The following is a 124,232-nucleotide window of genomic DNA, read 5'->3' as shown; positions in this document are numbered from 1 at the left end:
TGACAAACCATTGCCACTATTTTATTTACATTTGTCACCTCAAAAAAGATATGACTTCTTTTATAGCAACAGAATTAAAAATGAAATAATCATATCTTTTGTTGGTTTCTTTTAAATTATTAATTAATTTAAGGGATTTGACATGTGTGCAATCACATATGTACATTGACATAGCTATATCTATAAATTCCACATACATTCCAGATACATACATACATACATACATACATACATACATACATACATACATACATACATACATACATACATACATACATACATGAATATATTATATAAAGATATATTCAGTCAAAATAGATAGTATATTTGAAATTACACACACATACTTATAAACATTCATACATCCATACTAAACATACATTCATTCATCCTATATCTAGTTAAATGCCTGAAAATGGGTAGGAAGGAGTAATACTCCTCTAATCCTCTAACGTTTAGTTACATATAATGTAGTAAAAGATACAGAAAGCTGCTATAGAGAGCAGACCTCTGATCATGTTTACTTGGGGTGAAAAAAAGGAAAAGACCGACAGAGCGCGGGGCGGCGCGCACAGTGCCATGCGCGCTCCTGAATTGTGCTGCGCACAGACAACCGGTGCGGAGTGTCAGAGACAGAGAGGGAGGAGAGGGCTGCTGCTGCTGCTGCTTTTACTAGTGACAGAAAACGGCAGCGAGCACATACAGTCTGGAGAGCAGCTGATGCGATAAGGTAGGGGGGTGAAAGCCGTCCGTGGCATTGGAATGCGTGTTGACGCTGATAGGATGCAGATTGAAGCGCTCCCTGTTTTCAGCGCGGCTGCGGTGTCCTACAGCCCGATCCAATGTCCTCTCCCCGCGCTGTTGTTGTGTGTCCGCAGATGCTGAGCGTCGCCTTGCTGTGTGTGTGCGCCGTCGCCTTCGGACGCGTCTCCGCTCGCTCCGACAGCGGCAATTTTTTGGATGATAAGTGGCTCACTGAGAGATGGGATAAATTCAGAGATGTGAGTAACAATCCGAGCTGGTATTATTATTTTCCCCCCCCTTATCCCCCCCTTATCCCCCCTCCACATTAACTCGCTTACACCCCTCTTCTCCCACCCCCCTCCTCATTGGTTTGTGATCATGCGCTCCTCGTTTTGTCGTGTCCGAGCGGCGCGTCACGCGGCCCGTTGTGGTGTTTATCACACGTTCATCACTCGCTCCACTGAGACTGTAAATACACCAATAACGACAGGGGACAATCCTTGCCTGTTAGTGTGTTGTTGTTGTTTTTTTGCGATAGCAGTGTCTGCTCCACGGAGATAGCCGAGGCCTCTTCGGTGCACAATGGCACTGTGCCGAGGCTGAGAGACCGCCGAGTCCCCGAAAGGGGCCTAATTACTGGCAGGTATATGCAGCTATAGGCCTACAAGTCCTGAGTGGTGAGAATAAACGCCTGCCATGAGACAGAGGCAAAGGCCGGACATATTTAAGCCAGGGTATTCTTTTATTACGTTGTATTTGTGTCTCTCTGGCTCTATAATATCATGTTAAATTAGTCCCAAATGATACTGTGAAGTACAACAAGCCCGTTTAACCCACAGACACCCCGTGGGCCCCTATGGGATTATTAAAAGACTATTACAAGAGGTTTCACTACATAAATGTCCCACATTTGTGTCTCCCAGTGGTCCCTTCTTTCGTCAGTTTAATGTGGATTTAGTTTGAACTGATCAGTCTTTTGCTGGAGCAGACTTCTGCAAGATGCTGTCTGTCACTATTACCATGACATGTTTATATTTCTATAGAGGCCACTTAATGCACATTGTCATGGCACATGTGCAGCCTCGGATCATGTGGCCCTACTGCCAAGTTGCTGCAAATGATTATGGCTTCCATGCTTTTGCAGTGAGACATTGGATCTTTATGTAAATCAGACAATTATATTTAACTGGTAAAGTGCTTGTGTTCATGGTGGTGTCAGCAACCTTAAGGCACATATTTTGGGCTTTAATCAGTGCGTTAAGATGCTTTAGCGAGTCCTAACTTTATGTATCAGCTATATTTAACAGATAAAAGTCTGCGGAAATTATCTTCTAATGCAATGCCGTCTTCGAGTGGTGTGTATTTGCTAAAAAGATATCTTGCCTCGAGCTACAGATTAAATGGCTCCACACAACCAGAACTGAATTGTGCATGCTTGAACTTGTACACACACACACACACACACACACACACACACACACACACACACACACACACACACACACACACACACGCTTAAAAGATTAGAAATTGGATTTTTGTAAAGGATCTGTACTTTGATGATGCTGAAAGAAACAACAGGGTTCATGCACCATGTGAAAAATATTCTCCTACTTTGATGAGTAGTTGTACCTTCAAACTGAACAGTAGAAATTGTTTTCTGACTCCGAGTCCTTGATATATTTGCTATCAGAGAATAAGAGAGCTACAGAGGGAGAAGTGACACTTGTTTGAGTTTTTAAAATCAGATCAAGTTCTGTCTTATTTATTGTTTTCATAGGCAACTGAATTTTTCCTCTCACTTTCTTTGTGACTCACATGTGAGTGTGTGAACCCATCGGCTCAGGTGGACCCATGTGACACTCCTGAAGTCCAACTATTGAACAGGATTTGGATTATGCAAATGGAGTGTTAGGACCAAGCGTAAAAGAGGAACTGTGATTAGCCAGTTGGCAATATGCTGTGTTACTTAGGACTTTACCTGGCCGCTATTTATGCTGCGCAGAGCCAAAGGTGGCGTGTATGTGTGTGTGTGGGTGTGTGTGTGGAGACATATGTCTGTTTTTAATGGAGACGTGTTATTTTAATGTGAACAAAAGTCATTCAAGGTTTGTAAATAGCATTTGATGGGAGAGACATTTTTTTTGATGTAAAATTAGATTTTGGTTATGATACAATTTAATGTTGAATGTTAGGAGAAATGAACGTATCATCTCGTAAATACCCAGCGACGGAGACTAAGATGGGTAGATAGGTTGACGGTGTATTGAAGTGACACAGAAAGATGAAAGAATGTGAAAGGATTGGCTGAGAGCTAAAGACAGTGTGTATTCAGGCCTGCTTTAACCTTGAAGCTCAGGCATTAGCAACGGAGGGGGAGTGAAAAAGGCATTATCTGCTCTGTATGTACATGCATGGCGTTCACTTCCTGTTTTCCAAGCTATGTCCGAGATTGTGTGTGTTTGCATGTGTGTGTTTACTGAGGTATTCTTCTCGATAACAATTGATCGAGTACACGTATTCATCTTTTATTTGTAAGTTGTTTTTCACGGTACAAACCTATTAACTCCCTCCACAATTAAAGGCTGAAAAAGGAATCCTTCACATTGTCTCTTACAGATTTGTTCCTTCTGTTCCTCTTTGTGATCGTAGCTCACATTTATTTAGGTTTTACATTATGATACTTGACTTTGTGGAGCAGTTCTCTAAAATATGAATTAAACAGACTGGACTGTGGTACAGTCAACTCTATTTCTGGATTATTCGAGAGACATTGTAGTTAGAGATAATGCCAATGTGATTGATGCAGGCATGACAATTCAAAACACATGCAACTCAGTGCTGGCACAATACTGTGTACATTTTATGGAGGTTACAGCTCGAGGGGCCAGTTAGCATGGGAGAGCTACGACTGATTGTCATGACACACGGCACACAGCGTGTGAACTGTCATGATGACAGGTGTGCTTCGGAGATACATGGCCTACATACTGGCTCTTTTCAGGAAGAGAAAGGATCAAGCTGCTTTATTCGGAAACAAATTTTGAATGTGATATCATGAATCATTAGCGACTCATTCCAAAAAAAAAATAGCGAAAGAAGCACAAAGTCTTTGGCTTCTGTGTGTTACTTATCATTTGACTATTTTTCGAAATACTTACTGACTTACTGTTGCATGTGCGCATTAGTGACGAGGGTGTAACGGTCACATTTGCTTCTTTAAATAAAACTTTGATTGATAGTAACTTGACAACAAAACGTGAACACGTCGGTGGCGACACCTTAAAGTTTTTTTTAAATACTATTGTGAATGTAGTTTTCAGGATGAATTTAAGAAAAATAATGCAATGTACCCTAAATTACAACATATTATTACAACAGCCTGAATTATATTAATTTAAAGATTTGGCTTGTTGTGTGATTTTTGTGTGATTTCTACTAAACCAGACATGTAGAGTAAAAATGAGTGCATGACAGTAAAACATTAAAATGCTTGATTTTTTTGAGGTATTTTTTTAAGTTGGGAAGGACTTTACAGCCACATTTAACACTTGATTTACAATTCAGCAGACACCACTGATTTCAAACATCTGGAACAACCCAGGTCTCTTGCTTAACATGACTCCTGTCCTGAAATGTAACTTGCTAATCCCACATCCAATAAGCACAGCATTCATTATTATATCTGTACTCTGCAGCAACGCATCCAAGAATCTACTGCCATTTTGGGCCAAATGTTGCTACACTATGACTTAAATATTATATGTTCAGCATGTACTTTTGCTTTCATCTTTCAGCAAGAGCCATAAGTGGGTCTCCTGCTATGTGCACTAGATAGGATCTTGGCCACTGATGTACTGTAAGTCTTGTTAGGATAGCTAAAAAAGCCCAGGGCGCTTTTATCTGTGTCGGTGCCATCTCTGTTTTTTGACGTTCTGCCCCTCTTGCTGGACCTTGGCGAGCTTACAGCACTGGCACAGAGGCAGGAGATAAACTGAGAGAGAAGTCTGACAATGAGAGGAGAAACATAATAGATAGACAAAACACCTAATGTTATGACACAGCGTTGGAGGTAAAATAGCAGCTTTTGCAGACCACACTTATTAAAGCAGATTATACCGTTTCATCACTCCCGCTCTCCTTTCCTCTCCTCTCGCTTTGTGTGTTTTTATCGTGCGCGTCTGTCCTGTGTTGTTTGTGTTGTGGAGTGTGAATGATGTAGGGAAGGTACAGAGCTTGAGGCCTTTTCCACTTCAAAGCACCTTCGTGTGGATTTTTGTGTGTTTGTGCGTGCATGCATGCGACAAGCTTCAGCAAGACAAGCACAGGGAAACATGTACATATTTCTCCTGTTGGACGTTCCGCGAGAAGGCAGCGTTGGATCGCACTGAAATACAGAAAGGAAGGAAAGCGATTAAGAAGCAATTAGGGCAGCCCGAATGAGATCTGTGAAAATCCAACGTGAGAAAAGTGGTTGTCAAAAACAACATATTAAAAAAAGACATTTTGTTTCCTTGGGCATGTTGGATAAACCCACATAAAATCAATGTGCACAGCAGCAAATTAGGCTAACAAGCCAAGAGTGGTCAATTCACTGTGTTTATTTGTGCAAAAGAAAAGGCTGCGACGACTGTGTGTGTGTGTGTGTGTGTGGGGGGGGGGGGGGGGGTAAATTGAAAAGTTGCTATTTTAGAATGCACTCAGGAGACCATTAGACCGACTGTCGAATTTTAGGTTTTCTGTGTTTTTTAGAGAAGTGGCTGGTTGCATGTGCAGTGAAGTGCATTCATCCGGTTATTTGATGTTTTGTAGTGCTGACAGATTCTGGCACTAAAGTCAGTGCCATGATGGTAAGTTTGTTTGTTTACAGAAGCTGTGTGTGTGTGTGTGTGTGTGTGTGTGTGTGTGTGTGTGTGTGTGTGTGTGTGTGTGTGTGTGTGTGTGTGTGTGTGTGTGTGTGTGTGTGTGTGTGTGTGTGTGTTTTGATTCCATTAAGGAATCAGACCGCAAGCACTTTTGTTGTCTTGACTGGTCCAGAGGGCCTGGGCCCCCATAATGCAATGTTCTCATTATTCAGTCTCTACCGGCTGCAGAGCGAGAAGGGACCTATCCTGAACAGAGACAAATACCTCACTTTACCTTTATCTTTGCTTAAGCTTTCTCTATGCGTTTTATTTTTTATTTTTTATTCATATATATTTGATTCAAAGAAACACAAAAAGGCAAATTTTATCCCCGCTTTTAAAAAGTGAAATGTAGAGAGAGGTGTGCGATGAGTATTGAGAAATCTGTACTGCAGATGCAGAGAGTCACAGGTATCCGGGTCAATGGACAAGAAGGAGGAAACCCTGACAGTTGAAATAATAAGGATGTGGAGAGATCAGAAATATTACTCTGGTTGCAATACAACATTTAAATGGAACTATTTGAATCAAAGCACATGTCAGTGTCATAAATGTGGACGACTGAATATGAAACACACGATTGAAACTCCACCTTCCACATCAGCATAGCATCTAGTTCAACTCTCTAAAGGTGGGTTAGCTTGAATAGACAAAGCCCATACTTTATCAAAAATAGAATTTATAATATATCAGATGTTGAAAGTAAGTAATTGTACCATCTCAGAAAAGAAATACTTTTGTAAATGTAATTATGGTGAGACATCTCAATAAAGCGTAGACATTGGCATCAAAAGTCTGAAAAAGTTGGGGCTGTTAAAAGACAATTGAGAGACCATTTGACTATGAATGAGGTGAATTAACAGCAAGTCAGTAACATGACTGGGTAAGGAAGAGCTATCAGTGGGAGGGTGAGTCTCTTTGAAGTAAAGAAAGAAGAAAGGTCGCCAATCTGTTATTAACAGTGAAAGAAATTCATAAAAATGTTCCTCAATGTATAATGAATAAAGGTTATTAAGATCCTACTTCTAGATGAGGTCGAAAAATCTCTCTATGGACTGTACAAAGCTGAAGGTCAGCCTCAGTGGCTCGTGATCTTTGGGTTTCTGTACGTCAAACCACAGCGCGAGCTGAGAAACACTTCCACAAATCACGTCTGAGACCAGGTTCCCCATCAAACCACAAGTCCAAGCTAAAGCTGTGTCATGCAAAATAAAAAAAACCTCTTTGCATAGCACAGCAAGAATATCCCCAGTTTGAGTTTGGACTTGGGTTTTTCTTTTTGTTTTTTTTATGAAGCGTTTGCATGTTGTGTCCTCTGGTTAATTTAACTCGTGACTCTCAATTGTCTGTCGACGTGAACGTGAGTGTGTGTGCGACTGTTTTAGCCCTGTGATGGAGTGGCAGCCGGTCCAGCGTGTCCCCTGCTTCAAACACTGTCAGCTTGGTTTGACTCGAGTTTGACCTGAGTTTTTGTCTGAGGAAGCGGCATTGAAGGTGGACGGGTGGACGACGCGATTTGAAAAAAAAACCTCTGTGATGAAACACAATTTAAAACAAACCAAACCCGCAGACGAAAGAGAAAAATAGTACCTGTACCTTCTGCGCAAACATATGATATGACCAACATATTCTGAAATACAGTACTCTGTAATACAACATCTGTACACAGATGCTGCTACTGCAGCTGCCAGTTACAACTTTTTATAGGTTAGACTATACAATACTTTCTTGTTCTCCCCAGCAAAAAGTTTGGGGGGATTTTTTTTTTTAAGAACATTTGGCCTTGTGATTCTTTGGTTTTGCTGTTGCAACACAAACAAATAACTTCTGTATATTGAGTTTCACTCTGGTTTTCCCCTCTTATATATGCAGATACGTAAACCCACACAAACGCACACCCAACAAAGAGATATCTGTTCCTCTTTCAACTTTGTCATTTTCAGATGTCAAATATGTACATTTTCCAGATTCTTCAATACGTCTCATTATAGTATGATACATGCCATGCCACCGCTGTCCGTTTTGACGCAAAGCCAGTTCTAAGCTCTCCCAGCCAGAGTGACATTAACCAAATCCAAGTCAGCACAGTTGTCTCTGATCACAGTCACATGCCCGCAGTCGCTGCACTGTGATCGTCGTTCAAAGCGACAGAATATCAATGAAAGGACGTCTCCAGCTCGTTTTCTTGAGTTTCTCAGCAAACTAAAAGCTCTTTGAACACCCGGCAATTTTGGGGGGGAGGGGATTGTGACGCTTCTCTTTCTTTCATTTCTCCCGCTGTTCCCGGGAGGACCAGCACTTTTCCAGGAACAGCTTCTGACCCCTGAAGTTGGAAATCTTCCTGGGAAAACCATTTTGTTCTTCTACTATTTTTAGACGTGGCATCGGGGAATTTGACCTACCATATGAGATTTCCTCATTGGTGTGCTTTGAATGATCTACTTTTTAACTCCACGCGTGTGACCCGACTTAATTCACAAATGATATACGCAATTGTACTTTATTAGCCTAAACTATGTATATATGTTTATTCCAGCCGGACTAAAGGCATAGTCCGTCATGTTCTTGTTGCATTTATGTTTCAGTACTTCAGACTAGAAATGAGCATTTGAACATGTTATGAAAGGCTGGCGGTTAACAGATACAACAGATTGAAAAACAAGTAAGACTCAGTGGAAGTATGAAGTAGATTGGATCTCTGATGTCGGGACAGTGTAAACATAACTCACGATATGGTTCTTTGTCTTAGCTCCAGTTACCCTTTTATCATTGCATCCTAAGCCCGCACCTGCCGGGTGTGTCTCCTTCTCTGTCCTTCGACTAAAACGCTCGCAATCGCTCACCTTTGTTCTCTGTGCAGGGCTTATTTAGCCCAAAGGGAACACATTCACAGGCAATGGACTGAGTCTCTTGGAGACGTGCAGGACAGCTTTCTGGCAAGATTATTGTCATGGCACATTAGATTAAATAAAAGAAACACAATACATTGAACTAATTATATTTTATTTTAACCTGGATTCACACTGTGTGGGTTTAAAGTGTTTTCTGCAGCCAACACATTTGAATGAAATTACATTATTATACATACATTTGTGTCAAAGGCTTTTTTTTTCAGTTTGGTCCACTTTTCTTCAAAAACACGCCAAAAAAACCCGAAGATTACTATGTACAAAAGCCATACGCATGAATGAATGCACTTACATGCACAAACAATCCCCTTGTGTTCAGAATATTTCAGGAAGCTGCTGTCATAACATTAATATTATCTTTACATGATAAATGCATGTTCCCTGAGTTTATACCTCATGGCGTGGCTGTGTTTGTTTTCTCCAGATTCCCATGTGCACACTTTATTATGCAAAGTTTCCAGTCAAACAGAAAAACCTAATCTAAATTAATTCTCTGTCTCTGTAATGCTTTCTCCCGAAGGAAGTCGAGGTTTGTATGACTCATTAATAGTGCTCTCTGCATGAGAGTCAGTACTCTTGAATCTGTCATGTATATTTTATTCAAGATGTCTTTTGAACAATATTTATTATTTTTTTTTTTTTTACGATTTTGTTGTATTGATTATCCATCTTTCAGGAGCCTGGAACGTGGACTCCATCCAAGCCCTTCGATCAAGGTGGGTGTGAAGGAGAAAGTCAAACCTGAAGTGGCTTTTGCTGTGGGCTGTGTGTGAAAACAAGCTAAAAAAAAACAAAACAACAACAACAACAAAAAGAAACAGAACGTGCCCAAAGTGCCGCCGGCTGTTCCTGTACAAATTGTTACATTTGTTATTTTAGAAAAAGAGAACATTAGAAAGCTTTGAAATAGATTCCGGGGGGTAGGCGAGAGTACATAGAGGACGAGAGTATAGAAAAGAGCTGATGAGACACAATTTCTTGTTTCAATACAGAATCACCGAGAGGTGAAACGTCACTGGAATTTAAAAGAAAAGTCAAAATGTGGATTAAAACAATGTGTTGATTCTAACTCTGCTTCATGTTTGAGAGCTATGGAAGTTTATGTTCAGTAGTTCATTGTTTGTTTTTTTCAACAATTTCCACAAAGTATTTCATATTAAGACACGACCAATATATATATATATATATAAAAAAAAAAAAAGAAGCATGTGTTTGTGTTTCAAAGAATTTCTTAAAATTAGAAGCGGTATCAAAGGTAAAAAAAATTTCATTGAGTGTGAAAAAAGTGTTGAAGATAGGTTTGGTAGCGTATGACGCTCAGTCAAAATTTCCAGTAAGATGAGATCATTTGTTTTTTTTATTTTATTTCCTGAAATGTCCCACCTGTTACTGACAAACAGTAATGAGCTCTTTCCTGTAAGTCATCTTTCCTTCTGTGGACAGTGTGTGACCAGCACAGTAACAGTAAAAAGAAGCTGATTTCATCATCAGATTATGATCTAATAAGAGCTTTACGTTGGTACTGACATTAGCAATAGTCAGTACCAGTCTTTATATAACACGAAGTGGAAGCATTTCTTTTCTTTTTTGGTGGAAACACATTTTTATATAAAATTCGAAAGTTAATCAGTTGTCACTTTCAAGGTCTTACAAATTCTACTAACCACACCAATCAGGAGAAAGAAAAAAGAAAACAAAGAAGAAATACATCTGATTAAAGTGCATACCACACAACTTTCTATTTTTAGATGATCTCATATGTCATTGTATCCTGACAGTGATAAAGTCTTACGCACATCGAGATCCGCCAGGACACAACATATCCCGTCTAACTTATCACTATCCCAAAACACACACACACACACACACACACACACACACACACACACACACACACACACACACACACACACACACACACACACACACACACACACACACACACACACACACACACACACACACACACACACACACACACACACACACACACACACACACACACGAGTGAAACAATAGCATTAGATAGTGCGTTGGAGGATGGAGGCAGGATAATCTGCCAAAGCTGCTCAGGGATTACAGTAAGGTTCTTTGGAGCAGAGGTCATTCACAAACTGTTCTGAGAACAGCTAGAGGCCTTGGATCCTGCTCACAGGTGGCTTGCTGACGGCTGACACAGGATCAGATGCCGCTACTTTGTCGTCGCTGCCAGCGATCACGCCCCCTGCCTGAGTTTCAGATCTAAAATCAGCGCTTACCTTCAGCGCCGTGCGTGGCTCCTCGCGGTGGGTTCTGACGTGTGGTCAGTTTGAGGATTTCTGCAGGAGCATGCACGAGAACGACACTCGGTGCAGCCTGATCTAAGATCAGAAGTAGCCTCTAAAACCGGTTCCATCTGTTTTTAGCTGTGAGGACGCTTAACAGTATTAAGGCTTCGAGTTAGGTGTCAGAGTGTCAATGCCAGTAAACTGTGAGTGAAGAAAATGCCATGAGACCACTTTTACACACACACACACACACACACACACACACACACACACACACACACACACACACACACACACACACACACACACACACACACACACACACACACACACACACACACACACACACACACACACTCACACACACACACACTCACACACACACACACACACACTGACAACAACAAAGCTAGATCTCTAGAATCTACCCACTGGTCACCTAACTGTGAAATCAGAGTTTGAACAAAAGAAACTTTGCTTTTCTCTGTGTTTACACATTCTGCCTCATTTTTTCGAGGAAACTTTGTGGTTCTGTTTTATTTGCACACACACAAACACACACACACACACGCACACACAAACACACACACAGCAGATAGACGCACATTATAGCCATTCCTGATATATCTCTGTTCTGTGCTTGTAGGCCTTGATCCAGCCAAAGATCCCTGCCTGAAGATCAAATGCAGTCGCCACAAGGTGTGTGTGGCTGAGGATTACAAGACTGCCTCGTGTGTCAGCCAGAGGAGAGTTAGGTGAGGACACACGGTTGCTTTTTAAAGCGGGACAGGAGCTCTTCATAGCCATCTCGCTGCACTCATATGTTTTTTTGTGTCAAAGCAAATTTATCAAAAAATGGAGAATTAGAACTTAATGAAATCTCGATATAATATAACATCCAATCCTGCTCCTCCCTTCTTTTTCTTTCTGCTCACTTGGTCATTTATTCAGCATGATAGAGCAGCAACATCAGAAGGGGCGGCGGTTTTTCTTTCTTCTATTTTCCAGCTGCTTTACTGGTTGCCCGGCTCTCTTGTGACTGTTGTGCGACATGACTGTTTCGTCCAATTACCAGGGCACTGGCACTGCCTTACAACGGACGCAAAGTCCTGCCAAGTGATATGAATGGGCTTTGTATGTGTGTGCTTATGTGCGGCGGTTCTGTCTGGGACACTGCAGACTGGGCAGAGGACAGTAACACCACACTGACCTCATTTCTCATTCTTTGCACCAACACAATTCCCACTACACAGTCAAAGCAAATCAGAAAATAATCATACACAAATCCTAAATCCTTGTCTCATTTCTGAAATTGATGTAAGAACAAGACAATCCACCACAGATGCAAAAGGCCTCGAAAACATTCGTTTTCGGCGAAGCTGGGGTTATGCATTGTGTGTGCGACAGCGCTTTTGTGGACCGATACATTACCTGAAATCTGCTCATGTGCGTGGAAGCCAACGTGGAGAGTGTGTGTGCATGTGTTAAAAGATACCTGTTGTCTTTTTTATTTGGTGTTTAATTTCAATTTCTCTTGCAGTTTTAAGGATGCTAATCTGTACCAGAGTCCAGGGTCTAAGTGCACACCCTGCCCTGTGGTTCACCCCTCACCTGTTTGTGGCTCTGATGGCCACACCTACTCCACCAAGGTAAAAAAATAAAATAAAAATAACGGTCCCATTTTTACTCACCGACGACTTTTCAATTCCTCCAAAAGAAACCCACATCCTAATTTTGCTTCCCCTTCTGTCTCTGCTGCTCGTGATCAGTGTAAGTTAGACTACCAGGCGTGCATCACGGGAAAGAAGATCACTGTGAAGTGCTCTGGCATGTGTCCTTGTCCCTCTCAGCCTGAACACAGTTCTGCAGAGAAGAAAGGTACACAGCGCCGCACCAATTATTGCACACGGGAAGTGGGGGAATATTGCGCAAGATACAATAAATTGTCCATAATTAAACACTTTCTCACTGTGCTCAAGTCAATAATTCAATGAGGTTTCTGCCCTGCATAAGTGTCTGTGACACCATAATTCTGAAGAGTTTCCAGGCCCCGGTGCCGTCGCTCATTCTGACTCTCATCTCCATAAGGAGGCAGGGGTGGTACTGAAGCATCACTTTTCTGTCATTAATCATCAGTAATATTCCTTCAGTTTGCAGTGAGTCGGATCTGAAGGAGGTGGTAAGTCGTCTGAGGGACTGGTTCAGAGTGCTGCATGAGAACAGCAACCACAAGAGAGTCAAGATCCAGAAGCCCGAAAAGAACAGTGAGTCCCATGGCAATCAGCAAAGTGGAGAAAGGATGAAATACGCATTTCATTCCCACATTCATTCTTAACACAGATATAACTTACTGCATCTGCCATTTCTGCTCAACAGAGTTCGAGGTTGGGGCATCCCCCATTTGTAAGGACCCTCTGGGCTGGATGTTCTCTCGCCTGGACACAAATTTCGACATGCAGCTGGATCAGTCGGAGATCAGGAGCCTCTACCTGGACAGGAATGAGCCGTGCTCTGACGCTTTCTTCAAATCCTGCGACACACATTCCGACAAAGTCATAACCAGCTCCGAGTGGTGCACAGGCTTTCAGAGATACACAGGTATGATGCCTGTCAAAATAAACACCTTTAAACGCACAACAGTGACAACTCAACACGTGCAACAGACTCAAGGAAAAATAAAACTTTCATTTAAACTGTCCTTTGTAAACATGCATTATTATTAACACATTGCATTTGTAAATACTGGCTTGCAGTTTGTTGGGATTTTTATATGCATGCTTTTCTCACGCAGTTCGATCTTGGATGCACTTTTTTTTGCAACATTTACAATTTTGATTTGAACTTCAAATACTGTGTATATCACTAATTCTCTGCCATCGTTCAGACATTTATCCCGGCTTTACCTTCGCAAGAAGCAGCTACTTTCTATCTGCGTTTTGCAACTGCGGTCCTGGGAGTCGGTGCTCTGCATGTTTTCATAGATCTCCTGCTCCACTGCACCTAATTTACATGAATGAGTTGTTATTAAATTCTGTAGAGGCCTGATAATGACACATTCATTTGAATCAGCGGTGAAGGAGCTGGGAGACGTCTGATGCATGCTGTGCAGAAGCGCCTCAAGAGTACGATAAGGAAACAGTGATTTAACTTTCTGTTATTTGCCGCAGTTGATTTGTCTGACTGACTGAGTGCTAATGTCTGTTTCCTCCTTCTACATTTTGCTCTTGGGCTTTTTGTAGTTTGATGAACACAATGCAATGGCCCGCCGAGTAACATGATAGCCAAAGCGCTGCAAAAAAACAAATTGTACTGAGCCAGAACCTTTCCCCGACAAACTTCTACTTCTTCTGCTCAGTCAGAATAGCGTATTATTTTTTGGGATATGTGCACAGTGTTACTGTAAGCTTTAAAACACAATGTAACACAATGCAGCGCAACAAATAGCCTAAAGTACCATTGTATGAAACTCTGGTATGAAAAATTGTTTTCTGGGTATGAAAGGACAGCATTTTCTGATGAATCACTGGAGCTGCACTTGGAAAAGCAAAGGCAGCAAGAAGGCAAACATCATGACAAAAGCAAAAAGTGTCGAGAGAGAGAGAGAGAGATAGAGAGAATGCAGGACTCATACAAACAGATGCCTTGCACCCCCCCCCCCCCCCCCCCCAAAAAAAGCCGACTTCTGCAGTTTGTTGCCAAAATCCCTTGTCTCTCCCTTTCAGATTCTCCGTGTAAAGCAGAGCTGTCCAGTATCAACAAAAAGCAAGCGGGGAAAAAGCTCCTTGGTGAGACGCACGTAGAGAATAACAAATAAGCACTCTCGAACATTGTGCCGCCCTCCCTCATTGTCTGACATCTGCGTCTTTCCGCTTGAATTTGCAGGTCAGTATCTGCCGTCCTGCGACGAGGATGGTTACTACAGGTCCCACCAGTGCCACAGCAGCAGCGGGCAGTGCTGGTGTGTGGATCGCTATGGCAACGAGGTGGCCAGCTCCCGTACCCATGGTCCTGCAGACTGTGGTAGGCAACAGCGCCGAGCGAACCAAAGAGATGCCACAGTGTTTATGGATTCAGTGGTACCAGCAAAGCTTTTGTCTTTCCTTTACGTGTTAACTGAGCCACCTGCTTCCATCTGATGTTAACAGTTAATAATCTAATGTATTCTGGAGGAGGAGCACCTCATTGATTGTGATCTACTGTATCTCAGACCTTCTGACAGCAACATATCCACAGCACCTATTTGGCATTAACATAAGCGTCAGCTTGCCTTTGTAAAGTCTGTTTGGTGCGGTCTGGGTGTTGGCAATTTATCTCAGTTGTTTTTTTGTTGCAATTACTTCATGAATATAAATTCTATTCTGTAAATTTGCATATTTGATAAAAACACCAAAATCCAGATTAAACAGCATCTGACTGATGTAGCTTCACCTGAATTGGGGTCGGTCATCAGAGAGTTCAGCGAACTGGTCACACCGACTCTGTAACGACACAACCATGTGCTCCTCATTATCTCCACTACGATGAAGTATTATTTAAAAGCCCCATCTGAGCCAGTGCATCGACATCATGACACGAGTTGCTACTTTGTCAATCAGACTGAATTCTGTCCATTTGAATGGTCGGGTTGTCAAGGTCGCAACCACAGACTAAAGTTTCATTCCCTGGATCAATCCCATACTGCTTTCACTGTGCCTATGATACCTTGTCCAGCTTCAACTGGGAGCCTGCTCGTATTAACATTGGATTTGTTTTCTTGACAAGCACAGCACGTTGTGGCAGCATTTTTTTTTTTCTCCTGCATCAACCAGCCACGGTTTTTGCGACTGCTGTGTGTAGAGCGTCATGTGGCGAAGTGCCGACAAGTGGAAGCAATCCGCTGTGAAGTTTACAATGATTCTGTTAGAATCATAAACAGTGACACCACTTAAGGCCACAAGGGCAATCTAATCAGATAGAAGTGTTTACGTGATGCTGTTTTGATTAAATCATTGTTTAATCAGATTACTTATGATAACGTGAATGGAAAATGAGTATTTACTATATTGCTGATACTTAAATGAGAAGAGCAGCACCTGTTCTTTGTAGATATGGGTGTATTTATCATTTCATCTAAATCTTGATCAGAAAACTGAACAGGGATACTACTCAAAATGTTAAAATACTCTTTGGGTTTGTTGTCTATTTCAGGAGTGATTCTGGAGTCCTCCGGGGACCTCGGCAGTGGAGACTCTCTGTTCACAGACGATGATGAAGATTCATTCGACCTCAATGACCAGGCTGGAATGGACGATGAGGACGATGAAGACGAGGATGACGACGACGACAATGATGAATATCTGTCATAATTTTGGAAGAAAAAAACCAACAAAAAAAAGAGAGAAAACTGTTTGTTTGGTCAAACTGCACGTTTCTAGGTGATTCCCCAAGCAGATACTTAATCATACTAACAGCCTATGGACTACTCTCTGTGTATTGTTTGTTCATAAGTCTAAAAAAAAAAAAAAAAAAAGATTCCTGGCAAACATTTTTGATTTCTCTTCCTGTTTAAATATAAAATATGGGTGATTAATGGCACTTGTTCACTTGTGTGTCAGCCAACCAGATAATATGACAAGGAATCATAGACGACCCGCCCATGGTTTGGATTTGGTCACATGGGCAAAGACCTTTCCCCTCATTGGACCAGTCCATGTCCTCCAGTGTGTCCTGTCTTTGTGCAGCACTCTGATGCCTGAGTGTGTTGATGCCTGAGGCGCAATGTTTTAAAGAGATTTCCCCTCTTTCTTCTTTCCTTTATCTTCCTACTCTCCTCTCTCCCCACCACTGTACTCCTTATCAAATCTTCCTGTGTATAGGTGGGATGTTGATGATGTAGTTAAGAAAATATTGCACTCTTGAGGTTTTCTTTTGATCTTAATTTGTAACTGTGACTGTAACTGTGTGGGAAAAAAAAAAAAAACAAGATAAGAGTTAGACATGCTTCATTAGAAGAATTAAGGCGAAAAATAACAAAAAAAAAAAAGGAGAAAAAAAACCATGTGAGTCAGATAACAATCAGAACCGGCATGCTCGCTGTTTTCACTGAGAAACAAATCAAGCTGAATCAATTCAAAGGCTCAGCAACAAACAAGGAAAAACAAATTACTGTTTGGCCGGTGGTGTTGGGGAGGGTGGGGGATATTGTTATCTATTTTTCTAATCCATTGTAGGATGAATACAGAAGATGAAACAGATTTGTCTTAGCATGTCAAATACTGTGTGATGTTGTTTCGGCCTGTAGAACCAGAGGCTAAACCTTCCGTGGTGTGGCAGAATATAATGGAGCTTGAGGTGAAGAATTTCCTTCAGGCCTGAGCGGATGAAACTACACTCGCATAGCTATCAAGTGCTTGAGCCACAAATCTGTAAAAAAAATAAAAATAAAAAATAAACGTTTGCTGACCTTTAATGGGTCACCGAGCTTCAAGAAAAAGAGTTTAGAATATAATATGGTGTCGATGTTTTTAAATTTTCCAGATATGATTCTCAGACACGCAGTCTAACAGGACAGATCTCTTGCACAGTAACAAAGCCACAGAGCCATGCAGACCTGTTGAAAAATGTTGGGCAGGGGCCAGAGGGAGAGGTGTGCCTTTTACCGGTGAGGACAGACAGGGGCGATTGGGGGTGGGGCGGGGGGCATGCTTTCTGGACCGACTTAAACTTGTCATTACTCTGCATAAGAGTGGCTTCACTGTTAAGCCTGCTTACTACTTGGATTTCGGTATGGCATGTGTTTTGGGTCTCTCTTATGGTGGTGTTACCTTAGGCCATACTTCAGATCTCTTCATTTGTTACATAGGATAGGTAGAATGTAGAAAAGCACAGAGATGCTTAGCAGTTAAGGAGTACAAACACATAGATCCTTCTGGGTTTGAACCTGTTTTATATGTTACACACTGGCTATAGAGGAGGCTTTGGTTTAGACGGCTTTATATGAAAAGAAAAAGATCATCTTGAAATGTTTGCTTTTACTTTGTTTCAGAAGCTTGATTTGTACCCGATCTGTTCGAACTACTTGTAGTGTTATTGTCAGGATTTATAGTTGAACTTGGTCCCGGCTGTGTGTATAGCTGTTAAGTCAGGTGGCTGTTTACACAAACTTGGGATCAGCTGAGCTCCTGTGTTAATTCACAGTAATTAATCTGCCACTGGGCTTCATTTTGAATCGAATATCTGTTGATATTTCATGTTAAGACCTTAAAAGTGCCATCGAAATGTCCAATAGATATATTTTTGTTTCTTTCTTTTTCTTTCTCCGCTTTATTTTTCGCTCCCCTCATTCTTTGTAACTTCAATTCACTTTACGAACTGAAAATCGTTTCAGTCTCAAGGTGTGCTGTTTCATGAGTGTGACGACATGCAAATCATTTTGATGACCTCAGACACTGTAGCCACTCTCAACCAATCACACACTGTCATCACAGCTCTGATAGTGTAAAGGTTATGATACAGATGCATTTTTTACAGTGTATGTATGATTTGCTGAAATAAAAGCTATATTGACCAACATGGGACTCGCCACAGGGTTGTTGTTTTTTTTCTTACTTTGAGGACAGACGCAAAAACAAGCGGTGTACTCTCATTTCCTCACGGTGGCGTTTTCAGTTCTTTATTTACGTGTATTTATTTGGAAAGTGACACAAATAACAATGACATGTCCATGTTATAAAAGTTGGGGATTTTCAATTTTGAGAACTGATAACTTTCCCCGCCAGCCTTTTATTTTCAGAGTCCAGCTGTTGGAAGTTTTTTTTTCTTTCCAAATGACATGACATTTGCCATAGGTGAAAGTGTTTATGCGTGGCATAAATTAAGCAGGAGAAAAAAGCTGACAGTGCTCAGGTGTGACAAACTTGGCCAGTTCGTAAGCAGTGGTGAGTTCTGTGTGCAGGCACATTACTGCATTATGGAGGAGAAAAACAGGTGAATGTTTTATGAGTCACATCACACCCACAAGATGCATGTATGCATACTTGGAGCACATGCTAGTAAGTGTAATGACAGGTAGAGCAAAATAAGACCATTAAATGACAAAAAAAAGGGCAGGAAAAAGGCTCGTTCACTGACCTGGAACGGCTTGTTTCCCCTGGTTTTAGCGTGTGTGTGTGTGTGTGTGTGTGTGTGTGTGTGTGTGTGTGTGTGCCCCAGCAGACTGCAGGAACTCACACAATGGGTTGATGTTGGCAGCAGGCTCTGTCAGTAGCTCCAGATAGGGGAAGTCACTGGGTAAATATCTAATGTTCATTTTCACACACTCTCCTTCTGTCTGCATGTGCAGACCGTAGAAATGTGCAGAGATACCATCTCTGTGGCTCATTTCCTCACATTGGAGCCTCCTGTTGGAGACGGTTCAACAATAAAAAGCGAGCTGCCTGTGTACGGAGGAGACAGAATGACTGCGGCTGATGGGAAATGCCTCAAATTGCAGGAAGCACTTTTGATGTCCGGAAATCAGGTTTCTTGGATAAGCCACATTATGTGATGCAAGTTCTTTTCTTTTTTTTCTTTTTTTTTATATCACTTCCACACTCCGGCCCATGATAAGATGAAGTTTTGTGTTATTCGGGTATTATTGATTCATTCAGGTATTATAATACTCTCAGCTGGTGTGCAAGCGGTTCTGTTTCAGCTGAATAAACGGCATGAAAATCATACCACCAAATATGTGTTAGTGCAGGTTTTAAAGACAAAAGTGGTGTGTGTGTGTGTGTGTGTGTGTGTGTGTGTGTGTGTGTGTGTGTGTGTGTGTGTGTGTGTGTGTGTGTGTGTGTGTGTGTGTGTGTGTGTCAGCCATGGAAGCTCCACCCCTGAAAATACTGATCATTTGCAGGCCTTCTTACTTCAAAGATTTTAGCTTCATAGTCGGCAGTAATCTGAGGAAGATAGATCATTATCATGAAATAGTTTTTAATGTTTAGATATCATATGTGCAGGAATATCTCCTTTGCGACAGCACCTCCAGCTGACATACACATAATCCTGCATCTTTTCTATCACAGTGGAGAAAACAATATTATATAATTGTATAATATATTAGTTTGCATGTTTTGGAGGTTCATATTTCACAATTAATGATTCACTTTTCTAAATGAAGAACTGCTTGGTAATTCTTTTTTTGGAACACCACTGTGGCCAGATTTCTCATGTTTGAATAATCCCATTTTTTTTGCATTATACCTTTACATAAACAATGAAATATTACAGTGGCTACATGTCACATGTTCTGATTCACGTGTATGGGCGTTCTCCTTTCCCGCGCCTTGACCTTTCTTCATTAGATCCTGGTCTTGTTTCATTGTTCAAGTCTCGTTTATGTTGCTGAATGTAGGTTCATTGTAAAGCAACATCCTGAGCTGAGCTCTCAGCGCAGGCTGCTGAGGAGGCAGTATGGCTCACTGGAATGGTGAAGTCACTGCTGGTCAATACAAATGTGTGTACACACACACACACACACACGGCTCATGTTACTGAGCCTGAGTCAGCGCAAACAATACCCCTCTGTGTAGGCAGGAGGGACCGTGTGTTTACTCATTAAAAGAAATCATTAGATTTTTCTGTAATGAAGAAAATAGTATTAACAAAAGGATATCAATTGCAATGATGAATCAAACGGAAAACATCATGTTCACTACATTTATTCTTAGAAGCCACCGTAAAATATTGAACATCCCTGACTGATTTTATGTGTTGCACACAAAAATGTTCATTTGGAAAAATAGAATTTTGACGAATCACTGTATTTTAAAGAAACGTACTCCTGCTGAAATACTTTGATTTCAAGGATGAAAATTGGTCTTTAAGAGGTCTGTCTTTGTCTTGAAAAAATTCAAAGGTGGCTACAGTGGATCACCTTCCCCCACCTTTCACTAACCCCCGTCTTCCTCTTGCCTCATAGCTCCAACTGAAAACGGCCATAATAATGATAATAGTAGTAGTAGTAGTAGTAGTAGTAACGGCATGTCAGATCTTTAAACATTGCTGTATCTGGTGAGAGAGAGCTTCCGGGAATGGTTACTGGGGCTGCGAGTAGCACAGAAATCACTTGAGTGTGACTCACCACCGTCCATCGAGCTGTTTTGCTCTGGATTCATGTGTTTTATGGAGGTGGACAGAAAGCTTTCCCATCAATAACTTTTAACTGCTTAGTGGTTTCATTCTTGGCTGTTCAACACCAGATTGGAGCGGATGAGCCAGAAATCTATACGTCAATTCACAGGGGACACACTCATGGAAAACACATTTAAGGCAGGGTGGTTTACTTTCACTGGGAACGAAAACAATTCTTATCTGAAAAGTGTCTCTGATAAATGGTTTATGAATCATTTAAATTCACTGTAGAAGAAATTAATCATATAGATGCATTTATTATGGGAAATATATTTGAAATATCTACTTTAATGTCTATACTGATAGAACAACTAGTATGTAGACATGTTTTGTCAATTAGTAGCAAATTGAATAGATTTTGATGAAACTCCTATAATGTAGTTTTAAAATGTGTTATATAGTCATGAAATATGTTTGAAAATAAATCGGGTCTCTCAATGAGCGAGGTTTTGCCCAAACTCTTACTACAGGGTAGTTTTGTTGAAGATTTGCAATTGAAATGTTATCCATTTGACAGGAATTGCTGCACCCTGGTGGTTAAAGCTAAAAACAATCACTAGGTGTTAAGGAATGTGAATAGATGAAGCAACAATTATGTTTTGTCTTGAAACTCAACAAAAACAGGCCGGGTACCAGCTTGGGGGTTCCAACCCACCAGAGTACACACTGGACAGGTCGACAGTCCATCATGGGACACACAACACAGGGAGACTGTGGGTGATTTGGAGACAATGAACCTGAAATGCATGGTTTTGGACTGTGGGTGGAAATGCAGCATACCCAGAAACAAACAGTCACCAATCCCAGACTGGAACCAGGAGTGTATACTTCTACTGAGCTGCCCTATATTTCAATATCAACCAGTATTTTATGATCACATTTCAGTGATTTGTGGGCTGTGAAACATCTGAAATGACAGTGCAGAAGACAATTCATGTGACAAATGTTTCAAATTGACAAAATAATCAAACAATAACCTTAATTTTGATAAAAAAATTTAATAAGTCACAAACCGTTTTTCACAGAACATATTGAGGCACCTGTTTCAAAGTACACTTAACAATTCAAACTACAGGTAACCCCATTGACTGTTTGTAAAAACTAAAATCAAACATGTTAAATCCCCACTAACTAGGAAGACTATCTTATTAGTAACCAAATACAACCCTAAATAGGCTTTTCTTTAGATTACATCTGTCAGTGTCAAACTTTAAAATTGCCAACTATCTTTCTGAGAAATAAACAGGAAGAACCAGTGTGTATTTAGCTGAAACCATTTCAGGCTTCTGTACAAAAGTGCACTGTTATCAAGCTGCTGGAGTGTTATGCTGGCACATCTGAATGAGGATTTTTAGTGGTTTTGGCAGTCCATCTGAAACTTGGTTCAAGCTAAAGTCCCTCGTGCCTGCGAGAAAGAAAGAGTCTACTCATCATTCACCCTCAGAAACTCAAAGCAATGTGTTTGAGTCATGCAGAAAAGCAAGATACATACAGCAGTAACTAGTTGATATTTGTCACTTACATGGTGAAAATGTATTTAACTCACTATGGGTTTCATCTCACGTCCAGCTCCACCATCTGGCTTGTACCGACCTTTCTTACTGTTTTCAACAAATTCCTGAGAGAGAGAGCAAGAGAGAGAGAGAGAGAGAGAGAGAGAGAGTATTTGAAAAACGTAGCTTTTTTGTTAAGACGTTGGTATGATGTCTGTGGGCAAATGTTAAAATGTTTATTAATTGACTTAAATTGCCATCCAGGGTCATATTATTGTCATGATCCATTGGGAACCATTCAACAGATATAAGCCAAGAAATCAAAATAAATAAATGCCTTGAATGGTCTCGAAAAAAAAACCCTCTGAATAAAGACGGTCAAAATAAAATGCAATAAGAATAATCCCTATAGGTAGAGCCGTCTCACCATCAATGACTTGTCCATGTAGTACTCTCGGCCGGGACTGCCATCGTTGTACTTTGTGTCCACGGCGAAACAGAGGAAGAGGACGTCCACAACATTCTCGAACACCGAGAGAAAGCAATGTGCCACCAGGAAGGCAAACATACAAACGATGAGAAGAGGGAGCACCCACACAGTGTATTCCCTCTGGTAGTTCAGAGCCAGGATGCCAGCAAAGGCTGTGCAGGACACCACAAGAATCTGTGAAAAAAACATAAACACAAAATAGGTTGTCAGAAAAACCACCATTGACCTGGTGAGATGAAATGTGGCAGTTGGACCACTAGGGGGCAGTGCATATAGATTAGAAACAGAATAAAGACACAAAGACACTTTATATATTTTCATAAAAATAATAAACAGCTTCACACAAAGGCACAGCGAGATGTTTATTTGCTGTACCTTCCCCAAGAAGAGGACAAAGTCGCCCACGGTGTTAATGGCAGCCACTCGGAGCGCATTCTCCACCAGGATGATGAAAGCGTCGCGGGCAGAGGTGCAGAAACTGGTGCTGTTGATGGCTGTCGCAGCGTAAGCATTCTGAAATGATTCAAGGGTGGTTCAAATTGTTAATGTTTGGGATCCTGTGCTTAATGTATTTGTTTCACTCAACATGACACTACTCACCTGATTCAAGTACGCCAAACACTTCTCAAGACACCACAAACAGCAAACGCAGGCTTTCAACATACATCGCGCACATGCGTTCTCCTATGCAAAAGAAAAATCAAGAAATTTAACAGAGTGAACAATATTATGTCTATAAATGTACTAAAAATGGACATATTATGAGACTGTCATGGAGGTGTGGGAGAAATGTCCTGACTCACCTTTCCTTTGAGCTGGCTGTGGATGTATGTCAGGATGAGACGAGGAATCTTCACAAGTGTGATGATGAAGGATCCTTTGGCCAGAGTACCCAGGTGGTAGCGGATGGTGCGTGCCATTGAAGAAAGGAGGGGTGTTGCAGGCATCTGGGACTTATTCCTGGAGTTACATCACAAAACCATAGAGAAGAAAACCTTAGAAAGCATATACAGTACATTACCGCAGATATTCTATGTAAAACTGACATGTCTTCCTATGTTGTTTTTTTTACTGGGTTCTCAAGTTTTCTTCAAACTAATATGTAACTCCAAAATAAAGGTGTCAAAAGTGTGTGTCGACTTTCCCTTTGTGAGTTAGCGTTAATTCCGTCGCGACTTTGGTACCTCGTGAAGTAGTAGGTGACCACAGCTCCAGCGATGGTCATCTGCTGGAAGGCCAGAATGAACTCGCTGATCCAGATGAGACCCACCGCGTGATACCACACCATGTACTGAAGAGGCCCTTGCATGTGATATTCAACCACGCCGGTAGAATTGTTTTTTACTGCCGTTCCTGTCAGGAAATAAAGCACAAATGAGGATTTCCAATTCAACATTTTAAAGAAAAAAAAACAAAAAACATAATCCGGTAATATATATATATATATATATATATATATATATATATATATTTATTTGTCTTTGCTGCTCATCCAAATCACAAACATATACAAAAAGGGTACCTGGTTGACATGGTTAAAACGTTCCTTCTTATTACCTTGTTGCTGCCAATTCAATTCTTCAGCTTTAAAAATAACTCATTCATCTGCACTGTGATCTTTGTTTTGCCTTTTAGGAGGGCAAAACAATCCCTTAACAGCTCATAAATTCCTAAATAGAATTAAACTTAATCAAATGAAACCAGTAAATGTAATGGATCCAACCAACACAAACCAATATGCAAAGCTTCACGGTACATTGTTTCTTCACACAAACACGTTATGATCAGACAAATTTTCATATTAAATCCATTACAACTAACGGAACACGATGCCAGATACTTTTACATCATTGGCAGGTTTTTTTTTTGATGGTGGTGGTGGTGGGGGATGGGGGGGGGGGGGGGGGGGGGGGGGGGGATTTGTAAATACTATTTAAAAAACAGCTGCAAAAAAAACAAAAGGGAAATGATGAAAGAAGTTGTTGTGCTTTCCCCACATCACGAGGCTGGCCCAAGATGCTGAACGTGGGAGTTCAGTCACGCCACCAAAACAAGACTAAATGTCACAATCTTGATCCTACACTTTGTTTGGGAACGAGAACACAAGAGATGTTTGATGCTGAACACTAGATTGATACAGTTTTAAAGAGAACGCGGCGATAAAACACATTCTTAACCAGTCTAACCTGAAGTCCCGAGGAAGAGGAGCACAGCGATCCAGTAGACCCAGAACAGCATGAGGCAGAGAAAGGTCCAGAACGGCTGCAGGGCCAGCAGGGGAAGATGGATAAACACTTTCCCCGCAACGTGAAAGAGGGAGATGGTGAGAGCAACTCGCTTCCTCATGAAGAACATCACCAGCAGGAGAATCACCTGAGAGGTCAAACAACAAATGCACCCGGACCTTTATTCAATCATTCAATGCAGCTGCTCAGTTTGAGGTTTTGATGGAAGAATTTGGACAGAAAGAGACTTTCTAACCTCCCACCCCTCCCCCCCCCCAAAAAAAAAGAAAAAAAAAAAAGACTCTTTCTGTACTTTTGAACTACTTAATTTTCTTCAAAACTCCTTTAGAATGTAATTAAATACTCCGTCTAAGACTTTGCAGATGTTCGAGTGCAGTCGTGCAGACATACCGTGAAAACTGTAGCGACGATTGAATAAATAAGCAAAGCCTTCACATTGTCCGAAGCCACTTCTCTTCCAAATACTGTTGTGGTGTTCGTGTTCAGGGCTTTCCTGTGGTCTGCATACAGCCACCAAAGGACGCCCGTACCACCTGTGGGAGAGCACATCAATATTCCCCCATCAGAATAAAATAGACGCACTGTACTGCCGCCTGGTTTCCGTGTAGTAAACACAGCGATTATCAGAACAGTTACCTATCGAGCCGATGATTACCAGAATTGTTAGAATCCACACCAAAACTCTGGAGATGTAACGAATTACAACCATCATGATCAAGGAGAGAACTGGAATAGAGGAAAAACATGGAGTTAAGGGTGAAAGACAAAAAGAAGAAAAAGAAAATATATAGGAAAAAATAAACACAACAGGTAGATTGATAGTTTCATCGACATACAACAAGTCTCTAAAAGTAAGGATACATATATATTAAAAAAAAAAAAAAAGTTGTTCTTTCAGGCGTGTAGCACATAGAGAACATAACTGATGTTGAAGGGAGACTTTTGAATCAGTGAGACAAATGAGCTCATTTTGAATTTGATAACAGCAACACGTCTTTTAAAAGTAAAGACAGGAGAAACGGAAGGCTGGAAAAAAAAAAAGTGGTTAAAATAATCAGCTTAAATAGGATTTTGGCTGTGACTTATTAACATGACCGACCATAAAAACAGCCCTTCCTGCAAATAAAGTGTCTTAACAGTTGAGTGAAAAAGTTCAAGAGATTGTTCTCAATGTAAAGTTACAATATCAAGCGTCTCTGATATTCTCGAGGAATTTGCTGCACATTTCATGAAGGCCAATTAAAGCTGCATCAGGCAAAGAAGAAGCCAATCTGAAACACTGTAAAAGCTTTTTATAAAGTGACTGAAGCTCAAAGAAAAACAATTCGGCAGAAGAAAAATAATAATTACATTCTTTTTGGATGTGTTGTCGGAGAACATCCAAAGACTTAAAGCAAGACCTACTCTCATCCAGATAATGCCTCGTTCAAGAAAGTCTTTGCATTTTTCAGCAAGACAACGTTAAACAACATAATCGGCATAACGTTCCAGCAGAAAAGTTTGGGTGCGAAGCTGCAGTCCAGACCTTTGACCAATAGTAAAGATTTCATCCATTATACAGTGAAAACTCAAGCAAAGAAGACTCTGGTCTGTTGAGCCACAACATGCAGGTCTAAGACTGCATCCTTTTGCATCCTCACAGATGTTTACAAGAAGAGACGACGCTACACAAGGGTAAAAGTGGCTCCGTCAAAAGATTTTTGATAAATGTGGCAGGAAACAAATAGACTAATTTCATTCATTAAGTAACGAAATGCCTTATCTTTACTGCCTGATACAGTCCTGTAAATAAAACATAGAGTGAGAAGAATCTCAAACCACTATCTTGTTATCATTGACAACTACATTTGAGCTTGTAAATGAAACTGTGGGTTAAGTTTGAAAACAACAATAGCAAAGGGTAACACATGAATCGTGCCCCCTGGCGATCCCAACATCTAAAACCCGACAGATCAAAAAACCCTGAGATGAAAGATGTCTAAAACGGACATGGGAGCACTCTGGTCTCTTTGCAGCACCACTGGGAGGAGTCAGAGCAGACCTAAATGGATGCCTGTGGGCGATACGACGACTGTAAGCGCTCAGACATTTCCTGTTTTTTTTTTGTTTTTTTTCCCAAAGCAAAAATAGCTTCCCTCTTCGACGGGTCTCTTCCGACTGAATCCTCAGGAGCAATTAGAGCTGTGCAGTGAGGCGGTACCACAAATAAAGACATACCAGTGGGCCTCGAGCCAATCAAAAACCACCTATTAGTCAGTGAAAATGTCCTTATAAGTTCAGCTATTCCGTGTTAATACTGGCGACCTCTCCACATAACAAAGCACACACACACACATCATGGATATTTCAATAGATGGATGGACAATGCGAGAGAGATGTAAATATGTGTTCTACCCAAGGCCAGCACACAAAGGCCCATGATAATCTCCTTGCTAGCCATCACTCCAGCCATGACCCGCCGCAGCGCGGTGTTGTCGCTGACGAATGTGAGGAACGCCTGCGCAAACTCAGCGTAGCAGCCGATGTCCACGGGAATACAGCGGCGGAGAAGTGGAACAGCCTTACTGAAAACATTCAAGAGAAAAACAAGCATGGAAACGCCTCTCACAGTTGGATATTTTGTCCTTGAAGCAGAAATGTTGATAGTGCCACAGCCTCTCTCTGTAATCCATCTAATCTATTTTTTTTTTTTTTTTAAATCCTCCAATAGTTTTAAACATGTGAACATCAAAACTTCTGTTTTGAATTAACCTAAAAAACTAACAGAAGTAAAAAGCTGAATGCGAAGAAAACCCCAATCTCATGGAAAATTTTTAATGTAAAGTGAATTCAATAATGTCAAAAAAAGACTTTTCACCTCATACACCACTAACACACACACACACACACACACACACACACACACACACACACACACACACACACACACACACACACACACACACACACACACACACACACACACACACACACACACACACACACACACACACACACACACACACACACACACACACACACACACACCTGAACTTTTTGAATAAGCTTAGTTTCTGTGCATCGTAATATACTGTCACCACTAACAATAATGACATCAGAATACTAAAGGAAAAAAAAAAAACCTGGTGAAATAACTTTCTTTAGACAAACTGATTTCTTTATATGAATGAAGCTGAACATATGAATGAGTTACCTTGGTGGAACGGGGAGTTTTGGACATTTAGTAAATCTGTCCGAATGGCTTGTGTATCTTGTGGCAGAAATATCATAGGAGCAGAGGTGAGAACCTGAACACAACATCAACAAAAAGCTCAATGTAATGGTACATCTTCACTGACACGGAAATAAAACAAACATGTATGGTATTCACGCAACTAAAATATAGAAATTGCAATTATACTGTATGCAAATAGCAGGTAAAATACTCATTTCATGCACATTTCTTCCCAAACTACCTTACGTTGTACATTTTCTCACCATTGTTCAAAGCAAACTGCTTGACGTCGCTGTACGTCTGCAGTTCAGTAGCTGGACATCTTGAAACACATAGGGCGATGGATTTGATCTGCCTGTTGATGAGGTCAAGGTTGCAAGGATCTAGAAAGAAAACATACCTAACAAAAAGAAATTTTTTTTGTTGTTGTTGTTTTTTTAATCTGTTCAGTATTCTGCCATCCCCCTAATTCAAACTAAGAAACTACTTTCCCCTATAAATGTATAAACATGTTTGCTTGTTATTATGCCAGTTGGGAATGCTGCGTCTGGGCAAAGGAATAAAAGACAGCGACATTTGCTACCCTGTCAGACAGATCCTTCTTTGTAGCCCAAACGCCTTTTATTCAAAGCCTCCACGGGCAATCAGCCCATCAATAAAGCATGACCCATTGTTTCAGTAAAACTCAGCCTGCAGGCTGCATGCTGATGGAAAGCAACCCTTCTACAACCCAGAAGGAGGAATATCATCACAGACTTCAAAGACAAATGATAAAAATACCCCATTAATTTTAGACTTTTTCTGGTGGCCAATAAGCCACCAGATTCCTCCGGGACAATTCACAGATTTAACTGCAGATCAGCGTGTGAATAGAAGAGATTAATGCAATCCAAATAAAAACTTTTATGTCAATGATTAAATCATTTTGTAACGCACGAAACTCACTTGTTTTCCGTCATGTCCTGGCCACTGAGGGGGACGCCTTCGATCTTGGCGTTGTCCCCGCCACAAGTGTTGCCATAACTGTCATACCCCTGGACAATCCTGGCGGCACCTCCTGTGGCGATGGCGAAGCCACAAATACAAGCCTGCAAACAACATCGAATTTAAAACCAAGATCAACTACTGACAGAACATGTAAATAAAAACTTTAGGCAGATCAGTAAACCATGTATGACATGTAAGGCATTCACATAGCACAGCAACTAAGAAAAATAAACGACAATACTACAACCTGCAAGACTCAATGATCCCGATAAATCTTCATACCAACTGTAGTGTTCTTTTCTATTTTGCAGCACCTACAAGTGAACTACGAGTCCAAGCTATTAATGTCAACAACAGATGAATAAATGTTCCATAATACTAAGATGACAAGCCATAGCATTGTGTTTGGAAAACTCTTCTTTTGCAAGACTACTTTGCACACTCGCTTATAATAGAGAACCACTTAAGTTGTCATTTATCTGATGGCCAGAACAGTTCCCGAGCACATTACAGTCAGAACTTAACGTAGCAAGCAGTTAATAAAATGGAGAGTTCAACAGCAGCCCCTCGGGGAAGTTTTCCCAAACTCACTTCTAGCGTGTGTTTATGCTGTTGCAGACAACTACCGTGTACTCAGCCGCAAGAAAAGCAAATGCAGAGGACATCTTTAAACACCTCTACAGGTTCCAAACATGACCACAACTCAAGCATCTTCAGCCAAACGACGCAATAAAACTTTGATGAAGACTTGTTTGGTGCAAGTATCCGGGGACTCACCATCCCGACACAGAACAGGGTGTATATGATGAGCCATGGGATGTCCGTGCAGCTGCGCTCCTCCAGCGGTTTCCAGTCACGTTTGCTCTGCCAAGGCATAAATGATGAAGGATCAGCGTATCTCCAAAACTCATGCGTTGGATAAATGCTCTCTCTGCTCTCTCTCTCTCTCTTTGTTACTCAGCCAGCGCGCAATAAACTATCTGCTGTGCGTAAAACAACAACAGGAGCTGCTCCTCCAGAGGAGGCGACCTAAACACTGCTCACTGTCTGCACAAGTCTGACTAATATCCGCAGCTAATCGGTGTTCCTTCAAACTTTAAATCAGCTTTTATTTCGAGTTCCAGTTGAGTAAACGTACCTCCGAGCTGCTACAACATCCCATCGTGGACCACGAGACACCGCTTCAACTAAAACTAAACTTTAAAATGCCTTAAACTTTCTTAAACGTCTTTAGTTACTTTTTTTCATTTCACTTTCCCTACTTTTTCTCTCTCCGGGAGCGATCAAACACAAACATATGCTTGTAAACCGCTTCGGCACTGTTAGTTTTAGGCGCAAACGCCCATTTACTAAAAAGTCCTTGACAACAGGTAAAGGCGGAAGAAGAAAACATTGTGTGCTGCCTTCAAGGACCGTCAGATTTATGTATACTATTTAATAGAATAGAATTGAATAGAATTGAATAGAATAGAATAGAATACATTCAGCAGTAGGTTGTTTTGAAACTCGCTAATTGAAACAAATTACGAAGAAACCATAGCTCTTTATCCAGTTTTATGTTGAGGTAGTAGTAAGTTTCAGTCCTAAGTGTGAAACTTTTTAAGACTTATATTCTGCAACACGACAAATAAATACGTTAAAACTTATCATTCAAAGGTTATTATGCCCCTATTTTACGACAGACTCAAGATGATATTAAACTGTATGTGTTCCCTGAACTGAAATGAGGATGCTGCAGTTTGCGCTGTAGTCTCAAACTGATAATTTTCCCAGGATGGGCTGTGCAGAGTTTGCATGTTCATGCATGGTTTTGAGAGATACGATGGTACTTGAATGCAGCACGGCAGCCGCTGCACTGAAGGCCCGAGGTGGGACGCAAGTGTGAGAAATGGCGCCGTTTGCTGGACTAATGGAGTAATGAAGTAACTGAGTACTGTGAGTAATTGGGGGAGAGATATAATTATTAAACTTGGCAACTAGTTGTTCGACATTGAATCTTTTAATTTTAACTCGACGTGATTTGGTTGACTGTACAGTATATGCTCGTTTGAACGCAGCGCAAGTAAGAATTAATCACCACGTTTGTTGATTGTCTGGCTTTTTTTTTTTTTTTTTTTATAAATTGGTTGCAAGAACAAGGTGAACATTTCGAGGAGCGTGTGGTGTAAAAACCTCAGATGCTGCATATCATACCTTTGACAACCATAACTTATCTAATTTATTCAGTCATTCCTCACGGCATGCTTACTGATAAGAAGAGTAAGTGTGAAATCTACAAAAATAAAAATAGCTGATGAAATGTCTGTCTGTGTGTTGCCTCTTTCTTCAGAAATATTAAGCTTGTGCTGCCTCCAGCTCGCCACAAGTCAGCAGTTCCTTCCATCAAATGCTAATTTGCTGACTAATTACAGGCAAACACAGGAAGCCCTGCTGCAAAGGCACCGCAGTGCTTTATCCTGTGTCATTGATCCTGAGTGCGCAATACTGGCTGACTGCTGGAGTTCCTCCAGCTGAGGGCCCCATTCCACACGCTCAACTGTGCAACTCTGACTAAGGTGAGAGCACTCACGTTTACTGTTTAGTCTCTGTCTTGAACTAATCTCTTGGTGCGTCACTATTTTAGCAGCTTTTGCACCTTACTGTTTGGAACGTGACTGCCAGTGAGGACTGCTAACAAGATTAGTGGGTATAAGATGCATCACACCCTTCCTGCAGTTTGCTGAAGAGGGTTTTTTTTTTTCCTTCTCTGACCCGCATGCCTCCCGAGTGGGCTGGAATGTCAAACAGTTTCCTGATGAAGAGGTGTCTTGCATCTTATTGCACTATAAATGCGTAGGAGACTGCGAGGGAAGATAAATATTTAACCGTGGTAATCTTATCCAGTTTGCGCTCCATAAAGCGGTCATGCTTCTCAAATTAGAGCAGAAGTCTGCAACTGGCGATTTCTGGAGCTGCGCCCATCTTTTTAGGCATCAGTGGAGCTGCTCCATGTGGCCTTCATGAAATGACTTGAAGATGACGTGTTATTTTCATGTTAGTTTTGTCATTCTGCTCAGTGTCTTTGAGACAGACGCAATTCTTGCAGTTTGAAATGACAATGTTGAAACTTAAATTACACAATATATATCGTTATTTTGTGAATTAATAGAAAACATTTTGCCCCACTACAGATTTCAATCCACTGACCTCTGTGAATTTGGTACAATCCCAAGGAGACTTGTAGAAAAAACCCCCATATATATATATATATATATATATATATATATATATATATTTTAAATTTATCCTTTATTTTATTGTTTAATGGTGATACTGGTTTACCTTTAAAATATTCTATTTTTATATCTCCTGTCACATCCTTGCAAAACAGATATGAGATGGAAAAAAAAAATATGGGGAGGACCTCACCATGAGGAGAGAGTCCAAACCTATAGGAATAACAGGAATATAGGAATTAACAACCAAAGTAGGTTGATGAAGCTATAAGAGCTTAAAACAGTAATAAATCTTATTGTTTGTATTTAACAGGTTCAGTAATTATAGCATAGCAAAGCGATGTAGACAAACGTGTAAAATGTGTTCCATTTATTTTGAAGGTTAAAACTATGTTTTGCAGGTCCAAACTGTTTCATTTTAAAAAATGTTGCCGAATGAGGCACTTTTTGCCACCAGATGAGCACATTTTCCACATATTTGATCGGAGCTCCGATTGTGTCGGAGTGGATTACAGGAGTAACGAGTGAGGAAAAGCAGATGTTCAGTGTGACGAGTATCTGCGGATGCATGTCATGAGCACCGAGGTAGATGTTAAGAGGTAAGGCTTGGAAACAAAATGCACACAAACACAAAGCAGAAACATCAGTACTCTGAAGTCTCTCCCATCATCTGATGAAACGGCTCCTGGCCCCTCATCTCCTGACTCCTCGACTCAAGCATTTCCTGCTGATGCTGCTGTGGCAACGGTGTCCAAGGACAACACTTTTTTCTTTTTTTTTTCTTCTGGATCTCTCCTGGAGGAATCAATGCCAGTGCAGCATATGTTAAGCAGAATTCAGGGTGGGTGGGTGAAATACGTCACTTATCTTGGCCCTCGCACGGTCTGGTCCAAGATCATTCCTTATAAAAGGCAAGACAAGCGGATAAATATTATGTTTCTCCATCCTCCTCATACGTCCAAGATTCAAGATCTCGGTGAATGTCAGGCATCACAGATTGTGATGAATTCGAAAAGGCAAACATTTCAGAGCCTCTTCATTGTCCCAAATTCTTGTTTTTGTAGAAACGGTGCGGAGCGATGGTAAAATACTTAACTTTTCAGTGTGAGAACCCTTTGACCTCAGTTCACAGGAACCGTGCATCCTCAAAAGCCAGGCGAGTGAAATCGAACCGCTGCAGTTGCTTTTTCATTCATGTGGAAAAGAAAAAGTCTTAGTTATATGATTTGGAAATAAGCAGTGAATAGAGCCGTGATACAGAAACAAACAAAAAGTAAAAATTTGTGCAGCCGAAATCTTCTACATGGTTGTTAAGAGTCTGGGGGTCATCTGTGTCTGTGGGCATTCCTGTACACAGCTCAAGACTGCAGAAGTGTGAGAATATGCTCAGGTGCAGGTGGTTGTAGGTTTATGGGACTTGTGTTTGGGCCAAAGTATACAAATTGATTCCAGCTGATGTTGCCACCTTTCCAGGTCTATGCTCATAGTGTCTGCCATTTGAGGCATCGGGAAATAGACTGGATTTAGTTGCTTGATTCGACCCACACTTAAAGACCTTTTATAAGAAATGGCATTGCTTTTCTTCTAATTTTATGACATTACGGCTTCAGCAGGATGTTGGGATGTCATATTGTACACTGGTAAGACATGTCTTAGGAGACAAGTCTTCTGAAATGAAAGTCATTGCATTGCAGATAAGGAATTTGCCTCAAAAGTTGCACAATATATAGAAGTCATTCTGTTAAATCCTGAATCTGGACAAGGACCGCACCCCGTGGAGTTAACAAACTGCCATGGCTCTCTTGTTGGAGCTTTTTGTTTATGCGTTCTTATCCAGAATGAGGTCATCATGAGAGACTTGTTCCTTCTCAGGAGAGGATTTGCTGGAAAAAGTGATCTCTGTTTAGTGGTGTTGTCCTGGTCTTGTTTACAATTGCCTGTTGTTTTTCTTTTCATCTGCAGACTGCATATAAGAGGGCACCTACTCTGACTCAGATTCCATAAAATGCAGGACGGTTTATGCTCGCGGATGCAAAGTGCACACAGTAATCTTTAACGAGTTGCTATTCCAGATAAACAGAGCGTCTCTACATAAGAGCAGTGACTTTGAAATAGTCAATTCCACCATGCTGCTTACTCAAACCATGCAAACAGTGCCAAAACAACAAGGGAGAGACCCTGCACAATAATCACTGCTGTCAGTTTGAGAGAAAGCTTTTTCCACTGCCATCATGAAGACAGATCACACAAGTCTGAATAAATTATTATAACAAACCAGTGTTTTACATTATTCACAATCGTTCTCATGGGACATAATCTCTGTGTTTCCATACACATGTTTTCCTGCCTTTCAGGGACATTGACTTGCATTCATTTTATGTAGACTCGATACCCAGCTGGAACTACTACTTCCCTAATATTATTCCTGACCCTAACCCTTAATCTCACCTTAAAACATGCCTTCACAAAAAACTAATGATTTTCAAAATGAAGAACAGTTTTTTTCCCCCTTCTACTGCAGGTCAGTTTGTGTGTATTCAAGCTGACATCCCCAGCAGTATAGAACAAGGCCTCACACGTACAAACACACACACACACACACACACACACACACACACACACACACACACACACACACACACACACACACACACACACACACACACACACACACACACACACACACACACACACACAACCCCCCCCCCCCCTTTCTAAATAAGATTACATTATTTTAGCCTCTTATGGACTGTATCCTTAATAACTTGTACTTCCTGTTCCCACGGTAACAGTCACACTATTATGACCCATGATCAGTAGCCAAGGCCCCCTCGGTTTCTCCCACGATGATGGCTTCTTGCGGTCGGACCCACACAAACAAAGTGACTCAAAAATCAACAGATGATTAAACAAAGAAAGTTTTATTTTTTTCTAATGTAGGACAGCAGTGCGGCCCTCATCGGTTCTGCTCATGAGTGTTGTGATCTCAAAATGTTTCGAGTTGCTTTGTTCAAGAATATCGCCTCAGTTCCCACCCAAGCCTCAAATACAGTTATTCAAACCAACATGACTCCAGGCTGTGGAAGAGGAGTCGTTAACCATAGGGCAAAGTCAGTAATATGGAAGAATTGCAAGGATCTTGGTGTGGTTTGTTGATGTTATTTTTAGATGTGCAGAGGAAAATCTGGCATTTTGTTTATAGTGTTCATACTAGTGTAAATGAACCTGCAATCCATTTTTACAACTTCTCATAACTACCGGGAAACGACAGTTTAAAAAAAAAAAAAAGAGGAAATCTTAAAATAGGTGCAACACAATCTACTCAAAGCAGTCTTTGTATATGCAGCGACTCAAAATTACTCAGTTATGGGAGGGACATTATTTATTCTCTTTGCAAGCATCATCTACATTTTCCTGCATGGGCACACACTGTGTTCTTCAATGCCCTTGATTTAGACTGGCTTATTTTTCCAATAATAAACTATATCAGCTAGGAATGTGAGGTTGTTTCCTTTGGGCCCTCGCTGCTCCACTTAAGGATCCGAGGGGTTGAACAGTGGGGGATTATAGGGTAAATCATGAATGGTTCTTTCTTAACCGTGTATGTGACTGCTGGAGACATGTGACTTACAAGGTTGCATGCCTATGTGTATGGTCATGCTCATCTTCTCTGATGTGAGCCTCAGACAGAGATTGGTTTGTAACAATGACTCCTAAGGCAAACGCAATGCTCCCAAGCATATTGTGATTTGGGGAATGCAATTGTCAGTCTTTGTTTGTGTGTGACCAGACTGAAGAATTTCAGTTGCCTGCAGCCAAATCAGCTCAATATTGCACTCATTCTGTTGCAGATTCCAACCTGTACTGGAGGAATAGAAACACAATTTTGTATAGATTTTCTTATACATTCTGATAACTACGTTTCCTCCTTTGGCATCACGTGGGTTCTGACTTTGAGTACAATATCTGGATGCAGTTTGCATGTTTTATCGCCAGACTCCACTCCAAGCTGGATAAAGTGGGTCGATTGATGAATAGATTTCAGATATGGCCTGATCATAATCGTGACGCCTTTTGACCTGCCGCTATTATTATTTTATTGAAAAGGTCTGTCCTGAATTATGATTTATTACTATCGACTGTATACTAATACATACAATTATATGAAGAAAACAAAGAATAAATTAAAACAACAGTAAATAAAAACAAATTTAATTAAAAAAAACAACACTTAATACATAGAAAAAATACCTGTAGGGCAGACATTAAGACTATAATATTTGGTCATTTAAGAATTCAGATTAAAAAAAGACTGGGTGGAGACACAAAATTAAGAAGCAGAACATTGTTCGAGGGCATTTTGAAACATTTGTTTATTTAATATCCCATATGTGCCATGCCAGGAAGCATATCTCTCACTACTGAAGCCTCTGGTTTTGTGAAGGCTGTATTTTGTACCAATTTTGATGCTTCAGTTCTCCTGCAGCTCACACACACAACCGCACGCTCAGTTACATTGCTGACAGGCATCGAGTCTCACACATGTTGCCGAACATGTGTTTTCATGGTGTCACTGTGATGTAGCCCAGTGACCCTGTGGTCTGACTAGCAGGGGGGGGGGGGGGGGGGGGGCGAGGCCAGGTCTGTTAAATTACAGGCCTGTGCTGGATATCCACAGAAAGATAATGAGTGGATAGCCTGAGTCATGCTCTCTGTTGGCCACTTCAATCACCACCAATATCCACATGGAGGCTACTGTGACTAGGGGAAGAAAAAAAAATGTCTGCATTTCATTACACTGCACAGGGCAGAACAGCAGAGAACATCATGTGACACGCTGCAGAGGAGTTTTGTTGAACTTGGATGCTTTCCCTTGAGTATGATGACCATCTGTGTCCCTGGAGAGCTAACCTCAATAGCAGAGCAAAGTTTCCCAGTGCAGCCCCTAAGAAAAGACTCATCCAGAGAGTCACCTCACATCTGGACGACCTCAAGGTTAAAGGTCGGGGTTGAAGGGATCACTGGAAGGGGCTTCATTCCAGTTTTCACTCATGCTCGGATTGTCTATTTTGGTTTATTACCCCCTGATGCAGCTGAGGAAAGATATCCTTCATAGAACCATAGGTAACATCACTACATAGAAAACAGTATAAAGAGAAGAAGTTTTATATTTCAAATGTAGTAAAACCCCTACAATGCATTTATATTGTAATTTTGAGAAAGTTTCTTTATTTTTATGGTTTTTGAATGGATTTAGACTGTAGATAGATCGAACTTATTTCAAAGCATCACTATAGACACTATATTGTGTGATACAATAGTTGTATCTAATTACTCTAATTTTGCTGTCCAATTTTTTCTACAAAATTCCTGAAGAACTTAATATATTAGGAAATGAATCACTGGTATTTGCGTCCTAATGATTTTATTTTCCTTTTTTGTCTCATATCAACCAAAGAAAAGTTAACAGAGCTTTTGAAAGTGTCCCCATCATCACTCTCCATTTTGTTCATGTCATCAGTACTTTAAGGATTATTTCTAATTGTGTAATTAATGCTTGCCACATGTATTTTTCATTTTCCATTAGTGCCAGTGAGTTTGGTTAGGCACAGTTATGAGGTTACAAGTTGACAAATTTAAAAAAGAACGCATTCCTGAGACATAACTGCCAAAACATAAGACTGATCTCTCTTGGCTCACAGCCAGAGGTCTTACAAGGCAGCCTGTCTGTTACTAATCAAAACCAATCGGTGGGAGCATTGCCCGGCTGCATGAAATCGCTATAGCTGAACTAGAGAAATGAAGGAAATGTCCACTGAGGAGCGAGAGCAGGGGAAGATGAAAAGAAGTTTCTGAAATAGTGACGAGAGCACGTATGTTAGAGGAGGGTGGAGTGAATAAATGTGTGCGGAGTGCCTGGCGAGTTGTGAGACGGGGGATGGGGCTCCGAGGATGTGAGTCAGACTCCCTGTCAAAACCAGCGGGGAGGGGACCTGATGAGAGAAGGATAGAAGGAACGGAGGAGAACAGGGGTGGAGTGGGGGAAAGAAAACCCGGCCCCCTCTTGCACCACCCCGACTGCTCGGCATTCGGCGTCAGCAAAAACCCTAATGTGATCAAGATGGAAGTTGTCTATGGACTTTTCTCTGCTTTCCGGCTCTCCGCCTGCCTTTGGAGGCTTCACCGCCGGGCCAGAAGCTTTGGAGCGAGGATACTGACTGTCTAGAAAATGGCTCGCAACATCATGGACTGAAAACTGCTCACAAAATATCCATCAAGGCACTTGGACATAAAGTGGATTCATATTTGCCCAAATGTGGACGTATTGTTTCGGTGGATGAAATTTAAAAAAAAAAAAAAAAAAAAAGAAGCCAACTTGTGATATGGATACATGCATTTGAAGCAAATCCTGGATCTGATTGTTGGATTACAACTGGATTGTCCTCTAAAGCACTGTGTCATCTGTGGAGAATGAGTAAACGTTATTACTCCTCCGTGCCTGAAATGTACAGAGGTGTCAGTTCTGTTGTCAGCTGTTGGTTGGACTGCAAGTTAAAGGAGCAACTATTTTAAAACATTTTAATGGTAACTTCCCTGATATTTTATTGATACATGATACAAGTTCATGTCACAGATAGCTGGAGGCTATTTAAAGTTGGGAAGGCATATCCAAGATTATTTCTGAAGTAAACTTTGTTTCTGAAGGATAAAGGAGAACAAAAGTGCAGCTTTAAAAGATTAAGATTAGTTACTATGTTGTTTGACTTCTGTACATCCAGACCCACATCAACATGGGAGAAAGCACGGCACAGTGTAATGATATAATGTACTACTTCTTAACATTGATAAGACCTGCAGCCTGAACTATGGGAGCACTCCATTGCAGACAACCAGCTGTTGACTGTCATTTGATGTCAGTGCTGCCTTTAGTCATTTAGTCATAAGTCATAAGTCATTTGTGTGTGTGTGTGTGTGTGTGTGTGTGTGTGTGTGTGTGTGTGTGTGTGTGTGTGTGTGTGTGTGTGTGTGTGTGTGTGTGTGTGTGTGTGTGTGTGTGTGTGTGTGTGTGTGTGTGTGTTTGGGGGTGTGTGGACGCAAAGTCAAAGTTACCCAACTCCCAGAATTGTTTTTTTATCATACAAATGGTGTAATGCTAAAATGTGAACAAGGGAATTGATATTTTCATGTATTCAGATTATAATTCCTGGATTTTTGTAGCTGAGAGAGAAAAGGCTAATATTTTAGATCGAGGTAATTTAGTCTAGTTGGCAAGCGAGTCATGTGAAATCCGGAACAAGTGCTTAAAAAGATGTCAGTTTCTCACGGTAGATTAACATAACGGGTTCCTGACATCTTATACTCACCCAGCTGAGTTTACACTTGAAGGAATAGTGAAAGCTGAGAAGTTTTGCCCCTCTTGAACTTTCAATCACTAGTTTTTTTTGCTGTTTACTTTGAAAGTGAAACACTATTTACCATATTGTCATCCGCACATTCAGTTACTGTAAACGCAGAACGTTGGGAGCAGCAGCTGTCGCTTATCCCCCCATCTCTCTTCTCTGTTACAGCAAATCTGGTTCTCCAATTTGAACAGGTCTCAAAAGCAGCTGTATGGGATAGCGCCGGCTGTCCACTATGCCGGTAGCCATACGGAAAAGAAGTTGGGAGGAGCATGTGACTCACCCCTCCGGGTTACAGTACAGCTATGATGACTTGGATCTGGTCTGCTGTCATGGAGTTGACAGCGAGGGGCTCTGGATGGGCTCGGGGGAGTCTCAACAAGGGCGGCGACGGACAAGGTGCGCGTCCATGCCAGAGGGCTGCCACCAGTTACCGACAGAGGACCGAGCAAGGACGCTTGAGGAGACAGCTTCAATTGGGAATTCTCATACTGAATCAGAACATTTAAAGTTAATGGAAAACAATGGAATAGTTCCTCAGTGTTTGCAAGAGTCAGTTTCTGGCTTTCAGGATTTGTCGGGGACCGACGTTCCTCAAGAGGCATCCAAATCCAAACATCTCCAAACCACAAAGACTGATAATATTGCAGAGCTTCTCTATCGCAGTGGGTTGTCCAGTACAAATATTTCTGGTGCAACTGATTGCAACAGTCAGACTGTGAAAAGTACCAATGATGAAATTGACGTTGGCACAGAAAGCTGCCAGGGTCAAAACGGTTGTGAAGATGATATTGTCTTTAAAAATCCACATATCGCTCATGAAGGTCAACAATGCATCTCTATCTCCTCAAACAATGAGCCTCCATTGTCTGAATCTGCTGGTGACCGGTCTGGCAAACCTCCAAGCCAACAGGAAACAAAAGAGAGCCATACAGAGGGTTACTGCAGACCTCCTGAAATCTCCGAGGCCACACTAAAGCGGCTGTCTGCTGCTGAGCCCGAACCTCAAACTGACCTCCCAGATGTTGAGGAAGGGGAGATTTCCATCTCTGACAACACTGTTGCAAGTCTACCAGTTGATGTGCTGCACAGTTCAGCGAACGTGATGGATGAATGTATTTCAGAGTCACTGCCTGATGCAAAAGGGAAACCAATCGTGACTTCAGTTGTAGACGGAGGAGGTATCAAAGGAAAAACTGAAGTCCGGATCACAAGTTCTGCCAGCGAGACGGATACCCTGAGTGACTCTGCAACTCTGAATGAAACTACAGGACTGGACCAGCGCGCGAGAGCTGTTGACGGAGGGGAGCAGGATATTAACAAAGGTGCTCCAGCGTCGGAGCAGGGTCAGTGTTGTGCAATATCTAACCAGACACCGTTGGGACAGCAAAATATTGAAAGGACGGCGGAGAACAGGCCTCGGGGTGAGGACAGTTCACAAGCGCAAAGCAGCGAGCAAGCAGCGCACGTGTGGCAGAAGCCTCTTGAACCATCTGATAATAATGTCAAAAGTCAGTACTGCTCCTTGACGTCAGACGGCAATGTGACATCTGGACAAGCAGACGATGGACATTCAGAGGAGGATCCTGCACTGATGAATCAGTGTGTGGATCAATATGTAAAAACTCTGCCAGTGAACAATATCGATCCAACCTTATCGCCTGAAGAGCTTACCATTCGTGAGGATCCAGCCATTCATCAACAATCGGAAAATAGCTGTTCAAAGCTTGACACTATTCAGGAGATGAGCCTTATAGAGGCAGATGAAATCTCCCCGCAGGATCCTCTAAAAAATACCGGTGTTCATATTAATCAAAAAGCAGTTCAGCAGTCCTGTTTAGATGATACTGAATACCAAAATCTGCCACCAGGCTCCACGGAGGTCACTGAGGGACTCCATGACAACCGAGCCTCTGGTCATTACTGCAGTGACTCACCTGCCTGCGAGGTGGCAGATGGTCACAGGGAACACCGCAGACCAGGAGCCACAGTTTCTACAATGCAGGAGTCGGAGGAGGCCGTACCCTCAGCCATTTACAGCGATAGACACCTGGACACCTCAGTGCAAGATGGAACAAATGAGCCTGCAGGTCATAAAGAGGACAACACGGTCAAAGTGCGCATGAGAAAGGTAAGAATAAGTGTCTTGTTGATGTGGCAGTTATCAAGGTATCACAACAATTCATTTTGTTGTGTTCATTTGTCTTGAGATTGTAAATCTGGCATGTCATCCACTCAAATGAGCTTCACATGAACAGACTCCCTTGGCATAAATGGCCCTCTAATAATTTTGTCCCACACTCTGGCCAGCGTCTTGGAAAACAATGACTTCACTCTCACATGCTTACAGATCTGTGAGTGGGGGGATCTGTGAAACGTTTTACTCTTTCTCAACCGCTCATTGCAAAACAAGGTCCTATAAGGGCATGGAGACCATGAACACAGAGGGAGGTGGAAGCCCAGGGAGATCTAGAGTGAAGTGCTTAAACTGCTTTCTTTTGCAAGTACGTGATGTACAAGATCATTTTGTTCAGCAGTTGTGTGAGAAAACTGTAGAGTGTATATATATATATATATATATATATATATATGTATTTTTAAACAAAACATTGGTCAGAAAAGTAAGTGATCACTATTTATTATTGCAGAAAAAACAATTTTTTTAAGTTGAAAACCAAAATGCAGGATTTACAGTGTAAGATGCAATAAGCAGGCTTGACGTCCAGACTGATGCCAAAACTTATCTATTATTATCTGTCAGAGACCGGTGGAAGCCTTTTAAAAATGCCCAACCTTACATCTGATCTATCAAATCAAAATACTTTTGAAAGAGCCGATCCAAAGCGTGTATGACTTTACTCTTTAAGAAAGAATCAGTTTTACTGCCATGATGTTGAAAATTCTGAACAACACAATGAAAAATCTGGCCATAAATTAGTCTCTATTTCATGTTGAGCTTAAATACAATAGAAAAATGCAAATGAACGCATACACACCTTTTAAAAATGTACCTTGTACGTTGTCTCTACATAGAACTGGATATGAAAATCCAAAGCTTGAGTTTCATATTTCAACCAGCCAACTATTTTGCAGAAAGTTATATACATTTCATTAAGGGCTTGCAGCTGTTAAGCTGCGGTAGTAAGCAGTACTTTTAAACATTTTAGAGAAAATTATTATTACGCCACATTTAACAGCCATTATAACTTTGATATGCATCTCAAGTCATTCATCATGTGGTTGCAAACGGTGTTTGAGTGTCGTCAGAAGGAGACTAAGTTATTCTTGAGTAGCTCCACTAAAATCAGCTGTTTGTACTGAAAGCTACTAATTTAACAGTCCTCAACAAAACGAACACTGAATCATGAAGTCCTTCAAAAAAATAGTTAAAAAGACAAAACGGCAAAGATGTACTCTGGTAGTTAAAAATACTCCATTTCTTTTCCTCACTGTTTCACTCTATCCATCTCTGGAGTAAACAGCACAATCAGTTCTTGTGATATGATGTTACGAACTAAGTTTGTCACACGTGCAACACATGAGTTTACAACGTGACAGCGGGTAATGGCTTATTTGTCAATGCAGTGTATAATTTCATTTCTATGGTGTAAATACACTGGAATCCTGTAACTGTTGGTCGTGTTAGTGTTTTCACCTTTTATGTTTCAGCTTTAGGGGCATTTTCACCTCTCTGCCTCACTGCTAAAACAAACACAATCTCGTCCAATTTAATAATAATAAACTGTAGGTAAATAAGAAAAAACATGCCTCGTAATTATAAAAAGAAAACAACAGCTGGTGATCCGTGTCAGAGATGCTAAACTCTTGACAGGAGTTGAAGAGTTTTTTAATCAGTATAATTGTATTTTATTATTGCCACATAAACTGCATAGAAACGTTGGACACACTCATAGTCATGACTAAAGTTGACATCACTAAATTAAGCGCCAAAAACAAGAGTTTGCAGTCCAGTGTAGCCACTTGGAAAACCTGTTATTACCATTGGCTGCAGTTTCAAACTTCAAATGACTTAAAATATCCAAAAAAAGCCCCGTCTTGGAAAACCAAAAGAGGAGAAATGGCAAGAGAGTCAATCTAGTCAGTACCTGTAGCACCTAAAGATTGTAATCAGGTTTTTAATGCAATAAACTGACAGCAGAAATTGGTCATGTTGAAAAACAATGGATGACAAAAAAGAAAGATGGAAAGTGAAAAAAAAAAAAGAACCTTTTTAATATCATGGAGACAGTTATGGAGCTCATCTTATTATCTTCCAGTGGATAACAACAACTTGAAATGATCTCTGACAAGATGTTATACAAACTAATGATGATGTTCCCAGCGGATTGCGTTGTTGTCGGATCTTTTTGTAAAATGAGTCCAGCTGGTTTGCATAATGGCTGGAGATTAACCTGATATTGGACTTTGTTTCTTTGTTTATTTGTTTTAGCAACAAGGCCTTATCCTGACCCCGGGGCAAAATTGGTTCTAACAGTCATTTGTCTGGCAGCAGACAACTTGGCAGAACCACCCAAGTTCTGTCTCTGTTTCTCTCCTTTTATGCCTGTGCGCTTGAGTTTACTAATCAAATGTGGGCCTTTTGGTTTATGTACAAAGTGATTCCATTATACAAAGATTGTGCACCATGTTTCAATTGTAACAGAAGTTTGGTTCGGGAGCAAAATAACTCATTCAATGTACACGTCTGAATAGGAGGGTGCAGGTTTTGAAAAAGAGCGCAACAGAGGAAGGAGGGTTCTAAAAGTTCAAGCAGTGTGGGAACTGTCTCACATCTCAAAAAACAGGAAGTTTAAAGGAATGTAACAGAAACCTCAAAAATGACAAAGACAGAAAGGAAGCCATCTGAGAAGACCCAAACCACCAAAATGCCCCTAAAAATCTTTGCTTCTCCGAGGCAGCTGAGCTCCGCAGCGCTTATGCTTTACCCGGCCGTTCCGTGGTTGTTCTTGCCTCGCCGAGCCAGATGCTTTTGTTCATTCAGTGAGGCCTCGTAAAGATGTCATTGTTTTACCACGGCACAATGTTTCATTGTGATGCCCTGCCAAGAAGACAGAACGTAGTGATGTGCGCTGCCACAAGCCAGGAATGCCAGTGAATGCATCAGTGTGAAACACACATGCCCTCCGTGTCTCTGTGCCCTCTCAGCAAACCCAACAGGGGCAACTTTCGATAGGCTAATTGGACACTAACTGGAAAATAAATGTGAGCGCAAGTCATAAGACTTTATCAGCGATCGATCTGGAAGCCAGACACACTGCTGCTGCTATACCATGTTTACGCCCAATATAAGGTAGTCAATCCCACACAAATCAACATCACTCACATTTCTCATATGAATGTTATCATCCAGGAACTCCCACTGTGAACCGAATTTCACAACAATGTTAATCACTTGACATAATATGACGACGATATGCCCCCACCCCCCAAAAAAATCCTACTTCATGCAATTCCGTGAGACGCCCAGAAAACAGACACAGCATGTGAAAAGGAGCCAACTCCACGTTTCCATGACTTTTAAAATTCCCAAATACGCAGAGCCACAGTCGCTGTGTCTCATGATCTCACCCTCATTAAGTGTTTAACAGGGTCTGTTTGTGCGGATTGCAACAAGATTTGTTTGGGACTAATGAGTCAGCCATGAAATTTATCTGAGGGCACCTACTGCAAAGCAACACTACACGCTGGAGGAAATTAAAACCTCACAAAATCAAAATTTTCTTTCAGGTTTTTAGGACCTTTATTTATTTTAGAAGTTTTTTTGTTCTGTTTTTATAAAACACAACAGAACTGAATGATAGCAGACAATGAAGCAGTATATGGAGTGCCTGCCTGGATGGTATGTTCAGCTTGTTTTACTAGAGTTAAGCCACCTGAGGTCAGTGTGAGACATGTTTTCACAGCTGTTGCAGAAGACTGAATGACAAATATAAAGTCTGTAAGAAATTATGGAAATGACGAAGAAAAGTGCAAGCTTTAAAAGAATGACTCTTTAACAAACTAAAGGACAAAGTGATGGTAAGTGTGTCAGCAACAAATAAAAAAGCAAAGCAATGACAAGGGAAAGGAAAAAGCATAATTTCAATTTCTTATTTTCCATTAGGTAAATCATGAATCTTGATCAATTTGAATAATTCTTCAACCTCTTTTTTATCCATTCATCCAACTTTTATACCACTCTATCCAGTTCAGCCCTTCCCAGCTACTTTGACTTGAACGAAAGTGTCACTAGTCCATCGTAGAGGAAAAAAAACAGAGAGGCAGCCTGTCACACATGCTCACATTCACACCAACAGGGAATTTAAAATCACTAGCTGACAACAAATGCATGCTTCTGGGCTGTGGGAGTAAACCTGAGTATCTGGAGAACATCCACCTAGAACGGCCCCCCCCATTCCAACCTGTACCCGGGACATTCTTGCTGTGTGGTGAAACATCGGACCACTACACCTCTGTGTGGCCTGGAAAGCTTTCATATAGGTGAAAGTCAAGCTTACAGCTGTACGTTTATTTAATTTTCATCCATTACTGTTTGCCGTCAAGATGATTAGATCGGAAAATGTATGAACGACCTACAGGTGGCAGTGTTAATGTTTCGACGGTCAACATTCTAACCTTAAATTACTTAAAAGAAAGCAGTTTTGCTGATGTTTGTCAACATAATGTATTCTTGCTAACTAGTGATTAGACATTTGCACAATTCATGGGAAAGCCAAAAGACTTGACTAGGTAGTTTGGTGCAAAGCTAGTACTATTGTTCAGATCAAATTTCTTTCCTGATAAGCTGTAAGCTCTCGATCCACTGAAATACTTCTCATCTGACAAAGTCATTTTTGGCGGGGGAAAATATGACATTCAGATTTTTGTCTTTCTGCTTTTCCCTTCCTGATTCACTGATCTCAACCGAGAGAGGATGACCCAATATTTTCCTGCGGGTAGTGTGTCTTGGTCCTGAGGAAGCGACCGCTTTGCATGACTTTTTCTTGCTTCCTCAAAAGGCGTTTCAAATGAGGGTCGTTTTCAGGCTTTGTCGGACCTTTATGATGATGCACTCATTTAAATCAGTCGTGTTGGAACAGTGATGTGCAGATGAACAGGATCGGGGTTGTAGAACACTGGTTCTTTAGTGTTATTACATTGATGTTTAAGACCTTGAATATGATGTTACAGTACTTCAAATAATGTGTCATTTTTACGAGGGCGACATTTTTCTCTTGTTGTGTGTGATTTTATTCAGCGTGAGCATGCTCGTCTGGACTCAATGGTGCTGCTGCTGATGAAGCTGGACCAACTTGACCAGGAAATTGAGAATGCCCTCAGTGCCACCTCTTCTATGGGCAGCACTCCCACCCCTCATCGAAGGCACCCCCTGGTAAAAAAAAACAACAACAAAATCTTTGCTGGAGTCTGACAGTTTCTTCTACTTTATATATATTTAAAAAAAACAAAAAACTACAGAAGTCTTTGTTCACACTCCATCTTCCCACTTCCAATATGTTCTTCATTCAAGGGGTGGTCGGAGCATCTGTCAGCTGACATTAAGCAAATGGCGTTTGCTTAAATAGAGTTTGAACTGAACATGCCACCTGTTTATAGGGCGAACCAAGAGAGAGAATCACCCTGAAATACTTACACCATGGGCAATTTAGAGTCACCTGTTGTTCTAATGTACATGTCTTTTAAACTGTGAGCCACCCTGAAGAAGACCCCGAATCACTCTGATTTCGATTAAGGAATTAATTTACTCTAAATTCAACAACTTTATTCAGAAATGTACTTTATTCGTTTTACCACTTGTGAAAGGTTATGTCTCCTGCAAAGCAACATTTGTATAACAGAGGACTACATTGGTGATTTTGGTTTTTCACTTTGGCAGGAATTCGATGTTGGCTCTCTGCCAGAAGCGTCGCCAACAAACCCACACCCCTCTGCCGCCCCATCAGGCTCGACATCATCCCTGGGGGCAAAACTCAAGACTGGGGTAAGTGTGGAGCTCTGTGTTAGGCCAGCGTGCATAAATAGCAAATCTCCACACACATAGCTACACATTTTTGAAATAGAGGTTATTTAAAGAAGATGGATTAAAGTTGTTACAGGATGTTTTCTCAAACACACACACCAGAAAAACTATGAAAAGGCATCCTCTTGATCCCAAATGATCCCCCAATTTTCCTTCGACTGCTGCGCCCCCAAACTCACCAGTCTCACACTTTGAAACCCACTGAATTAAAGTTTGTTTCAGAGGATGCAGGAAACCTTTTCATGGATGGCCCATAAACAGACATGCTTGCGTACCAATTGAATCGACCCATTATAGGAATGTCTTGCAGCTCTAAGGGCTTAGCCAAGCTGACGTTAAAACTCTATAATTAGCTGGTTCCAAAGAACTAGACCCCTTCACTCCAACAAAAGGGTCAGGAGGGGGGTCTGCGAGGTGAAAAGCCAAGACGGAGAAAATAAAGGGGGGGGGGGGGGGGCACGCTTCATGTGAGACATGTGTCTTTAAAGCTCTTGCTTGCTCATTTAATGATTTCGTCCACCATGCTTTGCCATTACCCCGTCAAAGCAGGTTTTTACAAATAAATCCTGATATTTGGTCTTTGAGGCACAATGACTAATATAAATGGAATATTTCTCAGGTTTCCAGTGTGAGGCAATCCCATTTGTTGACAAAATATATTCTGACATCTCTCCGCTATCTGGTGCAGCGCCATGCCGGTATTTGTGTGAGCTGTTGCACATCCGAACACTTCTGCAGTCACACAAGATTGAAAGAGCTCATGGCTAATTTAAGAGAAATGGATCAACCTAATCAATGATGTGTGGTGTATTATGTCTTTGGTCCACTGTTTCCACAACTTCCATTCCTGCAGTAACCCAAGGTAACTCGCTAAGCTTGGGTAAACAGTGCTTTCACTGCTCCTAATAGGAGGCTTTTTACAGTGGAGGCCCCGCAGGGTGATTGATTGAGACCAACCAGATGATGACTCTGTGAATGGGATTGTCAGTAGTTAATAGTCGCAGGGGACTGCTGACCCCTTTCAAACTTAAAATGTTGTGACGCCCACTTAATCTTTTTAGCCCAACAATACAGATCCCTTGAATGATGCAGAGAAGAAGCAGGGTCAGGGTAAACTCTGAGTTCAACTAGGCTGTCTGTCAGGTTTTATGACATGGACTGAGAATATGAAATGCAACTTCAATAATTTACTTTTTGTGGCGCAATGATTCCAGTGATTCCATCGATCGAATCTATAAACTGGGAGCGGTAGTATGTAGTGGCAACATTTTATCCTGTATGGTGATGCTCGTTTTATGTGGACTTTGATTAATCAAACAGTTTTTGTACAGCTGACAAATTATCAGTAGATTGAAACTGCAAACAAATGATATCTAAATTAAGATCGTATGTAAATGAAACTTCTCTGAAACATTGCTACAAGGGCAAAAACTGACAAGCCGCTGTATCACAGACGTCATTGAAAGATATCTGTATAATGTTAAATTGAAAGATTGACACTTAAAAGTTTAAAACAGTAAGATGAGGATACACCTTGTAGGGTCTCTGTACAAAGATGTTCGAACAGCCAAAGGCTTTGCGGGGTCATTTAAAAAGCAAACAAATAAAAGTGGGAAAAAAGAACAGATGGTAAAGTGCACACGCTTTCCATTTTGCACACAGCAAATCATTTAAACCTTTTGCTAATATTTGCATATGTAACCATGAGTGTGTTTAATGTGAACGCTCTCAGGGATGAATTTGCAAGTTGCCACAGGATACAGCAAACAACACGAGTCTTTAGCCAGCTGATGGGGCGCGTGACTCACTTAAACATAAGGATAAGGGCTTCACTTGAAATTATACTGTCCACAGTCAGAATATGAGACGTAGGTGGGCCAGCTGGAGTTCAACACTGTCTGTGAAATAGTCAGATAAATAGCACGAGAGCGTTATTGACAGTGACTTGTCAGGATTCCAGGTGTGTATTTGAACATGGGATCATCTGAAAGAAGCAACATATTGGTGAAGGTACTTTGCATCTGAAATGTTTTGAATAGCATAAGGAGTGTGTCATTCATCTATAGGTGCATCTCAAAAATGATCTGAAAATGGTATCATTCCATATCCTATAATTTCATTTTTAACAGATACTTCCATACAGTTTATATTTATTACATATCTACTGTATTAGTTAATCTTTTTTTTAAATATATATATATGTGTATGATTGGTCATGATAATAAACTTATACTTATACTTATCGACATAAGTTTTACATAGAGGCTGAGATATTTTTCATTTTGCATGTGAATTCCTTCCTTCCTGTGCTGAAGGATGCCGGCGGTACTGTAACTGTCGTTTTTATTGCTCTTTCAGTGACACCCCCTGACGGTCAGTGTAGCACTTTGCTGTGATTGTACCAAACCCACTCTCACGCTGTCCCGGGCTTTTATGTAACCAGGATAAATGTGAAGTGGTGGTATGTGGCTGTGGACGTCTGTGATGAGAAGACACTCGCTTGGCGCGTCGCCTATCATTTGCTCTCTGCGGACAAGACATTGGGTTCATGTGAATACATTCTTGGCTCGTATCTGGCCGAGCTGGTGTTCTATTGTTAGCCTTCAGCAGGTGGTTGTTTGTCTTACATGGAGTGTGGGGCTAACATGTAGCGGATGTTGTGCCACAGCAGGTGTTTTTTTTTTTTTTTTCTTAAACTGGAGCTGCTATTCTTTACCATGTGTGTTTTTGTTGGCAGGTTTCTATTATCTGCTTTGTGAAGCAGGTGTCTCGCACTGTTGTTTGGCCTGTGTTGTTGTGTTGCAGCAGGTGGCCTTTATTTGGTCGCATCGCCCAACATGCATGAGTTATTTTTTTCAGTACATTTGCTTTTTTTTTTTCCATTTTACTATAAACACCTTTTTTTCTAATGATCCATGGTGATGCAGCTGTCCCACTCATCTGATAGGATCAGATCTGATAGATTAATATATATTGATGCTTTCAACATCCAATGTCCTTTTTTGTTTAACTGTTTGCTTTATAGATTACAATTGACTAAGACAATAGAAACCCAAAATATTTCCTCGTTTCACAATGCTTTCCATTTTTCCCAAACATATAACTAAAGCAAATACCTCTTATAAACAGTTTTGAATATTATTGCCAATAGAAAGTTTTCCTTTTTCTACTCAATAACAAAGTTCAGTAAATTTGCTCATCATGGCTGTTAGGGAAGACATTATGAATTTGTTTATTGGTGCAATCAATAGTGATGAAATTGAATTATGCACAGTATGAAAGATAATTGTTACGCAACTCTATTTTTAGAGCGTCGTAGCTGCAGAGGAAGTGCCCAGCCACAGAGGCGGGTGGAGACCGCTGACCCCTGACCACCTTCCTCTGAATGTTACAGTCGGAAACAACATATCAGTCACCTTCTTTGCTAAGTGTTCCCACCAGTAAGACTTTTTAACATCAGCTTCATTTTAGATCTGTGGGGAATTCAAAGTGCGTGGCCGCCTTGTTAAATTCAGCACCGGGGTGTTTTACGTGTCATGCATGTGGTAACAGGGAAGGTGCTGCCCTACACCAGAACCTCAGCCTAGTTGTCTTTGGTCAACAGTACATAGCAGGGAAACCTTTGACCCTGTGTTTGAGTCTGTCGTCTGTCTCCCCAGAAACATTACTCCAAATAGAGTGTCCATAACCTCCTGCAGGGGTTTAACTGCCAGTGAATACACGAAAGTGCCACATTTCCAATATATTTCCATATCAGGGTTCCTTTTTTAGGGAGGGAGATGATTGATTGAGAGATATTTTTATTCCACAAAGACGGAAAGGCTTCATTACCTGTCAGGACATCATGTATGAACATATAGGTTTTTATCTGTTTGCTTTGTGGACAATAGGAGCGCTGTGGTTTGCGTGCTAAGGTCACGAGCAGATCTCTGCTCTGTCCTTCCTCCATGTTCCGGACTGGCAGCCTCACAGTCCCCAAACATCCTTCGTCCAAACCACACCTTCTACATGCCCCAGTCAGACAGAATCTCACTTTGCTACTACTTTTTCTGGTCCCCCTCATTGATTTTTCTCCCTACGCTTTCTCATTCATGTCCTTGGTTGATAGTCAACACAATGTGGAACAGGTGTAATTATGTTTGCCTCCAACCCTCCCACTTATTTGGCTTACATGACAGTAGTAGGCCATAATGAGTTTAGTGAGTTTGAAACCAACCAGCATTTAGCCTGACGAGGGCTGCCAGCAGTGGCTCTGGTCATGGCCACGCTCACAGCTTTGTGTAGTGTCATTGTCCCCAAGGTCTCTCCTCCGCTGAGCACAGCTGTAACGAGGGGACAAACACAGGCCCACTGTGGTTTACTAAAAGAGGGTAAGAAAAAAGAAAAGGCTTATGTTTGGGACAGGATGTGGAAAATGAACTCCTCCTCAACCCCCACAAGGAAATCTTGTTTTTCCTGTCGATTCAAGGCTATCACCGCTGCGTGAAGTAGTTTAACAGAGGAGGCGCACTGCATTAATACACTTTATCACATCTGTGGGAGCGTCTCATCTAAAGATAACATCTTGTGAAAAAACAAACGGGGCAGCCTCACCATGCATCATTAGATTTATCGGCATTATCGGCATTGTCCTCATGCATCAGACTGTGTGCATGCTGAACATTTTGTCAAAATTAATTACACCTAGATTGTTCCACAGTACGGGTTGTTTTGATTTAACGTTTTTATATGTCTCTCATAAACCTCGTTTCCACCCATTTTCTTGATGGCAACTTTCAAAACAAGCCATGGGACGATTCCTAATCATATCAGCTCAACAACCAATGTAATTTATTGCCTCCATATGTTTTGAGAGTGAGAGAACTTCAGTGAGTCAAATTTTTTTCACCCAACTCTGACACGTCACTTGGCTGTGTTGGTGCTAATGAGTACCGGCTGATGGTGCTGAAGCGAGTCAAAGAAGTGAGACACATCCAAAGTTAGACAGTAAAAAGCACAGAGAATAGCTGCAAGATGATGGTATTTGTTGACAGTAAATCTTAAGGACGACTGGAAAACGCAGGCATCTGGAAACACCCCTGCAGCCTGCTGATAATGAAGTGCCATAAATCACTGAACAAACAAAATGAATGCACTCTCAGAAACATTGAGATGCACACACTTGCACAGAGGAATGCACTGTACAGCCAGGTGCAATTCAAACTTAGTCAGATGGTGGTTTGTGGTTTTAATTGGGATTAATTTTAGCTTGAGTATGTGCTCACATTTTTTTTTTTTTTTCTGTTTTGAAAGTGTTGCCTTGGGAGTTTTATTACGTCTCTTGAGTGTTTTAGTCAATTCATCATCTCTGCCCTCACTTCTTTTTCCCTTGGAATGTGGTATTCACACTGAGGGAGGTTTGTTTTGTGTTTATAGCCAAACATGTTATTGCAGCATTTGAAACTGTACCTGAACGATGATTAGTTTAGGCATCAAACATCCAGGACTTCACTGACCTGCTTTTACTCAACGTAGTGCCCTCTAAAGTGGAGCGTAAACAGGAAGGATATTCAGTAACGTTACAAAACAGTGACCCGGCAAAGTCTGGCCGACTGGTCCGTCTGGCAGGTCAGTAAGTCTGTATTTCTGCCACAGTGCCGCTATGGAGCCGCCACTCTCTTATACGGAAGGCTGTCTAATCCCTCTTGTTAACCCACTCCATGCTTTCTCCCCCAAAAAATGTCAGCGGCTAATCCACAGGCTTGCATTGTTAGTGCAGTTAGGATCGTAAAGCTTATCCCTGTTACCTCTGCTCCTTAAGCCACAAATTCAACTTGGTGAGCGGGAACAGGTGACGCATTTAGTCTCAGTGTGTACAGAGATGGCGTCAGAGTGAGGACAATTGTTTAGTGTGGTTCAATAAGTCCTTTTTAAACTTCTCATCCAACTTGTGTAGCTGCTGGATTCTGCAGTTGTAAAACAAAAAAAATTCAAAAACAGTCCTGTGTTTACAGAGCACATTGATCCTGCATGTCGCCTTTATTTGGCTCTATTTGGCCTTCTGTTCATATGTTGCTTATATTGAAGGTCAAATAACTTCTCAAGGTGGTTTTGTCTTTCCAATTGGGGATTTTTACTGAATCATTCTATTGGAGGTGTTTTTTTTATGTAAGGAGAATCCATTTTATTATACTGTAGGCTACTACTGGTCATCATGTAGTCGTCTCTGCTAGTTTCTCTACTTTGTCAAGCTCAGGTTTAAATTGTCTAAAATGTGATATATTTAACTTTATGACAGTATTGACATACTTTGTTATGTCTTTTTAATTATTGACAATGTGAAAGTCTCAATTTAGATATATGTTGACTGTTTTAACTGTGTAATCCTTTTCTTTTGCCAGCACAAATCCACCCAAAAAACTTTAAATAATTTTTTGGGACAATTATTTGAAGTAAAACAACTTGACTCTTTCAGAGAAACTAACAGTCAATCTTGTTTCTGTTGCACAGTCTCAACCCTTCTACAGTGAAAAGATAATCTTTTCCCACATATTTAATTCACGCTGGCACACATGATGCGCTTGACTGAAGTGCAAATTCGTAAGTTCTATTCAGTTTTTTCTTTGAGAGGAAGAGTTTTGTGGTCAGAAAAGTAAAATTATTGTCTCGTCATGGATTCCAGGAGCCAGTCAACGGTTCAGTGTGTTTGCTCCGGGGGTCCAGCGCTAAAGCCCTCCAGACACGGCCGGAAACTAGAGGCCTGTTGATTTGGTTTGCATCTCAGCCTCTGTTGTCAGTCTGTGTTGACATCGCTACACAACATAACTCATGGCTCAAGGTTGAGCAATGAAACCAGTGTGTTTTTCTGCCTGTGCGCATCTGTCAAAGTGTGTAAGGTAAAATCATTAGCCGGATAACATCTAGTGTTGCACAGAATGTCAAAATTTGTTACTGAAGACATTTTGAAGGACTCAAGTTTGCTGAGTTGTTTGCTTTTCAAATAGCTGTAAAATCCAACATCTGGATACTAATACACCTTTTTCAGCAGGAAATGTTCCAATGCATCATTACACCAAGTCATCGCATCACTTCCTGTTGACACACTCCAACTGTGACATATGGAGATGATTAAAATGTGGAAAGGGGATGCAAGGAAGAAACTCTGAAGGGTTTGTAAATGGTGTGGCGGGGGTGTGGTGGGGGTGTGCTTAGACCTTCCCTCAAGGAGAAGGCGAAAATGAAATTGTTTCCCACGTTTCCCCGCACACGTGCACTCTTGGGTCGACAGAGCATGGAAAATAAATTCCTTTGTAAATGCAGGGCAGAAAGAGCACATTCATGGCAGTCAAAAACAAAAAATGAGCTCCAGATAACATCTCCAAAGGTTCTTGAACGGGTGTGCACGTACACTCACACACGTCTCTCTGCTCTACACTGCACAGTTACCTTATACATCTTGTGCCAGAGACGCGAGCTTACCTGACCATAAGCCATCTGCACCAATTTAGCCATTTGCCTTAAGTGGCGGGGAGAAAGGTTTGGGTTAGACTGAGCCCCCTAATCCTTGGCCAGTGCAGACCATGGGTGGTCACACACACACACACACACACACACACACACACACACACACACACACACACACACACACACGCACACACACACACACACACACACACACACACACACACACACACACACACACACACTCCGCAGCTGCAGTGCTGAAGGGGGGATGGGGATGAGAGGCAGGCCGTGGGGTTGAAACATGTCTGGTGGACTGTTTGAGTTTGTTGTGCAAGAGCCACATGTCAGTGGCTCGCTTAACATATTCAACTAACGTACACCAACAACGTGTGTGTGTGTGTGTGTGTGTGTGTGTGTGTGTGTGTGTGTGTGTGTGTGTGTGTGTGTGTGTGTGTGTGTGTGTGTGTGTGTGTGTGTGTGTGTGTGCGTGCAGCGGCACACAACACAGCATCGATCACTGCAAGAAGTATTTGTGACTTGTGCTGGATCTTGAACTCAAGTACATATTTGACAATCACCACTTTTGAAAGCATGAGTTAAGGAAAGTGATCACATAAGGAAAGTGATCATGTAGTACAGGATTGCACTTCCAAACATTGCATCATTACGTTGGTCAGTCAGAGAGTTATGTGGTATAGCAACATTGCTCAAAGTCCAATCACCTTTTTCAATATTTGCCTTTGTAAGACAAGACCAACTTCTTTATCTTGATGATTTTGTCTGCAGGTGACATGCTGTCAAAATGTATAACTCGTATAACTTCTTAAAGTAATGGATCAAACAATATTTAACACTTGCATTAAAATTTCACAAATAATTCCAGTAAATTACACTTTCTTTGTGTTTTTCATTGTCAGCCTTTAACACTCCCTCGACCAGTGCAACAGCTCAGGAGTGAAAAACTTAAATTTCCGCAGATTTCAAAGTCAAATATGTAGCTGAAATAGACTTCAAAGTTTTACTACAAGTTTTGTGGAGTATCTTACTAAAATAAATGAGTTGTGAGGAAACCACTTTGCTTAAGTGCTTGCTACAGGAAATGACAATAATAACCCTACAGTGAGAAATCATGCAGGCACAAACACTTGCAGGCCACGACACACACACACACACACACACACACACACACACACACACACACACACACACACACACACACACACACACACACACACACACACACACACACACACACAAGCACATACCATACCCCCTGTGCCCCAACACAACCCACTTCCAGTAAATTAGTGGCAGTAAATGAGGCAGCTGACGCTTGTGCTGTGCAGACGGCGTTTCCCAGTGGACACTTGACGGGATCCGAACAGCCCCACACTGGGACAACCTGCACTGTGGCATGCCAAGGGCAGCGGAGGCAAACATCAAGAAAATATGTGGCCGTGGTGCTATGAAAACAGTGTTACTGACTGGTACCCAGTCACTCACATTCTTCTTATTCTCTGTGGTCTCTCACTCAGATTTATTCCTCTGTAATTGCTATTATGAGGGAAAACACAAGATTATGTGGAGGTGAGATTTACACTATGTGCGAGTGACTTCATGGGTCATTGACAGGAACCCGTGGTGTGGTGTTTACACAATAGGAAAGGTGAACAGAAATGTCTAGTTAGTGCTAAGCAGAGAACTCACTCAGACCTCCCATAATGATTCTATTCTTTTAGGTCGGCTTTTTTTTTTTCTGGAAATTTGTAGATATAGATGACAATACAGACGGACAGTTTTTTTGAAATTTTTGTATGAGAGTCTATAGAAAGAAATCTGCAATGATGCTCTTTAAACATAACATAATAGTATATAAAAACACACCTACATCACATTAAGCTCTCTCATCCTCCCAACCCCTAATGCACATGCTGCCTCTAATGCCAAGTTGTAATTTTTGGTTGAATGCAACACTTTTGAAGATTTTTCCATCATAATTTGTTTCTGTTAATGGTTGTTTTGATGCTTAAGTGATACAAAACATAATTCTTAATGTGCTAGCTATACGTCACTTTCAAATATCGATAAATTCTATTCATATTTTCAGAAACTTCCGTAACAGTTACGCTTTTTTGATGTTTAAGAAAATAGTAAATAGTAAATTGAGTACACTTATATAGTGCCTTGCCACTGATTTAACACCCCTCATAGTGCTTTACAATGTTGATCACATTCATCCATTAATGCACACATTTGCACACCAATGACGGCAGCCGCAAGGCGCTCAGTCCATTCATTGGGAGTAATTCGGGGGTTCACGGCAAGGCAGGGCAAATATATTTATATTGCACCACAAGGCAATTTACAGTGCTTTACAAAGAAACATAATAAATACAGTGTTGATGAAAGAAAGTTTAACATATAGACAGATGGGGAATTAAACTGGCAACATTCCAATTGAGAAAAAAGCCACTACCAACTGACCCACAGTCACCCCACAAAACTTTAATTTCGTCCACTAAAATTATGTTCTAAAAATGTTTTATTTAGACATCATTTGCTCCAGCAGCTATGGTGGTCAAAGATTGTTGGTTGAATTCCCAATCTTGTCGTGTCCATGTGTCGAAGTGTTCCTGGGAAAGACACTGAATTCCAAGTTTCTCCCATTGGGAGCACTTTGCAACGCAGCCGTCACATTGGTGTGTGTGTGTACACTCATGCGTATCATGTAAGCTGGAGCAGTAAAATGCACCATCAAGTACTGTTTATTACTTTCCTACGACCCTGCTGAAGCTCTCGGCTGCCCCACTTCAAGCGACTTCCATTGGTAATCACGGTTCTTATTGATAAAAAGACTCAGTGTTTGATGCACTTCATCTATTTTCAATATCAATTTCTTGGTCAATTATGCAAATTAGCTGGTGTTTCTTTCACTTTTTGGCCCATGGTAATACAATACACCAAATATTCTCCCGGCAGAGGTATTATTACGAATGCAGTCAACTACACTGTGACTGAACAAGCAAAGTTGAACAGCTGAAACAGGACTGAATATCTCTCTCTGTGATTTCTCCTCTTTGCTGCTGTTCTGTTTGTGCCGGTGATTTAGTGAAAGAGGAGTGTGTAGGAGTCTTGTCTTCTCCCTGGTGTGTTTTTTAGGTCATTAATCAGAAGTACATTGCGATGCTATTAGTCCACAGAGGGATGTCGCCACTGAAATATGACCTGTTAGGTGATTCAGTGCTGTCTTAGCATGCACAATGTGTAAATACATGCTCACATGCTAGATAAAAACATGCCTCAGATAGGACTCCAGAGGTGAAATTGTGTGGTTTTTCAGATTAGGTATGTGTGTGCAGACAGCTCACCCACAGGCACCTAAAAAATTCTCAAGAAAAGCAGATAAGACCAAGACATCACATTTATCCTGCGTTAATCAGCCAGCATGTTCACGAAAACAAACTCGTGTGTGAGAGCAGCCATTGTGTTCCTTCTCTCCAGACCATATCATACTTGTGGTGACTCATTGTAAAATATAAAGGCTCTCTTGATTTTTGAGAGGCAAGAGATGTATAATTCATGGTCTTTATTTGTATAGTGTCTATCTGACTGTGAAAGAGAAAGTTAGAGAAGCTGCTTTGTGCTTATCACGAAAAATGAGAAATTACCTTGTTGCAAGATTTTCTGTCTCACTGGGATAGTCCCCAAAAAATCACAGATATCCACAGTGGGGTGTTTATAATGCTTCTCTGAGTTATTACCCCATTTCCAAAATCATTACAAAGTGTGTGTACTGAAAATGTTTCTGATAGGCAAAAACAATTCTTGTGAAAATGTTAAGATTAGAAAATACTGTGTGAGCACATATAAACTTGCAGCACAAGTGTTAACGGAGAGTACACTGGCGTTTCCTAAACAGTAAATGTCAAAGACGCGGTAGATACCAGAGGATGTAAAGAAGGACGTAGGGAGCGTGTGGATGCCTTTAGGAAAAATGGCTTTAATAAAAAAGGTTTTATTCATGCTTTATTTCCTGTGCCAAGCTGAGGTGATTGAGCCCAATATACTGTTAACCAATGCATGAAATAATCAGACTAATGGTTCGAAGGGACACATGATGTTGCATTAAACAAAAGAAAACATCAATATTTAAGATTTCATTTGTTGAGACACTTGAATTCCTGATCCAATTCTTGAACATTAGCACTGATTGGTAATGCGTTCGATGGCATCCGTACAATACCGATAAGAATTTCTATGACTTGATATATTTGGTGCTGTGCTGCTAATCTTTAACGAAAGTGGCCTGCTGCTATTTGTTAGGCTGCATTGTTGATGGCAAACCAATAAAAAGCCAATGCTGTCTGGTATAAATCAAATGATGGTGATTGTCTTACGACACTCCCTTTCAAGGTCAGCGCAGTGGACTGTGATCTGTATAATCAATCCGGCACAAGTTTTACACCAGATGTCTTTTCGGCACAGCTCTCAGTGGGATTTATGATGAGTGGATCAAAACCCAACAGGCCCACTGTTCTAACCCCGAGAGCGCCACTGACACTTGTTGACTGTGGGTATTTCTTCTCTGACAAAGACCTTTTTTTATTTTTGTGGTTCAGATACGACAACCAGTTGTGGGTGTTTTTCACTGTCAATCTCTTTTAAAAAGCAGCTATTAAATCCACTTCGAGTCAAACTAAACTACTCTGACCAAAAATGCTTAAACGGACCAAATACAGATTCTCTTAGCAGTTCTGACTTAAAAATTGCAACGGAGGGATCACTGCTGCTTTTGTAACTTCTTTATACATATTTTAGGATGCCGATGAGGTCTTAGTTGGTGGAACTATCATCATGAGGATCCCACATCAATGGCGTACACTCAGCCAGCGCATTGCCTTGCTGTGGAAATCGTGGAAGTCATCTTGCAGATTGTATGCCTTGACAGCTGTTGTGCATTTGTTCCCTTCACATCTTTTGGGTTTAACGTCAGGCATGCCAGTGTGAGTGCCAGCCACACCAGACAAGAGCACAAATGTTCCTTTTATGTAACTTTGGTCAGAATCATACAACCACACCACAAGTGTGAACACAGCCTTCAACTCAGACTGTCATTGTAGACACTTTTGCTGCACTCAAAGCGTGAAGTGTCGAGGATGAAGTCGTCGGACCACAAGACTGCGAAATGGTTCAAATATGCTTGAGGCAAAAATAGACATAGGTCAGGTTTTCCCTTAATGGAAATATGAGAGGAAAGAATTTAAATTATATTGACGAACACATATTTTTTTAATAAGTGTCTCTTTTTTTTTCTTTTCTTTTTTTAGCTTGGTCTGATCTGTTCGAGGAGAGTGTGGATTAAAACAGATCAGGGTGTGGAGATCAGCCAAAGACCCTGAGGTCAAAAGTCAGCCACAAGGAAGACCTCTGCATTCCAACAGACACACACATATGCGCACACGCACGCTCGCACGCACGCATCACATACACTCTATTTTTCTTGAAAACTTTGTGTTGATGCTGTAGTATATTTCTAAAAACCTACAACAAACCCAAAGAAGGAAATATTAAGTAATCAGAGCGATGAGAATCTACTATAGCTACAAACCCTGTTATGATTCAGTCGGTAATGCCTATCCAGACTATCTACGCAAGAGCTGAATCAACAGTGACTCATTGGAGAATGTGCTGTGCTCTCAGACCTGTAATGATGGGATATTTGTGCAGAAATCTCTGGTGGGTTTCTTATCTGCTATGAGCAGTTATTAAAACTTCTGCACATCAGAAAACTATGTGTACGGTTGTCGCAACAGCATTCCTTGTCTCAACAGGTTTTTTTCTTTTTTTTATTGTCATTTTGGTGTAACTATATGCTGCATTTTCTGTAATAGATGACGGTATTCTGAGAAGGAATTGGATAATAAGGATCCTCCAAGATAAGTCCGGCTTTCTGAGTAATGACAAGCTTGAATTACAGTCAGAACACCCATCAGCTAACAGAAAATGACAAATATCAACAAAAAAACTTGTTTTTCTTGTTGTACATCCAGATTTAGAATAATAGAAGAACACGTATACTGGTCAATAAGAAAAGTATACAAAGAGATTATATGTAGTCAGTGAGGGCAATGTCAATGCTCGGTGTCTTTCAAAATTGGTTGGTTATTGGATCTGACCAGGCTTTTCCCCCCTCAAAATAAATCTGTATTTTCCTGTCTGAGTGTGAATCACTGCATGACATCAAACGTTAGGGATATGCTTCATAACACAACTATCCCCAATCTAATCTGTCATTCTCCTCTCTTTCACAGAGCACCTCGGTTGTTCCTGAAAAAGAAAAAGCTGGTAAGTCCTTGGTATTTTTTCACCCCCATATATGCAATTTGTTTATCGGAGGTGAGATCAGAATCTTGACGTTAGCGGAATCATTTCCCTTTTTGTTCTTATTGTTTTGTCATATGAGACATTGTGGGGGGTGGGGGTTGACTAGTGTCAAATGAGGAGATTTTGTGACAGCGTATGATTGATAACTGGCTGGCGACACATCAGATGAGTTATTGAGGGGGTGGGAACGGGTTGGTGACGGAGATAAGATCCGAGACTCATCTGCTCAAACATCAAGCCTGTCGCCTTTGAAAGATACGAGCCAGACTGGATGTCGAGTCTGGTGTGCATAACGTTTGAACTCTTCCCTCATTTTTACCTTTTGCCCTCATTCACCCTCCTCTGTACACAAAAAAAACCTAAATAAATAAATAGAAAATCCAGTAAGCCAAAGTATAGCAACTTTAGCATAAATCATCTGAATGGAAAATTTTCAAATATTTCCTAATATAAAACCTTGTACATATGAATATTTTACACAAGTGACATTTGCCATTTAATTTGCAACGTCTCCATGACTGTATTATGGTGAATAGGCTCCTTTGTTTGGTGGTTTCTTTGAATGCATGCTGCCATCCACTTTGTACACTTTTATGAATTGATCTGAAGAGCAGACTCAATCTGTAATGACTGCTGCCTCCATTCTGGCTCCGGCCTCTCTGTCAGCAGTCTGCTGATAATGCGCAGGGTCATCAGGAAACTATGGATGGACAGACCTACTTTCAGACAGGCGGCGGGGAAGCTCTGTTCATTAAACACCCCCCCCGTGTCGTCAGCCTGCCCGTAAACAATACCAGAGAGGTGGTTGGACGTGGGGATGAGGCTTTCATATTGTCCCCTGCTGTCTCAGATCCTGATGGGAGTCCTCACTCATGCTCTCACTCAGTCTGTGCCTCTAATTACTGCCACAGTCGGGAAACCTTTCATGGGAAATGTGCAGAAGTTGTCAGCGTGCTTGGCCTTGAGTGTGTGTTTGTGTATGTTATGTGCATATATGAGTGGTACCTTTTGTAAAAAAGAAAAAAGAAGGCTTTTCCTCATCTGGTTTTACAAGGTGGCTAAACGCTAAACTTAATGCTAAAAAAAATGCACTGCTGACTTCAAAAGGTCAAGCTTTCTTGGTCATTTTTCTTCATTTCAATCAGTTGGACTCCCGGTAAGCAAGTTATGTAACCTCCATGTCTGCGTCTCTGTGATGGAACCCAGAACCCTGCAGTGGGACGGTGGGTGGGGTGGGGTGGGGGGGGGGGAGGGGGGGGACAAGGAGAGTTGGCGGAGGTTTTTGGTGGAGCACAAAGCCCAGTGTTCATTGTGACACTTCAAAGTTCTCTCTGTATTGCCACCGTTTTAGCCCCTGGGAATGACACATTTGTGACAGTGTTACATCACGCGCCATCGCCCGAAGGCTCCTGGTGCCCCGCCATTAAAGACGGTTCATTCATGGTTAATTTTACTATCTGCGTGACAACGGAAGCACACCAGCAGTCAGCCAGAAGTTCCCACTGTCTGCATTCTGTAATGGCAGGCTTGATGACCCCCCTGCAGTGCTGGGGGTACCTCAGTGAGTGGTCAGTCTCAAGGCTGTGTAGTGCACAAAAATGGTGTTCCTTCTGCTGCAGTTCCAATGCCAACAATTCAAGTCCCAGCCTGACATTTAATGATCCTGCAGTGTACCTATCATACATTGGAATGGAATAAGTCATACCTCACTGCATACCATATAAGACCGCAACATCGCATGTCACAATCTTGCCACATTCTCAGTTGGGTATAGTTCATGCAATGTCATTAAAAAAAAACAACAACAAACTAATAAGACACATTACATTTCAATAACATCTCGAGTGGCTCCACATTTGAGTAGATCTTTCATTGGCTGTTTTACTGGATTGGACAACAGCGCTTTCTTTGTTATAGTGGAAACAGCTAGTGTAGTTACTGAGTAGATTTACTCTACACGTCGATAATTCAAGCTTCACAACCAGCCTGCTTGTGTCTTCAGGGGATGTGAGTGTGTATTTCTGACCTTGTATCCTATTCTTGTCATGTGAGGGAAAACAATAAAGAACAGGATGAGACAAATCACCATAGAAGACAGTGGTTTGTGTAATTTCCAAATGCTCTCATCTGTGGTGACTTAATTACAGGATTGGCTTTTTCAAATGTCTTCCACTGAGACATATTTAGTGTGGCTGCTCACTGACATGACTATAATTCTCTTTAGATCTCAATATGAGTATACCTTTTCAAATTACTACAACGTTTAATTTTATAGTAACTTCTTAAATGGCTGTAACAGTTAATGCAGCATCAGAAAAAAAATCTACTTTTCAAATTCATTAAATTAAAAAAGGGTAAACACATTTGTGTTTCTGTTCTCAAAATACCAAAATGCATATCACATATTCCATACTGTACCTTTATCTTTTTACTGTACCATTTCAAAATGTCTTTTTGACTTAAATTGATTGAAAGGATGTGAAACGATGACCAATGGTACTGGAGCCAGTTCCACCTTGCAATGTGCGAAAGAGTAAGCCACCAGTCAATCATGTGGGGAAACACAGGGAGACGCTTACATTGATTCACACCTAGGCTCTAGAGACACCTATTCACCCAATACATACAGGATGTCTTTGAACAGGCAGGAATGAAAAAAACAGCATAGGTGCAGCATCCAGCCTTGACACAGAGAGGCCCCAAGCTCCTAATCGTAACAATCAATCACTACTCTCTGGCTGAGTAAGCCAGATGTTAAAAGATTGAATTATTGTGACACCATATAACACAGGCTTTGTGCCAAATACTAGAATTTTTTAGTATCAGCACATCAACATTTCCACTTATGTACACAGAACACAACCGTTTAAGAATAGTTGTGCAAGAGACTCCTTCTCACCCTTACTGAAACTTGTCAACACTCCACTTTACAGATTCCCAATTCTAAGAATAGTTGTTCTTTTTTTCGTGGTGGTAGTTGAGGTTTGCGGCACCCCGCTGTGCCTTGCTGATCTAAATATAAAGCAGTGGGGATAGAGAACACAATGATGGGCATCCAACCAGCAGCAGGGTTAAAGCCTGACCTTTTACCTGGACTCCTTGATCGCCTCTCTCGCCCTGGCTGTGGGAGGAGGGAAGGAAAGCGGAGGAAACGAGATGTGGTTTCGCACCCTCAGTGAAATCCTGTGTGGGAGGAGCTCTCAGACATTTAAGAGTCAATGGTTCCTGTGAACCAGTGGCCTCATCGTTTCTGTGTAAGTTTCCCTTTCTCTCCCTCACCCTTTATGTACCTCATTGTTTTACTGGAATTTGGGCCATTTTTGGAAGCAGTTGGCCTCAACACTGACCTCTGGGTATCCCAGAATTAATCACCATAATATTACACATCTAAAAATCTCTATTGTAAATGATGCAAGCGTCTGACCATTGTTCACCTCTGAAAAGAGTTGGCTTTATCACACAATGTTCAATTAGAGTCATTTGTGCTGCCGTCCTTGTCTTTTATATTTGTCTTCATTGTGTAAGTGTAATTTAACTTAAACTTCCAGGCTAAGCCAATCAATCACCAGCTTGTTCTAGTTTTGAATTTAGGGTACAGACATTATACCGACACTGATTGTCTCTTAGCACTCAGTATTCATGTATATTCATCACTGTACAGGATACAGGAGAAGAGTTGTGAGCCTACATGTCTGATTTTGCTGCCAGATTTTTCACCCAAGGCAAACAAAGTCCAGAGAGCACAGATGCTGTCAAAGAATCAATATTTTTCTTCAAATCCTCTGACTGAGCATCTCGGCTTTAATGATCCACAGTCCCAGCTTTCAAAAATTGGCACATTTTCACTCCAGTTTTTAGAGAGTCTCACAGAGAAACACGTTTAGCATTCACACTCGATGACTGGCTTGTCTCATTTTTTGACACTTGAATTACCTCTCTGCAGCAAAGCACCCTTCTAGGGCATCACTCTGACCTGAGGAGTTGCTCTGACAGATGTAATGAAGCCCCTTCAGCCCGTAGCCAAGTCAATAATAGCTCATGAGCGATGTTTGTTTTTCTGCAACTTATTCCTGCTCTTTGATTGAGTCTCCTCCTCCCGTTTTGTTGCTGCCAGCCCATTGCCGTACAGGAGTCACTGTGTTTGTGCAAGGTCACATTCCTGGCCTGCCCTGTCTGTCTAGGCCAGCCTCATGTCTTCCCCTCCTGACTAGCCCTTCCTCCCCCCACCATTCGACACACTCTCCCTAGCTTCCTGTGTGGAGGCTGGTAATATAACAAATTGGAGTCCATCCAACCTATATTTTACACTTCTGAGTACATCTACAGGTGCAGTTCGGTCCGTTCATCATATGAATAAATGATTCAGATCTTTCCGCCTTGGGAGAAGACTGGTACATTTTAAAACTGAGAAAGTTTGGAAATGTTGGAGATTTCTGTTTCCTCACATTTCCTCTTGAACCATCCTGTAAGTGTTCCTCTGTTCCAGAAATACATTTCCAAAGACTGAAAAGTCATTTCTAAAGCAAAAGTATTCCTGGTTCTCTCTTGAGTCATGGCTCATTGCTTTGCATGTTTTGAGAGTTGTTTCTTTGGGTTTCCATCTCCTTTGCTGCACTGCCCTGCACAGGAAACCGCCGCATGAAGGGGAATTTACAACAGGAACTTTAGTTTTTGCTCCCTGAGTTACAACAGCAAAAGTCTATCTCGTCCTAAAGAAAGAAGTCTAAACAGACATTGAGTCACGAGTCTTTAGCTTTCTGAAGGTTTTCTCTGTAATTTATTGGCCTTTGAGCTCTAAAATATATATATCATCCTATCTATGATCGCTTTTATTTGCATATTGAATCTGCCGTCAGTGTTTCCCAACCTAGTCCACCAATGTACTTCTAAATTGACTTTCCTTAAAAAACTAAATCACCCCTTCACCAGTCTCAACAGTCTTTATAGAATCAGTAAAATTCACCTATTTGTTCACACAATCATTTAGAAACTCACACACAGATGACAATGAAACTCACCATATTGTGACACTCACACCAAGCTGGAGCGTCCTGCCTGTGGATTCTAGGTATTACTGATAAGAGTAGATTTAACTATTTGACTATAAATAAAGAAGCTCAGTTAAAACCGGTGTGTTTTTGTAGTATCGTAAAGCTGCCGTGAAATTATACAAAAATGCAATTAGTGCTTTTTTTCTTGTAGCCTGATTTGATTTGTTTCTGTCCAATCTTTTTTTTAATCACAGAGTAAAAGAAACGAGCTGTTTTTGCAGCTCAAAGGGAAACGGCCCCTTCGAACTGTATCCTTAAACAATATGTTTTACCTTGACTTCAGGAGAATAAAATAATTGTTTCACTAAATCCTTCACATTCACTCTATGTCTTTAAAAGTTGCTAACATTTGATAGTTGACAGAAACTTGCAATTGAGTTCTAAAAACATTATAGTGGTATGCATCACAAGTGCCTTAAAAAACAACAACCAAATAAACAACTTTTTTTTTTTCTTTTTTTGATGGGCCACATAAAAACAAGGACTACCAAGTAGGCTGAGCCATCAGTTGATGTCAAGTTTCCTTAATATTTTTATATCCCCTCGTAAAAAGCAGTGCGTTCCTTCGTTTTGGATTCATTCAAATGGTCATATTGTTTGCAGGTTTTGTCTGCCAGTGGGGAATGAAATTGGTGTTCTTGAACACACCACTCTGTTCTTCATATTTTTGGCTGGACTTGTACCACAACTACCCACTGATTAGTTTACATTATCATAAACAGGATGTGTTGGGAGGTACCTGAAGAATCAGGAAATCCTTTCCTGCTTAGACTTAGACTGTTATCATTTCACCTCAGATTTATATCCCCTTGAACGTATTTGTCACGTGAGATCATACACTAAGACCTTTTCATGGTTAACTGGGACATTGTAAATGTTCCAAAGACAAATACTTGAGTTGTCCCCAGGCTAATGAATCAGTCCTGGCTCAGCAGAATCTGTCACTGGTTTATTCTCCTTATCTGCTTCTCAGGGAGAGATCATCATCATCATCATCATCAACAATATGTAGGAGAAACTCAGACAGCCGATGTTAAAGTAAACTAGATGTGGATTATTTTGAGATGTGATATCTTGAAGTGTCAGGTGGTTTAATCACCTGCTTGAAGAACCTTTTTTTGTTACCTTTGCACAACAACACTGGAATTTGGAGGTATCAAATAGTGAGACAGGAGTTACAGGAAAGTAGGGCAGACTGTGTGAAGGAGTGTAAGGTTGATAACAGAATAAGACCTCAAGCAGATGGCCACATCAAAGGGATGTACACACAATTGTAGTCACACTTGGGCACACCCACACATACATGCTTCCACTCACCGACACATTTTTTGGCATTGCTGTAAAGAATCACACAGTTCATTGTTTTTGTCAATCAGTTTGATGGTAGACCCTCACACACTGTTTATATACACTGTTTGAAGTCCTCCCAGACCACCTCCCAACTTCCCTAACCCCCGCCCCCGTGTTTTCATATCTGGGTCAATGTGTTGGCAGGTAACTGTCTCCTCCTTCTGCTTTATGGACGCCGTTATAGGTATGCAGTCCTGGCATGCCGTCTTTTTGTTTGACAGATAGGGGGCATTTGGCAAGACGTTCCTTCCTGAGGTATGAGAACACCATTGTTTTCACTTGTCCTCCTCCCTTGAAAACATTTTACCCTCGTATCCAGGTCACAGTCTGTGTTTTGCCCCCTTATCACAGGTATATGGGAGGCAGAGAGAGAAAGTACACTGATATGCTGCTGAGATGCAAATACTGAATCAGATGTTTTGCATATAAGCGTCTGAGTTGCAGCATGCGATCTCATATGAAAACAGTGTTGTTTGAAAAAGTTAGGGAAATATGATACCTTTTAGGTATGTTTGGCTTCCTTGTGTGACATCCTAACCCTCATTATCAATGCGGTTCAAGAGGTCATGCTTCTGCTGAATCAGCATGAAAGTCAAGGATTGTGAAAAGTAAAAGCGCGGGAATCCTGCCTTATCAGTCTCAGCAAACCTGCTGAGACCATAAAGTCAATTGGCTGTGATGAGCACAATGCTATCAGCACACTGCAATAAGCACGTTACCTTTACTTGTTAAAGCAGTCAGCAGGACTGGCTGATTTTCTCAAGTGTGACCGCAGTGTGGAATGTAATGGGCTGTGTGAACAGCACGTCCCGCACAGCACAAAGACAGGCACACACTCAGGTAATGAGTAACAACATGTATTCATAGCAGCATGTGTCTTAAAAGTCTGTTTTGCAGTAGTGTATATTAGTGTGAGGAGTGAGGAACAAGCTTTATATATATATATACACACCGTTACTTTAGCTGGTTACCTGCTATATTACTACTACTAAGCACCAAACCCCAGAAACAGTTAGTTAGTTGTTTTATTCATTGATTTTTCAGAAATATATTAGTTGTATAGCCAGGTTTGAATCATATACAGCAATTTTTGTTGATTTTTCATCCATCTAAACACATGTGCATTCAGGATTTCAACCAGATTTTCAGTTTTAAGTTGTGTTTTTTTTAACCCGAGTTTAACAATGTAGAGTCATATTTTTGTAGTAAGAGTTTTGTAAGTTAAGAGTAGTGGTGATCTGCCATGTGTTTTATCCATGTTGCTAAATATGCCTTGGAGTGGTGGATAGTAAGTTTGGGTTTACCAAAGTTCAGAATAACAATGTTGAAAACCCTCAAACAGAAGCAGTCAGACTGAAGCAAAACAAAGCTCCAAGAAGTTGGTGTCATTATATTGTATTGTCAATATACAAGCATTCTGAATGCATCTTTGCCAATGTGGACCAATTAGCCTCACATGTCCTTGTTTTTCTGTCTTCTGTCTTCAACTTGATAAAACCTGAAATATAATGGAAATATGTTGAATGTAAGAATTTGAATTTAATGTAAGGTGCACTATTGTTTTGTGATTTTCTAAACTAGTAATTATATCTTACAATGGAACATTAACCGTGTCTATTTTTCAAGCGTTCTTAAGGATTCCAAAGAGTAGTGATTGTTTAATCAATCCTAAACAGATACATTACCTGATCAACTCAGCTGCAATATAAGTAATGGAGTCCAATTTTGTTTTTGTCCATCTAAGTAGCTTAATGTTTGTTGTGTAAGGTTTACTGTACGTGCGTATTTCGCCATAGCTCCTGGCATCCTCTTGAGCTTCTGTTTATGTGTGTCAGTACAAGTGTGTTCTCTTTCAACAATAACATATTGACAGTAAAGTCATGTCGTGAGTCATTTTACATAGTGGCGGGTTGTTATGGGTTGTGAGGAATGGCGGACTTTCTATTCTTTCTAAAGCTTGGAAACAGGATATGGCACCTCATATTATTTTCACATTTAAGTGTAATTTCTTTCGCTATAAAGATATATTTATTCGTCAGCCCACATCAACCATTATCAACTCTCTTCTGGTGTCTTAGGTTCGTGTGGACAAGGACAGGTGAGAATTTATAACAGGCTGCTTGAGCAATAGGTTGTATAACTGGCATTGATGCACTGTGTGTCTAGACAGGGTTGGGCAGGTGTAAACAGAGTGAAGAGGAAGGTGACAATGACAAGATGCAAGAAAAAAAGAAAAAATAGATGTGAGAGATGTGAGAGATGAAGAAAAAAAAAAGCTTTGTCGTGACTCCAAAGCACTCGGATATTCACGGAGAGTGGCTGAGCTTGTGTCAGAAAGCACTTACACTAACACACACGCACGCGTGCGCACACACACATATTGGCAGAATAGGAGATGAGTGCATTGCAGCACGGGCTGGATGTGTCCCAGCAGTTACCGCACTGATGCTCGCTGCAGCAAACGGGAGTGTACAGTCCAGACTCGAATAGAGTGAGAGGAGGCAGAACAGAGACCGCCACCTGAAGACAGAAACAAGGCAGATAGATTTTGAAAATAGTTAAATTAGGACTGTTTAAATATTTAGATCTGCTGTCTGCTCGGTATTTCATGAACTACAAGGATCAGAGGAAAAAGGCAGAATTGATGAGAGACAATCGCACATAAGAAGATTGGTACGATCTGAAACAGGTGTGAAATTGAGGTGCAAGTTTGACGTAGGTGGGTTTCGGTGGATGCTGACTGACATGTCTCGCTCCATGAGGCTGCTGCTGCTGCAGAGGTCCTTCAGTGATCACATCAGGTCCTCCACCTACAAAGCCCTTGACATGCTGAGCAAGCCGGCTCAAGACAGTCGACTGGCAGGTGAGTAGGCGACAGAGGCAGTGGCAGACAGCGGGGTGTATGTGTGCAGGTTTTTGTCATGTGTGTCTTGTCATTGCTTTACATGCAATGTTGTGCATGTGTGTACAGTTTTGTTTCAGAACATAAACTTGTAGTCTGGCATGCAAAGTTTCCGATTCTGGTACACTGTTTTGCAAACCTGCATAGTCATTGTCTTGGGAGGGGAGAGCGTTTTTACTGCAGAGCTCCTTTTGACTCAGCTGTGCTGATGAACAGATCAATGATGAACTGCTCTGCTGAGGTGAGAGGGTATACTGAAGCTCAGAAAGCAGACAGCAAACAGTTTCAAGTGTTAAAAGCTCAGTTTGATCCTTTTTAAGCCAAAGTCACATTTTCTTGTGCTGCATCAATAGTCTGTTGTGGGTTGATTGATGCATTTTTCTATTTATGCACTACTCTAAAAGAGCAGTCTTGTAATTTTCCCGCACACTGGACTCTCTCAGAGTTCCTCGGGACCTGGTTTGCCCCATGTATAACTCATGAGCTGGTTGTATGGCTGCAGAGCTGTTTCCATTAGAATAGACTCTCAACTCTGTGGCATGCTCGCCTCTAAATAATACAGAACGTCTTCTATCATGCAAGAGACGAAGGAATGGCTTAACAGAGTTGCTTTTGAGAAATATTGGACCTAGATAGCCGATATCAGGCCATTTCAAAGTGTTTTCAGTTGATCCCTGAGGGTTATACAGACATGCATCACATGTAGTCGCCCTATGTTTTAAGTCTTACCACTTCAATACTTAGTTCAGGTGAAGGTTCTTTTCAAAGAGTGCATACAGTTTTTCCAGATCATCCAGAGGTCACTGCCCCCTGGCCTAACCTCACTACTGAACTAAAGCATGCCAGGTATTAAATAACCACTGACAAACACTGTCCAGGATGTTTCAGGGTGCTGCTACATAGCCCACTGTCCCACACAAACGAGAGGAGTTCTGACAATTATGACAGGATCAGGTTACAGTCCTTCTGGTTTCACATAAGTATTTAATCTTTTGTATTATTTGTTTTAATATGTAGGCAGAATGATGAAGCCGACTTGTGTACTGCCGTTATAATGACTTCTTGTGATATCACAATGTTCGTTCAAGGCTATAAAGTGTAAGAACATATTGTACTGTGCATCAGATTTGTAGCTGCTCTGAGTGATTGTGTTGGTTACTACACAGCTCTGACATGTCATTAAATTTAGGTGAAGCACAATCACAGTGAGCTTTCACAGCGAATAGTGCATTTTCTTGTGAATGATTATCAAACTGTGCTCTTTAACCTGTGTTTTAATATCCTATGGTGGCTTTTGAAGTTTACACAGATTAAAAATGATTCAGATTGCCATCGTGTAGAAATATTTCACACATATTCAGACTCTCTGAGGGATAAATACCCTTAAGCATCCTTGGAAAAATAAAATCTTCTGAAAAGCTGTAACGTAATATTTATTTACTGTAACACCCGATGAGCACATGATTTTGGTACTTGATCCTTGATGACGTACATGCATTAGCTAATAACACTCACGGCGAACTCTCAACAACTTCAGCTCTGCGCAGCATCACACATCCTGAAACTCAATAGCCTCGTAGACGTTTCCCACCCTTGTCATCCATGTGATCGCATCATGTCTCGAAGTGCGTTAACAGCTGAGGGGGAAAAGATGTAGAGAAGAACACAGTTTATCCTACGACAAAGCCCGCCTGCTTCTCCAGCTGTTGTGCACACTTTGTCTATTGAGAACGTCATCAGGACTATCTCTGCTGCCAGGAGGCCATCCCAGGTTACAGACTATTGAAAAATAGCCTGACGGAGAAAAGGATGGGAAAATAATCATAAGAATAACAGAGCAAGCTGTTTAAATCACTGATATATCCATCACATCCTTACACAGTACCTCGGGCCAGAAAACTGATAAGATATCCTTTATTCCCACTGCAACCAGCGTTTTAAACAAACCTGCATGGACACAACTTGTCACGGCCTTGGTCTTATGTTCTTTTCTTGGCCTGCATCCGTTATTCCTGTCTCCTTTGTGTGTTTTCTCCTCATGGCTCCTTGTTTTACTGGTAAATGATGCTGTCTCTCTCTCAATATGCAGCGAAAGCGCCATCAACACATCTGTGTGCGACCCATGTTTAGAGTTTGAACACTGTGATGAAAATGGATATAGTGAAAGTGAAATGTATATTGTATGAGATTCTGTTTTTTGTTTTCTTTGGGTTTGTTTCTTATGTCTAGACTGTGTGTATATTCATGGTTTTGCTCCTCTTCCTTTATCTCTTGTGAGCTTCCCTTCAAGTGTTTCCACCTGCGTCTCCTGCCTCCCACTTTGTGTTTTTAAGCACGCAGGCCATGTTTACACCTACCCGAGCTATTACAAAAACTTGTATTTCTGATATATATTCTGATAAAAACTGATATATAAGTACAAGCCGCACTTTCACTATATCCATTTTCGTGTGATCCTTGTTTTTGTCCACATCATCTTCAGTAAATAGTATTATATCATCACATTCACTTTTTTATGACGATGTATATTCTGGACATTGTATCAAGTCATTCATGCTTTTACGGACTACACTCACCGGTAACTTTATGGGAGTACCAGTTTGGACCCCTTTTTGCCTTTAGAACTGCCTTATGTTGCCTCACTGAATAGATTCAATGAGGCAACATCTGGAAACATTCCTCAAAGTTTTTTGTTCATATTGACATGATGAACTATCATGTATTATCAGCCATTACTGGAATACGTCCACCAGCTCGTCAGGCACCAATGACCGTGGCATGTTCAAAGTCTGAAATCACCATTGTTGTGCTCAGTCTGGACAGTCTTCATGACCATGTCTACATGTCTAAATATATTGAACTCCTGCAATGTGGCTGATGAATTGTTTTGTCACAAGTTGATAGGCAATGGAGTTTTTCTTGCATTTCTAATCCACCCATGTCAAATCAAATTTCTTTGTCGTATAGAGCTCTGTTCTCTCAAGAAACTGAATGTATGTAACTTTGAAGGGAACCACACTTTGAGTTCCTTTTGGTTGAGTTCATGACAAAGGTATGGGTATTCAGGAAGTATCAGATACTGTACCCTTGAGGCTGCAAGTTCGGACATTCGGTCCTTTCATCATCTGATGACTAATAGCAATGAGAATTTCTATTTATCTTGGAAAGACCTTGTGCTGTAAACCATTGAGCCTTTCCTGTTACATTCATTATCCAATCCAGCTGAATGTTTTACAGCTGTGGGGACAATGACTAAAGTGGCATGTTTGTTGGAATAAAGTGATTTTATAATTGTGACATTTGGACTTGGAGCCTGGAATGAGCGGCATCCATTCTCCTTGCTGTCCATTCTGAAATCCAACTGCTGCCAGCCTCTTTGCAGAATTTTTTTTTTGTCCATTCATTATGAATTTCAATTCAATTTTAAAGTTCTCTGCATGACTCACTTTTGAATGAAATGTCGAACAAAAGTGTGAAAACATTCCTTGCAATATGAGTAAATGACAAAACTATCAACTGTTTTGCAACCTACTCCAATGAAGCACTTCATCTGAACACTCATTTCCATGATATAAGATGAAGAGATTTTTGATGAATGCAGTGATAATAGTGTCACTTATAGACTGGAGCACTCAGCACAGAGTGCACAGAAACCGCTCACTGTATTATATCAGCACCACTCTCAACACATAAATTATTTTCTATCCCTTCACATCACTTAGGCTGCCATGTTTTTTTGTTTTTTATGACCGGTACTCTCCCCGCCCTTAAAAGAATTACCTGGATGTTGTGTAACAGTCTTTCTGAAAACTCTTTCTACACACACACACACAAATAAAAAAGAAAAACATATCTTGTGTTGAAAATCAATCATTAATTGTCACAGTTCAGACTGTAGTGGTCCGACACGCAGTGGCATGGTGACCTAACCATGGACTGCATCCCGGTGAATATTGTGTCTATTCTCTATTTACCACACTTCTGGTTAATTACCTCAGAGTTTCAATTTCATAATTCCATCAGACTTATACTGTTGCATAACAACATCAGCTTAGCCAATAAATCCATTCCCTAAAGTCATGTGTAGGGAGGTAATACACGTATTATGCTGGTTAATTTTATCGGCCTTAGAACATTTTAGCCTTTCAGGACTGAGTTTGAATTCGTGATTGTGAATGTAACTATGGGCTGTTCACTATTCTCTTAACTGTGTGATGTCCCTGGGATCTTAGTGTCAGTGTGTAAAGGTTCCAGCATTCAGCGGCTCTCTACAGCTGTTTTCTAGTGGTTTATCTTGATCTCTGTGATGGGCTGACTCAATTGGGATCAAAAGTATTTCAGTATTAAAAAAAAACAACCAAAAAGTGCAGTTCAGTTGGTTTTGTACTCACCCTGGCATTTTTTAACTTTCGACTAAAAAGTGGAAACAAAATGCATTATGAAAAGCTGCTTTGACGTACTGTATCCGCAAAGTAACTTTACAGCATTTTTGTGTGCTGAGGTGAATAAAATGAATGCATGATTATTATGGTGGTATTTTTACCAGCACATAATTCTACGACGGCCGATGAAAGCAATACTGTATGGCTCTGAACACAAAATATCAGCACAGAAACTAGCAGAACATATATTTGAATATACTGCAGTTATGTCTACTTGATAAGGCGCCGCGGTTTTCTTTCCTTCTATGTTTTTGTGAGAGACTGTCCGTCTTTTTGCTGCAAACTCTCAGGAATCATAATTTCATGCTGAAACAAATTAACCCAATTTGGCTGCACCACCACATCAGCATCACCACTCTGCCATTTGTGCCTCTTCATTCGTCTTAGCGGGCAAAAGTGGCTCCATTTCATACCACAAAGTGACGGCACGTGCACAGGCTGATTAAAGCTCATTAAAACCTGTGTGCAAGCAGATGAATCTGGTGATGGTCAACATGCAGCGTTCAGAGTGGTTAACTGGTCTGCTTTAGTCACAAGTTAGCTCAATAACTTTGCATTAGACTTACGTTGACGGAAAACAATTTCACGTTATCTTCAAGGTTTCGCAACAAACTCAGGAAAAGCACTGCAGCTGGGGGGGGGAACGTCAAGGTCATACAAAGCTTTCTCTCGTCTGAACATACTTGAGTACAATAGACACAAACTAAAAAAGTCTCTGCATGGAATTAATACATTTAAGTGCCAGTGTTTGAGTGCAGGGGTGAGTGTTTGTGTCTTTGTGCCCCTACTCGTGCATGAATGTGTTATAGTCAAGTAGCAACCCGGCCTTTGTATGAGGCTTAAGTGTGGGCCAGTGGGAGGTCCACAGACGTGTTCCGGTCTACTCAGGTCCTGCCTACTGTTCAACCACACAGATGTTCTGGCTCTATTGTGGCCCGACAATGCTCTACAGGAACCCAACAGGGTCATTTCACGCTTGAGGGATGCCCAAAGAGGAAGTCAGAAGGGGCGCACCACTGTGACATCGGTGGAGATCTCTTTGAATAGCAACGCAGCAGGCAACTATGTAACAAATTAGCTTCAACAAGATACTTTCACTGCAAGAATGGAAAAGTTTTTGGTTTGTTTTTGTTGACTGAATTAGCTGGAAAGCGGCAGAATAACTTGCGAGTGGACATTAATGGGCAACAGGCATGTTTTTTCTTCAGTTTTACATAGTTTTAAGAGAAACGTCAGCATTTTAACAGTTTGTCTAGTAATAAAGAACACATAATCTGGTAAAATAGATGTCAAAGTGGCTTGAGGACAGATCGCTCGGAAGACATTTTCTTAGGGTCTTTGTTTTCCCGGTAGTGGTAGATTTTCTTATTTGGATTTGTTTTGTAGTTGTTTGAGGCTACTAATTTTCCCACCTGAAATAGCTCACTTTGTAGAAAAGCTTTAGATGTTCCTTCTTGGCAGCTGTTCGCTTGCTGACATGTCACGTTTCAGTACGCTTTGATATTCAGGTCACGCTACTCAATTTGTGCCTCTATAAATAACACGTCGTTACTATTTTATCAACTGCTCCACTGTCTACTTCCCTGCCAGTGTTATTGCATCCAAGTCATGAGGACTGAAAAACTAGGCCAAGAACATTGCGTGCTGTCATCTCTGCTTGTGACATAGAATTGACTGTGGCGCCTGGGTTTGTCTCGTGAGTAAATTCTGCCACACTCAAACTCACAAAAGACCCAATGGAAAAATAACCAGTGTCGGTATGTAGGTTTATGAGTAATTGAGAGAACACCTGAGAGGATGAAAGGGACCTTTTACTGCGTTAGCATGAGCGTGTGAGGAGTCGTGGATGACTGTGTTTTCTTAGTCACACATTTCATGTGAACGTGACAATGTATGTTTACTATTTTGCATTTTCCGTTCATCATAGGGTCTGATAAATTTCCCCTGTCGTGTTTCCTGCAATGACTTCTTGAAATTGTTTTCTAAATTCAACACTTAACAAGAGTTACCTAGATATGAGGCCACATGTGGTTTTGTTATACCAACAATGCAAAATACAACAATAAAGTAGAAGTATTTAGACAAAATACACTGGCGTTAGATTCACTTATTGCTACTTTCCTTGTGTATTTGTTGTGTATCGTAGGATTTCACCTTGTATTTTCACTCATTGATTCGGCTTTGTTTATCAGCGTGGCCTTTCTTTTTGTTGTCCTGTAATCATTTATACACACTGTGAATCGTGGCTATGGCTTATTTGGTAAAGCAAAGTGTTCCATTCACAGGTCGAGAGTTTGATGCCCCATCTTGGCCTGTCCATGTGTCAAAGTGTCCTTTGGCAGGATTTTGAGCGCCAGGTTGCTCCCAATGGTGTTCCTGCACGTTGCATGGCAACTATGGCCATTGGTGTGCGATTTTGTGTGTAAATGGGTGAATGTGACTGATCTTGTAAAGCACATTAAGACCACTGAAAGAAACCTATTTTCTATACAAGTAATACCATTTACATCATGTTCTCATTTAATATACTAAGGAAAGTTGTCACTTTTGTTGCTTGGCTATGTGACAGTTAAACATTTAGTCCAGTCTTCATCTTGATTGGATTTATTTAAATAAAAAAAATGATAGATACCATCCACAAAGTTTGATAAAGGAAAAATAAAAAGGCATATGTAAGAGTTCGATTGAGATGTTTACTGCGATGTTGTCCTGACACAGGTCAGTCAGCATGGCCATGCTCTCCTGTCTGGTTGTCTTGCTGTTAGATAGGTGACTGTTGGCCACTGAAGTTGAAATGTCAGGTTGAACACGCTTGAGATGTTTATGATTGAATTAAAGTCTTTCAGCAGTGTTCCTGTTCGCTGATTTAAAGCCCACTTGTTTCTGTCTCACAAGGTCACTTGTTTCGGAAACTCTGGAATGTTTTGCTAAACTCAGTGACTCCAGCATGCTCACGCCAAACATGTTGACTTTGCTTGTTCTACCATGCTGCCTCTCTCCCTCGCCATCTTTTCTCACTTTCTCTCTTTTTAGCACATTCAAATTTGCTCAGTGCCTCTTTTGACCCTGTTATTAAAACACTTTTCTGTGCTATTGTGAAACCTTATTCTATATTGACCACACCTTGAACCTGTATGATGCTACTATACCTGTGTTTTCTTATTCAATTACCATTTTGTTGCTGTAATTACCTTGACTTGAAGAAGGACAAGGAGAAAGAAACACACGCTGAAGGTCTAAAGCCCATAAAGCACTTAATGATCCAGCAGCTGTGATTTTGTTCTGCTCTTTTGTGACCAGAATCTTAAGCTGCCTTTTCTTTGATTTGTGTTTCTTCAGCCCTCAAGTGGGATGTCTAGCACTTTCCAGCCGGATAACAAGTAGCCTCCTTGAGGAATGCTCTTGACTTCTAGTTGTCACATTCACTGCCCATGGTTTACTCCAACAGGTCAGCACATTTGTCTCCCTTGTAGATCCACAAAGCCTGACAGGACTGAGCTGGAACGAGGAGCTTTCTACTGTAAGAGTCTACCAAAGTTGTACACTGATGGAGAGTGGGGTCCTCTGGAGCTGACACTTGTGGAACTCCTGATTTGGCAAAATTCAGGATTCCCAAAGTGGTGTGCACAAATATTTGCGCACATTGTGGAATTCACTCCGGCCTCGGCTCTGGGGAATGTCTGAGTTCACAGCGCAGTCTTTCAAAGCCGTACACTCCTCCACCTTTTCTCCCTCCATCAGCAGAAATGTGCGAGTGCCGTTGGGAGCAGTGCTGCTTTGTTGGCAGAGACAGAGCTTCCTTTATTAGTGTGAGTCACTGTGTAACGTGTGCCTTCCCAGCTTTAATCGATGCCGTAGGGGTGATTGGTGGTGCCGTGGCTGAGGGTAGTCATGTGCTTTCAATAAAAGAACCACTGAGGGAGAAGTGAGGGAATGGAGAGTTAACCCTGAAAGAGGTCCAATATTAAACAAAACAAACATGCGTTGGTCTACTAAAAAATCTATAAAAACAAAGAACAATTTGAATTCATACATTTTAGTATGAATAAAATCACAAAAAAGAAAAAATGAGTGTGGTCAGAGAAGATTGGACATCACCTCCATGTATATGTTTTCATTTGTGAGGTTGACACACACACTCAGAAATCTAAAATATAGTTGGATTGATGTGTAAAATGTGAATCAACAGGATTTAAAACACCTTAGGATGAAAGCTTCATAGCTCAAAATAAAAGGAGAAACAGAAGATTTTAAAGTTAGTGTGATTAAGAATATGAAAAAAGCAATTTGCAACCAGTTCGCTTATTTGGCAACCGACCAGTGAAATCTCTGTGTGTAAGGTCAAGGCTGAAGGGAGGTATTGGACGCTCCTGATCCTCAGGCCTTCAAGCAGCATTGCATACATTACCAGTCTGGCCCACAATCCACTGCATGGGCACAAACACCTCCAGAGATTATAGTTATGGCCACAGTTAGTTTTGCAATAAAAACATGCAAATTGTTACTAAGTCAGGGCATGTTACACGGGGGTAAACCGTCGTAGCATTTAGAGATAAGTTGCTGCAATCCAATTAAAAAAAACAACCGCAATTCTTCTGGAAATAATGAAATATTGTACTACTGTGGATAAAGTATTGGTTTATACCATTTTACACATTGTTCCAAAACTTCGAACTGGCATTGTATCACTTGAAAGTTTCAGAGAATTGAGAGGACGATGATGGCGTGACGGCTCGTCACTGGTCATTAGCTGTGAAACAGCCACATTCTGCAAAAATCTATTCCAGATGGTACTTGGGGCAAGTTTTAGTGGCCCATTAAAATGGTCTCATCTCTTGTGACTTAACTGCCTCTTGGGGTGCCTGATCTCATGGTATGTTGTTTGTTTACTCTCCAGTCTTCATTCATTTCCTGTGTGTCTGCTGTTTTTAGCGGCTGCAACAGGCCTCAGCAGGTTAGCCATTTTTGATTTACTCAGTCAGTCCGCAGGAGATTTTGACCCTAATCCTGTTGTTCTTGTTGGTATGTGTGACCCTTCGAATGCTGTTGATTGGAGGATTGGCCTTTTCATTTTAGGGCCCTGAGTCATGATAGATGCTTCTTTTGGCTTTTTACTGGAAGAATTAATTGCAGTGACTTTAATCGCAAAAGACCAAATAGGAAAACTAGATGGCATTTGCATGCAAGCTGCTGCCATTAGATCAAGTCACTCAGTTTGGAAAATGAATAAAGAGAATAAATGTTAACTAGGGTAATGATCAATTTAAACTAGTGTAATTAAATAATGAACAGTGATCGATGGCTTTTGCTGAGTGTGTCTATTGGTTCGGAGACATTAAGCTCAGTTTTTTTTTTAAAGACTGAAATGCCAGGAACCAAAAGAGGTTGTACAATATACCATGAAAAAACACTGTTAATTTACCAGTGTGTTACCTATTAATTATTGGACAGAAATCAATATGTTGGGCCACACTACCAGCTATGTATAACCCAGGCATATGTCTTATTTTTAAGCACGAAAAGTGTGCCTTTAAATCTTACTTCTAAGACAGATGATGCACGACATGATTGTCTGAAACGCATGTGGTGAAAAGTAAAGTCACATTTTGCACTAAAAGGAGAAGCACCCACATGGTTCAGCTGATCTTCACGTGATATATCTCAGTGTTCCCCCAGGTCTGCATGACTTAAGAGAGGTTTTATCATTTAATCCATTTGTACAGCTGATTACAAACAACGTATTAAAGCCGTTATCTTTTTCTCAGGAGAGGTTTTCTTCTTTTCCAACATGATCATAAGACTGAATGAGTCACAGCAGCAACATCTGTACTTCATAAAAATGTCATGGTTTCTGGATAAAATAAAATGAGTAGCAGAGCTTGTACAGTATTTCAAAATTGAAACTGTTCAAGTGAGGTTGTAGTAAAGAGAAGGAATAGGAGGTTTTCTGATGTGGAGTTGTGCTACAACAGGCACTGCTGACAGTGCCTTAATTATGCATTTAGCCGGGAATGCAGATGCACATTTTGCTACATCAGTAAGCTGTAGTTGGCCAGTCAAAGGTAATATAAGGTAAGACGCTTCAATTGGAGAGTTTATGTTGAGTTAAACATGACATATTTTTGGCTATCAGCAAGAATGTTTAGCTTTATCAACTGCAAAATTTAGATAATTGCATTTCTAGACATCTGCTTTTTCTATTATCATACCAGTACTTTATTTTGACCCCCCCCCCAAAAAAAAAAAATAAACTGCTGGCTGTATCTTAAAGGAAATAGGAGTTAAGATAGGAACGATACAACCACTGAAAGGATGAACCAATAAAATTTCGAAGTAAATTGATAACAAATTGAATTCACCAGGTATTCAAGGAGGCTTGACTCCACCTCATGTTAGAACCTTATGTTGTCTAAGGTGGAGAGTGATTGCTACCTTTTCTTTATGATGAAGCCAACACACTCGCTTTGAGTCTTCAGGCAAGGACACTCTTAATTTTCCATCAATTCATATTTTCCATCCCTGATTTTGTCATTGAGAGCTTAAAGATCACTTTTACGAATGACAGACTGGCGCAAACACAAAACGTAGACAGTGTCAGCACTGGGTCAGAGACAGGATACATAGCTAACAGTGAAATGTCACGTGGGTGTAGTATATAACTGCTGTGACACTTTTGACCTTGATTCTTATTAGGGTCCGAGCACCAAGCAGTGCGAGAACCCTATTGGAATTATTATTATTGTTATTGTTATTATCAGAAGTTGCAAAAAATTGTACATTGTAGTGAATTGTGTGTGGGAAATACTTCCTGGGGCTTTGTTTGAGCGTTGCCATGGTTACATGTTGTAATTCTGTGTTCCTGTTGTTCGGGTTCTGTTGGTCATTGTTCCATTGTCGTTCCAATGTCTTTGTTGAGTTTATTTATTTAGATTTTTGTGTTTACTGTGTGGCACCGTAGGTTTGAGTGATGTTGTGGACGAGCGCACCCCTCTGTGCTGATTGAATGTGCATGTTATAATAAAACCAAGCTCTGAGCAATAAATCCTAAGTTTTCATTCCTCTGTGAGCACTGCAGGCATTACAATATTTTATGGGCGTTGCACATGTATCTGGCAAAATGGCTCCATGGCAGTCCCTAGAAGTTTTAAACATTTGTAACGTCTACTAAAGGGCAGCACGTTTCACCTACATTTACAAATTTTCAGACGCATATGCAGCACGTCACGATGCACGAAGATGCCACTGACACCCATACTCTAAACCCAACAGGAAAGCTGCCATTTTGCATTTTGCATGACATTTTTGAAGCTTGCCCCTTGTGGGGGTTAGTCCTAGATACCTGAAAGCTGGGCAGTATGTCCAACAGGCCTTCCTGAACAAAAATTGTCAAACATCTTCCAAAGGGCGTGGCCATGGCAGCTGCTGAATGGTTTGCCATCAAACAGGAAGTGATGTGTAACTTGTGAGTTGTAAATTGTGACTTTTTGTCAAAGAGCGTGTCCGTGGCAACCCTCTCAACTTTGATGTGTCAAGTCTGACAGACAGACACTGGTCCTGCAGTGTGCTGTATGCAGCAGACAGGTTGAGAGGCTACCTGCTGAAAAACCTCACACCGGGTCATTTGCATACCAGTAGTGAGTTTAGCTGGGGGGGGGGGGGGTACATCTCGTCTGCTGAGTACTGTGTGAGCTACAGAATTTGACATTTTTTACCCTGATGCAATATTGTTTGGCTTGTTTAACCCATTTATCGCTGCTTGCAGCTTTAATTTTGTGTTGTGTCTTTAATGCTTTTGACTCACATGTCAGGCATGTGAATATTTCAGTCTGGACTAATGTGCTTTGTTAGATCTAAAATATACTTATTTTTAATTAAACAACAAGAGTATTAAAAAGGGTAATTCCATACAAACTGTGAGACCCAGTCATTCTGACGATTGGCCAATCTTTGGACAGTAAGAGATTTATTTGAGTACCAAGAAAAAAGCATCAACAGTTCTGAGCAGCGATGCCTTCAGGCTCCTGCTGGTCTTTTTGAAGCCTGATTTGAGAATATCAGAGGACAAAAACATTGTGACCCATCACATGCTGTTTGCAGGGTGATGATAAATCTGCAACGAATCGTACGACCTCCCCACAATCATCAGTTTTGTTTTTTTATGTGTTTTTATGTGAGACTTTCATGAAGTTTCAACATAGTCTTCCTTGAGACTGATGAGCCACTTAAAGTCCCTTTCTCTTTTGGATCTTGAGGGTTGTCAGTGACCTTTGACCCTTTAGTCACTCAGAGTTCCTAACCCTTTAACCACCCTGAATGGGTGAACACAAGGCCACTGGCTAAGTGTTGTCACCCTGTATGTTCAGGCCAACCTCTGTTTTAACTCTGTAAAGCAGGCAATAATAGAAGCACTGGGGCGCTTAGCATTAGCATGCTGGCTAAGTGACACTTTGACAACTTAATGTCTTTCGTGCCTGTGTGGTTGAGGTCAGGGTCATCGAACATTATGTGTGTCCAGCATTTCCCAAACTAACTGCCCTGTCAGTTCACAGGGTTGCTCAAGGATTTTCATACATTGGTTATGAAACAAATCAGTAGGCCTGTAATGCTCTGAGAAAGGCACTCTGGGAATGTGATTAAAATGAGGGTTTGTTTACCTGAGGTGGATTTAGACTGGCGGGTTGGTTTTTTGGGGTTTTTTTTCCTGACAGATTCTTTGTAAATGTGTCTGTCCCTTTCTCAAATACCTTTCATTTGAAACTTAATGACTGGTAAACATGTTGGGTCTTTTATTGTCTTTGTCTGTCTTTCCGCGGGGTCAGTATAGCTGTCATGTGAACCACTTGAGTGGCTCTTACAATATGGTCACACTGAAACGTGAGCTAGAAAAGCCTGGCAGCCTAAAGCTTCGTGAACACACATTTCTTGGAGATCAAATTCAAAACCTTATGGGTAAATACAGCCCCAACACACCAACCCTGCAACCTTTCCACTCTATTTGCTTCTCCCCCTTTATTTTTTGCCCAATATGCTTGAAAGTTATTAGCGTCAACAGTGATGAAAAGGGGAACTTGTTTTTTTTTTATGGCTGTCAGACTTAAAATCAAATATCTTTCTCATACAATGAGTCCACATTTCTCTTTGTTCCATAGTAACTTTGATACAAGGATTCTGTTGTTCTCACAAACAGCAGAGGTAAACTATATCACTGTAATTGTCTTACATTTTCTGCACTCACTTCCTACCTGCATTTCTTCTGCCATTGTCGGTCATCAGCAGCAGTGGGTTTTTTTGCATTAGCTTTGTTTTTTAAGACCATGTTTTAAAAATACTGGTCAGTGCAAACCGGTCAGTACAAACAACAAAACTTGAAATAGCGATTGCTGTGGAAAGTTTTTAATTAACTTGCTCTTCATATTACTTGGTAACCCTGAAATAACGCATGTTCAAAAAGACCCCTGAGTTATTTTGCTCAAGAACAAGTACAATACAATCACGTGTAGGTTTTATATTTTCAGAACTTAATGTGGTTCAGTGAAAAATGAATGTCTGGCAGCAGTTGGCCTGAAGGGCGATCGATTGGACACATTTAGTGTTGTGTATTGTATACTGAATAATGGTAACTCTGGCCAATACCACCTTTCAATTATCAGCAGGTTAACCTTATTACGTATTTCTAAAACACTGTTTTTACTTTCACCTCCCAGCACCAAGCTATTATTTAATCTTAAAAGAACTGAAATGCTCTTTATCATTATAGTGTCATGGTTTTCACCACACCCACCAATGTTCCCATGCCTGTGTCATGTGGATTTATGCACATCAAGCTTTGTCAACACTGTCATTCAAGGCCTTTCTCTAAGATTTCGGTTTTAGGTTCACAGTCCCCTCATGGTTCTTTTTTTCTTGGGGCTTTTGGAGAGGCCGGCTAACAGTGGAAGGTCAGTGATGAGAGCCAGAATCCAATCCCTCAGACATATGGAGTCTCTGTCACTGCTGCCAACCTCCAGCTGGATGGTATTAGTCCTTTACAAACTCCGGAGTTGAGGTATGAGCCTCCAGGGACCGAATGGATCAGAGTGGGACGAGGGTGGGTGATGAGTCTGACTGTGGCTCCTGTTTATCCCCACCCTCAAATCTACGTTAGCTTCTAGTGTAAATAAACTGGCTGTATCTATGTTCAGAGATATCATGAAATGTGAATCGCCTAAAAATTTTAGCCGTATCAAAAGTTCCACAGAAAATGTATCAGAGACTTAACCGTGAGGTATTTATTTATACCTTGGTGAACAAATATCACGCTTTTTTAAAAAGAGGAATTCAATCTTGAAACTGTATAAACACTTAACAATATTGTAAATGTTTATCATTTATTTGGCTGGTAAACTGCTTGAGCCTAAGTCCTATGTTTTGCCTTTTCTTTCTTTATGAAGAAGAAAGAGGTCACTGCCCAGTTTTAATGTGTTTCCGTTCACTGAAAATCTACAGGGATGCTGTCTTCTCTTTACACAGCTAAACACATATGCTACCTTCCTTCTGTTTATTTGTATTTAACTTAATACACCAGATTCCTTGGATTCCTGAGCGTTGGATATTGGGTCAGCTCTGTATAAAGGCAAACATTTAGATTTTTCAACTAAACGAAGGCCCTTCCTCATCACATCAAGTACCTTCTTTGTTGACCCGTGCTTACAGAAGGCCACCTGAAAATATGTCAAGCGTGCAAATAAATGTCAGTGTTTATCTCGGTTTACACAGGCACACTATTCGTGCCAGAGCCTCCTTACGCATGTGAGAGGCGTTTGTCTTTTGGATGTTGTGCACATCTCTAGTTTAGTAGGTCAAGGTTGTCACAGGAGGAGCGAGTTGTTGTCCACTGGCTGACGTGATTGGCATCACTTAGCTGAAATAGCCCAAAGTAAATCCAGAAATGACCACACAGCTCTTCAGTGGCACTTGAACTGTGTATTAAAAACTAGGATCATATCCAAATTAGTGGCGGCTACTGTGTCTCTTAGTTTCTGTAGGTAGATTTTGTTCAGTAGGGAAACAATGCCATCCATTCAAACAAGAGATTACAAAACAAATGTAACATGAAACAACACATCAGATCCCAATACATCATAAAAGTAACCAAGGTGCTCTATTGTAGGCAACATGTCATAGCGTCTTGTTCTAACATGCCTCTGCGTACCAACCATAATATGATCTTGATGCAATAAATGCAGCTACAGTATCTATGTCAAACAGAGTGATAGACATTTATACATTCACTGGTATGTCTTGTTAAAGTATCCCAAAGGGCCAAAATTAAAAAACAAAACAAAATAGAATGACTGTGGAGGGAATAGCATCGATTACACTCGACTATCAACTTTCTGATATTGGTGATTCAGATTTTTATACATCAAGAAAAAGATCAAATTTAACATGACACTTGGAGAAAACAAATGTTTAAGCTCAGTTACTTGGTTGGACTAAAATGAATTTCATCCTATTTGTGTAACTAAACTTATGTTACAGGGATTCTGATTGAACTGTTTGTTTTTTCAGACACTGCATGTGTTCACATTTGACTGGTGTATTATTATTTTTCGTCCCATCTCTCTTTGATCTGCTGGCGTGCTCTTAAATCTTTCTTATCCTCCGAAAAATGACACATGACACTGGAGCGGTAAGACGTTGGGAGCTGGTAGAAATCATTCTGAAATCCAAACCTCTCCTCGGTGCACTTTGCTGAAGGAGCCTCTGGATCAGTGATAATCTCCCAGCTGAATCTGGTTTGTGTTTGACGTGACAGCCTTGATGTCTGCATGGTTTGTCACGTGGCTCACCAGAGGTCAGGGTTCTAAGGAGGTCACGGGTCAGGGCAGGGAAGACCAAAGCATCAACTTCCTGGGTTACTCGCTGGCAGATTATGCACAGAGAGAGACGGAGAGAGAAAATGGATATGTGGTACTCTGGAATTTGGTCTCGACTTGATGCATTAAACCCCCGCCCCCCCCCCCCAAAAAAATATCGAAAACTTAATCTGCAGTCTTCTTTCAGAAGTATGAACGTGTGCATGCAGGATAAGTCACATATTTAAAGGTAAAAACATACCACTCACACAAGCATAAACATGTATCCAGAAAAACAAACAGAAGCACACACATTCTTTTTACACTGATGTCATATTTCCTCATCAGCTTGACTTATAGAACATCAAACCCCTCCCACCTTGTTCTTGACTCAGTCGTACTTACACAAATGTAGCTGCAGGTTTCAATTGACTCTCGCGGCAACCTAAACCTCACACCCTGGCCCCCGAGATTCACTGTTGTTGACAGTTGGTTGGCATACCATCTCCTCCTTTATCCAAAACGCTTCATCCTGACGTCAGACGGTATCGGCAGTGCTGGCGTTCTTATGGTCCCTTGTCACAACATTTGTTTGCAGAGCATCAGAATATTTATTTTAAGTCCGTCTGTGTTTCTTAAAATCAGACGACAGCCTCTGGGCACAAACAGATGGCAGCCATCAAAATGACGGTCTAACACGTTGATAAACACAACAACTTGAAGGTCTTTGAGAAGCTGTCCTGCCATCTTGAGACATTGATAGTATCATGATCTTCACCAGTGTTTCCTCTGCAACACACTAGATCGATAAAACCAGACCCCTTTAGATAGGACAAATTGGGTTTGTTTGTTTGTTTGTTTTTTCAAATTTGAATGTTCCAAGACATAAAACAAATGCTAATATAGAAAATAAAGGCTGACAGTGCAAATATTTAACAGACATAAGCTTGTAAACATTCAAGTCATTATCAATGAAAAACACTGCATGTGGTTGTTTTAATTTGATCTTTCTGGTAAAGCAACAATTTCACTTTGGAAAGTCAGGCAATGTGGAACACATGTCATTCCAAGGAATAATTATAGTACCTCACTTGGTTTGGAAGAGGAATTCTGGAAATTTCCAGGCATTACGGCAGAGCTCAGGATGTGTGTTCATTTCACAGCCATATGGTTGGCATCATTAACCACTCCCAAAGTATTCATGTTGGTTTCCCAGGCAGACCTCCGCCACTTGTAATTCTTAGAAAATGTAGACACACACACACACACACACACACACACACACACACACACACACACACACGCACACACACGGCAGCTCTTTATGTGATTACATGCTGTTTCTCCATTCAAAGAGCCTGGGGTATTAAATTAGAGCAGATTGCTTCATTCGCCAGTGTTCGACTTTGCCATCAAACAATGTTTTGCAGCCTTAACTGTGAAATTAATGACAAAAATGAGTCAGACTCTCAAGAAGACACACCCCACCCTTTGCTTATTTTTTCCATATTTGTCCTTTTGCGTGATTTAAATCTGAGAGAACAAGATCAAATGAATGCAGACTAAAGAAAAAGAAGAATCAATAGTAGACGCATAAAAGAACTCTTTTACCAGTGTCATTCGACACATTCAAACTGTTTGCCTTATTACACGTGCATTATTATTATTGTTAATTTTACCCTTGCTTTCTGGTTAATTTTTTTTTTTTTCCTGGACCTTTTCTAAATTGCTCCTAGCTTCGCTGTTCCTCTGCCACACCGCTCTCACTCTGAAGCACTAATCTGCTCTCTCTAGGCATGACTAATAAGAAGAATATGAGCAATAATCTGCAGCTTTGTGCATGTTTGTGTGTGTTCTTTCTTCAAGCTTCTGTATAACCGTCAGAACAGAGGAGAGCTGTTGATCAGCATGAGCGTGACTTCTATTAATGAAACGAGGGACTTGTTCCCAGACTCTCAAAGCATTTAACATCTAAATATGACATCTTATTTCAGATGGTAGCACTGAGAGCTTTTTGTTTTCACATGTACTTATTTTTTTAATGACACTTACTTGACATTAAAAGCTAGTATTATTATCATATTCAGTTTTTACTGGGTACACTCTGTGCCTCTCTATGAGTGACTTTTTGTCTAATAGTGCATACACTAATGTGTAGACAAAATCACAGTGAGGTACATGTCCTTGCACATGTGGGCATTTATATGTACGTACGTGTGTGTAGTATTAGTTACACACTGTTTTGTTTAGCATTTACACATTAGTGTTGGCCAGTAATTTGCTCCATTATCTGAAACCCATGTTTGAGTTGAAGGCACATGTGGAAGAGCTTTAGAGGGAAACGGTGATTTAACTACTTTAAGATGTCAGTGGTGCCCAAACACACACAGTTGAGTTGAAAGGAAATATGCTTTCAGCAAACTCAGGGCACTTAAATAGATCTTCAATGTTGGACTTTTGGAAAGTAGGTACATTTTGAATGAAGGAATTTGGTGTCTGCTTTTTTGATTGGTTTGATACATTGGGTTTTATCTGAACTGAAATTGTATACGATAACAATACATATCTGCATTGTTGACAGTGTGGCAAACTTTCAACCTCTTCAGAAAATGGTTACGCACAGTGTTGTGTCCTTCACTTGTGGATCACATCACACTGAGACACAGAGGATGCAGTTTGGTTTCTTCCTTCCAGAGTCATCACAGTGGGTCATGTGCTTGGTAAAGGTTTTACACCGGATCCTCACACAGACTCTGGGCCTGGAGCCTCGGTGGGAGCTTGGGTTTTTTTAAAGATGTCCTTCATTTGTCCAAACGATGTCCATCCTGAGGCAAAACGCCTTTTTGCTTCGTTTGTTTTGTCAGTGTCTTGGCATCTGACTTCTTGACCGAGGTCGACATATTTGTCCACTGTTTGGAGAGACATGTTGCCTACTTTCACCTCCTGATGTGTTGCTTGAGAGTTAAACATGACCTGAGTTTTCTTCTTGTTCATTTTCAGCCCCATTTGTAAGCCTTCTTGGTTCAGTTGGTGTAGCATTTCTTGCAGTTCTTCTGAAGTGTCACTCACAAGTACGGTGTCGTCTGCAAAATGTGTATGGCTAAAGTATTCTCCGTCTATGACAATTACTTAGTTGTCCCACTCTAAGTACCTGAATATGCCTTCCAAACGTGCTGTGAACAGTTTTGGCGTGATGGCGTCACCTTGAGCTCAATAGGAGATCTCAGAATAAGTGTAAATATTGTACATTCAATACTGGATTTGACTCATCTGCACCTTTGAAATGTTTTTCCAGTCTATGTTCAATGAGCCGAGCATGTACACTCTGTGTTTTTTGAATGACAATGTCTTAAGGACCTTCATAAAGACATAATTTATGGTAGCTCTCTTCTGATGGATACCCAATGAAGTGCTGATGAGTATATTTATATCCCATTTACTCATATGTTTATGCATCTCCTCATAATTTTCTCCATTGAATTTTACTTATGCTCCTGACTCTGTATGTTCTTACCTTTATTACCTGCTATACATTTCCGTGACTATAAAGATACACGTGTTAATTGTACAGTAGGTACCACAATATCAAATTCCTAATCTGTAAAGAGATGCTTGGCAATAAAAACCCACATTGGATTGAGATTTTGCTAACAATGAATGTGCCAACAGTTTTTATTTGCTTTGAAAATATGTGTACGTGTGCATGCATGCAAGAGGAAGTGCAGACAAAACCACAAAGACTCTGCCACTTAAAAGCCCATTATTCCTGCACAGCTTGGATCGTCAGCCCACTCTCAAAGTTAATTTGTCCCGTTTTCGTTTTTCATGAATGTTCAGTAAACTAAATACAATCTTACCACTTTGGTCAAGTCAACCTTCACGTGATAGTTTCAATCTGATGTGTGAGTTGTTGTTTTTTGGGTTTTTTTCATGTTCACACCCTCAGGTTGAAAAAGACTCTGTCCAACATCGAGCCATTGTTTGTGTAAGTGTGTGTGTCAGCCTCCCGTCTCCATTGTGATCGTGGTCAGTCCATCAAAGCCCAGAGAGGGTATTGGCGAGGTATTCGGTCCACTGTCTGCCTCACACTTCCTTTGTTTGTGTGTGTGTTTGTATGAGTTCTGCTCCAAGCTGCTGTCTCCTTGCACTTCCTCCTGGCCATTGTGTCTCTGGGAGCAGCATATGCTCTCTCACTCACTCACTCACTCGCTCTCTCTCTCTCTTGCTCTCTCTCTCTCTCTCTCTCTCTCTCTCTCTCCCCTTCTTCTCTTTCTCTCTGTAATCACTGTCTTATTGGGCTGATCTCCAAGACTATGGATGAGCTATTTCTGGAGATTCCTGTTATGAAAAGATTATCCACCACCCCACCTCCACCCTACGCCTGTCTGCCTCTTTCTCACACACACACACACACACACACACACACACACACACACACACCAGTGAACCTCGTTATCGCAACCTTCATCAGTGACTGGCAGAGGACACACACTTGTCACTGGAGGCATTAAGATTCAAATTTCAAGGTTACTAGCAGTTGCATAGCTCAAAAGTGGCGGTACACTTCAAAATTGCCATTAAGTATTTAGAAAAATTACGAAGTGGAAGAGTAGGTAGTACAGAAACTCTGTTTTAATGATTTATATCCCTCACATGGGTCGATGAAATGTATCTTTATGGCTGCATTATCTGTATTTTAGCTCACAAAGATCAGTGAGAGTAAATCGGCCTACAGTGTAAATACTTTATTCCATCTTTACCTCTTTACTACAGAAGTACTGCAATGACCTCTACAGACCAGGATTTGGTTATCTCTGTTGGGACTCTTTGTTGACGCGGCCCCGGGTGTTTGTGCGTGTGTTGGATGGACACATCCGTTCCCTGACCCTCACTTGGCCCCACTGTGTGGGGTTAGAAATAGCAGAAGAGATCATAAGCCCCAAGGTTAGCCCACAAGTGGGGGTGGATGTTTCACTTCTATCCTGCATATTATTTCTCAGATTGGGTGTTTATGTTCTCTATTTTCATTCCTACCATCATTGTATCTTTTTCTGTACCTGTCTTTATTATGATAAACCTTTTAAAGGTTATTCTTGGGGTTTCTCCTCCTGTTCGTTGTGTTTTGTCTTCCAGCCGCTCCCTGTCTCAGGGTCAGAGGTGACACTGTAAACTTTACAACCTACAACAGTAGCTTCACCAAACACTCCAGCACCAACAAGTTGAAAGATGTTTCATAAGAAAATCAAAAGTCTGTGCTTTGTTTTTACACCTGGGCCTTTTTGTATCGACACAGAAGTAATAATTTACACTCATGAGAGACAGGAGTATAATGTATTATGAAACAGGAAGACAATCCACAGACACTTCCATGCCTTGAAGGTACGTTTCTTTATTTTCATTCCTGTCTGAGCAACAGTGTCATGTAATGCTGGATATAATCCATTGTGTCTGTCTGCTAAAACACCAATGCATCTCTTCATTTCCTTTATTTGGTCCAAAGCCCTTATTATAGTTGTTCTCATTTGATCTGCATCTGAATCATAAGCCAAACAAGCATTTGTCTCTGCTGAGCTTTTGATGAATGAAAATTGTAGACACTCCAAAGAGAGACACTCATTTGCCTCTGAGCAACTGGCAGCAGCGGCAGTCTGCAGCTCCTCTAATCTCTCACACGTTACCACACACATTCATCAACAGTCACTGCCATTATTGCGTATTTATCACCACTAAACAAGTTGAGAGGGTGAACCCCCCCCCCCCCCCCCCCCCCCCCCCCCCACACACACACACACACACACACCTCTAGTTTTTGACCCGTCTTAGAGTAGTGTAACTTTGTGCTGGAGTTTGTGGCGCAGCCTCTGGGTGGTCGGGTTTTGCGGCTGGGGGATTTGGCCTTGTTTGGTAATCTCCCTTCATCTCTTCTTCCTCCCTTTGCATTCCCCCTCTCCCTCTCTCTATCATTCCCCAATCTCTCTCACTATTTTCCTCACACACACACCAACAGTCTATAATTATCTTTCCTCTGCATTTCACGTTACAGGTAGAAATCACAGGAGATTTTCTTTAGTTGATGAACTCATACAGATTTTCCATTGGAGAAACTCTTTTGGACACCCGTGGCACAACATAGTGCTCGTCAGACTCCATATTTGTTACAACTTATGATGTCGTAGGCCTGGACCCTCAGGTTTTGAGTGATAGCCAAAATATATGTACTACAAAGGACTGAAAAAGACTGGATTTGTTGTAACATCAGTTCAGATTTGATATTGGCCTTAATTGTGACCCCTTTTTAGAGTTTCCCCATGCTTGTATGTTTACAGTTGTTTGGCTAGTGATCAGTTAATTGTTTGGGCTGTTATAATAATAATAATAATAATAATAATAACCTCCATGGACCACAATATGTATTTATTATTTATTCTGTTTGAACAATTGTACATTCTTGGCTTGAGAGCATTTCTGAGTGAATTTGCCTGTTCTCCTGTTCTCCCTGTACATGGGTTTTCATTGAGTTCGCAAATGTTCCTGTCATAGTTCAAAAACATGTGCTTGACTTTGATAAGTGACTCAAATTTGCCTCACTGGTGTGGGTGTGTGTAATTATCTGTCTCCTTGTGTTTACCCTGGTGACATGTCTATTGGGAACTCTGCCTTCACCCACAGTCATCTGGGATCAGCTCCAGCTCCCCGTGATCCTGAGTTAAATAGGTGGCATAGAAGATTAGATCACAAGATTGAAAAAGACTATTAAAGGCTATTTTGTCGGGTTTTACTAATGGACTTTCTGGGACTCAAAACAAGTTATGAGCTGTTTTCAGTCGTGGGCTCTTAAAACATGTCACCAATTCAAAATTTATAAGCAATTTGTGTATTTTTGTGGAAAATAATCATTTTCATATGTTTTATAGAGTGCCTGAAGTCTGTAAAACCAGACAAAAATGTTAAAAACTTGATTTAAATTTCCTTTTAGAAGTGAATGCTTTCATTTCTGGGACCGAGATGTTTAGGTTAATGAAGGTTTTCAACAAAATGATCCACAGATTATTCAATAAATATCTTTTTTTTTTTTACATAATGGGTATGTTTTTGATGGCCTGGGGCCTCTGGTATACTGTCTTTAATAGCTGGCAGAATCTCTTCAGGGTGAATCACTTGTGACTCCACTGTCAGCTGGGACCGGAGCAGCAGCCAACAGCAGACAGTATACTCCGCCAGGATTTTCTGCATCATCCTTTCCCCCTTCTTACTGCCCAAATTTTGGAGTACGCCTATTTCTCTGCCATATGACTTGTCTAGCTTTCCCCTTCTCTGTGCCCATAGTGTTGCCATGGTAATAACAAGGATCAGACTGACATCCGAGAGGAGATCTTGGAAAACTTTGGATGAAAAGTCCAGAAAGATGAGGATATGGGGCTGATGAGGATAAGACGTGAACAATAAGTTCATAGAAGTGGCCAAGCAGACTCACCACTGCCCTGCCTCCAGGACTCCACGTGTTGTGGCTGCAGTGGTCTGAGCGTGGTGTACGTGCGCCAGGCGCCCAGTGGACGTGAGACGGACAGAGGCGTGACAATGGGGCCTACCTGCGACAGTCGTCTTTTCACGGCACCACTTGCGCTTTTCAGACTTTAATCTAGCGTCACAATAGAGGGTCTCACAGTTGTCTCCACTGGTTTTCTAATGATATGCAAACACGGTGCCAGCCCTGCGAGTCAAGTGCTCCCTAACAGGGGAGTGGCTCAGCGGGGTTATCCCGGAGAACAAAGTCAATCACTTTTAATAGCTAAAGTATATTAAAAAGTTGTGTTCATAAAATTGTTTTGTTTTGTTTTTTTGCACCAGTCATTTCAATTGTAGATCGGCAACACGTTGTAGCTGAAGATGTTACGCGTCAGGTTTTATTTACCGCGCGTAAGTGCGCTTTGGCACGTAAATCAACTCGCCACAATAAACAAACAAAAACTTCTCACCTTTACATTATGAACTGTTGAGAGTGGTTTTAGTTTGGGTTGGGGGTTTTTTTCTGAGCGTACGTGTACGTCTCTGGCTCCTTATCAGATGGGGAGCAGTGGTGCGGCTGGGGGTGGAGCCAGGGCAGACTAGTTGCCCATTCCTAAAGCTTGAATCACTCAACTCTCCATTCACATTCCTGCTCAGGACGCATCATTCAGCCGCTCGCCGTGCTGGAGGGACTTCAAATCCTGGATTCCTCTTTGTCGCAGCTAAAGAATTAAACGAAACGATGGATTTGTTGTCTTGCGCAAGACTTAGAGGACACTTACAGCCGGCTGTGTAGTTTTTCAGAGTTTTACTTTCCAGTGGATTTATCATGCGGACTTCGTCCTGAACTGGAGCGGAGCTGACCGGACAGTCGCAGCCTGCCAAGGCGCAGCCGGGACTTTTGGTTTTATGGTGACGCCGGTCGCTGACTTACAAATATGATATTAACACGTAAGTGAACTGTGCTTAAGTGTCTGGAAAGTATATATGTATTGTTCTTTTCTGTACATATCAAAGTGCGTTCATACATTCAAGCGGTTTCCTGTACATCCAAGTGATACAACGCTCACTGTTTCGGGTAAGTTTATTACATCGTGGTTATTTCATGATCTCTATTTGATTGTAAGGTGCTTAGCCTAGGCAGGGCTTTTCTCCTGAAGCTCGACATAACTTGAAGTCGTCTTGGAGCCACACCGCTGCGGGCTGTCAGATAAGAAATCCTCCGCCTGTCGCCTGACTGCGTCCCCAACTCACTGAATCACCCCGGGTTCTGTTTACTGATAACTCAAGTTACATCTTTTGGGGTTTTCCTTCTCATGTAAAGGTAATCTTCAATCAGAGCACTGCTTTTTACGCAGGGAGCCCGGGGAGGTTTCGAGCAGACCGAGCGAAACACTTTGCCGGGTTCTGCCCGGATTAAACAAAAAGTTTGAACCGAGTTGGGAAACAGGGTCGCGAACAGGAATGTTCAGCTTGAATCGACTTCAGTGTATTTGGAGATTATCCTATGGTATAGTACCAGTCCGCGACACATCTGCCATCTCTGCGCCTCCGGTTAGTTCAACTCCCTGCGCCTTTTGCCTGCCTGGCTGTCGACCTTTGAGGGGGGATTCAGAGGACGTGTTGCGGCAGACTGAAGTTCTTGTCTTCAGTTTTGTGTTTTGGAGACTTAAGTTGATGTGTGAGCTTCAGCCCCTTTGTCTGAACCGTTTTGATCGTTTGTTCCAGCACATGGTTCCTTATCAGCCACCTCAGGTCTGGAGCAGATATGAGCAGCACAGTGAGATTCAGTTGAGCCATAAAGCAGATGCACAGAGCCATGGACGTGCTTAAAGATTAAAGACACCCACACACACTCAGCAAAGATGATACAAAGTCAATGGAGACTATGTACACACCACAGACCTGATTGTATCCCCCCCCCCCCCCCCCCCCCCAAAAAAAAACCACGCTCCCTATACACACTTACTCCCTCATGTATTACACTGGCATTGTGAATGAATAATCCTCCCATGATAATCTAAGGAACTGACTTTTTTCTTATGCTCTATATTCTATCATTTCTGTTCTGCCTGAGATGGTTTGACGGTTTGTTGAGTATTTGGAGCCTTAATGTGAGAGGAGCAAGTAAAGGAAACACATTTCATCTCCACTCTTTGTGAAACAGGAAGTGAACTGAGGCCTTATCTGAAAGATTTACATCCAGCTATTTCTTTTCTTTTTTTTTTTGGTGTGTCCTGTAAGAAGACACACACATGTTCATTTTTACTCTCACCTTCCCGGTACTGGAGATACTGGCCTGTCTAGGGTTATGTTAATAGATTTTTTTCAGAGTGGGGGTTTGTGGGGGGGTCCTGGCAGGTAAGCTGTCATCTGGCTGTAGAAAGCTTCTCAGAGTCTTTCAATGTGCCTGGTCATCTGATCCAGGCCAAGAGCCCTCCGTGTGAGCATAAATCTGTCATCATGGGTGCACAGGGGCCTTTGGGGTTAGCGCTGTGGTGATCCATCTGGACCAGCTATGTGTTTGCATCTGTGTGTGTCGGTGGAATCATGCCTGCATGCTTACGCCAGCTGGTAGTAGATAGCGGGTAAGGACCCTGTAGTAACTTCATTATTCTTTTGTGAGTGTGCGTGTGTGTCAACAAGGCATGGCTTGAGGCTGGCCAGATGGTGATATTCCTGGCACCGTATCACTTAGCTAACAGCCAGACTTTCTCAGTGAAGCACAGCTGTCATGGCAGGGCAGTCACAAAACATGATACCCATCAGGGATTTAAAAAAAAAAAAAAAAAAAATCTGTTGTCACCCATCTTTGCATTCCAGCAGTGGTGCACAATAATTATTTTGTATTTGTCACGCTGAAAAAAGCTGTTATTTAAAGTTTATCTGAGTTATTTCATACCCACACAAGTTGAGGATTAAATTTAGGCTGTTCACACAAGACTTTCAATCACATATAAAGATATTCTGCAAGTTCATGAACACATCAGGGGTTTGTCCTTGTCACTGCCGAGGTGAAGGACACAGACCGGCAGGCCATTCAGGCTCCTTTGCTTGTTGTAGATTGCTGCTGAGACACTCAGTCTGGCCTGGTTTATCACATCAACTGTCTGGACCCACTTTGCAGCTCCTTCAGAACGACCCACTCAGACCAGGAGCTGATAAGAACCTTGTGACTGCCTTTTGGGTTCTTTTACAGTTAGCACTTCGAGACCCATCAATGATGGGGGTAATTCCAGATAAGCTGCCTCAGTTCACAACAGTTTGCTTGTGAGGCATTCTTCACAATCTGCCAACTTCAAAGACCCAGAGTCAAAGATATCTGTATGCAGGCTCTTGACCTCCAGTTTGCTACAGCAGAGCAGCCTTTGAGGTGGGGAGCTGCATCCTTTGTTTGCGAGCTGCTGAGAAACTCCCACTGGAGTTGAGCATTCAGGCTCGGCCCTGGCCAGACCCCTCTGACTCCTGCGATGTAAGGAAACCGTGGCCGGCAATTGTGAGAATTTCCTGCCACCGGAAGGGAGAGGAGAGAAGTGGCAAGCAGAGTTGAAAAAAGCAAAGACAGCAGAGGCGAGGAGGGTGAGAGCAGGCCAAAGGAAAGCAAAGAAAATACCATGATGGATAATTTTAGAAGTTGGGAGCAGCGGTGGATGAAGTTTTATTTTGACTCACTGTTCACAGTTTGTGAATTGGTCATATATTAGCAGAAAAAAGCAAAACGTGTGTGTGTGTGTGTGTGTGTGTGTGTGTGTGTGTGTGTGTGTGTGTGTGTGTGTGTGTGTGTGTGTGTGTGTGTGTGTGTGTGTGTGTGTGTGTGTGTGTGTGTGTGTGTGTGTGTGTGTGTGTGTGTGAGTGTGAGTGAGTGAAACACTTTCTGCTTTTTTTCCCCTAACAGTAAGTGCATCTCAAAATGGTTTTCTGTCTTTTGATGGATTGACCAGACATACTGTGACACAAAACTCTTTTTTTTTTCATATGAGTTTTCTTAATTCTTGTCCGCAGAGCAATATGCTTTTGTGTACATGTTTGCGTAACAGTTCCATAATGTTAATGTTGTCCTGATGAGATCCATTCAGTTAGTCACATACCCACTGCCTCCATCTGACAGGCGTGTTTGAGACATCCAGCGTGGCTCCATCAGCACCACCACAGCAGCTCCAGTCTGTTTTAAACTCATGAATCCCCCCAAGTGCTTGTTTATCTTTTTGTCTGTGGCCATGTCAGCCATACATTAACCAGTTCATGGTTTGGCTTCAATTCTGGCAGGGCATGTATTTTCTGTCCGTTTGTTGACTTGGCCTGACTTGGCTCTGCATTTCTTATCTTACCTGTACTTGAGCCAACGAGGCACATGTTACGCAAGTCCTGTAGTCTTCCAGTCATTATCGACGTGAGGTAACTAATTCCTTTAACGAAGGTTGCCACAGTGATTGACTATTGTTGCCACTCCTTTTAAATTCTAAGCATGTGGTGTAATATATTGGTCCAGGGTGGCTTTGTAGCTGTCTTTAACCATGCGGACGTTTGGTAAGTACACACAATCACCGGAGCCCATGTTTGTCTTGGCTGGCTCCCCATCCATTATCTGGCCAGGAACAAATGAAGGCAGGGCCCAACAGCCAAGTGGTCGGTGGCCACTGCAGCGCCGCTCGGCTCTCTTCCTGTGACGGAAGCAGGAAGGGGAAGTGAGGTAGTTCTTTGGCGAGGGTTCGTGAACTGGGGTCGACAGTGAATGAAGAAAAAAAATTAAATACCCCTTTGAATTTAATATTATGGAAGCAAACAGAAATTGGGAGGGGAGTTGTTGGATGACAATTTTATGATCGAATTGCTGGGATTTCCTTGTAAATTCCTTTAGTGTATTTGTTGAGCCATTTTTTAAAAATATATATATTTCCAGATGAAAATGAATGTGTGTGCTGCTCTATTGTTGGGTTGTTTGTGTCAGACGCCGATGTCCACTTCCTGCTGCCAAACAAAAGGCCGAAAAATATATTTGCTTCACCCTGCGAATGTGGTGCCATGACAAATATTATTCAGTTTGAGCCATCTGCGTGGTGAATCTTCTTGTCATTATTTTGTTTCCTCGGCACACAAAGTTCACAATATGTCACTGTTAAAGAGATTTGACACACATTTCTAACCCAATGGGGTGTGTCACTGGAAAGCCCCCCACCAAAGGCACTATTGGATCCCTCAGCTCTTTGCTGGGCTTTGGGGGTGGAAAGCTAACCATGTGTTTGTATGTCTGATTTGCATTTCAATAGCTGTACTGTCTTCTGAGTGGTTTGTCTTTAAACATGAGGTTGGTCTTCGCAAACCAATAGATTTTCCTGGGCAGGCACACTCGCACCGATGCTCACAAAAGCACAAGAATATGTAGACCCTTCTAGGATTCACTCTCAAGAATCTTGATTTAATTACCCCTTGGTTTCTCCTTTAAACCAATTTCACTAGATTCCAAAGATGGTGGACTAAACGATCACACTCCAACAAATTCCAGAAATATGCCGTTTTTACATCCATGGGAAAGGCAAAGATCGTTTGGTGAAATAATATAAAACATTGTTGTTAATGCAGCGCTTGACACGTCTCCGCATGGTGCTGTCATCAGGCTGCTTCACGAGACGTCGACCCCTGCAGATTGGTCGGGGGAGGAACTGTTGTTGTCGTGCTGTTTCTTGTTGGCTGGGTTGTTGGTGGTACATACGTGCAGGTTTATTGTGTAGCCATCTACTTTAACCTCTGTCTGCCTGATAGGAAGGACACATCAGCGCTCTACTGTACTTGAAAGTGATGCAGTTTACTGTGTTTTGACATAATTTACTAAAAATCCATCTCCCTATTATCCTCAAAGATTAAGACTCTTTTTGGATGAAGGCTGATCTCTTTTGGTTCTGAGCTTGCAGAGAATAACTGTTTGGGTGATTTAGCTTTGTAATGAGGCGAGGCTGCTGAACTACGATTTAGAGACAAAGAAGAAATATATAAAACGTGTCATCTCTTCTCTAGTGGTTTGCACGTGATGCGCAATATGGCCTCAGGATTTAACATGAAATCATATTCTGAAAAGTAGAAATCATAACGTTGGCTTGTAATAGAAAGTTCTGTCCGCCCGCTCCTGATTTAAGATGTCACCCACAATTTTTTGAATTTCACATTTCTGTTCGCAGTAATTGTACTGTCACTTTCATCCAGTCTACCAGTGTGTCTTCCTGCCTTTGTCCTGCTGGTCGTGTTTACAAGTATTTCTCAAGGTTGTGCTACATTTGTACTTGCTGTCATTCCACTACAGAGGACATTGTAAAGTCAGCTCTTTTGAGGCCTTGAGACGTGTTTCTGTCTCCGGCTGCAGGGGGAAATGGGGAAAGGGCAACCATTTGGCACATGTCATCTAAAAGCCTTTCGCAGATAATTGGGAGACTGGCCCGTGGCTCCGCTGACACAATGTGAACCTTAACTTAAGTCATAGCACTTAGCATTACAAGTCCAAATGTCACACCTCATTTTCAAAGTGGCTTATTGTGACGTGCTGTGGTCGACCGTGTTGGTGACATGCCGGACAGATCTGTGACCAAACAAAGAACGATGCACTACCTGACTGAGGAGTTTTTTTTGCTTTGCTCTAGCTTTTGAAGCATGTGGGAGTAGAGTGACTGTGAGACGTCTAATAAGGTCAAGGAGTTCACATTTGATAAGCAGCGAGCAGTGGAGGAGTTCTAAGTTCCAGGAGTTTCTCTCCTTAAAAGATATTTTGGCTTAAATTATGTTTCAATCCCCCTTTTCATTCTCTTCACGTGGTATGGTATGACAAACTGTTGCTGTACTTCATTTACTCAAATAGTTTATACATTTTACTGATTTGAAGAGTCTTCCACAACCTCTAACCATTGTTTATGTTGTTCTTAACTTTCTCCTTTGTAGAGATTGAAGCCAAAGAGGCTTGTACCTGGCTCCGGGCTGCAGGGTTCCCACAGTATGCCCAGCTATACGAAGGTAAGAAAAACTCCAGTTGAACATTCAGAAAACGTTACATGAGATTTGTTTGTGAAAAGGTATTGAAAAATCAGAAAAAATTAAATGGTGTGTTTTTTTTTTGATATACGTTTTAAGTTGTTCATAGCCCAGTTGATCTTCCGACGTGGAACAAATTGAGGTTAGGAATTAAATTATATGATAAAACAAATGTAAAGCAGATGAATCCAGAACTTGTCTTTTGGTGTTAGTGAGACTCTGTGTGAATAAACTGTACTGTATTCATTCCCTCACTATCTCATTTGTCAGGCACACAAAGCACCAACATGCACACTTGTGCCTGTGCATGCATACAAACCACACACTGCAAAACATTCCTGACAAGTGAGCAGATGTGGGTTTGTTTTTTTTGTTTTTTTTTTTTTTTATCTTTGCATTTTTCCATTTGCCATACACGCCTCATACACCCTCCTAAACAGTAATTATGTAATGAATGTCTTTGTGAGACAAAACTTATTGATGAATTCAAACCACTGTTTTCACTCTGAAGGGGCACATACAGTGACAAAAAGCAGAGAGAATGCTTTATGCGACCCTTGAGTTTTAAATACACACACGCACCAGAATACATGACGCATTCTTCACACTCCACGCAGCCACTCTTAACTGTGGCATGTCGTGGGCATACCAGTTGCCTTTATGTAATTACAGCACGATGACAGCAGGACCAAGCTTCCATTGTCAACAGGTTATTGCTTGCTTCCACTTAGCTGTGAAAGGTTTCCTATAGAAACGGAACAATCATTGTGTTTCTGCACAGGTGATGAGACCTTTTATCCAGACATGAGCAGCGACACAAAAGCGCAAACAACACTCAATCGATGTGCCGATTTTAGAGTACTAACCGTTGTGTGTGCAAGCATCTCTATAACACGAGATGCTGCTCTAATGCGTGACACGTTTGCCCCTCCTATTTATCCATAACTGGAGCATCTCTATTGTCTGTGCTATCAGGACTATTGCCCCACTAAAGATTACCAGACTGATAGGCATGCAGTACTGTAGGTTAAAGGTGCTACCCTTGCATGAATAGCATTTTCTTATCATCATCAGCCCCGAGGAGTAAGACGCAAGATTCCTCTCCGGACTTGATCACACATTCCAGAATAAAACGTCTTAGCGTCGCTCCATCCTTCAGTGACTGACATTCCAGCCAGAGTGAGGCATATAAATGGGCATTATGTTTAAAGGCCCACGAACCATGTGTCCTTATCAGTGCAATGAGTGGGCGAATGAGTGATCCTGTTGTTGAGGTAGGCCAGAAAGAATGAACAAGAAGCAGAGAAGGAAGCAGGACCTCCGAGCAGCAGTGGAGTACCTATTGTCATTCTTCAATCAATCCGCTGTTTTCTCCCTCTGTGCTCTACATCCCCCCTGCCTGTCAGCTCTGAAAGCTGCAGCTGTGTTTGTTTGGTCGGCTAAGACGCTACTTCCTCTTTTAGCTTTTCATCGCGGCTGTATGGGGGGGAGAAATGTTTGAGTGGGTGGGTGTGTTTGGGGCTCGGGATGGTATCTATAGTTTTATCTGAGCAGGGAGATGACCATACTGACTCTGTTTCTCTCTCTTTCGCTCTCTTCAGATGCACAGTTTCCCATTGACATTTCTTCAGTCACAAGAGATCATGATTTCCTCGATCGGGATGCCATTGAAGCTCTCTGCAGGTGGGATTACAAGTCATTCTCAACCTTCTGTCTTTCTTTTGATGCTATCCGGCATTCTTCTTGTCTGTACTATCACTTGTTTTTTCGGGGGGTTTTTTCTTTTCTTTTTTTTCAAATGAACCCATGTGGGCATGACTTCAAAGGAGGGCATGCTTTAGGAAGTTTCAGATGAGATAAGCACCTTGGAGTCATGCATTGTACCTCTCTGCTTCTGTTGTCAATGCCTTCATCTTTATTTTCCTCCTTCTGTGAGGCTGATAGTGTTTGCTGTGGTCATTAGAGTCTCTTGTGTCCTTCTATCACATACAGTATCTCATGCTTAACTTTCACGACTGAAGACTGAAGTCACACAATGCTCTTTGAATGGTGGATTTATTCTTGCTTTATTCAGCTTGATTTGCAGCCTTCGTAAATGAAAACCAAATAGTTTCAAAGCTTTGTTTTCATGAACCGAGATGTATCTTTCCTTATTTATATATTAAAAAAAGAAAAACAGGTTGTGTGTCACTGGGGAACAGTGAGTTTGCAATATAGTTGGTGGACCTGCAGTGTTAATTAGCATATGACAAGGAGGTTAATGGCTCCGTAATGGACTCTGCTTCTTCATCAAATTCTGGCTTAGTCATAAACTACAGCAGGTGTTCTCCATACATCTGGAAGCTATCAGCTCTGTGTCTCTGCTTTTGGCAGCCTTCTTCCTCTTCCCCACTGCTCCCAACTATCTTTCACTTCCCATTGCGCCATCTCTCCATTGTTACACGATATCCTTTTAACGCTCTCCAGAAGCTGGACCCCACCACCACCATCTTCTCCAATTCTCCAGGTGGCTGAGGGGATAAGCTTTCTGTCACCTCCCAGTGTTTTAGTCACTACTCCAGCAGATTTAATTCTCTTTTCTCTCTCCTCTATTGTCTCCTTCACACTTTCTTCCCGCTCATGTAGGGATTGTCCTTCAGGAGCTCATTAGCCAGGTTGGGTGCATCCCAGTTTTTTTGTGTATCTTTCCAGTACACATCCTGGTCATTATAAGAATGTATTTATTTCTTGGCAAGCATAAGCTTAAGAGAAGCCCGTTTATTTTAAATCCAACCATTTTATTTATATTTCTGTCTGCAGGAGACTGAACACGCTCAACAAGTGTGCTCTCATGAGACTGGAGATTTCACCGCAGAGAAAAAGAGTAAGTGCAAACACACCTGAATTATCCTCCTTATAAACAGAGCTTCTTTGCACAGTTCCTCACCCACAATTGCATTTCCTCAACTCAACTGTCAGTTCACCAGTGGCCACAGGGCAAAGCTGTGTTTTCTCTCATCTCGTTTAATGAGAAGGCACCTGTCGAGTTTATTCCTGTATCAAGTAGTGTGTGAGGACCCTCAGGGAAGGGAGGGCAGGGCAGCTTTAATGTCTAAATGAAGGGGTTGAATTCACTAGGGGCTCTCCTCAGTCAAGACACACTCATCTTTATACTTACATAGATGCTTCCTCATAGTTTGAGGTCACCATGAAGAGAGTCAAGGTTTGTTGTATGTGGCCTTTGTGACTCTCTCAGAAAAACATACATAATTATGATCTTGTTTATGATCCTTGTGTATTGAAGGTTTGCTCATAAATGTTTTTCAAGGTATTAGGCTTCTTGGAAGGTATTTTTCCTTAAACGAAGAAAATAGCATGATTCTTTTAGGAATCTCACTTTGAAACTATGTTAAGTAAACTACAAAGTCCGGACTGACAAGCACTGCTGTGTCTGAGCAAGAATTGCTCCACATTATATAAATCAACCTTGATTCCCTAATTCCCATGCCTTTGGGGGCTACATAGTAACATCCTTGTTCCATGTGTGGTGGTATTCATTAGGATGACCCTTTCTGTGTCACCTTTCATTTCAGGAGTCAACAGAGAAGACTAGAGGAGTCAGAGAGGTTATTTGCCTCTTTGACTCTTCTACTCTTGGGGGACGACTACCACCCCCCACCCAGACAGCTCAGGAATGCATTGATCTCCTCATGTCTTCGCATTCCCTCTCTTGAATTTCCATCTCCATGTCTCTCATGTCCCTGTGGTTGACTCACTGTTGTAATATTAAATAGTTTTTATTCTGTATGCTCCTCGACGTGACATTCACAGTATTGCAGCCATTTCTCTGGTTGGATGTTAAGGTTAAGGTCTCGCCAGAATGTGTCGGGACCAGACATTGCCATCTATGCATGACAAAAAACATGCAAGCATTATCTCTAATTTCATTCAGCATGACCAGAGAAACAAGCTGAAGTCCATCATGCGCGTTATATTCATTTTACCCTTTTCATTCAGCGTGCTTCATTTTTGGCAACCTTTTAAAGTATGCTTTTTTGGCACTTATGGGAGAGAGTTTTATGAGGTTAGATTGCACAGTAGGAAAGGCCCTTGAAAGTGAGGAAAAGAAAGTGTGTAAACTGTAGTCTATGCTTTTGGCTTCATAAAGACATCCACCGTGTTTGGAGGACGGTGGATATATCGGTCATGTGTGACGACTAAAAACTGACAGTAGCAGTCTATCAATGATGCAATCTCTCATTGAATGAGAGAGTATATGGACCAAGGGGATAACGACTGTGGTGGGGTGTGGGGGTGTGGGGCGGTGACCCCAGTCTGGCTGGCTGCATTGTGAGCTATGGGGGTCATGGTAGAATTTCCTGAACTCCCTTCAGGGTTTGAGATAGATTAACTAAAGTGGGGGAGGTGTGTATGCCCTGGTAAGGTGTATAGGCTTTAGATTAGACAAACAACAACAACCTTGATTTGAGTGTATGTATTGTCTAAGCAGTCAGGAAGCGAGTGAGACTTTAGTGCTGACTAATAAATCTTGTACAGGATTATGTCATATGTCTAACTGCAGCCATTGTTTAAAATTGATATTATGCCAAAATGTTGTGTATTGTAATGTCTTTTAACTATAATTTGTCATCCATTATGTAAAGCCTTTTATTTTATGATAACATTTGCCATCTATTGTAAATACTTCTACTGTCTAGTTTAAAATTAGAACTAATCTAAAATAGGTTTCATAACTCTTGAAAGTTTCCTGGATCAAGATGAGGAATGTTGGAAAAAAAAAGTTAAAAAAACGCAATAATCCATAATGTCCTTTCACTGTTCCTCTCCCTCCCTCCTAATTTTCCTTCTCTTTCTGTCCTTGCCTTTTCTCTGTTGTTCCCTCCTTCGCTCCTTTTCAGAGTGAGGACTCAGATGAGGACGAGCCTTGTGCTATCAGCGGCCGCTGGACCTTCCAGAGGGACAGCAAGCGCTGGTCTCGCATGGAGGAGCTCGAGGTTTTCTCCTCGTTGCCGACGGATGCCGACCAGGCCCCTTTTTCCAAGGACCAAGTATCCCAGAAGGGCAAACTTGCCCTGCGGGAGGGCAACAGTTCAGAAAGTGTGCTGACCGACCTCAGTGAACAGCCTGAAGTGAGTTCCATTCATAGCAGCGGGAGCGTTGGGAGAGGAGAGGAGAAGATCCACGATGCCAGTGTGGTAAATGAAGCTGCTCCCGCCGGTGCCACCCGGGCGAGCTCAGTAGCGAGCATGTGTTCATCATCGGGCACAGGTGGATCAGGATGTGCTAATGAGGACTCTTTGTCTGATGGGTTGCCTCCGTCTCCACTGGAGACATTCAGACAGTTCACATTTGACATGAAAACTGGGATGGTCGGACTCGGGGGAAGTCTGGACCGAGGAGGTGGCAGTGGCAAAAGTACACGTTCAAGAGCTAAAAGTTTCCTCAAGAGGATGGAGAGTCTACGACTTCGAAGCGGGTCAGCCTCAAAGAGAAAGAAGAAGGGAAGCACGGGTGCAGGGAAAATAGAGATTAGTGGTCCTGTCATCAAGGAGGGTCTGGATGATGACAAGCTGCGGAGCCTCAACTGTGTGGACATCTCCAGCATCAACCTCAATCAGAACCTCAATCACCACCGTAATCCCACTCAGACTATGACGCTCAACCGCAATCGCTCCGTATCCTACTCCACTCAGACTAGTAATGGAAGCACTGGGAGCACCGGGAGCAGCCAGTCCGAAGCCAGCAGTGGGAGTGCAGTGAGCACACCGAGTCCAGTGACCCGGGCTCGCAGCCACAGTACAGCAGCAGGTTCAAGTAAGAGAGGAGGAATGTATTTGGAGGGTTTTGATCCCTTCAGCATTCTCCAGCAAGCTTCAGATCAACAACCAACATCTGCACCCAAATCGGCCCCGCCCATTCCCTGCAAAGCTAGTAATGGAATCACAATCGACGAGCAAAACCGCAGGAACAACTGCAGTGTTCAGGAAGGTGACAGACAAGCAGAAGAAGAAGAGGATGCCGAAGATGACGGCATGATCTTCTTCTATTTGCCAGAGGGTCACAAGCCTGGAACCTTCCCCAAAGCCCTGCGGGACGGGAGTTCACGCAACAACAATGGGAACGATAATGGAAACTCGGTGATCCTCAGGGGGCGGCAAAGCAGACGCCATCGCCGTGGCTCCTCAGGCTCAGTCGACAGCCGACTGAGCTTTTATGACAACGTCCCCTACACTGAGAGGGAGGAGGGTGAGGAGGAAGAGGGGGATGAACGCAAATTAGAGGAAGTGCTTCAACATGTCAGCGGCCTCCAGCGTTTTGTTAATGCTTGGACTGAGGCTGTGGCCGGTGAAGAGGAAGAGGAGGAGGAAGATGAAGAGGAAGAAGGTGATTCTGATTCTGCGCTGGACTCGGCGTCCCCGTGCCCGTCCTCCCCTCTGCAAAACCGACTGGAGGAGACCGAGAATGGAAGTGACCAAGACAGCACAGGGAACCCCCTGGGTGAGGGAGAGGAAGGGATGAGAGAAAGGAGAGACTCTGGTGTTGGAGCATCCCTAACTCGAACCAGCAGGTCAGTGAGGAAAATAAACTCTTCTTACAAATGTATTTTATTTTAATAAAAGTTTATTTCGCAGTGGTAGGAGCAAACTGACCATTTAAGGATCAATTCACTGAAATAAACACAAAAAGTGTTTATTCATTCACCTGTTATGATGTATATTTTGAGATCTGTCCTTCCAGATGTTAAAACCTTATTTCTCTGAGTAATATGCAGGGAACGCTGTCAGCAACTCCGTATAATGCAGTTTTACCTTCCATAAAACTGTTGTCATATTCGTTGGAGCTGATGGAAAGTTACAATTGAAGCTGATGCTTATAGATGAGCTCATGCTCTTAGTGTTGCTCTGTAAATACATGACGTGCATGAAAGAGTTTACAATTATAAAACACACATTAAGGTATCAACAAATGGGGAGGTTTTCCATAGAAGGTGACTGCAGAGGATAAACCGGGGGACACACTAAGACTTCTCTCCTTACGTAATGATGCTGTATTCTTTGGAATGCTGCTTGTCCCCATGGCGACTGTTTCTGTGCTTTGAGGAATTCACCAGCAGAATTACGTTCAGTGGTCGCAGGGTTTTTAAAGTCTTCTAGACAATCTCTTGATTGAGGTGTACATAAATCCTTGTAATCCCTAAACTGATCACTCAGTACATACAACTACAAATGCTGTGTGTGGCCCTGTGTTTTTTTCTACGTTATGTGTACACAACAGCATGACACAGAATCTAAGCGTTAAACTGCCTTTGTTCAGTCGTCACTCTTCTTTCGTAAGTCTTAATTTGCACTCTCTTCATGTGTTTCAATCTACTCCAGACCTCAGAAACTCCGCTGGCCAAGCTTCCAGAACTCCCATCGGCCCAGCTTGGCGTCCGCCCAGCTCCAGATCAGCTGCCAGTCTGTGCTGCAGATGAATCTGCTCCAAAAGCTCTCCCTTCTGCAGCTCACTGCTCTGCTGGAGAAACACACTCCGACAAACAAACACGGCTTCAGTTGGTGAGTTAACGGCATCTTCCTGGTGTAAGTCTGCCACTTTCGTCCTGAGTACATACACAAGGGAAGAAGGTGTTCGCTTAAAGTCATTGTTTGACACACGCAATCTTTAAAGCTTGCTTTTCACGCGAAGTGGCTTCTGCGCTGAGCAGATTGTTTCAGTAAGCGGTGCCCGTGGATATATCCATTCACCCGCCACTGCCAATCCACTCCATCTGCAGGTTGTTGTATAGTGGTGATGGCTGTCCAGAGAGCTTGGGTTTCACATTCTTTTCCCAGGCCTATAATTGCTGGGAAGGGGCGTACATTGTCTTTTTCTCAACGGGGCAATCATGGCCGTTCACACGCAAGGTGTTGAGCTATACTCTGGAAAGAGCTGCCCTCAACAGTTCTCCCTCTAAACTATCTCCTACCAACTGTATCCAACATCGTACTTGACAGGGTGTCTACTTTTGAGAATCTGCAGTCTGTCTTAACCTAAATCCGATTTTCACTTTGCTTTGCATTTTATGGGAACAGGGGGGGTCTTCTTGTTTTAGAATAAAGCTGTTAAAATGAGAGCAACACTAGAAAAACGTGATAGAAAAAGTAGCCTTGAAGTATCTTGACGTACATAGTTCATATTTAAAAGTGTAAAAATGGCTGAGAATCAGACAGATAGCACACAGCCACTTGTTTTGAACATTTATATTCACATTATATAAAACACCACTTACACTGGAAACACACACACAGCATCTTCTTGTGTTTTCCTTCTTGTCGAGGCCTTTCATGGACAGGAATAGAAGGCGTTATGACAGTCTTATGACAGGTTGGTGCTCACTGAAAGAGTCTGATTGTTGGCCGCTGGAGGCCCGTACATATTCAGAATTCCGGCTGGGATCGTAATATGCTCCTTTTTTCATTTTTCCCTAACTGTGGTTCTGAGAAGCGCTCTGAGTCTTGTCAACACCAGCTCCTACAAAGACGTGCTTGTACTGAGTCACGCACACAAGTCTCTCAGCTAAACACACTCACACTCACACAGATAGAAACACAGCCATAAATCTGTGGGCACATTCTTGTGAAATGGTCAGGGTTGCATGTTTCAATCCTGGGTTTGTGGTTATGGACTTGCTGCTCGGTAGCACCCATGTACACTCGCGCACTCCCTCACTTAAAGTTAAAAATACTGACCCTGTGTTAGTGGATGTAAAGAGCAGTATGCCCCTCCCCTTGACATGGTGGCTTACGTCCCACTCTATCCCCACTTCTATTATGCTCTCCTCACCTTGTTTATCCACCCCTCTCGTAAACCTGGAGACAAGCTCCTGCAGCCTCTTCAGTTTTTGTGGCTTTGACTGGCAGCAGGCTGATCTCTAACAATAAGATTTAGTTTTGAGGAGTTTTGCAATGATCATAAAAGCTTTAAATCAATTTGAGTTGATATTTCATTTTGGTGGTTTTTCATATTCTCTTTTACAGATGTTATTACTGTAGGATTTGTTTTTAACAATTGTTTTTGCCATTAAAGAAACAATTGTGGCCTTAAAATTGTTTACCTATATTATGTTTACAGTTGTCATTGATTTATCTTTTTCCCCCCGTGTGTGTTGCAGGGCTGTGCCAAAGTTTATGAAGCGGATCAAGGTGCGCGACTACAAAGATAGGAATGTGTTTGGAGTGCCACTGCAAGTCATCGTCCAGCGGACGGGCCAACCACTCCCTCAAGGCATTCAGCAGGCCATGCGTTACTTGCGCAGTCAATGTCTCGACCAGGTAATACGAAGAACACAAATATACACACAAACATTCGTTCCTCACATATCAGATCTGACGATTGCTACTGTAATTATATTGACAACTATCCTGACAGCCTGTGCTTCAGCCTGAAGCACTGTTGGGGTGTCTTCAGTTGGGGGAAAAACGGCTTCTCATTCAGGCACTTGAATTGCATAATATTTCAATTATAGGACATCTGCAATCAGTCAAGTATTCTTTTTCTTTCCATTACAAGTTACATAAGACGGAGCTAGGTATCGGAAAAAGCCAGAGAGCCACTTAGTCAGTGTGTGTATATACATTTCTATTCCACATTTTACTCATCCCCCGTCACACATACACTGAAGGAAGGAGGCCTTGGGAGAGTCCGAATGGGCAGCTCCTAAGTCAGTGTGCTCTCGTTAAGGAAGAAACATAGAATCAAAATAAAATAGCGATTATTATCGAGGGGAAATGGAAAAGAGAATTATTGCCTTCTTTTCAAAGTGGGACTTTGGAAGTAATGAAAGTTGTTGGAAAAAATTCCGACTTGTTTTCATCCCAACAGTGATCTCATGGAGCCCTAAAAGGGCACTAATGAATATGCAGCATTGAGCACATGAATGCCCTCTTGAGTGTCACAGCAGGACTTTTTTTTTTTTTTTTTGTTAATACAGTCAACAGGAACTTTTGTGACGTAATGGTATTGACTGTACACTTCGATTTTTTTTAAGCATTACAAAGCAACATTTTATAAACATAACAGCCTGTGATACTAATAGGAAATCACAGTTCAAAGCTGATCCACAAGGCTTCTATGTGTCATGTGGTCTTTTTCTTGTTTTTTGTCCAGGTGGGTCTCTTCAGGAAATCGGGTGTGAAATCTCGTATCCAAGCTCTTCGTCAGATGAACGAGGCGAGTGGCGCAGACGGTGGAGGCGTCAACTACGAGGGCCAGTCAGCTTATGACGTGGCTGACATGCTGAAGCAGTACTTTAGAGATTTACCTGAACCTCTTCTCACAAGCAAGCTGTCTGAGACCTTCCTCCAGATCTATCAGTGTAAGGATCTTACCCAGCTGCACATGTGTTGGCATGAGGGGGGGACTAAACAATGGGACACATGTGATGGAGATCTTTTCAGTTATCTTGCCATAAAGCAATTAAACTCATCCTTTAACTGCTTGCTGTTATTATAAACACGCCATGTTCTTACTATTTATATTAAGGAACAGAAGGTTTGGTTTGTGCATGAAGTATGGAACATGAAGCAAACACTATATAGTGTCCACACACACACACATACACAGATAGGCTTATATAACAACACACTTAGGTCAACTGCGATCCCATGATAGCTCATTCTTGGCAGTGGAAAGGGAGCCCCTAAACAACCTCCTTCCTGAATTAACCAGCAGATGCCAAAAAAAAAAAGATGACATGATGTGACATGACAGTTGTGTATTATTTTTGAAAAGGAGCCATGACAAATTCCATCTTCTTCTCCAGACATGCCTAAAGAGCTTCGCCTTCAGGCAGCCCGTGCTGCCGTGCTGTTGCTGCCAGACGAGAACCGAGAGGCACTGCGGACGCTCCTGTGTCTGCTGAGCGACGTGACGGCGAGCGTGTCCGAGAACCAGATGACTCCCACCAACCTGGCTGTTTGCCTGGCCCCCTCCCTCTTCCACCTCAACACACTGCGCCGGAAGGAGAGCTCCTCGCCCAGGTGTGCATCCGACTGCGTGGCTTTATAATCAGCTCAGCTTTACATCCGTTTGCCTGCAAGTGACACAGTTATTGTTGTGGCAACTTATGTAACGGAGCTCCTGCTGTACATTTTGAAAACAGGAAAGTACCACTCCAAAGAAACAAAAGAGTAGGATACTGTAGATCAGGACAGACGAGAAAGGAAAGATAGAAACACTGGAGAGAAGAGGAAGGGAGTAAGACACAGGAATTAGGAAGGTTACATAAACAGTTTGTCCTAATTAACCCGCCAAGTTTTGTTTTGACATATATGTAACCCTCCCTTTAGAGGCGTATACACATTATAGATTATGTCCCCTGTTCCTATTGAGATCTGGTGAGGTATATATGTACAAGGAAGCGGAGGAATAAGGCAAACTCATTAATGCTACCCACAATCAAGGTTAGGTAAACTTCCAGTGGAAAGCAAGTGCACATATAAGTTTTAAACATTTCCCCTCCCAACTGAAAGGCTTCATCATTTCTCACTGACTTAAGTTCAGTGACATAAGTTCATTACATATACTGTAAAATCATTAAGTTGAAACCTGACTCCTTTGTTACGCCCATGTTTAGTCTTCTACACTTCAAGCAAGAGCTGTTGCCTTTTAATATACAGTGACCTGGATCTCTGATGGTCTTCTCAGACATATTTCTGAGGTCATAAGTTCATTAGTATACAGCTAACTTCCATTTGTCTATCGTTGTCATTCCTCTGCTTTTCTTTACACCCAGCCTGCTTGATGGATGACTGATTGCTGTGCCCCCCCCCCCCCCCCCCCCCTTTTTTTTTGTCTCAGGGTGATGAACCGGAAACAAACATTGGGAAAGCCCGACCAAAGAGACCTGAATGAGAACCTGGCCGCCACTCATGGCCTGGCTCACATGATCCAGGAGTGCAGGAAACTCTTCAGGGTCAGTGATTAACAACATTAAAGCCCAGCATTGACGCTTATTAAGAAAACTCCTCAAAATTAAAAATAAAAGCAGTTTTGACAAGCTGACGTTTTCATGGCAGAGTGCCACCTCGGTAAGTGAAGGTGTGTTTAATGACAGCATAGGTGTCAACACATGCCCACGCACCTTGTGTCCTTGCATTGGTCCGGTAAACAAGCATAGGCCACGTTACATAACTCACTGATCCAATTCATGCACTCGTTTGTTTAAGCACTGTTATGGTTACATAAAGTAAATGTGCCAGCATGCCTCATGTTTTGAATGCTTCCGTCGTGCAGAGCCGGAAAGTCATAAATCCATGAATCCATCTCAATCAGTGAGTTGCGCTGCACAGCACAAAGGGAGCACTTGACTGGATAAACAGGAAATAATCCACAAAATACAGCTCAGCAAATCCAATTAAAATGACATACATCTGAAGGTTTGCTTTGCCCCTGTGCCATCTTCCTCTGACACACAACAGTAGAAGTGAAAAGGTCACATACAGTGTATCAAGTTTTATTAAGTTATCAGAGCGCTTCCTCGTTTCCTGTCACGGTCGCGTCACAGAACCAAATTAAATTAGCCAAATTATTTAATTTAACTCGGTTTGTATTTACTGTGGGAGACATCCTGTGAAATGAATGAACGCAATTAGCTTCTGTTTGAATCTGTCTGTTTTATCTAACGACAATTTCACCCTTTAATTATGTTATGGCTCAGTTAAACCTGAGGGACTGTCGCCACAAATCCATAAAACGAAAGAGCAACTAACTACTGTTGCTATTAATATCTGTGTTCTATGCTTCCATCCATTTAATTAAAATGAATACGGATGGAGACATCCATACACACAAAATATTTCAATCATTATTCTTTCACACAATTTGTCACACTTTCCCCCCAAAAATAAATCTGAACAACGAAGAAGATTTCTGACTCGCTTGCTTTTCCCATCTCTTAATGCTTCAGCATTGCCGCAGTAATGTGGCAAACATATCCCGGACATGTTTTCTTCATCCACTCCACGATCGAAGGTTCTGACCCTCCTCCTCTTTTCTCACAGATCCCAGAAGAAATGAATCGTTGCAGGAACTCCTACGTGGAGCAGGCTCTGCTGCCGCAGCGCCTGGAGGAGTTTGCAGGTGAAGACGCCGGCCAAGGCGGCTACAAAGCCTATCTACAGGACAGCCTGGACACTCTCCTCAAAGAGGCCAAAGACAAGTTCAAAGGTTATGACAGCTGCTCCACGCCCGAGCACGCCGAACTCGCTTGCAGGAAGGTAAGCCTTCAGGTTTTCTTTGACTTCTCTAGAGTGTTTGGTGAAGAATGGAAAACTTAGATCTATAACGCCCCGGGTGAAAGTGATGCGCTGAATACGAAAGAAAGGTTAAACGTTGAAAGAGAAAATGACAAACCATTTGTCAGGCTGTCCTCAAAGTGTAAACAAGAACTTACTCATGAAGTGCACACACCATCTCTGTTTCCTGTCTTCTCTCCATGTTCGCCTCTCCTCTCTGCCGCTTCTCTAAATATCGAGTGGAAAACCAGCAGTTAGGGTTTCCTGTATAGAAACACGTCCATGTGAAAGTGGCCGGGCCCTCGGCTTCTCGTTCCCATCCGAGAACTGGACTCTGTCCCAGAATGACATCAGCCTGACACACACACACACACACACACACACACACACACACACACACACACGCACACACACACACACACACACACACACACACACGCACACGGGCCTTCAAATTATCCCAGGCCTACACTTCCTGTGTCTCGTGTGCAAGAGGCCAGCAGGAGGTTATCTTTTCTCCAGTTTGAGAGTCACAAGGCGCAGAATTTGTCCTCTTTATCATCTCACGGCAAAGTGAAGCAGTTGACTCCTCTAGAAGGCCAGTGGGTGGTTTTGAAATTGGGTTGCGCATCAACTTATGTCCGGATTACATCATATGAATGCTTTATTAAATATATGTCTGATTGAATTAGATGTCCCATGGGAAACTTTATGCAATTACATGAGACACTTGAATTTCCATTTTTTTTTTTCTTTTTCCAGCCCACTTGAAAAAAAATATGGTTTCAAGCATTAAAGGATTTATGACCTTTGATATTCAACATCTTGCTTTCAGACAAATTGTCATATCATTCACTCTATTATGAAACAATAAAAATTCTCACTTTGAGCGCCTGGACATTTGTTTTGTGTCATTTTCTCTTTTTCCTGCCGTCTTTCTTTGACCAAATATGGACACAAAATGATGCAAAAGATGATTAATAATAAAGAATTACATGAGAAATCATGTGGTCTGTTGTTGTTTTTCTCTTCAAGGTGCATGATGGGTTTCCACTGCGGCAGTGGAAGGTGACTGCGGAGATTCCTGCAAATCCTGAGGAGGTTTTGACTCGGTTGCTGCGGGAGCAGGGACACTGGGATGAGGACCTGCTCGAGAGCCGAGTGGTGGAGACCCTCGATGAGAGGACAGAGATCTACCAGTATGTCAGAAACACAATGGCTCCACATCCCACCAGAGACCACCTCGTGCTCAGGTAAGCTATCCTAATCCTCAATTCTGTCTTTTTCATTGAATCTTTTTGTCTTTTTTTTTTGTGGTTGTTTTAAATCTAAACTTTTTGTTTTGTTTTGTTTTGTTTTGTTTTTTTACCAGGACATGGATAACAGACCTACCGAAGGGAGCGTGCGCACTTGTATGCACATCAGTGGACCATGACGGCGCGCCTGTGATTGGCATCCGAGTAAACGTCCTGACCTCACGCTACTTTATTGAGCCCTGCGGAGCCAACAAATCCAGACTCACGCATATTTCACGAATAGACTGCAGGTGAGTGGATTAATTATAGGACCAAACGCAAAAAAACAAGACCTTATAGTAAGCTGGTACACTAAGCACTTTGCATCTTTCTCTTTATTCAGGGGTCGTTTCCCAGAGTGGTACAATAAACTTTATGGACACTTGTGTGCTGCTGAGGTGGCGCGGATACGGGACTCCTTCTCCGTGACCGTGGACAAATGAGAAGGTGATGCTCGGATTCCTGGAATAAGTTGATTTGTTCCACCATAGTCGGCGAGCTCAATGTTGTAAAAGCCTCTTTCACTCAGATTTAAATGACAAAACCTGAATCCTGGATTGAAGGACTTTTTTTTTTTTTTTTTTTTTTTTTTTGTGGAATCGAAACAGACTGATGTTGGGTTAAATAGTCCTGCTGGGACTTGAGGCATAATTCCAAGAGGACTGAAGGACTGATGTCACACAAACATTTATCTGGGCCAGAAGACATGATGCTGATACTGGATGTGTGGTTTTAACTTTATCCAACAGATGGTATAGCTTCTGAGAAGCAAAGGGGACTCATCGTGTGCACAGATATATAACTCTCTCCGTGCGTGTGTGCAAAGCAACAGACGGTCCGTCTATATATATATATATATATATATGTCATACTGGTTCCCAGTCACCAAATAATCTGTACATATAATATTCTCTTCACAGTTACGGTTGATGTCTGTGTCGTGTTACCTCTGTCCATTTTTCTGTTACGTCAAAGTACAGGAGGAAATAGTATACATTTTCTGTGGTATTGGCTAACTATTGAGTCTGTGGGTGCAGGAAGATGTGAATGTGCTGCTCATAAGCAGACTGAGTGGAGGCAATAGGCGGGATATTGTTAGATGACGGGTGGCTGATAGCATGCAGGGTTTTAGCTTTTCAAGGCAAAGGCAGATGGGTGCTGGTGGCTGGCTCACCAAAAAGAGAGGAGCAATCAAAGAGGAGTCTTTGTTTACTGACACACAAATAGAGATGTATCGTCATTCCTTCATGAAGAATTTAATTCATCTCGCCTCGACGCGTCAGGAGCTTTATTTAAAAGTTGTGTTTGTTCTTGAATATGTGCAGGCAGAAGAAGATTTTCCACGAGAGTGAAAAGCATAGTGCCAAAATCTAAATATTCAGTGACTTCAACGGTGCAGGAGGTTATGAGACGCCCACATGGAGAAACTAAAAACCCAACACTAAGAATTTTAATGGAGCAGAAAAGAAAGAAGTAGGTTTTCCTCACTAATTCACAAGCTAGAGGTTGTTTTGGTCAGAGCACTGCATGAAAGACGGTTTTTTTTTTTTTTTTTGAAAGTTGTTTTAGGCCTGACATCACTTGTATATTAATAAAATAAACCGAAAATACAGACTGCATAGGTGTTTTGATGTACACAGAAACAGAAAAACTTGGATCACTGCTCAGACAGAAACTTCCTGATGGTCCTAAAGAAAAGATGAAAACAGAGAGAACAACAGGTCCTTTTATAAAGGTGGACATTTTACAGGTTTTACTGTAAATACGAGTGAAGACTGAATGTGTGGTTTCAAAAGAAGGAAAAGTATCTTTAGGTAAGCTTCTTTCTCTACATCGCTTAACTTGTCAGTGTTCAACAATAAGAACTTACACATGTGGGTCCCTCGTCATAGTTGACCTTTTATTCATTGATTCATTCATTCACACGTCAGTCTGAGGATGTGCTTTGTTCATGTTGAGTCGTGTGATTAATTCACTAAAGCCATTGTCCATATCATGAGTGTTTGTACTTTTAACTGTGTCTCTGCCAAATAAATAACCCATGACAATGACAGTTAATTTAAAGCAAATATTTATACCTCAGATATGTTTGTTTTGTATCATACCATTTTATTTTATTGTACATGTTAAACTTTGTGTTACAGAAATGAAACAAATGTTTATCTTTTTTTTTTTATTATTAATATTATTTCTGTACAGGTTAATCAAAGTGCACTATTAAATGTATTAAAATAACTTGTGTGTTTGTGTTATGTAATAACCGCACCATGCACAGACCACGCCAACCCTTCAGCCCATAAAGTTGTGGCTTTGTTCTGTTTTTTCTTTTCAAATCCCTCATAATCTTCACCGTCACTTGTTTACACTACATTTTGTTCCAAGTAATTACACCCTCTAAGAACCAAAGCCACTCTGGATTTCCGTCGTCACTTCCCCTCACTGTCATATCTACATCTCGCCGTATCTCGCCTTCATTCCTCACCGATAAATTCCATGATTGGACCGGAGAGGCCTTGCTAGATTGCCATCTCCTTTTCTTGTTTCTTACATAACAGTTTCATATAGCAGAAGACAATGGGGTCTGTTGTAACCACAGCTGGCATGGCCGGGCAAGGCAGACCCAACAAGGGGGAGAGCAGTCATGCAGCAAAGAAATAAAAGGGGGGTGGGGGGGGGGGGGTTCAAGAGTCAGAGCGCAGGCTAATGTGACCCCTTTGTGTTTTGAATCGCTCGGCAAAGTGAGAAGTGATCGTCTCTAGCGGGAAAGCGCACCTTTCCCACGTGCTGTACTTGTCCTGTTCTCTTATCCAAACATTAGTGTTATTATGATCCATATAGCAGGACTGTGTGTGTTTCCAGAACTCAAGGACGAGTACTTTCCATAGTCATACAGTGTGACAGCTGAAACAAGTGTTGACTTGAATGTGAAAGCACAGAGCCTCCACAATACATTTTCGTACCTCACTGGCATACTTGCTCACCCTCTTTTTTTTTCTTTTTTTTTTTGGACCAAAACCCTTTCCCCTACTCGAGTGTGACAGAGATTAAGCAGAGCCTCCCGAACGAATACACAGGAAACCTAATACATACGCATGTGCTGGCCTTTGGAATCGTCACGTACATTCAATAGATTTGTCTCCACTCTTTGTTTCAGCTTTTCTTTTTCTGCATTTGTGTAGATGGCTCAGTATTGGAATTTGTGGGGGGAAATGAAATGTTTCTATTGGGGACAAGTCAATGTCAAAAAAGTAAGTCTGCATATGACGAATTCTCGCTTCTTCTACTGCATCATCCAACTCAGTTGCAGAGGAGAAATGGAGCCAACGAAGAGTGAATTCAGGATAAAAACATTGACCAGGTTGAACAGGAAATTTTGAGCGATTAAATAGTCTAAACCCCCAAATACACAAGGAGAACATGCAAACTTTTCCCCATAAGCCCAACCTGGACTTCAAAATAAAAGAGTAAATCATATTTGATTTGGTTAGGTTAGTTACTGTAAAAGCAAACATTGAGTAAATTAATGTGAGTGAACGCAATGTCCTCTGAAGTCATGGGATTTCTGTGTGTGCGTGTCTGCCCGCACACTTCAAACGTTTGGTATGTTTGCTCATGTACTTGTGTGCGTGTTTTTCCTGAGAACCCAACACCTCGGAGAGATTATGCAGAGCCAGATAAGGCTGACCAGGAGTCAGCAGTAGAGCTGCATTCCTGCACCCTGGGTTGAGAATCGAGCACAGGAGGTTTCCCACATTGATAAATGAATATAAACGTGAGCCCTCCCGAGTGCGTGCGCTCCCTTCAATTTGTCAAGCATTTATCAAAATGCAGTACTTAGTTAGTAATAGGGAAGTGAAAAACCTGACTACATTACCTTTGGCACAATATTAATTCATGATCAATTTTTTTTGAATAGAGAACTCAATTTGTCCTTCCGGAGTTGATAACATCAGCCCCGACTGTCCCCGTCTTTAAGATAAATGGCAGTTGCTACAGCGCTGACAGAAGGCAGGCAGTGTCATTGCATAACATCACAATGAATATTCTTGCATTTACCTGTGTACAGTCATTTGTCTTCATTACACCTCTGACAAGCCTGTCCAATGCTCAAGGGCTGAACTGCTTTAGTGTCTTGTTTATCACTTCATATTTTGCAGGTAAAGCGGGAGTTGTTGTATTTTTTTTTTTCCTCCACAGCTTCTGCTCTGACATCCATGAAAAGAAATCCCACAGACCTGCCAAATATCAGAAAGGAACTGTGGGTCATGAATGTATTTTTGGGTTTTTTTAACTGTAATGCTCTGATGGAGCACTTGTAGTGGTGTGGCAACAGACATGGTATGTCATCGCGATAAGACTGTATTTTAAGAGTCAACATAGAAAAGAATGAACGTTTAGTAACATAACATTTCTACAGTTGACCTCATATCATTCCTCAATGTAACTCGATATGCCAGGAATTCCAGAGGTGGGAACGGAAGTTTGTGATTCATGAAGGAGAGATCAGTTTGTCCTCGGTGAAGTATTGTGGATGTAAACACTGCTTATTAGATATACAAATGATCAAAATTTCACTGTAATGTCCTAATTGTTTGGAAGATTTGGTAAGTAAGTAAGTAGGTAAGTAAGTAATTTAAGGTAAGGATTCAAAGGGGCGAGGGCAGGGGACAACCTGGACAGGTCATCACAGGACAACCACACACACTCACTAACAGAGGGACAACGTAGGCACACACAGATAGAACATGCATATTGTTGATAATGTAAAGCAACACTTTGCTCATGAAAGTTATCTGAATGTTTCTCTCTCAGCTCAGAGTTTGTTCCCAGCAAAGATTTGTTAAATCCATTAGACAAACTGTTGTAAAGTATTTTTTGTAGTAAAGTATTTGCGTGTAAGTATGACAGACAAAAGGAAGAAAACCAAAGGGTGGTGGATGAGACAAAGATAGATGAGAATTTCACATCACTAAATTATAACGGATACTGGATGAGACGACTGGAAATGAAAAAGTATTGTCTCTGTTATTGAGTCTCACTCTGACCTACATGTTTAAATACCTACAGTACATTGAGCTCATATTTAATGACTTGTCTGATCAGCAGTGGGGGATAGAGACATGACGGGTGAAGGAGTCCCCAGACCTCGGTTATAAATTCAGGCTGAAGGTTGGTTGGGACACATGAGCAGCTGTGTTACTGAATTGTGTCCAGCCAAACGCCAGGTGTCACTAAACATACGGCAAAATCTCCCACAGCTCAACACTGCCCTCTGCAGGCTTTTATTGTAGCTACAGTTTCTCCATCAACAAAATGTTGGGTCATTAAATGTTTCAACTGATATAATTAACATTTAAAAGGAATGTAGAACTCGTTTTGATGATAAATGGTAACACAATAATCAACTGAGAACCTAATGTGCTGACGAAAAAGTTTGCAGTTTGTGAAATGTTGAGTGGCTACAAACGTTTTTTGCGAGGCCATAGCCAAAGTGGCTGGGGAGCAAAAAAGTTGTGTAATATAGATTATATACTATGCCGCCCCTCCCCACCTCCGACTCCCTCGCAAGACAGGTGCACTTCCCTATATTCAGTCTTTGTGGCCCCATAAGCCAGTTTACAAAACAAAAACAATCAATTATTGGTTTTATAGCAGATGGGAGGAGAAATATGAATACCATTCAAAGGGAAAATGTCAACGGCCTGCATGTTGGTTTGATAAACCTGATTTAAAGACATACAGTATTTTTTTTTTTTAATTCGTAGCCACAATTGTAATACACCTTTGTTTTAAAGTTACTCAGTCCTAAATTGGCCCTTTAGTAGTGACACTAGCCCTCACAATGACCAGTTTCCTAACTCTGACCTTTACAGTCACATCATACTATATGTGAATTATGATTTTCTTTTTTTTCAAAAGAAAAGGTAATTTACTTGTTTCGATTATTGCTCCTATAAAAATAAATGTTGTCCACAGTCCCTCTGCCCCCAGTTCGAGTCTGAGTTGGGACAAAATGATATTTCTGCATGGAGTTTGCATGTTCTCTGAGTTTCTCTGCACAGTCCATAAGCTAATTGATGATTCTAAATTCCTAATCAGTGTGTGAATACTTGTGATTTGAGTGTGTGTCGCTGGCTCTCTGTGGTTGAACTGTGATGGAATGGAAATCTATCCATATTGCGCCGTCACCCATTCTCGAGTGAGAAGGAGTGAGCTGCCCACAACTCTGACTTGGATAAAACAGTGTAGAGGATAGATGCATGGAAGGCAGAACAAAGTGATAATGATAATGACGGACCAGCTTGCACTTGTGCACGTGACCAAATGAGTTGTTGTAAACATTGACCGCTAGGGGGCAGTGTCCCTTCGTACTTTTTAAGGCCCCCACAGCTAAAGGTCTGCGAATATCATATCTGCAACAACGTTGACCTTCCAAGAATAGAAAATCCAAGATCTTCCCAAGGAGTGCCATGAAGCTACTGTTACACTACCTAAGGTGATGAATGAATGGGCGGCCACTTGCCGTGTTTAAGCACAGCTGTAAGGTGTTTTAAAAGGCCACAAGCCATCTCATTTTAACATTAAAATATTGGAATTTATTAACAGATCTAGCTGGTGGACCTTATTTTTGTATGTGTCTTACTTCTTTATGGAGATTGGTAAGCATATAAAAGAGAGAAGGTTTAAAAATAAGACTCTTTTGTGCGTTTAGGCTCATGATCCACTCTGTATTCATATGGAAATGTCCTCTGTGTAAAGTTGATAGAGGGCTACCAGCAGGCAACAGCTGTTTAGCATTGAAGAGATAAATATAAACAGTAAATAGCAGGTCGTCTGCTACTCATGCCTGACCCACTTACCTTTGAGTAAGAATGAATTTACCTTACCATGTTCGCTCCAAATCCAGGACACAGTCATGTTATCCTAAATGTAGGCAAGACACATGTCACAATTCAAAATATGTATGTCTGTGCAGACATTCCTGAAAGTGTTTCCTCCGATCTTATACTAAGGCTGAAAACACACGGCTTTAAAGAAGGATAATAATAAGTGCAATCTATGCAGAGATCATTTGTGTTTGTCCAACTGGGTGACAATTCACATCAAATTGTGCTTCTTTTTAAGCTTTTTTATGTTGTCCTTCTTTTACACAATTGAGTATTGTGAACGTGCGGTGATTTTGTGACCAAAATCCAGCATTTTTGTTTATCTTTATTTAATTTCAATTATCTTTTATTATGTGGATTATGATGTATACATTGCGTTTCTGCTAAAGAAATCCAGGCACACAATGACCAATTAATAAATACACTTAAACTAAATGTGTTAGTTATTTCATCTTAACTCACATCTTAATCGTATACTCTATACAGCTTGAATGGTATTTGGCCTAAATACATCTCAGACTTACTTCTAGAATTTGAAACATCCAGACCTCCGAGGTCCTCATGAAGAGGTTTACTGTGTGCATTAAACTCAGAAGTCACAAGGTGAATCAGCTTTTAATTACTATTCACTATATAGAGTGTGTTTTAAATCAGACCTTAAAACAATTATTTGCTCAGGCATTTCACTAATCAATAGATTTAACTTATTTTATTACCTTTATCTTAATAAAGCTTTTACTTTCTTTATTATTCTTCCTATGCCCTTCTTAATTGCTTTGTTTTAATGT

At 41.4% G+C, this 124,232-nt stretch overlaps 3 protein-coding genes across 6 annotated transcripts; 2 read left to right on the top strand and 1 right to left on the bottom strand.

The window, feature by feature from the left end:
- Positions 1–552: 552 nt before the first annotated feature.
- spock3 (SPARC (osteonectin), cwcv and kazal like domains proteoglycan 3) lies at positions 553–18,373 on the top strand. Its single transcript, XM_080464030.1, has 11 exons — positions 553–730; positions 879–1,001; positions 9,234–9,273; positions 11,471–11,579; positions 12,365–12,473; positions 12,594–12,702; positions 12,975–13,088; positions 13,201–13,422; positions 14,547–14,609; positions 14,707–14,844; positions 16,012–18,373. The coding sequence occupies exons 2-11, from the start codon at positions 879–881 to the stop codon at positions 16,167–16,169; spliced, it is 1,185 nt and encodes a 394-aa protein (XP_080320156.1). The 5' UTR covers positions 553–730; the 3' UTR covers positions 16,170–18,373.
- Positions 18,374–21,958: 3,585 nt separating this feature from the next.
- Positions 21,959–30,802, bottom strand: LOC308109894 (choline transporter-like protein 1). 2 transcript variants are annotated; one of them, XM_080463726.1, is made up of 16 exons: positions 30,542–30,802; positions 30,181–30,267; positions 29,362–29,504; positions 28,680–28,816; positions 28,396–28,489; positions 27,597–27,766; positions 25,839–25,928; positions 25,593–25,735; positions 25,143–25,329; positions 24,141–24,309; positions 23,760–23,916; positions 23,557–23,640; positions 23,332–23,469; positions 22,894–23,130; positions 22,520–22,591; positions 21,959–22,378 (listed from the first exon to the last, which is right to left on the bottom strand). In XM_080463726.1, exons 1-16 carry the CDS (start codon positions 30,563–30,565, stop codon positions 22,358–22,360), a joined length of 1,953 nt encoding a protein of 650 aa, XP_080319852.1. In that variant the 5' UTR covers positions 30,566–30,802; the 3' UTR covers positions 21,959–22,357. The 2 variants fall into 2 exon arrangements, with proteins under 2 accessions (XP_080319852.1, XP_080319853.1); XM_080463727.1 differs by having other exon boundaries at positions 21,960–22,378; positions 22,496–22,591.
- A 7,826-nt stretch (positions 30,803–38,628) lies between these two features.
- On the top strand, positions 38,629–117,114 carry dlc1 (DLC1 Rho GTPase activating protein). 3 transcript variants are annotated; one of them, XM_080463398.1, is made up of 18 exons: positions 38,629–39,203; positions 40,187–42,149; positions 47,277–47,411; positions 47,916–48,020; positions 61,814–61,847; positions 101,899–101,970; positions 103,590–103,671; positions 104,788–104,851; positions 106,887–108,556; positions 109,365–109,544; positions 111,140–111,299; positions 112,135–112,342; positions 112,790–113,006; positions 113,827–113,941; positions 115,029–115,244; positions 116,298–116,515; positions 116,635–116,808; positions 116,901–117,114. In XM_080463398.1, exons 2-18 carry the CDS (start codon positions 40,254–40,256, stop codon positions 116,998–117,000), a joined length of 5,646 nt encoding a protein of 1,881 aa, XP_080319524.1. In that variant the 5' UTR covers positions 38,629–39,203; positions 40,187–40,253; the 3' UTR covers positions 117,001–117,114. The 3 variants fall into 3 exon arrangements, with proteins under 3 accessions (XP_080319524.1, XP_080319525.1, XP_080319526.1); XM_080463399.1 differs by lacking the exon at positions 38,629–39,203 and having other exon boundaries at positions 42,031–42,149; positions 61,816–61,847; XM_080463400.1 differs by lacking the exons at positions 38,629–39,203; positions 40,187–42,149; positions 47,277–47,411; positions 47,916–48,020; positions 61,814–61,847 and adding an exon at positions 95,602–95,925.
- The last annotated feature ends 7,118 nt before the right edge of the window (positions 117,115–124,232 follow it).

This window comes from Lipophrys pholis (genome assembly GCF_963383615.2).
Source record: "Lipophrys pholis genome assembly, chromosome: 5".
NCBI classification, from domain to species: Eukaryota; Metazoa; Chordata; class Actinopteri; order Blenniiformes; family Blenniidae; genus Lipophrys; species Lipophrys pholis.
The sequence above is the reverse complement of the archived record's forward strand: the minus strand, read 5'-3'. Positions and strand labels throughout refer to the sequence as shown.

Excerpts from the sequence above, each read along its gene's own strand:
- spock3 (XM_080464030.1), top strand. The coding sequence starts at position 879 with ATGCTGAGCGTCGCCTTGCTGTGTGTGTGCGCCGTCGCCTTCGGACGC. Across the intron at positions 9,274-11,470 it reads ATCCAAGCCCTTCGATCAAG|GCCTTGATCCAGCCAAAGAT; the intron begins GTGGGTGTGAAG and ends CTGTGCTTGTAG. Across the intron at positions 12,703-12,974 it reads CAGTTCTGCAGAGAAGAAAG|TTTGCAGTGAGTCGGATCTG; the intron begins GTACACAGCGCC and ends ATATTCCTTCAG.
- LOC308109894 (XM_080463726.1), bottom strand. The coding sequence starts at position 30,565 with ATGGGATGTTGTAGCAGCTCGGAG. Across the intron at positions 22,592-22,893 it reads ACATGGACAAGTCATTGATG|GAATTTGTTGAAAACAGTAA; the intron begins GTGAGACGGCTC and ends TCTCTCTCTCAG. Across the intron at positions 22,379-22,519 it reads GACGTGAGATGAAACCCATA|GCACGAGGGACTTTAGCTTG; the intron begins GTGAGTTAAATA and ends TCTTTCTCGCAG.
- dlc1 (XM_080463398.1), top strand. The coding sequence starts at position 40,254 with ATGCCGGTAGCCATACGGAAAAGAAGTTGGGAGGAGCATGTGACTCAC. Across the intron at positions 116,516-116,634 it reads AGAGACCACCTCGTGCTCAG|GACATGGATAACAGACCTAC; the intron begins GTAAGCTATCCT and ends TTTTTTTACCAG. Across the intron at positions 116,809-116,900 it reads ATTTCACGAATAGACTGCAG|GGGTCGTTTCCCAGAGTGGT; the intron begins GTGAGTGGATTA and ends CTCTTTATTCAG.